Raw genomic sequence first — 144179 nt, 5'->3', positions numbered from 1 at the left:
CAATGCTGGCTTGTGTGTGGTGTGGGGGAGAGGCTATGGTGATGGCTCCACCTCCTATGCGTGACTCAGCACTATCTCCTTGCTTCCATGGCTGCCAGGCTTTCCTCCACAGACTTTTCCCACCATAGTCTCCTCCCTTACATCCCCTCCATCCGTCTTTCTGTAGTCAACAGCAGCCCTTGCCCTGGGATTGCTCCACAATCCCTAAACTCCAGCCCCTAGCCACTGCACTGTGTGGTATGTATGGCTGAGGCAAGGACTGTCTGATTCTCATTCCATTTAGGCTGCCACAGATCAGCTATTTCCCTCTCAGCCTTAAATGTTTTTCCTCTGACTCAGACAACTGCCCAGATGTTGGCGTCAGAACCCTGCTTCAGTTCCCCCACCTGCTGAGGGCAGGTCGAGACCTTCTAACACTCCCCCTTTTCCCCCTAGTTCCTTCGTCCTACTGAGTTTTATGTGGGTCAGTATGTTCTTTTCCACTGGTCAGGTACTCCTGTCCACTCTCAGCTGGTATTCTGCATGCATTTCTGTGTCTGAGGGTGTATTCCTGATGTATTAGTGGAGAGATGTCCACCTACTCCTCCGCCATCTTCAATAGGTGCTTTTTAACAGGGATTTTAAAAAATATAATATCGTAACTTTAGTAGTAAGAAGGACAGACTATGAGAAGTGGGGAAGATTGTTTTCTGTTTTGTGCAGGAGAGATCTCATGGTATAGTTCAGATGTACATCCTATTGTAGATTTTTCAGATATTTTTAGGGAATAACAGTGGGGAAAAAAAAGAGCTTTATATTTTTAATGCAGTTCTCCAGTTAACACTGACTCTGCAGTGCAGTGGTTCCAGCATTTTTTAGTGTTCCTAGTATTTTCAGGCTCCACCAAAAGAACATCAAGCATCTCCCTTCCTTTTAGCAGTTGCTAGGTTGCTCTGTATTTCCAAGGACTATTAGAAGAACTGATTAGTGTATTTAATTCAGGAATTCCAAAACAACCTAGACGGTTCATAATAGGCAGACTACTGGCTATTCTTTTTAATCAAAGCAACTATAAGATGCATGCAAAATAAAGATTTTGTTACCTGGCTTTTTGCAAAACGGCAAAGGGAGAGGAGAGGCATTGCAATGACAAACGGTTCTCAAAACTGTGTGATTCCCAAGTCTTTGAGCTTTGATCATTAAGCAGGTTTTCAGAAAATATAATTTCTATTTTCCCATCATTCCTTACTGGTAAATACTGAAGAGTAATAATATATGACATCTTTCACTGATACTTTCTAAATGGTGATTTAGAAACACAACTTATTTTTCATAATTCATGTTTGTTGGGTTGCTGAATGCATTTGTCTTTAGATTCTTTGTTTTTCTCTATAAGCAAATATTTATCAATGACATTTTATAATATCCCAGGATGAGTGCTAGAGATGCTAAAACATAGTGTCTGTTATCACAGAGCTCACTACATGATACCAAGCTAGTAAATAATTGTCATATAGCTAGAAAAGTAAAACAACAAGAGTATGTTAAAGAGGCCACACAGGCAAAAAAGACTAACATGGATTTGGTAGATTGGAAAGATTCTGCATAAAGGGGAGGTCCTTAAATTGGTTAGTAAAAGCAGATTATGAGTTTAACATACAGATGGGAAGGGTATAGGCTGGTAGAAGGGCATTTCCAGAAGGAGGAATAAAAGGAGGAATAGCAAAAAGGTGAAATTTAGAAGCCATTTGAATGTCATTTTGGAATGGCTGGAGCATAGGGGAATTTGTGAACTGTGATGTTCACTGAAGGCAGGGGCCCAATTACAGAGAACCTACCTAGGAATCTAAGAAAAAGTGGGGATTCTAAAGGCTACTAATTGAAATTAGTATATTAGAAAAATTCAATGTTAGATTTAAGAATAATGAAGCTGGAGGGCGATAGAACAATTAAGAGACTGTAATGTTAAGGTAAATGATGACAAGATCCTGAGGTTAACCAGTAGACATGGGTGGGAGAGGACAAGACAGAAACAGATGGTTGACAGAATTTGAAAACTAGTTGGGCCTTGGGGAAGAGAAGAAAAAGCATTTAGGTAAAGCAGAAAAAATGGGTCAAGTGACAAAAATTGGGCTGCGTAGAGGATGACATTCCACAGCATTTGAGTCTCGGGTGTACAAGGGTAGAGCAATAACAACTAATGTTCACTCATTCATTCACTCATTTGATACCCATATTTGGGAGTCTGTTGTGTGTCAGCTTCCATCGAGGTTCTCAAGGGTACAGAGATGAAAAAGAGAGATCTGGCTCTGCTTTCTTGGAGTCTATAATCTAGTGGAGGGGAGACAGATAATACAGAAGTAAACACAGAGATAAACAAGAAAATTTCAAATAGCTATAAAAAAATGAAAATAAGGCAGGGTTATGCAGAGCATGACTGAGGGGAGTGGGTGCTATTTTAGACTGGATAATCAGGAAGGCCTCTTTGAGAATGATGAGAAAGGACCCAACATGACAAGATCTGGAGCAGATAGTTATAGCCAGAGAAAACGAGTAGGGCAAGACCCTGATGGGAAAATAAGCTTAGAGGAAAGAAAGAAGGCCAGTGAGGTAGGAGGGTAAGGTGAATGAGAGGGATTGGAAAGGAAGCTGAGGCTCAATCATGTAAGCTTTCGCAAACCAGGATAAACAACTTGGACTTCATTTTAAGAAATCCAACTAAAGATTTAAGATGTGAAAGTGATATGACCCGATTTATATCTTCAAAAGTTCATTCTAGCTTTTATGGAAGAATGGGTTGTAGTGGAATCTTGGCGACCATTTGAGCAATAATTTAGGTAAGAAACTCTGAGGACAGGGTCTTGGGGGTTGGCAGCATGGATGAAACAGTCTGTGGATATACTCTGGAAGTAGAGTTGAGAAAGTGTGCTGACGGGTAGGATTTTGGTAGAGTACCACTAGGTGGATTATGACACCATCTTATTAAGATGGCAGAAGACTTCAGTGGGGTAGGTCAAGAATTCTGGTTTTTCATCTGTTAAACTTGATGGGCTTATTACACGAAGATGCTAAGGAGGTGCTGAATGTATGAATTTGGAGTTCAGGGGAAGAAGGAAATTTGGGAGTGTATAGAAGTATTTAAAAATGACAGGACTGGATAATATTACTTTGGAGACAGTGAGGCCACAAAAGAAAAGGATCCCTAGCACTGAACCTGAGACACTGAGTCTGAGTTGGGAAATGAACCAGCAAAGGAGACTGAGAAAGAGTTTTCTGTGTTACAGGCAGGAAACGAGAATGGTATAGTGTCATTGAAGCCGAGAGAAGAAAGGTAATCAACAAGGGAGAAGTGATCACCTGGGTCAAAATGCTGTGGAGAAGGGGTGCAAAACTGAGGACAAATTAAACACCACTGGTGATCTGACCAGAGGAGATCCTATGGAATTGGAGGCATGGGAAACTTGACTGGAGTAAAGGGGAGAATGAGGTATGAAATTAGAGGTGGTGTCTTTCAAGACATCTTATGATGTACGGAAGAAATGGAATTTAATGTTGCTACTATTTGGTGGCTCAGAGGTTAAAGCATCTGCCTGCAATGTTTGAGACCCAGGTTTGATCCCTGGGTCGGGAAGATCCCCTGGAGAAGGAAATGGCAACCCACTCCAGTATTCTTTCCTGGGAAATTCCATGGATGGAGGAGCCTGGTAGGCTACAGTCCATGGGGTCACAAAACGCTGGACACGACTGAGTGACTTGACTTGACTTCACTATTTGCTGAACACCATCCTGAGCTAGGCATTTTTTGCATATATTATTTGTAATTTTCAGACTTTATTTTTTGGGCTCCAAAATCACGGCAGATGGTAACTGCAGCCATGAAATTAAAAGACGCTTACTCCTTGGAAGGAAAGTTATGACCAACCTAGAGAGCATATTCAAAAGCAGAGATATTACTTTGCCAACAAAGGTCCATCTAGTCAAGGCTATGGTTTTTCCAGTGGTCATGTATGGATGTGAAAGTTGGACTATAAAGAAAGCTGAGCACCGAAGAATTGATGCTTTTGAACTGTGGTGTTGGAGAAGACTCTTGAGAATCCCTTGGAGTGCAAGGAGATCCAACCAGTCCATTCTAAAGGAGATCAGTCCTGGGTGTTCTTTGGAAGGACTGATACTGAAGCTGAAACTCCAGTACTTTGGCCACCTCATGCGAAGAGTTGACTCATTGGAAAAGACTCTGATGCTGGGAGGGATTGGGAGCAGGAGGAGAAGGGGACAACAGAGGATGAGATGGCTGGATGGCATCACCAACTCAATGGACATGAGTCTAGGTGAACTCTGGGAGTTGGTGATGGACAGGGAGGCCTGGCGTGCTGCAGTTCATGGGGTCGCAAAGAGTCTGACACGACTGAGCGACTGAACTGAAGTGAACTACAATGTAGGCATTTTAATTTTTGTTGTTTAGGTAATTAAACAGAAGATGAAAAGGACAAGAAACTTTCTTAAAGCCACATAACTTCACGATGAGAGAACTGGAATTCAAACCCAGGTCCATCTTGGTCCAAGTTCGATCTCATTCCAGTTCGTCACATCCCAACCAGAATGGCAGATCACTCCATAGGCATAACTTTCCAGAGTCTAAGAAATCTGTTTCAATTTCTGGCCAAAATATTTTTCCTGAGGATTATAGTGTTCCTGAAATTTCACTAATAGGGATTTAAAAACTCCATTCTTGATAGTTTCCAGACTTCTGTTATTAATACATCAATAACCAAGGCAAAAGTAATATTCAACAGCTTAATATAGATCCCTATGGTTTTCAGTACTGTCAAGACATCCCTCCCCTGAAAAAAGACATCCAAGATTTTCCCCTTCAGTCTAGAACTTGCCTTTGTGCTCTGGGTTAACACTTTCAACTTGACATTTGATTGGCTTAAAGACTTTTAAAAATCACCATATCCTTCTTTGGAGAAATGTCTATTTAGTTCTTTGGCCCATTTTTTGATTGGATCATTTATTTTTCTGGAGTTGAGCTGTAGGACTTGCTTGTATATTTTTGATATTAGTTGTTTGTCAGTTGCTTCATTTGCTATTATTTTCTCCCATTCTGAAGGCTGTCTTTTCACCTTGCTAATAGTTTCCTTTGTTGTGCAGAAGCTTTTAAGTTTAATTAGGTCCCATTTGTTTATTTTTGCTTTTATTTCCAATATTCTGGGAGGTGGGTCATAGAGGATCCTGCTGTGATGTATGTCGGAGAGTGTTTTGCCTATGTTCTCCTCTAGGAGTTTTATAGTTTCTGGTCTTATGTTGAGATCTTTAATCCATTTTGAATTTATTTTTGTGTATGGTGTTAGAAAGTACTCTAGTTTCATTCTTTTACAAGTGGTTGACCAGATTTCCCAGCACCACTTGTTAAAGAGATTGTCTTTAATCCATTGTATATTCTTGCCTCCTTTGTCAAAGATAACGTGTCCATATGTGCGTGGATTTATCTCTGGGCTTTCTATTTTGTTCCATTGATCTATATTTCTGTCTTTGTGCCAGTACCATACTGTCTTGATAACTGTGGCTTTGTTATGTGTTCTTCTCCAAAGAAGACATACAGATGGCTAACAAACACTTGAAAAGATGCTCAACATCACTCATTATCAGAGAAATGCAAATCAAAACCACTATGAGGTACCATTTCACGCCAGTCAGAATGGCTGCGATCCAAAAGTCTACAAGCAATAAATGCTGGAGAGGGTGTGGAGAAAAGGGAACCCTCTTACACTGTTGGTGGGAATGCAAACTAGTACAGCCACTATGGAGAACAGTGTGGAGATTCCTTAAAAAACTGGAAATAGAACTGCCTTATGATCCAGCAATCCCACTGCTGGGCATACACACTGAGGAAACCAGAATTGAAAGAGACACGTGTACCCCAATGTTCATCGCAGCACTGTTTATAATAGCCAGGACATGGAAGCAACCTAGATGTCCATCAGCAGATGAATGGATAAGAAAGCTGTGGTACATATACACAATGGAGTATTACTCAGCCATTAAAAAGAATACATTTGAATCAGTTCTAATGAGGTGGATGAAACTGAAGCCTATTATACAGAGTGAAGTAAGCCAGAAAGAAAAAACACCAATACAGTATACTAACGCATATATATGGAATTTAGAAAGATGGTAACAATAACCCTGTGTACGAGACAGCAAAAGAGACACTGATGTATAGAACAGTCTTTTGGACTCTGTGGGAGAGGGAGAGGGTGGGAAGATTTGGGAGAATGGCATTGAAACATGTAAAATATCATGTATGAAACGAGTTGCCAGTCCAGGTTCAATGCACGATACTGGATGCTTGGGGCTAGAGCACTGGGACGACCCAGAGGGATGGTATGGGGAGGGAGGAGGGAGGAGGGTTCAGGATGGGGAACACATGCATACCTGTGGTGGATTCATTTTGATATTTGACAAAACTAATACAATTATGTAAAGTTTAAAAATAAAATTTAAAAAAAAAAATCACCATATCCTAAATGGTACTCCTGATTTCCACAACCACTCTTCCAATATCTTACGTATGAACAAGTAAATAGTGACACAGTTCTTTCAATCGTCTATTGCAGAAGACTCATAGTCATCTTCTAATTCTCTTTCCTTTTACCTGTCAACAGATCCATCAAGTTACACCTGTTCTGCCTTTAAAGTGTTAGTTGTTCAATCATGTCTGAGTCTGCAATCCCATGGACTGTAGCCTGCCAGGCTCCTCTATCCATGGAATTCTCCAGGCAAGAATATTGGAGTGGGTTGACATTCCCTTCTCCAGGGGATCTTCCCAACCCAGGAATCAAACCTGGGTCTCCTGAATTGCAGGTGGTGGCTCAGATGGTAAAGCGTCTGTCTACAATGCAGGAGACCCGGGTTCGACCCCTTGGTCAGGAAGATCTCCTGGAGAAGGAAATGGCAATCCACTCCAGCACTATTGCCTTGAAAATCCCTTAGACAGAGGAGCCTGGTAGACTACAGTCCATGGGGTTGCAAAGAGTCGGACACGACTGAGCGACTTCACTTTCACTTTCTTTAGAATTTAAATCTGTCTTCCCTTGTCCATCTTCATGATGCCATCCTTATTTCTACTACCCCATCCAAAGTGGGTCTCTCCCAATCAATCTTCTTACATATGGTGTTAATTTCCTTCTAGCACGTAGGCCATGCTCTTATCACTTGGTTTAATTTTTTGTGTATTTGTTTATCTTTTGTTCATATATCTCCTCTAGAATGTAAGGGCTTCCCAGTGGCTCAGCAGTGAAGACTCCACCTGCAATGCAGGAGACTTGCAGGAGATGCAGATTCGATACCTGGGCTGGGAAGAACCCTGGAGGAGCGAATGGCAACCCACTCCATTCTTCTTGCCTGGGAAATCCCATGGACAGAGGAGCCTGGTGGGCTGCAGTCCATGGCATTGCAAAGAGTTGCATACAACTAAGCGACTAAACAACTGGAATGTAAATTCCATCAGAACAGGGACTTTATTTAGATTACATTGTATTCCCACTGTTTATTATGAATGCCACAATGCTGGGCATATGGCAGATGCTCAACAAATATATTGGTACTTGAATGAAAAAAAGGAATGAAAAAATAATTTCCATGTGATTGGCAGAGAATCAAGGCAATAGCCTCAGCCAACTGTGGCTGGCAAAATAAAATATAACAAAAGCCACAGTCATCAAACTCAGGCTCTCCCTGTGTCACACAACAAATACTCACTGGCTACCTATTTTACATATGATAATGTACATGTTTCCACGCTATTTTCCCCATTCCCCCCACCCTCTCCTTCCCCTGCTGTGTCTCCAGTGTTTTTGAGCCACTGAGGCAATTGGGGTTGACTCCCCACTAGTGGCACCCTTTCCTTCTTCTTGTTCTGAGTGAGCTACATGTATATTAGTTTTCCTTGACATGGCAGTAATACAAACAACAGCTTATTGTTTGGAAGGCTTCCCTGGTGGCTCAAAGGTTAAAGCGTCTGCCTGCAATGCGGGAGACCCGGATATGATCCCTGGTCGGGAAGATCCCCTGGAGAAGGAAATGGCACCCCACTCCAGTACTCTTGCCTGGAGAATCCTATGGAGGGAGGAGCCTGGTAGGCTACAGTCCAAGGGGTCACAAAGAGCTGGACACGACTGAGAGGCTTCAGTTTCACTTTCACTTCTACAAAGCACATGCAGGTATGCTACTTTCATTACCTGTGAGATAGGAACTATGTTTTACAGATGGGAAGTTTGAAGAATAAGAGCGTATGTCACAAAGTTGGTAAGAGGTCAAACCAGTGTTGGGTCTGAATCTCTGATTCGAGATTTCCTATGCATTCCACATGCTATACTTATATTCTGTATCTAAAGGTCATCATCCCCACTTTTAAAGTACAGTTGTCTTATAAGGTCAATGCCAGGTGATTTTATCTAACTATAAACACTTCTGTTGAAAAGATACATCTACTTTGGAATTTAACCTAGGATGCATCTTACTCGGGCTTCCCTGGTGGCTCAGTGGTAAAGAACCCACCTGTCAATGCACGAGACATGGGTTTGATGCACGGGTTGGGAAGATCCCCTGGAGAAGGAAATGTTAACCCACTGCAGTATTCTTGCCTGGAGAATTCCATGAATAGAGGAGTCTGGTGAGCTTCGGTCGATGGGGTTACGAAAGAGGTGGACATTGCTAAGCAGCAGCAGCAGCAGCAGCATCTTTCTCATTTCTGAAAACCAGAAATTGAAAACTGTAATGATTTATAACTTACTGAGACTTTTACATATAATGATCTCACTCCTCAAAATGACCTAGGGAAATAGGTAGAATAGGTTTATTATCCTCATGCTTCAGATAAGTTATCTAAATCCTAGGAAGGAAAGGGCTGAAGGTTACCCACTTATAGAACATTGATTAAAAGCATGGATTCTTGGAGTAACACTGCCTGTGTTTGATTCCTAGTTTAACTATTTATTAGCTATGCAATCCTGGGCAAGTTCTTTAACTCTCTGTGCTCCAGTTTCCTCATCTGTAAAGTGAGGATAATGATAGTATGTACCTCATCAAGTTACTGTGAAGAGTGCATCTGCTAATCCATGTAAAGCGTTATGTGTTATGTCTGGCACATAGTAAGTTCTCAATAAACACTGGCTATTAAAAAGTGACCCAGCCAGGCCTTTGACCTAATTCTCTGACTCCAAGTCTAGCGGTCTTCCTATCATTCAAGTTAGTCCTCTTCTCAGAAAAACAAGTTGAAATAACTTTTTTTTGAAATGCTCTTTTCAGGAGTAGCTGAGCCAAGAACATTTTGTTTAGATTTTTACTTAACTCATAACGGGATTACAGAGCAGTGATAAGAACTTAATGTTGTTATATCTTCTGAAATCACTTCATAGAATGTAATTTTGGGAGAGAGTACATTGAGGATCCTAATATCAACATAAAGATTTGTTCTTTTCCATTTTAAATGTTTTCTCCAGAACTTCAGATCTAGAGCAAATGTGTCATGTCTTTTTGTTATGAAACATGCACAGATTTATTGTGTGTCAAAAGAGAAAACTTCTCTTTCAACTGCAAATATTTTACATGATATTAGAGGCTGCCCAATTAGGGCTGTATCCTAGAAGGATAAAAAGGCTGGTATATATGTGTGAGAATTTTTTTGCATTAGTTTGTAATGCTAAATAAAACAAAAAACCTGGAAACCACCTGAATGCTTAGGAAGAAGCGTATGATTAAGTGAATTTGGAAATACCCATTCTAAAAAATATCAGGCAATGAAAAAGACTGAGCTATATGCCAGAAGAATACCTGTGTTATACTGCTAAGTGAAAAAAAAAGTCATGCTGCAGATTATGTACATAGCATAATCCTATTTTTGTTTAAAAGCTCTAAAATCAACATAAATGTTTATATTTCTATGAAAGGCATGAAAATATGGAAGTGAGAGCATCTATTTTAACAGGGTAGCACTGGAGAGGATTGCTAGAATCTGCAAGAATGCTACCTTTTAAAAAATTACATCTTGAGATTATTTTACACACAGAAAGCATACATTACTTATGTAATAAATGTTGAACAACAACAAATTAAAAAGTTTTTCTTTAGCAGTGGCCAACTAACACAATCACTGTCCCAAAGCCCACTGAGGAAACATTGATAAGATGCCTAGAGGGACCCATCATTGAAGCTGTCTATTTTGTTTAGAGATCAAACTTCTGACTTTGGTTGCAAGAGCAAAAAGCTCCAAATGAATTAAAACTCCCAGTCTACAAATAATCATAGCAAACTCAGAGTCTGCTTGCAAATTGTATAAATATACACTGAAACAGGATCACACACCTTCTTAATTAAGCACGATTCAATTATTTGTTAGCCTCTCAATTCACAAATGTTATGATAATCAATTTCAGTATAAAGTGAAGCTAGCACTGTAAAATCTCAACCTCAGCTATAATAAATGTAATTGCCCTTTTTCCACTGATTTACCGGTATTCTTTAAAATTTGTGTTTGATGTCATCTAAGCCATATCTGCTATTGTCACAACCGCCTATAGGTTTCAAATTAGTAAAGGCTTTGAAATATGACTCTGCTCAGCAGAAAGGAATCTGCAGCACTTGGCATAAAGATTATAATCTTTGGCCTTTCTGTGGCAAGATTTACAACTGTGACCTTGGGCTCTATTTCACTTGGAGTGTAGTCACTTTAAGTTACCAGTGATGATTGCTTTGAGTTACTAGGTCAGTGTGAATTGCCTAATATAATGTCAGATTCGTGCTTCCCAAGGGCTGGGCAGTATTAGGGACACGAAACAAAGTGAATTTTAATGTCTGCAAAAGGCAGTGCTCTGATATATGAGCCACCTCAGTAACAATGAATTTCCACAGCAGGAGACTTTAACACCAGTTCTTAACCTCTTCCGTACTATTCATCCTCTAATTCACGAAATATTATGAGTTCACTTTTAATTAGGTGAAATAGTCTGAAACTAGTTAAAGATAAATGGTCTTAAACTAGTCTGAAACTGGCTAAAGAGATGAAGAGTGAAAATCTAGCTCTATCTTAGGGCCAACTTTTTCCTAGAAAGATAGAAACAGAGAGTTGTATGAGGGATGATACAAAGCTGCAAACTGTGCCCTCCAGTTCTATTAACACACCACTCCCTGGAAGCTGAACTGAGGCCTTTGTCACGATGAAGTACCAAAATGAGTATTTGTTTAAAATTGAGAACTATATTCAGACGACAAGCAGTAAAGGCAGTGGAAGAATTTGCTCTTTTAATAGTCAGACATTTGTTGCTGTTTGGCAGAAACCAACACAATATTGTAAAGCAATTATCCTTCAATTAAAAAAAAGTCAGATGTTGCCTAGCTTCTAACAGAAAGAAGCTGCACACAGTACCTGAAACCAGACCTTTCTTGGATTCACTGTATTTAAATATATTGTGAACACTAGATGGCACTCTAGGGTCGCTTTTCCTCTTCCACTAGCAGGAAGGTGCTTCAACATTAATTCTCTCCTTTAAATAGAGCAAACATGCTATTTAAACAAAGGTCCCTCTAGTTGCTCTGTAGTTCTGTTTTTATATTTATAGTCATGTAATCAATATGTTGGAAGAGTAATTAATTTTTAACCTCAGTCCATGGGGAGATCAAATGTTAGTGGAGTTAATGGATTGAACAGGCTTCATTATTCTAAAGTAACACTAATGATAAGGCAGGGAAGAAAGCAGCGGGTTGTAAACAATTGTGCCATCAAACACCGTCATAAAGCAACAGTGCAATGTGATCATGGGCTGCTGACCTGTTGTCACTCTCCTTCAGTACAGCTGTAGCTTCTGCTTTAGTTAACTAGACAAAATGGAGTCTCTTAACAGAGTGAATACATTTCCTTTTCGAGTCAATGCTGTTGGAATTATTATTACAAGTAATGGTCCTGATTTTGTTGCCCCTCTGTTTTGAAAGCCTTTTGTCACTCCCCATTTCCTAACTTAAGGTGTCATTAAAGGCCTTTGATGATTTGAGTCCTCTCTGGAGGAGGCACCTTAGCTTCACGAGAGTCACGCGAGTCTTTATTCACAATGTGTTTGCAATCCTATGTGCCTGACTGTGTACTGTGTTCTTCTGAGAGAGAACCACCGAGTGCAGTGTCTGCAGCTTCTGTATTGCATCACATCTATGGGCATGGAGGGTTCTGGATGGGCTCATTCCCAGGACATGAGTTGGGGAAGGGAGCATGGCCAGAGGTGAGGGGCTGGAAGCCAAAAAGGACAAAGGATGCCCCACTCCTCTTTTATCCTGATTGTATCCTCCCATCACCCAACCCCATCTTGCAATTTCCAAACACTTCCCAGAATCATGAGAGAATAAGAAAGTTCATTATGTTGAAGGCAAGGAGGCTCATAGTAGATCACACATCAAGGCTTATTATTAATAGACATAGTACTATGTCTTGTACAAATACTATTATGTTCAAATTAATCTCTCTTGTTCCTTAAGCATTCTTGTACTTTACTGACATGACTGTCTCCGTTTGAAATATCCTTTTCTTGTCCATCCATCTGGGCCCAATTCATATGTATCTTTTTTTACTAAACCTTCTTTAAAGCCTTCTAGAATAATGAATCTCATTATGTGCTGAACTCCCAGATTTCTTAATTTATATGCCTATTATAGCAACCTATTGCAGTTAGGATTTCTGTCCTTATTTTTCTTTTCTAATAAAATTGTAAATTAGGTGAGGATTTGTAAATCTTTGTATCTCTTACTTTCCTTAAGCAATGCCTCATACAACACTGATGGTCCATAAATGTTGAATTTACTGAAATTGGTAGAATAAAACTTGATCAAAGTTGGCTGTGTATATCAAAGTATGGCTGTGTATATCAAAGTATGGCCGTGTCAGGGATAGATCTTTTTATTGGATTAATCATTAAAAGAGAAAGATGAAATGGTTTATTCCATAAAAAACACTAGTTGATACTGGTCTTATAAACACATTGTGTAGAGACTATTAGTGGCCTATCAACATCCATTCTCTCCTTATTCCTTAACAGAACCCTGGCTTTTAGCTGGGTATACTGGGGACAAAAAATTAAAGACTACATTTTCCAGTCACTCCTTGCATCTAGCTGTGACTCTAAGACTACATAATGACCGAATTTAGCAGGTGAACAGGTTTGCAGGCCTTTAAGGAAGGTTCTTAAAGAATGTTGATTCACAGGGACATAGAGAACAGACTGGTAGTTGCCAAGGGGGAGTGGGAGGTTGGGGTTAGCAGAGGTAAGCTTTTATATATAGAATGGAAAAGCAACAAGGTCCTACTACATAGCACAAAGAAGTATATTCAGTATCCTATGCTAAACCATAATGAAAAATAATATAAAAAATTAGATATATCTATAACTGATTACTTTGCTGTATAGCAATAATTAACACAGTACTGTATGTCAATTTTAAAAATGCTGATTCAGCTTTTCCTCCTTCTTCCTGAAACTCAGGAAGCCATCTGAACCACAAAGGTGACCTTGAGGAGAGAAGCTGTGCATTGGGATGGCAGAGCAGAAAGATGGGAGTCTGGGTCCCTGACAACATCTTGCAGCCTCCATCCCATGCCCCACACTACCTGTCTCTCAACCTGTTTTGTGTAAAAGAAGGAAATTCTTTTCTCATTTAAGCCACATTGTTTTGTGCTTTTCTGAACCTAATTCTGATGTACAGAATCTAGATTAATTGTGGACCATTACTTTTTTTTCTTTTTGTTTCTGGGGATTTTCTCTATGTATGATAATGATCGTATAAACTTGTCATCTAAGGAAGAGCAGGAGTTGAGGTGCTCAAGATGAACAGGTAGGTGCAGGATGTATAATTTCCCATTTCAAAATGAAAGAAGAGAAGCTTGGATATAATTTGTTAATTATATCTGGATGGTGGGAGTCATTGAATGGGGAGAGGATTAAAAAAACGGGAGAAATTACAACTACTGAGTGTCTTTATCAGGTAGTTACAAAACATACATATTTTTACTTAATCTTTCTAGATAACTTTGCATTTTATAATGAAGTAAGTAACTCTTTCTCAATCTCAGCTTCCTCACCTTTAAACACTGTGGTGCCCTGAGGTTCCATCCCTGGCCCTCTCTAGCTTCCATGCCTAGATGATCTCATCTGGTTCCACAGCTTTATACCACCAAAGATTGATGCTTTTGCCTCTCCATGATTTAGACTTACATATTCAAATGTCTACTTGGCATTTCCACTTTTTTTGTCTAAAACTCACCTAAAATTGACATGTCCAAAGTAGGACTCCTGATCTGACCTGTGACTTTCCCAGCTTTCTCTCTTAGTAAGTAGGGACACTATCCATCTAGTCGTCTAAGCCAAAAACCCAGGAATCAATTTTTGATCCTTCCCTTCCCCTTCTTACCCACATACAACTCAGGACCACGGTGCATTAATTTTCCCTTAAAACTCATCTCAAATCTATCCACTTAGCTCTACTTCCAGTCCCTCTATGCAGCTTCAAACCTGCCTTGATTTCATGCCTGGAGTTACTCAATAGCCTCCCTGCTTCTCCTCTTGCATTGCTACATTTTCACTTTGCAGCCAGACTAAACTATTAAAAATAAAGCAGGTCCTCTCTTACTTAACACCCTTCAGTAACTTCCCACTGCTGTCAGAATAGAAGTCTATCTGGCTCTTGCTTTCATTTCTAACTTTGCCTCACACCTTGCTTCTCCTTTAACATATTACTACTGTGAAGGCTGTTTTACTGGGTCTCAAAAGACAAAGCCCATTTCTCCCTCCAGAAGCAGGCTTTGCACTTTGTGTTCTCCCTGCCTTGACTGCTCCATACCAGCTCTTCACACTGTGGGGTCCTCCTCATCTTCAGGTCTTAGTTCATGTTTTGCTTTCTTACAGAAGCCTTTCCTGATCACTCTGTCCAAACAGTCATTTAACCTTAATCGTTATTATCCTATTTGTTTCTTTTGTAGTATTTATAACAATTTGAAATTAACTTTTATATAGCTAGCTCTTCTGTGTATCTATCAGCTACACACCCATCCATCATTTGTTTATCTGTATCTATCATTTTTCTGCAGATGACACCACCCTTACGGCAGAAAGTGAAGAGGAGCTAAAGAGCCTCTTGATGAAAGTGAAAGAGGAGAGTGAAAAAGTTGGCTTAAAGCTCAACATTCAGAAAACTAAGATCATGGCATCTGGTCCCATCACTTCATGGGAAATAGATGGGTAAACAGTGGAAGCAGTGTCAGACTTTATATTTTGGGGCTCCAAAATCACTGCAGATGGTGATTGCAGCCATGAAATTAAAAGATGCTTACTCCTTGGAAGGAAAGTTATGCCCAACATAGATAGCATATTCAAAAGCAGAGACATTACTTTGCCAATAAAGGTCCGTCTAGTCAAGGCTATGGCTTTTCCAGTGGTCATGTATGGATGTGAGAGTTGGACTGTGAAGAAAGCTAAGCGCCGAAGAATTGATGTTTTTGAACTGTGGTGTTGAAGAAGACTCTTGAGAGTCCCTTGGACTGCAAGGAGATCCAACCAGTCCATTCTAAAGGAGATCAGTCCTGGGTGTTCATTGGAAGGACTGATGCTAAAGCATCCAGTACTTTGGCCACCTCATGCAAAGAGTTGACTCATTGGAAAAGACTCTGATGCTGGGAGGGATTGGGGGCAGGAGGAGAAGGGGACAACAAAGGATGAGATGGCTGGATGGCATCACCGACTCGATGGACATGAGTTTGGGAACTCCGGGAGTTGGTGATGGACAGGGAGGCCTGGCGTGCTGTGATTCATGGGGTTGCAAAGAGTCAGACATGACTGAGCAACTGAACTGAACTGATCATCTTTCTCTCTACTTTGGGATTAATGCCCTGTGGGGGCAACAGTCCTGTCTAGTATATCTGTTGCTGTATTTTCCCTTCTTATAACAGTGTGTGTTATGTAGAAGGCTCTTAGTAACATTTTAACATGGAATAAATGGACAATCATATTTATTTATGGGCAAATAGTGAGTAGATGGCAGAGATGGGACAAAAACCTGACCCTTTCTTGCTTTAAACACTTATTCATTCATTATAAGATCTCCCTAAGTAGGACTTAAAGAGTTCTTCTCTGAGCAAGACAATTTTATTAAAGCAAGGACTATTTTAACTAAATATACCGAAGAAATGCAGTAATAGTTTGGTTAACTTGTGTTCCCTCTAAATGAGTCTACCTAAATTCCACTGGTGCTTTAATCACACATATTTTATTTGAATTATTTAAATAATTGCCTCATCTCTCACTTTTTTTGGCTATCATTTATTATTCTTTCTATGTATGAAGAACCATTTCCTTTTAAAAATAATGTTGTCCATACCCTTGTGAACTGGTTAATTTTCTTTCCAACATTTTCTTTTGGGCTGTGTAGATATGACCAAACAGTCACCACAATAATGCTGTTGTTTCAAAGGGTAAAGACTTTTTTCTTATAAAAAATTGAATGTGAAAAAAAAATCCACCTCATATAGTGTGAGAATGCCTGTTTTTCTTGGTCATATTTCATTTCCTTAGCAAGACTATTTTCTTCTGCTTTCCATTGTCAGCAGACAAAAAAGATACAATTAAATCAAGGAAACCTGGCAGAGCCGATTTTGGAAAATAAAGTGAATTCAGTTTCTGACTTGAACAAAGAGTAATTTATTATGTTGGAAAAATACTGCTGTGATGAGATTCAAACTCACTGTGTCTCATGTTAGCTCAGGACACCACTTTAGATCTGCATTTGTATTATCTTTGAGAAGGGGCAGTGATTTCACCCCTAAACTTTAAACACTGAATAGGACGCGGAGTTGTTTAAGGGTCAGCAAGCAATTAGCACCCAGAACTTCTGTCTGGAGGCTAGGGCCAGATTTGCAGACTTTTCCAGTCCTGAGCACTTTGATTCTAAGTATAGATGTCTGCAAACAACCCCAGACATTCCGTTGGAGCAAATGAAGAACTAGAGTAGGTTAGAGAGAATTTTACGAATCAGATGAATTCCAAGATATATTTAAAATTAAAAATATATTTTGATGTGTCTAACAACCATAATAATACCTTATAAAACATATTAAATCATTTAATATTTATATAAAAACATTATTTAATATTTACAACCAGCATTGTGAGGTATAATTATTCTCATTCTTTATAGACAGGAAAAGTACAACTTGAAAAATTAAGCGACATTGAGAGTCACACAGGTAGTAAAGTCAGCCAGGACTAGGTTAGGACCCTGTTCTGGTATTACTAAAAAGATGAAGAAAACCAGTGTCAGTTTTCATGAATTTTTCCTTCACATATTTCTGCTGCTGCTGCTGCTAAGTCGCTTCAGTCGTGTCTGACTCTGTGCGACCCCATAGACGGCAGCCCACCAGGCCCCGCCGTCCCTGGGATTCTCCAGGCAAGAACACTGGAGTGGGTTGCCATTTCCTTCTCCAATGCATGAAAGTGAAAAGTGAAAGTGAAGTCGCTCAGTCGTGTCCAACTCTTAGCGACCCCATGGACTGCAGCCCACCATGCTTCTCCATCCATGGGATTTTCCAGGCAAGAGTACTGGAGTGGGTTGCCATTGCCTTCTCCGCATATTTCTAGATTGTGCTAAATTTTTTACCTGTTTGGTAGTAATTTTATCCTAGCATTTTCCACATAGAATGTTTTTGTGGGACAGGTAGGTAATTAACAGTTAATTATAGTAAAAATCAAGGTCCCCAGAAATATTACTGCCACTTATTATTGAGAGTTTTATATGCATCATTTCATTTAATCCTCACACAGTCTTATAAGAAAGCCACTATTCATATTTTCATTTTACAAATGTGTAAAATGAGGCTTAGGAGAGTTAAACAACTAGTCCAAAATCTCACCACTGTTAAGTGGTAGAAATGATTAAAACCTAGAGTATCTGATTCCAAAGTGTGTCCATCCAAGCTTTATACCATAGTACTTCTATGCAGAATAAGATGGGGGAGGCTGTGCCTGCCAGGTCACTGGACCCTGAATTATGACTGGATTAAGTCAGTAATATGATGTCAGCTGATTCAGGTTTCCACATGTGGCTCCTTATGTAATGGACAAAATTAGGTTTGGTAAGCTTATGCCAAAAGGACAGTTGCAGTGAAGTAAAGTAACTTGCTACAGTAAACAACCCATCTCTGTGGTGTATGTTTACCACACGTAAACAGAGGTCGAGTCAGTTAAAAGTTGTGCCCTGAAATTCTGAAATAATCCCCCGCAGAATGCTTCTTATCAGGAATGGGTGGTTTGGGTTTTTTTTTAGTTTTGGGGGATATTTGTTTTTATTACCTAAGTTTAAAACTCTTTTAATTTCCAAGCAATTTAGTTTGGAATACTGAAAGAGAGAACTAGAATTTTAGAAAAATACAGTATTTTGTTGATCTTTTTAGTGCATTGATTCTGCTTTGTTAAATGGAAATAAGTAAATTTGTTCTTTAGATTTTTTTTATTATGAGAAAATCATTTAAATCTCTTCTCTATTTAAATAAAAATTGAGAAAACATTTAAAGAATATCAGTTTGAAGGGACACCAAATTAGAAGCCAGCTACGGAGTAGGGGGAAAGTGTCCCCAAGAGCACAGTGTAGGCCCTCTTTGCATCAGAAAGAGGATACAGTTAGTAGAACTTCAGTCACAGAGGTTGAGAGACAGCCACCTTGACTGAGGAGATTATGCTGAGTAGTAGTTTGGTCAATAAGTGTTAGTTGCTCAGTCATCAGTCGTGTCTGACTCTTTGCGACCCCATAGACTGTAGCCCACCAGGCTCCTCTGTCCATGGGGATCCTCCAGGCAAGAAAACTGGAGTGGGTTGCTGTGTCCTCCTTCAGGGGATCTTCCTGACCCAAGACTGAACCCGGGTCTCCTACATTGCAGGCAGATTCTTCACTATCTGAGTCAGCAGGCAAGCCCCAATAAGATGGGGACTTTTGAATGATGTTCTGAAGTGTTTGGCTTAGTTGAGAACTAATGCAGGGTGGAAATTTCTGGAAGAATATACAAGAAAGTGTTAATATTGATTACTCTTAGGGAGTGAGAATGGAGAATTGGGAAGGTGGTCAGAGGATATTTCCTGTACTGTGTATTTTTTAGTCTAAGTAAAATATTTTTCCACGAGAATATATTTTGTAATTAAAAACAATACAACAAAAAATATTAATGCAGAGACCGTCTAGGAATGGGCAGAGGTTTTCAAGCAGGAAGATGACCAAGTCAGATATATAATTTTGGCAGATGGTTTTAGACTAGTGGCTCAGACAGTAAAACGTCTGCCTACAATGTGAGAGACCTGGGTTCGATCCCTGGGGTGGGAAGATCCCCTGGAGAAGGAAATGGCAATCCACTCCAGTACTCTTGCTTGGAAAATCCCATGGATGGAGGAGCCTGGTAGGCTACAGTCCACAGGGTTGCAAAGAGTCAGACACGACTGAGAGACTTCACTTTCTTTCACTTTCATACGAGCCAATATAGAGACAGCAGAATCAGGAGGTCAGTTGTTAGAACAATCTTGGAATCAGATATTCAGTAATAACTCCTAAGCCAACTATACTTTGGAAGCAATATTCTAAAGCCCACATGGAGCATCCATTTTCTTCACATCAGAATACTTAAAATGGTTCAAAGTAATCATAATTTAAAGTTTGATATGTCTGCACTAGAGGGAGTTACATTTTTATTAACAGCTTAAATCTCTGTCAGTGTAACAATCCTTAAGTAAACATATCCTCAGAGTAAAAGTAGGAGATAGATGTATGAAAGAAAAAAAAACAAAGGATACATTACAAATGAATAGAAAAAATGAGTAAGAGAAGCACATGACACATTAACTTTTTTTTCCCCTGTGTATCAGGCAGGCTCGATGGTGGCAGCTCTGGTTTTTTACTTTCTGTCATTATAAGCATCCGTTTACTAAACTAACAGCATTTCATTAAGCAAGACTAATTCCTGAGAGCATTACCTTAGCCCATTAGCTTCCAGACAGTCATTAATTCCTCTGACATGTCTTGGGATGAGATCATTATTATTATCATTATTGTTTTTATCAATTAAGTTCATTTGCAGAAAAAAGTATCTATGTAGTTTTAACAGTGGGTATTTTCCTTCTGAAACATGTTTTTTAAAAAAAATATTTTATTTTTTAAAATTAATATTGGAGGCTAATTACTTTACAATATTGTAGTGGTTTTTGCCATACATTGACATGAATCAGCCATGGGTGTACATGTGTTCCTGATCCTGAACCCCCCTGCCACCTCCCTCCCCATCCCATCCCTCAGGGTCATCCCAGTGCACCCACTCTGAGGACCCTGTCTCATGCATCGAACCTGGACTGGCAATCTGTTTCACATGTGGTAATATGAATGTTTCAAAGCTATTCTCTCAAATCATCCCACCCTCGCCTTCTCCCACAGAATCCAAAAGTCTGTTCTTTATATTTGTGTCTCTTTTGCTGTCTTGCATATAGGGTCATCGTTACCATCTTTCTAAATTCCACATATATGTGTTAATATACTGTATTGGTGTTTTTCTTTCTGACTTACTTCACTCTGTATAATAGGATCCAGTTTCATCTACATCATTAGAACTGATTCAAATGCATTCTTTTTAATAGCTGAGTAATATTCCATTGTATATATGCTGAAACATGTTTTTATAGTATCTTTTTGATAGTGATTTTTTGCTTTACATGTATTTCCATAGATCTTTTGGCTACCATTGAAGCTAGTTCAAAATTCTTATGTTTAATTCTCATAGTCTAACAAAAAATCAGAAACAGCTTTTCAAAAGTATCCCAACAAGATATTTTGGTTCCTCTGTAATTTTTCTTTATTGGTAACTTCTGAAAGAATCTCTAAAGTTGATCATGTGCCTGATATTAGAAGTGCGAAGCAAGATTTCACAAGGGTTCTGAATTTGAATTTCTTGTTCACAAGAATTGTTGCCACTGATGCATATGGTGGTTACTGAGCCACAGTTCCATGGGGGGTGGGGGGTGGCCAGCTTGACTGTAATGGAAAGAGCAGCCACCAGAACACAGTGGCAAACGTCAAAGTGACTGCTTGGGCTGGCAGACAGTAGTCTGTCCGTTACCACTTTCTAGCACTTCCAGAATTAGGGACAGAAAGACAACTCATAAAACAACTGGGGAAGTATAAACAACCAAGAAAGGTAAAGGAAAATGAGATGAAATAGAGTGTTTAAAAATTCTAGGCTGCCCAATAAAAGTAGGAACAGACATTAGATGTCATGGACCATAGTGGGGAACACAAATGGTTTGGGGAGTCAGTGAAAAACAGTTCTGACATGTTTGGATGCCAAAGATTTTTAAAGTTGATCTCTTTTGGCCTGGTAAGATTTTACGCATTTTTGTCGTTCCAGTCCAGAGGTCTAAGGATTAGTGGATGTTTCTGCCAGCCTGGAACTCATGTGGTGAAAAGAACGTATGCCTGTGACAGTGAAAGGGTGAATACATAAAGACAAAAGGGCTTCTTTTCAAGAAAAGGAAAAAAATTAATTATCACTGTAATCTGGGACCAGTGCTTCAAAATAATGTTAAATTAGCACTGTACTTAAAATTTTCCATTTATATATCCTAAATATGGCCATTTTCATCTCAGTTGATTTTTTTTTAATGCTAACTAGCTTTCAGAATGCTTAACCAGGTAGGGTTTAACTGCCCAGAAGAGTGGGACTTGAGCCCTATTCTAAATTGATCTATATGGGGAACTAGCTCTTCATTTAAAAAAAAAATTAAAAAAGGATTAGAAGCTATTTGGATATCTGACGCTAATTTTATATGGAACTAATGAACAAACTAATTCATGTAAGTTTTTAAATAAATCTATAATTTCATTGATAAGAAGGAAAACATGTTTATCAGAATAGCTCAGAAGCAAGCAATGGAAATAAGTGTGAACACAAAAGTACTTTCTGTTTTTAGCATTAGTTAAATATTTGCCTTGAAGCCAACACAGTACTAGTTGGATGACAGGATAGTAAGTTCTATTAATGATGGACTTTTCATTATCATAGATATGCTTTTGCAATTTTCCTGGATTTCTGTTCCAGGGTCACATGGTAAGTCAATAGTAGTTATAAACCTCTCAGCATTGTGATCAATACCTTTGGCTGACGTAATCTAGACCTCTGGTGTAATTTACAACAAAGGACAGTTTGGGCAAGCCTCTGTTTTATTACCTTCAATTCACCAACTGAAATATTTCACTGGTTTATGACTGAAGTTATTTCCAATTTTTGATAGATAGGGAATTGAGATAGTCTTGAAGAAAAATGTCAAGTATGAAATGGAAAAACACTTTATGGAATTAAAAGCAATAAGCATTTCTTCCTTTGGGGCATAGTGTCTGCATACCTATCTCCTGAAACTGTCTAAAGCACCACAGGAGTGCAACCTACTGTGTCTGTGTAGTCAGCCATGTATGTCTAGTCATCCAGATGGACTGGAATATTAATGAAGTATTCCTTATCTTCCAAACACACCCCACATAACATAAAACACCATATAACAATACTGCACGTAGTCTACTTTTCCTGAGTCTGAATAATCATTAACCATCCACTTGAGCAAAGTAAGGAACAGTCATACCCTAGACATGAATACTGAGAATTGGGATTCCTGAAATTTGTGCCTTCCTGCAACCTTCCTGTAATTTAGACAGGTTGTTTTTTCCCATGTCTGTTGTTAATTCTAGGTCTGAAGGCTAAACAAGAAAAAAGGAAACTAGTCATTGAAGAAGTAATTAAAGAAATAGTAGAGAGTCTGGAGAAACAAGAAGGAACAGAGGTAGTCTTTGGGTGAACCGCACAAGAGGAAAGATGCCACCATCTTGTCACTGTTTTGTCACGCTTCTCAACCCCCACCTGTACTGCAGCATCAATACTCAAGGACGAGGCAGAGAGCCTCGTCCAATAAACAGCAGCTTTATTTCTACTATATGAAACTGGTACGAGGTGATGGATGGGGTAAGAATTTGTATTTAAGCATCTATAAGGTTCTTTCAGGCTTAATTTCCCTTTCATCAACTACAGGCTACATTTACATGGGCTTTTATTGAAGATAATAATAATAATATCACAATTACCGAGCAACTATGGTATCTAGGTGAACTTTACACACTATTTTTAGTCTTTATACAACTTGCACAGTAAGTAGGGTTGACCTATGTGACAGACGAAGCTTAGATTGACAGAGGTTCAGTATTTTTTCAAAATAAGTCAGAGCTTGATCTTTTTGCTTTATGAAGAAGCTTCACTTGGTATGTTTAATCTGTGATGCCCTCCTTGATTTCAAACTGTTTTACAAAGCTATAGTAATCAAAGCAATATGGTATTGGCATTAAAACTAGACACATAGATCAATGGAACTGAACAAGAAATCCCAGAAATAAACCCACACATACGTGTTTGGTTAATTTTCAACAAAGGCACCAGAATATTCGTGGAGAAGGAACAATCCTCTCAATAAATGGTGTTGGGAAAACTGGGCAGACATATACAAAAGAATGAAACTGGACCACTATGTTATACCATTCACAAAAATCAACTCAAAATGGATTAAAGACTTGAATGTAAGACCTGAAAACATAAAACCCCTAGAAGAAAACATAGGTAGTAAGCTCCTTGACGTAAATCTTGGCAATAACTGTTTGAGTCTGACAGCAAAAGGGAAGGCAACAAAAGCAAAAACAAACAAGTGGGACTATATAAAATTTAAAAGTTTCTGCACAGCAAAGGATACCATCAACAAAAGGGAAAGTCAAACTACTGAATGGGGGAAAATATCCACAAATCCAAAATACATAAAGAACTCACACAACTCAGCAAAATAACAATCCAATTAAAAATTAGGCAGAATATCTGAATAGACATTTTTCCAAAGATGATATATAGATGGTCAACATGTACATGAAATTGTGCTCAACATCACCAAACATTAGGGAAATGCAAATCAAAATCCCAGTGACATGTCAGCTCACACCTGTTAGGATGGCTATTTATCAAAAAGACAAGAGGGGTAAAAGGCAAGAGAAAACAAATGCTGATGAGGATGTTGAGAACAAGGAACCCTTGTGCCCTACTGGGAATGTAAATTAATGCAGCCACTATGGAGAATAGTATGGGAGTTCCTAAAAAAAATTAAAAAGAGAAAACTTGCATACAATCCAACAAGTCCACTTTTGGACATTTATCTGAAGAAAATGAAAATTCTAACTCAAAAAAGATATATGCACTCTCATGTTCACTGCAGCATTATTTATAATAGCCAAGACATGGAAACAATCTAAATATCTATTGGTGGGATGAACAGACAAAGAAAAGTATATAGTGTTACATGTTAGTCATTCAGTCGTGTTAGATGCTTTGTGACTTATGAACTGTAGCCTGCCAGGCTCCTCTGTCCATGGAATTCTCTAGGCAAGAATACTGGAGTGGGTTGCCATTTCCTTCTCCAGGGAATCTTCGAGACCCAGGGATTGAACCTGGGTCTCCTGCATTGCAGGCAGATTCTTTACCATTTGAGTTACCAGGGAAGCCCATATAAAATTTAGCCATAAAAAGAAGGAAATCTTGCCATTTGCTACAACCTGTACGGACCTTGATGACATTGTGCTAAGTAAAATAAGTCAAGACTCTCTTATATGTGGAATCTAAAAGGAACAAACCATCAAAACACCCAAAACCAAATCACAAGATAACCCTACAAAAATTGCTCATAGATACAGAAAACAGATTGGTGATAGCCAGAGGGGATAAGACAGTGAGAAAAACAGGCCAAGGGGTCAAAAGCTACAAACTCCCAGTTATAGACTATGAAGCCTCTTCAAGATGGTTTACAGATCTAAAAAAATTCAATTCTAGTATTCACTAACTGTGTAATATTGTCTCTTCGATTAAATTTCTTGGGGTGGGAAAGTGCTTATTTGTATTCCCATTACCTAGTATAATGCCTGACATATGTAGATGTTCACTAAATATTTAAATGAATTAAAAATTAATTTCTTTTACATGTTACTTTTTTTCCTTAATTAAACTGGGTAAATTAACAAAGCAAGATGCCAGCAATTAAACATTTAATGTGCTTGTACAGGTTTTCTATCTCTTCAACATATTTCTCTAAGGAGGCAATCTCTTGTGTAGTTCAGAGAGCAAAAACATAATTGATGCCTACACTGTGGAATAAAAAAATCTTGTGATAATTAAAAATTCAGAGTACCCAGCAAAAATCTGCAAAGAGATATCTTTTTATCCCTCTCTCCCTAGAAAGGTTCCTTTCCAACCGCCATGTCGGTGATTCACTAAATATCATGGGACTTGCATACGCAACTCTGTTATCTATGATGGCTTAAAGTGACTGACTGAAGACAAGAAAATCCTGTTTCAGTTGAGCAATTGTTTGAAGATCTGCTACGTGCCAGATACTTGGGATGTAAGGATGACAAGTTATCTTTCGGGGGTATATGGTCTGACAACGTCCTATGGAAATGCATCTCTTGGCAGAGAAAGAGTCTGACTGGGTACGGGCATTAAATTCTCTCACTAAAGAATCAGCCCCCACCACACTTTGTAGGCATTGGTTTAAACCTGGACCTTTTTTTAAAAAAAAAAATCAGATTGCCCCAAGACTTAGATGACTGAAATTTCACCTCTGAATTCCTTTACCATTACAACAATACTCACAGATATAACCTGAAGATAGTTTCGCTAATCCCTGGGGACATCTGAAGAGTGGGAACTCTCCATGAAAAGTGAGGTTTTCAGGCGGTAAGAAGTTCTCTCTCCTCCAACACCCAACTGGGTATCTCTGTGCCAACTGCAGGTTGCAGTTCCATTGTCGTTATCTTCTGGTACAAGGATGCACCTTACTGGAGAAGAGCATCGAGCTGAAGTAGGGGCCAGGTGCTCTGGCAGCTGAAAGACTGTTAGGGAAATGCTAGGAAATGCAGCAGGTCAGGGGAAACATGGTTTAGAAAGGCAGAGACTTCCTGAAACTCAGGTATGCAAATTCTTTTAGGTAAGGATGCATTAACTTGTGGAGGAGGCAATGGCAACCCACTCCAGTAGGAGCCTGGTAGGCTGCAGTCCATGGGGTTGCTAAGTCGGACACGACTGAGCAACTTCACTTTCACTTTTCATTTTCCACTTTCATGCATTGGAGAAGGAAATGGCAACCCACTCCAGTGTTCTTGCCTGGAGAATCCCAGGGACGGGAGAGCCTGGTGGGCTGCCATCTGTGGGGTCGCACAGAGTCAGACATGACTGAAGCGACTTAGCAGCAGCAGCAGCAGCAGCAGCATTAACTTGACTAACAACACTCTTCTAATGGATGACTTGATGTAGCCAGGTAAAATCAATCTTAGGCTTCCCCTGTCCTTATGTAAACGGGCAGGTGATCAAGCATGACTAACAATAACCAACTTTCAGTATACAAGACGATACATCACTTTAATTGTATGATTTATCCGAACAACAACTATTAACATACAAAGTACCATTCAGCTCAACTGCAGGTATAGGCAGTGACAAGTATCTAATTCTTAGAAGAATCACTTAACTCCCACAGTCTGTCTAGACATATTAACCAAAGGACACGTTTATAAATAGCAAACATGAAATTCACATTGTAGCTTTTTCAAGCATATATACAGGTGTGCAGTCTTGTTGATGAGTTGTTTCCATAAGCTCTATTCTTGATGTATTCATTCTCCGGACATTAGTAGAAACCGTTTTTTCCTGCAGAGCAGATTTTTTTCTTCCTCATCCATTATTTACAATATTCTGTAATTAGTATCACTCTATACACTTCTGAAATAATAATATTTGAATTGGAATATCTCTGCAGTACAATTCCTTGGGTCTTCTGGTAAGTTCCACCACTGTCAAAGAACTTTCAGTTGTAATCACTGTCTCACAAAAAGAGCTTAACTCTACTATTGGGTTTTAGCTCAACTCTACTATAAACACACCCTCTTTATAGCTTGCTGTGTTAACCCTTGGCTTCAAGTCCTGGTGATGTAATGAGGGTGGGGAGTTCTGGCAGTCAGTACATTTCCTTATCACTTATTCACAGCCATTTAAAATCATGCTGTTATTAATCCAAGTTCGACATACCTTTTCTGAAATGTTCACAGTGCAGTATTTTTGTGGCCTAACAAAAGTTTTCTCACATCATTAAAAATAAACCTTTTTATAAAAATATAATACTTTAAATGTTTACATCAACAAAACCAGTTTGAGTATCCTGTGCCACATGCATTATACAGTAGTAAGCACAAAATCCCACAGAACAAAACATCACAAAAGTCCTGACCAGAGTAACTGTTCATCCAGGCGAAATGGTCAGAACTTTCAATCAACATATTTTTTCTCTAAAATATGTTTTGCTTAATAACACACAATGTTCTAATACAAAACTGGATTCCCCCTGATTTGGTTGTTTCAATTGTCTGTGGGGTGGAAAGCTGCCACCTGACAAAGAGGCTGACGTTTCCAGTCCATTGATTCTTTCCAAGGCTCTACATATAAGCCATGGTTGGAACCAATAATGCTTTTAGTCAGAGGTATTCTGCTTCAAAAACATGCTGAGTTACCTTTAAAAACAACTGTCATCACAAATTACTTGTTTTATTTTCAGAGTTGTCATTAAAAAAAAGATAAAACTTCTAAGTGTCCACAACCAGATTAGCAAAGTATCATTCTTAAACAGTTGATTTTTAAATGACAAATATTTCACTGCGACTAAGCTATTTTATGAAAACGTAAATGTTGTTTATGTACAATATGTAAATATTCCTATAAAGTTATAAACATATTTCATGTCCTGCTGTTTTGAAATGTTGACTGTATTGTCTATGGATAGTTCTCCAATAAAAGGAATGTGTAGACGAAAATTTAAAAGGGAATGTTTACCTAATGGGCAAATGACAACATCGGTGATAAAAAAAATGTGTTTTTCATACAACACATAAGTTCTTTGAAACATTTTAATTCTAAATGAGTGGTTTGGTTCCAGGGCTGCCATGCCCTGTTGGGACATTACCATTTCTTTTGAATTTTCTGTCATTAAGAAGTCTTCAAAATGCATTGCTTCACTTTCCCATATGAAATCAAGTGGGATCTTGATTTTAAAAAATTTCAACCCAGCATTTGGGTTTTGGCCTGAATGTGACAGAAGCATTATCACAGCTGCAGAATTGCTGTTGGTCACTGGTCTGCGAGACCAAGCTGCTTGCTCTGATGCTTTGTCAGATGAGAAATTCTGTAGAATCCAGTCATTTTAATAACAATATAAGGTCCTATAATAGTGCAATCTTGGCAAAAGCAAAAAGTACCCGGTGGCCTTTCAGTGGCCAGGCAGTGAAAAGAATGTTGGACAAAGGGTGGACTGTTGTTCAGGCAGTTCAGTGATGTTTCTCAGACGGGGACTCAGTGGCACAGGTGCCTCCATCCATCATGTGTCATCATCATCCTCGCCACTGACATTATCTTGTGATGACAACAGAGAAGGATATGGAGCGACACATTTGACGTTCACGTAAGTAGCATTCACATGGACATAGTGCTCCCCAATGAAAGTAGAGAATATCACGGATATCCTGGAGACCAGTTCAGAAAAGGATGGGCGCAGTTCAGCTTTAGGGTGCCAGCATTTCAGCATCACTTCATACCTGTTTCAGAAAGGATGCAATGCTGTGAGGACTCTTAAGGCAAGCACTTCTGCAAAAGTAAAGAACATATGAGCTACAGAAGACACTGCTGGAATTCTTACTTACAAGGGATCTGGGCAGTATTCAGGTTGTAGGAGCCTTCTTCCTTGCAACAAGTAAACTGTTATGTCAAAGGTGTTGACGTCAGGATAAGGTGGTGCTCCTCTTGTCATCAGTTCCCAGAGAAGCACGCCAAAGGACCACTGGTCAAACAAGGGAAGGGAGAATCCAGGTAAGGGAAGAATGGCCGCACAAATATGAAAGGTGATCAGTAGGTCTTCATTACAAAACTTGGTTTAGTATTCAACACTATTGCTGTTTTAGGCAAAGTTTTCCTTGAAGACAATTAGTAACATAAGTTTATGACTTGTTTAAGCCAGAATTAAAATTTAGATTACAAGTAAATGTAAAGTTTTCAAAAAGGATGCCTGAAATCCACATGATGATTACAATTTCATCAGTAGTTAGCACAGTGCGTTTTCCAAGTTCTTTCTTATGGAGTCACAGCATTAACATGTTTCTATCCTTCTTTATTCAATGGCTTCATTACAATTTTAGACTATTAGTAAAAAAAAAAAAAAAGAAGACAAGGCTTCCAAAATTTAAATCTGTGGAATTTCCAAATGAATGGAAATACTCCTTAAGAAATGTAACCATATCTAAAAGTTAATGTTAAAAGGTCTAAGTCAGTAAAAATAAAAATCTATATTAAAAATCAGAAGTAATAAGACTGCTCAGCATCAAGGCTCTTGAATGAAAATGAATTTCAATAAAATAACTATATTTTGAAAATGTTATAGGAGGAAATTAATATAAAACAGCTGTAACAGTACTTTATAGGATGATCACAAGGACACAGAGAGGTTGACTGATCTGCTAAAAATTCCTCAATAAATCTGAATTCACACAGGGATAAACATTTCAGAGTTCACGACTCTTGGGTTTTGCTTGGTCTACCAAACTTTACTAAATATGCAGTTTCTTGATTTGGAGCACTCTCCTTGGAATAGATCAGGTCATGCATGTTATCTCACCCTGGACATGTGCCAAGGTGAGAATGACACAATGAGAGTAAATCAATATGTGTGGGTCACCCCCCGGGCAGAGGACCCAGGAAACCAGTTCTCTCACCACACTTCCAAGACACTTGCACACAGCAGCATATAGGGGCAGAAATGAGGCCCTGAGGAAAAAGAAGCTTGGAGGGGAAGGAGAATATAGCCCAGACATGAAGAGCGGAAAACATAAAACTGAGATGCAAGTGTAGCTCATAACTCAGCAAGGAGACTAAAGCATGTGTTTCTGAAAGGAAGCAAGCAGGTAGACATTGTAGTTGCTGATACAAATCTCCATGAATGACTTTTTCCTTTCGTCCAAGTTTAAGAATGCTTTAAGGCCACTGACTTCCTTGATCCAAATAGAGAAAACAAACTCCTTGGGTGGGTGGGTGGGGGGAGGCGGGGCAGAGTACTAGATAAATTTGCTGTCTTCTGGAGTCTTTCATGGAAAAGGCAATGGCACCCCACTCCAGTACTCTTGCCTGGAAAATCCCATGGATGGAGGAGCCTGGAAGGCTGTAGTCCATGGGGTCGCTGAGGGTCAGACATGACTGAGCGACTTCACTTTCACTTTTCACTTTCATGCATTGGAGAAGGAAATGGTAATCCACTCCAGTGTTCTTGCCTGGAGAATCCCAGGGACGGGGGAGCCTGGTGGGCTGTCGTCTGTGGGGTCACACAGAGTTGGACACGACTGAAGTGACTTAGCAGCAGCAGCAGCAGGAGCCTTTCAAAGTTTTCAAAGCCTCAAAATCTTCTGAGCCACTTCTGATGACACCACTGTGTTAAGTCCCAGAATTTGCATTAGAATTTAAATCAGTTTAACAAGTATCTATTGACCCTTGAGGGCTTCTCATGTGGCGTGGTGCTAGAGGTAAAGAACTGGCCTGCCGATGCAGGAGACAGATGCAGGTTCAATCCCTGAGTTGGGAAGATCCCCTGGAGAAGGAAATGGCAACCTACTCCAGTATTCTTGCCTGGAGAATCCCATGGACAGAGGAGCCTGGCGGGATACAGTCCATATGGTCACAAAGAGGTGGACACGATGAACGTGACTTAGCACACACTGACCTTTGATGATGCACAGGTAGGTTACTGTCCAAGTTACTGGACAGGCCCTGAGGCTGATTTAACAGGGTTGAGAGAATTATGCAATTAGTTATGTAATTAACTGTCACGTAGAACAATAAGATCTAATAACTACAATACAGAGCTATTATAGAAAAGAGGTACAGATGTTGTGAAAAGGCTAAGGGATAATGGGGTAACTAAGAGAGGCTTCAGGAAGAAAGTGACAGTATAGTGGGTCCTGAGAAACTGCGAGAGTTTGTTCTGTAGATACATGTATTGTGAGGGCAGAAAGAGTATTCTGGATGAAGGCAGTGGGCCCAGGGGTAAAGGGTAAGACACTCAAACGTGTTTTTTTGAACTGTAAGGACAACAGGTCACTCTGCTTGACGTGTGGAGCAGATGAAGGGATGAAGGACAGATAAGGTTGAAAGGGGACCGTGTTTTTGAATGTTAATCATGGGTTAAACTGAAATCAATGGGACGTGACTGGGGTTGAGCTCCAGGAGATTGCATCTGTAAACACTGCTTTAAACAAACAGGGGAAGCTCATCCAAAATATGGAGACCAGTTAGGACACTTTTGAATGGGGCAGGTGAGGGCTGCTACTGAACACTGGCAACATGGAACCTTATGAGACTGAACTCTCTCTCTCCCGGGAGAGACTGAACTCTGCCAGGAGAGCGAACTCTCTAATTTGCTTTCCCGAATTAAAGCGGTGGGAGAGAGCACGTGTCATCAAATGAGCTTGGCATGGGTGGGCATCATGCCCTTTAAAAAAAGATTGTCTTATTTAATCCTTATAACAAGTCTGTAATGTATTCAGTTTTGTAGATGTTTCAAGAATGAGGAACCGAAGTTCTGAGAGGCTGATTACTAGTATGTGATCGACCCCATGGACTGCAGCCCACCAGGCTCCTCCGTCCATGGGATTCTCCAGGCAAGAGTACTGGAGTGGGGTGCCATTGCCTTCTCTGAGTGTGTGATCAGGTCTCCCTAACTGACAGCCTAGGTTATAGGAGGTCTGGAGGCAAATTTGCAAAAACAAGGGGGAAGAGTTGGATAAATTTAGTCCTATAAGGAATTATAGTGAAAGTCGTTCAGTCGTATTCAACTCTTTGGGACCCTATGCACTATACAGTCCATGGAATTCTCCAGGCCAGAATACTGGAGTGGGTAGCCTTTCCCTTCTCTAGGGGATCTTCCCAACTCAAGGATTGAACCCAGTTCTCCCACATTGCAGGTGGATTCTTTACCCAGCTGAGCCACCAGGGAAACCCAAGGAATTGTAGGATTTAGGCAACTGATATCAGCGGAGGACTGGAGAAATCATGGGACAGAAGAGGTGAGAGGGAGGCAGTTTCATGAACAGTCTGCATTCCAAATTCCCCTTAACAGCTTGGACTGACTGGATGGTAGGGGGTGGGGAAGTGAAGGAAGAGAATGATACTGACCAAGAACAGAAAGTGGGAGTGGGGCATGTGAGGGAGGGATAGAGAAGGACAGAGAGAGACAAAGGGGTGGGGGAGGTGTACGATGCCTGTGCATTAAAAATGATTGGAAGCAAGTCAGTTTTAGCTTCAAGACAGGAGAGCACAGTCATTCATGCTTATTGTGTGAATGATCAAGGCTTTCTGAATATCTGAGCACCAGCAGTGAGCTCATCTGAAGAATCTCTGCCTAGTTTTACCAAAGACGAAGCTGAAAGCAGTTATTAGAGGTAAGAGACTATTATAAGCTATAAAAAGTGATAGGCACATTGCTGCAGCAATCAAGGAATAGATATAGCCAAATTTGAGCATTCAAAAAAGCAATTATCCTTCAATAAAAAAATAGAAAAGTAAACTGATATAATACCTTTATAAAAAAGCATAACTGATTTAAAAATGGATTAATTGATAAAATTTAGCAACTGGTAGGTTGATAATCTTTTCAATAAAACTGAAAACTTCTGCTCTTTGAAAGATACAATTAAAAAGGCAAGCCACAGACTAAAAAGTATTATTTGTAAGAACACATATCTGATAACATGTACCTATAACCAGAACACATAATGAACTCTTAAAAATAAAATAAAAAATAACCCAATTTAAAAAACACTAGAAAATAGAATACATATGATCCAGCAAACCTACTTATGTGAAATAAACCAGTTACAGAAAGAGAAATACTATGATTTCACTTATAATGAAGTATCTAAAATAGTCAAACTCTTAGAAAGTAGAATGGCAGTTGCCAGAGATGCTGGGGGAGGGAGAAATGGGGAGTTGTTCAGTGGATATAGAGTTTCAGCTTTGCAAGTTCTACAAATCAGTTGCATAGCACTGTGCACACTGTACAATACACTTAAAATGGTTAAGATGGTCAACTTTATGTTTTTTATCATAATAAAAAAAGAATAACTGTGGAAACATTGATACTACTGATCCTCTCAAATGCATTATGCTATGTGAAGGAGACAGACTCAAGGGCTATCTACTGTATGATTCCATTTATAGAACATTCTAGAAAAGGTAAAACTACAGAGAGAAAATGAACCCATGGTTTCCAGGTTTTAAGGTTAGGGTATGTTACACCATCAAGAGGTGTAAGGAAATTTTCTGGGATGATGGAACTGTTTCACATCCTGGTTGTGGTGATTTGGGTCATACAACTGATGCAATCTTTAAAACCTACGGAACTGCACAATAGAAAGGATGAAGAGTTGGTATATTGCACAATGGTGATACCATTAATAGAAATAAAGAAGTGAGGCATCAACAGTTGGCAGAAAAGAACTTGACTTTGAACACAGTAAATTTGTGTTGCTGATGAAAACATCTCGTAAGAGAGATGCAAAGGTGACTGTTGATGGAAATGGTTGAAACTGTTGAGAGAGACTGACACCTTAAGACCAAAATCCTGGGGGACAGTTGTATGTAGGCTGTGAGAGAAGAAAGAGAAGCTGTCAAGGTAAAGAAAACACAGTCTAAAAGCAGGAGGAAAACAGGATTGTACAGTGGCCCTGAAAACAAAGGAGAAGGAAATTTCAAGAGCAGGACAGCTGATGATATTAAATGCAGCAGAATGATGAAGCAGGATGAGAAAGCCAGTTCGTTGAACAAAGAAGTCAGTACTGACTTCAGTGAAAGCACTTGTACTAAGCACAAACACTATGCAACACTGGATATGAGTAATTACATGTATAGAAGATACTTCAGTTGTTGGAAAGGCTTTCAAGAGTATTTAGATTTTAGCTGAACTGCATCTGGGCATTTGTGAGAAAGTACACCTTCCTACAAACAGGCAAGTTTTTGTCTGTAGGTCTCAACATAATACAGGTTATTACAGGTGCTTGGATATGTTCCATGTCAACATTCAAAAGATTGTGCTGTCCTAGAAATGAAAACTTTATGCAAATTTATAAATCCATCAATAACCATCAATAACCATCCAATCAATAACAATTGTCAAAGCAGCATGGTATGGACTACTCAGGTTCACCCTTTATATAGTACAGTATAGAGTCTTTCAATGAGAGGGAGAAAGACATAGCACTTTGAATCTATAGAAGCCTGTGTAAATTTCCTAAGTATCTGAGTGACAGTTGCTTTACAAGAAGTGCTAAACTCTTGCTGTGCATGCGTATTTTTGTGGAGATAGTGGTGAGTGGTACAGGACTATCAAAAAGCTCAGAATCCCAACTCTTGCCTTGAGCATCCAAAATTTCATCACACTTGTATTAATAACTTTGCTGAGATATGATTTATATGTCATAAAATTTGCCAACTGTACGTGTATAGTCAATGATGTTTAGTAAATTTATATAGTAGTGCAGCTATCATCACTATTCAGTTTTAGATCAATTCTAACATCCCAGAAACTTCCCTCATGCCTGTTGGTAGTCAATCTTTGCTCCCACTCTCAGCCCCAGGCAACCACTGATCTGTTTTCTGTCTCAGCTTTTTGCCCTTTTCTAGAAATTTCACATAAATGGAATTACTCAATGTGTAATAATTTTGAGTCTGCCTTCTTTCACCTGACATAATGTTTTTGAGGTTTATCCACATTGCAGCATGCATCAGTGGTTCTTTCTCATTACTGAATACCATTATTCTGTTGTATAGATATACCACACTTTATATACCCATTTCCCAGTTGATGGACATCAAAATTGCTCCTGGTTTTGACTATTCATAATTGACTATTATGAATAACACTGCTGTGAGCATTCATGAGCAAGTCTCTGTGTGGGCATATGTTTTCATGTGCTTATTAGCTAGGTATTCATACATCTCCTTGGTAAAATGTTTATTCAAATCTTCTGCCTATTTTAAAAAAATGGGTTATTTTGCCTTCTTATTGAGTTCTAAGAGTTGGTTCTCCTTCCTCCTCCTCCTACTACTACTAAGTCGCTTCAGTCGTGTCCGACTTTGTGCGACCCCATGGACTGCAGCCTACCAGACTTCTCCGTCCATGGGACTCTCCAGGCAAGAACACTGGGGTAGGTTGCCATTTCCTTCTCCAATGCATGAAAGTGGAAAGTGAAAGTTAAGTCGCTCAGTCATGTCTGACTCTTAGCGACCCCATGGACTGCAGCCTACCAGGCTCCTCCATCCATGGGATTTTCCGGGCAACAGTACTGGAGTGGGGTGCCATTGCCTTCTCCGTCTCCTTCCTAGCAGTAGTCAAGTCTAGATGAAATGTGTATGCTTTCAGGATGGGTTAAGTCTCCTTACCTGATGCCTTTACCTGTCACCATCACTAATGTTTTCTCAGCCTACCTCTCTAGCACCTTTTTATTTCCTCTTTTTCACAATCTTTCAGGATCAAAATCCAGGCAATAAGCTCTAGCATGGACTATCACATCCATTTACCAATCTTAACCACCCTGAAGTCCCATTCCTCCACTATGTCCTGTGATACATGTGTTCACTGAAAACAGGCTCTCAGTCACCCTCAGCTTATTCTCTAATGACTCTTCCACTTCCTCAGGAACCGAAACTCTACTTTCACTTAAAGACCACAATGTCTTCAAAACTCTTACCAATAGAGGCCACACCTCTCTCTCTTGCTGACTCTCAGGGAGGAGGGTAGACAACTTCTCACCTCCCAAAGCCACACACAGATCCCCATCCCATGTTACATCTTAATAGCTGCCAATCCTTTCTCTTTTGCAATCTATGTCCTCCATTAATGCTATTTCCTTCCCATCTTGTTTGCTGATGTCACCAGTTAATGCTTTTCTTGTTATCGTCAAGGACTGAGGCATTGCTGTTTTCCTACCTCCACATATCATAGTCCTCTTGATTTATGAAAGGCAAATAGAACATTCCATTCAACACCCAGGCTCCTCCACACACTCTAGACCAAATCATTCAGGTTCCAAGACCCTTCTTGTGCTCTGAGTAGCAGGAGCCTCTGCTGACCATACCCCATTTCTTCTTGACACTTTCTCTTCCTCTGGGTCTCCCATCTCTCTGCTTTTCTCCTTCATGGCATGTATGTAGGTTCCTTTGAATAACTGTATTGGAGTCTCAAAAGCCTATTTCCAGCCATGACCTCTGCTATGGACTGAATTGTGCACCATCCTTTTCAAAATTCGTATGTTGAAACTCTAACTCCCAGTGTGATGGCATTTAGATGGGGAGGCTTTGGGAGAAAATTAGGTTTATATGAGGTCATGAGGATGGGATTAGTGCCCTTACAAGAAGAGACCCACAGAGCTTACTCTTGCTCTCTCCCCAGCATAAGGCATAGTGAGAAGGTGACCATGTGCTTGCCTCGCCAGAATTTGACCACACTGGAATCCCCATTTCCCACTTCCAGCCACCAGAACTGTGAAAAGTAAACATCTGCTGTGTAAGCCACCCAGTGTATGGTGTTGATTAAGACAACCAAAGTGTTTGTACAAGCTGCAGATCCACACTTTCAGTTGCATGAAAGACACCTCTGTCTGTATTTCCTACTCCCAGGTCAAACTCAGCATGTGCAAGGCACGATTGCTATTTTTCCTCTTAAACTGGCTTTTGTGCCTCTATCTCACATAATTGTAATTACACCAGTATATAACTTCGCTCAGCTATGCCTTTCATCAATTTCTTGCTAAATACTGATGTTTCCACCTCTGAGATGCCTTCTCTTCCATCTTTTCTGTTTTGACAGTACCTATGTTATTTCATATTCTACCTCTCACTTTGTCTTCCTGTGTCTACTCCTCTCAAAACATTTTGCAGAATGAAGAAAGGCTATAGTGTAATCTGATTACATTTTAATGTTTCCACATGGCCAGAGAATAAATTCCAGACTCCCTAGTTTGCTTTCCAAGGATCTCTATGATCTACTATGAAAATATTTTTCTCAATTTATTCTCATAACTTCCCTCTGTGCCTTCTATTTTTGCCAAATCACCAATGCTTATTGTTTGCTTAGAACTTTAAAGAAGTGTATACTTTCCTGCCCCTTTATCTCACCTGGATTGGCATTTTTTATTTTACCGTCCATTCCATCATCCTTACTTTAAAGCCCATTTCAAGACTCACCTTCTCCACCAGGTGAAAGGGCAGTACGGTAGATTCAGCTGCCCAGGTGAGTGTCTCCCCCACCCTCAGAGCTCTGCTGCACGCCCTCAGATGCTTGTTCTGTGAGAGGAGGATGACCTTTGCAGATAAAGGAGGGCTAGGCAAAGGAATAATGTCTTCACTGCTAGATGTGCCTCAGAGACAGCTTCCAGGTTTCTCTAGGTAGAATTTTTCTGCCCTTGAGCTACGAGTGACTAGATTAATCCCAGTCTACTTTGTGTGAGTTAGTGATGAAATGGCTTCCCTCTCCTGCTGAACAAAGCTCTTGGAGGGCAGGGCTTACACCTGGTTCCCAAGGACCTAACATGCTGTTCTGTTGGACATTTATTCAAACATTTTTTGAATAAATGAATGAATTTATGAGGCCATAGTATGGGTACCTGTTAGACAATCAAGCCCGTTTTTACTTATTAAAAAAGCTGAAATTATGGTGTTGAAGATTTCTTTTTTAAAAAAATTAAGTTCCCATAAAATTAATATAAAAGTTGGCTATGAAAGTAAAGAGGAAGTTGAGGTGATGAATACATTACCACATCTGACTTGGTGGTAAATTTCTGAGTCTGCAGGCTTTCTAAAGCCATCCATTTCACTGGCAGTTTTGCACCTGTTTTGTTGTGTACGCTATAGTATTCCTTATCATACACGTCTCTGGCAAGACCAAAATCAGCAACCTTGACGGTGAATTTTTCATCCAGCCTACAGAAAAAACAAAAATTATTACCAGTGGCTAAAAGAGAATAATTTACAGTGATTCTGAATCTCTATTGATTAGAACAAGCAGCTTCAGTATTTGAAATCCATAATTTCTGCAGGAAGGGCTTCATCTGGCCTGTACTGACTAGCGCTAAATCACAATGGAATCCTTGAATAAAAATGCTTGACATTTACATTTCAAATTCAACAGGCCAAGGGAAGAGATTGTGAATGATGTGGCATAAGAAAATCTTTTTTGCTTTAATGTAGATCTGGAGAAGTAGTAAAATTGGCCACCCTCCCAGCTTTCTTTGGTTGCTAAATCGAGTATGCCAACTGACTACCCAAAGCAATCAGTAATTACCATTTGTCAACTTATTAGCAATACTTAGTTTTATGGGGGAGATATGACAGGGGACTGTTATTTCATTTTTTCCTTCTCAACGGGCTAGGTAGTACCTACAACTCTTTTTACCAGTGAGGTAATAGAGAAAACGGATGCACAGTAAAGCATCTAGGAAAACAGCAGGGTTCCAGGAAAATCAATTCTTCTATCTGAGGCTATGTATCCTTTGTTTAAGATGGCTTTTATGTTGTCACACTGACCAAAACCAAGGTAGGAAATTAATAGCACAGTTCTTTCTTTCACACATACCATAAGTCATGAATCAGTGCTATGGAAGGGAAAGCACTGAATCAATTACCAACTGTTGACTGTTGTATTATACAGCCCAGGCAGCCAGACACAAATAAACCTCTTTGTATATTCATTCTCAAATACCATTTTTGGTAGGGTTTCTGCAGGCTGACTTCAAATCCACTCTTGGGAAGTTACAATATGTTGGTATTTGTGTTACCAGCCCCTCTCCGTTTCACTGTAAAATGCTGCAGATCGAATTGTCCCTTCCAAACACTAATGCAGTGTGAAACCACAACACTGGGGGCTATGGGCGGGAAGGAAAAAGAAAAGCTAGGGCCACAACAGCTGTTTAAGACCCCCCTCGGGAGAATTCCTTTTAAATTCTGTTTGATAAAGCCTGAAAGCTCCACCTACATACCCAGTGCTTACACATCGATTTAGAACTGTGACGAAAATAGAGGACTTTTACGTGAGAAGAGAAAACATCCTCACTAGCCTTGAAGAGTGGGAAACAGGTTCCTCCCTGTCACTTATGGACTGCAGGCACAGAGATTCTTATACTTACATACAGTTTCTTGCAGCCAAGTCTCTGTGGACAAACTTTTTGCTTGCAAGATATTCCATGCCTTTGGCTACTTGAAGACCAAAGCCAATAAGATCTTTTACAGTTGGGTTCTGTAATCAAAGAGAATTGGAAACCCATAAACAATAAGCATTTACTGTTCTAGCTATGGTCTTAGAATTCTGAAATATTGATAAGAATTACCTTATCAATTTCTTATCAACAGCAAAGAATTACCTATTTCAAATAATAACTTGTTTCCTGTTGATAATCATCATTTACTTAGTATCTGTTATTTGCAATATACCATGTTAGAGGTTTTTTATAAATTTTGATTAATCCTTATACACTCACTTCTGTCCATTTTCCAGATGGGGAACTGGAGTTGTTTTAAAATGTGGAGTTTATTATTATTCAGGTAGGGTACAGCCAGCAGATGGGAACAAAGGCCATCAAAAAGACTGTTACTCACAATTCCCAAGAGGAGGCATGGCAGGTCATGCAAGGCCACACAGGGAAGCACCAGGGTTGGTTAGGAGGCAGAGGAAACAAGGGGAAAACATAAGCAAGAGCCTTTATGGTGATTTCTGTGGGAAGGAACGGGCGAGGCAGAGGAAGCAGCTTAGAATCAGCTGGTTTGAATAATTTCAGTGGGTCTGGGGTGTAAGGACTGTCCCTAGAAGTCTAGTACCTGGTCTTGAAGTGATGAGGGCAGGTAGATGGTGGCCAGGGTGTTGGCACCCTTTAAAGGAGGTGGTTGGGGTATGGGCTCTGGAGTGGTTGGTTTAGTGATGAAAGGCATGGTCTCTGAAGGTGAGCTGTTTAATACCTCTGGGAATTTGCCATTCCTGTGGGAACTGGGGAAAGCAGTCCTTCCAGGGTCGGCAGGTCTCCAGAAATACATGGTTAATACAAGAAGCTTTGAGAGAAATAAATCACTCTAAATCTCTCAGATGGTAAGTTGTGGAGTTAGGATTTTAGCCTATATCTGTTAAGACTCCAAAGCCTATATCTGTTAAGACTCCAAAGCTTAGTGAAATCAATCATATTAGAAGCCCTCCTACTGGTATTGAAGCAACAGTGGCCTGAACCCACACAGAAAACAGGAGATCTCATTCTCCATATGTTCAACCCATAAACTTGGATGGACAGCATAATGGCTTTAGTAACTATAAGAACTGTATCTGAAGTCACCCAGATGTCACTGCAGTGCCTGGTCATCAGGAACAGGATAACTCTTCTTCAGCAGCCACAGTGAAGTTTGTGAGGTAAAGAGGCAGCCAGTGGGGACCCTGTAAGGAGGACTACAGCCCACCTTAATGCATCCAGCACGTAGAGAGGCCATTTCCTGTGTTTTTGGCCTCTCTTTAAGATATATCTGTTAGTGGTTGTAATAAGTACAGACTCCCTGGACTATAAAGGCAATGGTATTTTGTAAAGTAAATTCACCTTATTTGCAAAAATTCAGAGCTAGAGAGTATTCTCTTTTGACTGAATGCAAAATATTTCTTTACTATCCTAAAGCTCATTTCTCTAAGAATCTGATCCCATGTTTATGAAGTTTTTTTGATCCAGAGTAAAACTACTCCATAATGTCTAAAGAGGTCTGTTCACAGAAGCCAAAAAGCAGCTTGGGGCCATCTGTGACTTCAGTTCTGGAGACTTCTTCTTCCCTCCCTACTCCTGGTCTAGCCATTGTTTGCTCAGCCTTTTTGGAACTAGCATAAATGTCACTAACAAAACTGTCATTTGGAAACATCTAAGAATCTCTTTTGTAACCCTGAACTCATTCATTCAGCAGATATCTCCTGAGAGTCTATGTACTTAACTTTATTTTAGGTGTTGGAGCTATAGCAGTGAACAACATACAAACAAAATTACCTACCCTCATGTGCTTGTACTCTAATAAGATACGTGTGTATGTGTGTGTATATACACACATATATACATATACACAGCTATCATTTATTTATTACCTAGTAGAGTACTGTTCAATAGAAATATGAGACAAGCCACATATGTAGTTAAAATTTTTCTAGTAGTCTCATTAAAGAATTAAAAAGAAACAAGCAAAAATTATTTTCAAAGTATGTTTTTCAACCCACATATCCAAAATAATATCATTTTAACATGTAATCAGTATAAATAATTACTGATGAGATATTTTACCTTCTTTTTTTATACTAAATATTGAAAACCTGGGATGTATTCTACACTTACAGCAAATCTCAATTTACACTAGTCACATTTCATGAGTGGCTTATGGCCACAGTTTTGGACAATTCAGGCCTCAGTATATGAGGGAGTGATGGATAAAAACAAAGCAGCGGAGACGAGAAAGAAAGAAGGCATGAGAGTGTAGTGGTCAGCTGCAATTTTAGACAAGTTGGGGAAGCTTTATTTTGAAGATGACATTAGGGCAGAAAGCTGAAATTAATAACCAAGTGAGATATGTGGATATTTTGGAGAAGAGTAGTCTAGGTGGAGAGACTAGGAAATGCAAAGGTCCTGAGGTGGAAGAGTGGGCAGCAACTTTGAAGAATAGTGAGATTCATTCATAATTAATTTTCAATATATTTCCTTCTAAGGTTAAAACTGCCTTTAGGCTGAGGCTCATTCTGGCTCTATGTCTCCTGTGCAGTGCTTTTTGTGGTGTATAGTAGGCATTGCAAGATGTGTACCTGTCTGGGGGATGGCAGAGCAAGGCTGCCTGCAGGGCAGATAAGAATCACCATCCCTGGAAACCCTTCTATGTATCACTATCTTCCCACTAGGACACAGGATTTTGAGAAACCAGAGAACTGAATGGGCCTCTGTCCATTTGAACGGTGTCAACATTTCACATGGATTTCTTTGGCTAAAAATTTTAAAAAGGTTCAAAATAGCACCTTTTGGAAGGCTGGCTGGCTTAAGGCTAGTTCATAAGTTAGTAAGCTTGGCAATATACTTACATGAGTCTCATTCCTAATGAAATTTCGAAGATCCCCGTGTTTCATGTATGGTAGGACCACCAGTGGAGACCCCTCACTTCGAAGGCAGATTCCCAAAAGTGAGAGAACATTGGGATGACTAAAATCTTTCATGATGATTCCCTCAGTCAGAAATTGGGAAACTTCTCCTATGTCAGTGATTCCTGAGAAAGCCAGCAGTGGAGACATTAACTTCATTACAGGGACAATGATTACTTCATCAGGTTCAGGGAGAGACAGCACAGAATATAAAGCCATTGGACTACATCTTGCCCTGATGCCTCATCCTCAGAGTGTTATTTTACAATACAATTGAGTGAATGATGTCACCTGTGCTGCACTTTTGAGTCACCACCTGCCCTTGTTTTTGAAAGAGTCTAGCAAGGCATGGGTTGGCAAACTTTTCTGTAAAGGACAAGACAGTAAATATTTTTGGCTTTCTAAGCCACATGGTCTCTGTTGCAAATACACAACTCTTGCCATTGCAGTGCAAAAGCAGCCACTAATGGCTGATAACAGTGGCTGAGTCTTGATAAACTGTTTACAAAAACAGGCAGCAGGCCATAGTTTTCCAGTCCCTGGACTAGGAGGATTTGAAGACCAAATGTTGCCTATGCTATCTACGTAGACTCTTTTGTTATAATAGTTTCCAAATAGAGATCCCAAGGGCCTGATATTAGTCAGCACTAATGAAGAGTTAACATCCTTTAATTTATTAATCTGATTAGTATCAGTGTCAGTGATGATACTCTTTTACAAATGCAGTGCATCTAAGGCCTGGACATCCATCTGGACCAAATAGAGATCAACATACACCAGGGACAGAGAAAGATTTCTTGGCAATAGGACTTCTTACTACAACTGGCAGTACTGCTCTTTATTGAGGCAAATTTATTGACAATTATACTTAATCCATCACAGTTTGTAGTTAGATTTCATATAAATTGTTGTTTTAATTATCTTGTAGTTAGACTTCCAACAAAATGAACCATACAGAACACTGTTCAGCATGCAGATTTATGTTCAAAAAGGCTGAAATATTTCTGTTGATAACATATCTTGTAGGAAAACCTTTCACACATGCATTGAAAACATTAATTCCAATATAAATTTGTAATGTATCTTGTTAACATTTTTTTAGGCTGCCTCAAACTATGAGCAGAAACTTAGAAATGAGGGTAGAAAAGGCAAGCACATTGACTTGACATGTGAGGCCTGTCAGCAAAGGTGAAGCCAGGCAAACTCGACTATAAGGAGTACGGTGGGTTGTACAAGATAGTAATTCATGCCATAATTATGGCTCTGGGTCAGTAATAAAGTCTTAGTTTATGTTTGGAAGCATTCCATATTTCTTCTCTCTTTTTTTAAACAGGAAAAAATTTCAACAGGAAAAAATTTCAAACTAAGTTTAATAACACATATACATGGGAAAGACCCAGGAAAACTGAGTAACTCTAGCATTCCCTGCTTCTTAAAAGGAGTATGCATTCCATTTTAAGCAGATTTTTCTCAATAGTAAATAATACTAAAAATATATATATTCTAGCTTTAAAAGGGGGTAAGTATCACTTGCTAAGGAAGTTCATTTAATTAATGGATTATCTCATTCATCAAAAATGTGGATAAATGAGGTATTACCACATTTATAATTTTTCAATTTTCTGCTGTTTTCTCTTGTTTGACTTATTTCATTTTTTATCTTTTTGATGGAAGTTGTGGTTAAAGAAATAATTATAGTAATGCCTCTGGGTACAATGAGTCATTACTACTGTATGCGCCAAAATGCTTCCAATAGTTTCCATAAATGTCACTTGCAAAACAAATATTATAAGCCAAACATATTTAAATGATACTTAGGCTCATCCAAGAATCTCTTTCATTCTTACTTATGAGAGCTCTGAGGGATAATTTCTGGGGAAATATTTCAATAAGAATTTCGATCACACATTTTAGGATTAGATCCATCGTTCCAGCTAGTCACTGATTTTTCCACAAGGGAGAGTGTAAATCAACATTTTATTATGAACTGTTTATTAGTCTGCAGCCACAGAGGTGTACTCCACTGTTAAATAAAATACAACTTACTATTCAAGGATTTCACAGCACAGTGAATTTTCTTATCATCGTTGTCCAACAAAGTTCCATGATATACACACCCAAAATGTCCTACGTGATAGAGGGAACTTGGTTAGTGCTGCATTAGTTTTATTTGTTTAGTATTATTTATTAAGCTTTTCATGATCTTCATTTCTTGTTTGTTTCCTACATGGCAAAAAAGTACATTGTTTCTTATGCTTTTGATTAACAGTACCACTACTTGTGTTTGTAAAATATGTAGATATATTTTACTCAAAGATAAGAGCAATATTATTATTTAATACATGGTAAAATATTTAGGTGATGTAATTGTTATTAGAGGTTAAGATAATAAACTATTCAATAGCAGTGGAACCAGTGAAAACAGGAGTAACATCTGCCTCATATAAGGAACATTATTATTAAGGATCAAAAAATATCTTTTAAATATAAAAATAAAGTTTTATCCACATGAAGAACTACAATAAAATAAGGTCTCTATATTTCAATAAACTGAAATGAGATAAAAATGTCACCATTAGAAATAAGATGAGCATTATAGAATAAGGATTTCCCCCATTAGTCACTGGTTAATATGAAATCCAGGCTGGCAGAAACTGAAAGACAATGGCCTGAATGAAGCAAATTCACTCTGAGTCATTTCATCCAGTTCTCTCTGGTTTTAGCCACATCACTTTCCCAATGGTAGCCTTTCATCCAGTGGCAGTAATTTTCCCCAGAGGTTCCAAATGTCTGATAGCTGTGTAAGTCATTAAGAAATTCATCCAGCTGGCTAAGACTCCCCGAGTGCCTAGCATGTGAGTGTTGGGCATTAGTCTACCCTCTGGTAATGCAAAGATGAATAAATAAAACCTACACTCTTGAGGGCTCACATTCTCTTGGGGAAAGCATATAAATAAACAGTAGTATTCACAGAATCATTCATATTACTACTTTATAAGAGAGATAACTGCCATTTTAGCACCTTTCATGATAAAAATACAAAATACTAATTTTAGAATATGTAGAATTAGAACATAATTAGTTTAGTCACACATTCTAAAACTGGTAGTTACTGAGATTTATAGACTGGTAAAAGAACTATGTATTACTCTGATGTGAAAGATGTCTGTTAACAGTGAGGCTGCTATTTGTGAAGGGGAGCATGCTAAGGACTAAAATCTGGAGTATATGATAGAGGAATGTGTTGATGCTATCACAGGAAAATGGGAAGGCCTAGTGAATGTCCCTTCAGCCTCCTCTGCATCATGCTGGCTGACATCTGTGCTATCTCTTGCAGCACATACTGAATAAAAGGATCAGAAGCCACTTGGTATTAAAGGTAAAACCTTTTTAGAAAAAAAAGGGAACAGTGGAGTTCATTTCCTGGCTTCTGGTTGGTTTCTTTTCCTGCTCAATATTTCCTCCAGTACTGTATATGCTAGCTGTTATTGCTGCTCTGGCTGGCTTAATACAAATATTCATTCCTCTTTGTATAAAGAAATTGGAGTGCATTGTAGAGATGATGTATACTGCTTCAGATCAAGGGAAGGCTATAAATTCCCTTTCTCCTGATGCTGTCCAGCAGTGTACAAACTGCTATAAACCAGGACTTCATAGAGTTAGTCAATATTCTCAGGGTAAAGAAAGACTGGAAGGAGATATGAGTGAAAATATTAGAATTTAATAGAATGATTTTTAGACAGAAGTAAAAGGCACTTTCAAGAAATTATAGTTGTCATTATGAAAAAGGTGAGGAAGGAATGTGATTCATTAGTAAGATGTCTGGGTGATTATCAAGTTGTCTCCATGCACAGGGGCAAATCCCCATGGATGTGATTTGCAGGGTTGTACTTCTGCAGAACAGAAATCAAGCGCACTTGTTATCACTGCTCTGTCAGTTGCTTTCACCATTGTCTAATTCCTAATCTGTAAAGGCAGAAGATAAAATGCTTACTGGAAAATTGTGTTTAACAAAAAGCTGAGTGGAAATACTTACCTCTTCCTATGACTTCATTGAAATGTACAATCAGACTGCTCGGCCCAATTACTACGTGCTGAACTGCCTGGACCAGCTCTGGATTTAGAGCACTGAGGTCGATGTGGACGGTATTTTGCAGTAATGGACTGGATATATCAGAGTCCCCACTAGTTAAGATGGGGGATAGATCTGTCAGAGGATACTGCACTTGTCTGCATGACCCATTCTGAGATGCATTAGGAAACTGGTCTGCAAGATTAAGCAAAATTATTAGAGACAGTAGCAAAACCTCAATTAGTGGGGACTGCAACAGGAGAAGCAAACTGAATTAATAACAAAATCAAAACTTAAATGTAAATGTAAAGAAATAATTATTGTATCACTACATGAGGCTAGGAAAAACCTTTACAAAGGAATTGATCTAATAAAATAGTAAATTGGGAAAAGATATGGGTATGTGTGTATGTGTTTATAAAAAACATTTATTAATTTTCTTACATTAAGGAGTAACTTTGAAAGTTGGTTTTTTCCTTTTCATTTCCTTAGACATTTTCTTTTATATAGCAAAAGTCAAGCTTGAGGGTTGTTTTTTAACATTCTATACTCATAAGAATGAAAAGTGGCAAAAGTAGTCAAGCAACTGCCTTGTCCCACAAAAATTCAACTGAACTCTAGGAAAAGGAAAAAAGAAGCCTTTTGAGAGACTAATGTTTATTAATGGAATTAATTAGTATTGCTCAAAATGTATGTGGATTCCTGGTCAAAGAAAAATATGTATAATGAAATATATACCTTTCTCTCTCTCTCTTTCCTCTCTCTCTCTCTCTCTATATATATATACACACACAACACACACATACATACAAACAACTAGACATGTATAATGGTTAAACTTTTAGAAATGAAAACTTTCCATATTTGTGGTAAGTTTTCCATCCTGTGGTGGCGGCAGCAGATCTAGTATTATCCTTGTTTAGAGGGAGCAGCTAAGGACTGGGTTGGTGTGCCATCCTCATTGCTTAGAGGGCACTTGGAAAGGGATCACATCAACATTCCTTGTAAGTTGATCTTTATAACGAGTCTCAGGCAAGGTTCCCTTTTACTAGGTAGGAAATTGTGGGGCTGAGAGCACATTTCTTAATGTCAAATAGGGCAGAGAAGGCAACAGTTGCTTTGCCCTTTCCAATGGGAATCCATATATGTCAAGGAGAGGGTGTTATATTGGAAGCAACTGACTTGAAGATAAACTAGGTTGGGTATTGAAATGTATTAGTATATAACACAGAGAAGGGAGGCCTATGTGGGGGGAGGGTCCTCATTAGCATCAAAAGAAAATATTGTTTGCTTGCAAATGATCAGGAGAATGAGAACTTAAGAGAGCAGCATAAAAAGAAAGTTGATGGTACCTCTGATTATTCTTAAACCCACTTAAACATGTTTAGTGTTTGCCACACTGGACAGTTTGGGTACTACATCAATTTGGCCAGAGCAGTAAACTCAGCAGTGGTTCCAGAAGAGCTTTGGGATCACCTGTAGTTATGAAAATTGTAAGTTATAGTAATCATTTGCTAGAAATGAGACAGATGCATTCTATATCCTTCTTTAAAGGATGTTGAACATTAGGGGAGTGCTTGAGATGTTAGATGGATGAGGGATGGAAGGAGCCTAGCTGGGTGTCTGTTGCTTTAATCCCAGAGTCAGGATTTTCAAACCTTTCCTAGGGGGGAAATGCAGATGAGCCAGATGATGGAAACTATAAACTCAGTTCCTCTGCCTTCACTTCTCAAACTTTTGCACCTAAAGATTAGAATTCTAAATTCTCAGAGGTGTAGAGGTGGAGGGAAATCCTTGATGAGGCACAAGAAAAAGTTCTCTGGCACAGAAATTGTACTGACCTTTCCGTTAAGTTCAAACATGTGCACAAACCATCAGTGTGATTCTGGTTTGACACACAGTGTATTCTAAGTCTGCAGAAAAGACTCATAAAGAGGCTGTCCCTACCACACACACAGAGAGAAGCTCTCTAAGTGCCTCTTTCTTAGGTACTGGCTGTGCATTTCCTCATTCTTCTCTGGGTAACCTTCTTTTGCCTATTTTACTTTTCCATGTCTCCAAGGAGTAGGTTCACTGTAGGAAAGAGGATGAAACTCAAGTTCCTTAGCAATGATGACAGAGGTCTGGTGAGCAAAGAGGCTGAAGGAAAATTAAGTATACTTCTTCAAAAGAGTCACTTGTTAATTTTAAAGATCTCAAACTTGAGCCATTAAATGTGAATAAAAAATAATAAATAGGTCTACATTTCAAAACTATAAACTGGATTTGATTTTCCCATGTTGTTAAGAGCCTGGATTCTTAAAGGTGAATGGAATCATGTGGGAAAAGACATTAATGGCATCTGTAGAACTAACATAAACTTGAAAAAGTAAGAGGCAGTAAGTGTTGAAAAAATTAAAATGTTAAGTGCCTCACTGCTCTTGTACTTGTTTTGATGAGCAACTTCTAAGTTCTGCAGTATCTTCAACAATCTGTGACTCATTTTATTTGTCCAGTGGTAAATATTCAACCAGGAAAATGCTTGTACTTGACTCACGTCCTGTAACTTCTAAAGATAATGGAGCAGATACAATACAGACATTCTGCTTTTACCAAGAGAGTTTAAATAAAACAATGTGAAATACTGTGCTTAATCTGACAATTATTAGGCCTAATGTTAACTCTCCTTTTTAAACAGCATAACTGGGTTCCTGGTGGCTCCGATGGTGAAGCAGGAGACCTGGGTTTGATCCCTGGGAAGATCCCTGGAGAAGGAAATGGCAACCCACTCCAATATTCTTGCCTGAGAAATCCCATGGACAGAGGGGTCTGGTGGGCCACAAAGGGTCAGACATGACTGAGCAACTAAGCACACACTGGTTAAGACTCAAAATAAATTCAAGTCCTGGGATGCTGTGGATAAAAGACTGGGTGCTAACAGTTCATTGAGACTCCTTCAAAGGAGTGCTAAAGGTATAATTTAAATGTCTGAGGATCAGCAGGTAAAAAAAAATATAGCAGTACCAACTTCTGTTTCAATAAATATGTCTTGTATCTTAACTCTTCCTGGGTTGTTAAAGAGAGCTTCACAGTTTCTTAACATTGCACTGAGATGATAAACAGCTTACCTTTGCTCAAATGATTTTTAAAATGAACTTTTTTGTGAGAATAGAGCTTAAAGACTCTAAAAAATCTCATATATGAGTTCATTTAAAAATAAGAGTCATGTAACTTTGTGTCAAATTAAATACTTCTTTGGCCAAAGAAGAGGTGACTACTTCTTTTATATTTTTATAAAAATATAAAGGCAAAACCAAAAATAAACAACACTGCCACAACCCACTGAGGTGTATGTATAGGTATTTTTCAGAAAAATAAACTGAAGTATACCTTCTGGAAAAGTAGCTCGGTAGTCTACAGATTCATTGGAAACCATTTCTGTAGTTGGGCTTACACTTCGGGCACTGACAAGCCTATCCAAATGTGGAGTGTGTACTCTTGCATCATAGCGAACTAATTCACTGCCCAGATCTTAAAAGAGAGAGAAAGACCTCGTTAAAGACTTGGCTATCATGGGTCCCAATAGACTTTGATCCGGTGACCAGAACTCATGGCTTTTATGGATTGCATAAGACCACACACATGAATCTATGACAATTTTAAACTGTAATGATTGTATTGTTAAGGCAACGCCTTTAAAACAGACAATAAAAAAATTATGCACCTTTAATTTGCTTCCTTTTTTTCAGCCACAGGAAAAGCCCGAGTAACAGTAAGAGTATTATTGATATTGAGACAACACCAACAATCAATCCTGTGAAATTCTGATCTGGTTGAACTATCACTTTTCCAAGAACAGTTGAAGAAATTGCTTGCTTCCACTACAAATGACAAATAAAAGTCAGAAATTAACCATGATATGTACAAAGTACACTACACAGTTGAATTATAATCTCTCTAGGCTCAAAATAATACCTGGTTATTACTGTTCTAGAAGTGGAATAATTGCCTCCAGAGTATTAAGACATTCTTCAATTCTTGTTCAGTGTTCAAATAATTAGGGGCTACTAATCACTGAAATACTTACATGATGCCTAGCTGTTTGTGCTTATAACTAGGTACTAGGAATAAAAAGATAAAAATCAGTCTCTGACCACGAGGAACTAAAGTGTGAAAGGGACACAAACACAAAAGTAAATGATTAAAAAAAATAAAATAAATGGTTATAGTTCATGATGATATGTACTGTAGAAGCACGAACATATTGTAAGAAGCAGAGACAACAGAACATTAATTCTGTCCTAGAGGATAGGGTAGAGGGCACAGGAGACTCCCCATAAGAAGTGAATAATTATGTTATTATTATGGGATAATAAAATCTCAGAGTAGTTTTATTTGCTTTGTTTTGATACACAGAAGAAATTCTGATGCTCCTTCCAGCTCTAACACGGTATGATTTTTTGGATTTATGGTCCATTTGAACTCCAAACTCTGATCTCATGATTTAGCTTTTTATTTTTAAATTTTTTATATGTTCCCATTTCATAACTGTTTGAAAACTTCAAGACCCCTTTAAAAACCACATATATTTGGGTAAACAAAATGTGGTATATCTACATAGTGGAATATTACTCAGCCTTTTAAAGGAATGAAGATAGCTGTTTATATGAAAAGGGTTGCTATAAAATAGTTTCTTACTTCACTTCATCCAGTGTATACACATTCTTTTATTTATGGGACTATGCATTTGAGATCACTGTGGCTGGCAGTACTGTGTTGGCTCTGGCCTCCTAGGGTGGTGAGAGGTGGGAAAAGACACCATTGAATGTGTCCTCATCCCTCCTAAGGATTACAGCAAATTTCAGCAAGAGTGTGGCATGATGGAGAAGAGTGTAGCCAACAAGGACTTTTGAGACCTACCTTTTGAAGCTTGGGAAGGAGACAGTGCAACAAAAACATCACTATTTCTAAAATAACAATTAAGAATCAAGCTGAACTGATGAGCTAAAGCCTACACACAAATGAGCTTTAATGATTTATTTTAAGCCTGCAAGTGACATAATTACACTGGCATCTTTATTTACATCATGAGAGGAAAGCAGGAATCCCACCTCTATATTTAGTTCGCTGTTCAATTTCAGCAGGTCACTGGGGACCGTACATAAAACAGCTTCAGAGTGTGAGTGTATATTTTCACAGCTCTTATTTCCAACTTTTAACACCTCCCCTTTAACTGCTTCAGGGTCAATATCATTTCCCTAGAAGAAAAAAAAAAAAAAAAAAAGGAGCTAGTTAACACTTCACAATTTTGAAGGAATGCAAACAATTATGAAGGAATATAAATATACTGCAAACACAGGCCATGTTGTTTATCAAGGCACATGATTATCTGACACTCATTTTCATGGGGATTTGGATGGTTGAAATAGAGAGTGACCATTTCAGGGTACTAATTAGTCAGGAATCATAGGATCTAGCTTTTCCATCAAATTGGATTTTAGAGAAAAGGAGAGATTCTTGACTCATACCCTTAGGTCAAATGATGTCTTTTTCATAATCAACTTATTAATGTTTTCAGGGAGTACTGATGGTTGGCAAAAGGGAAATAATTTAGAGATTTAGTTTGAGCTGCCTAATGCAGAGACACTTAGCTCTGGCTTCACTTTTAGAATCACAATGAGGGCTTTATATAAAATACTGATGCCCAGGTCCCATCTCCAGAGATTTTGATGTATGGATATAAAAGTCAATGTATTTCTTTGGTGTTTGAGTTGGGCAGTTTCTTTTCATTCTTCTTGACCGTTGAATCCTATACAAAATGAATCCACTTTTAAAGACATTCTTGTAAGATGCCATAAGACCCTCATTATGATGAGAGCATGATTATATTATTTTGAACAATTATATAGTTACATGAGGACATTAAAAACATTATTCAATTTGACATATTTAGTTAAATGAAGTCACCATTATGCATTTAAAATATCACTGTTTTGTTTAAGAAACCAATAATTACCCTTGGGAAAGAAATGAAAACAGAGGTCCAATTTCTCATATGAAGACTTAATGAGTATGGTTACAGTATTTATTAAAAAGCCATTAGTCAGAGGAGAAAGATATCAAAACATAATTGTATTTTTCTGAGGGACAAAGAGCAGCCAGTAACAACTATAGTACTGCTACCTTGTTTTCCACTTTATTTTACATGATCTTTAATACCTGACAAACTAGTCTTACATTGCCTCATATAGATCTCGAAAGAGTGCTAGGTAAGATATCCTGGGAAAAAAAGTTAGAAGAAAATTCTTCTTTCTAACATGAATTTGAAGTTTAAAAAAAAATTGATATAGACAAACTCTATCCTTACGATACTTCCAGAGGCAGTATGCGTACTCCATTGAACCAGGTCAGCCACACAGGGCAAGTCCATGCAGAAGCACATAAATCTAACAGGTCACCTTGCGGCTTCAAATGACAACTTGTTGGTTAGGACTGAGGAGGACAGCCCTGGACCACATATTGGAGGGAATTCAGGAAATGACAAAGGAAAGAGATTAAAGAGCTGGAGGGCTTGATTTATGAGGGAATGACTAAAACGTGTCTTGCCAGCTTAGATAATGATGAAGGCTGGGGGAAGGGATGAACATACTGCATCTACATTTCCAGTACTCCTTTAGGCTCAGGGTTGCCTAGGATGTTGCATAAAAGCATCTCCAAAACAAAAACAGATGACAAAGCTGAACAACAAAACTTTCTCATTTGTGCCTCCTAAGAAATGCACAATGATTAGTTTCTTATGTTAGAAATTACTATCAGCTTTGTATGAATAGTGATTATTTTAAAAGTCTACAATCCAAGATATAGAAAATGTGATACTGGAAGTCCACTACTATATAACAGAGAGGATTGAATCAGGAGGAAAAAAAGAAGGTATAGGCTAGTTTTTGTCATTTAAAAAAAACATAGCTTTATCAAGCTATGGAAAAAAATGTATATGTTTAGAAATTTTATTTACTTTTTATTATTTAATATTAACTATTATTAAATAGTATAATATAAATAGTAGAACAAAGTTGGATTCGTTGACCTTTCAGTCATTATATATAAGGTTTTTTTGTTTTTATTTATTTGGCTGTGCCAGTCTTAGTTCTGGCATGCGACATCTTTAGTTGTGGCATTCAAACTCTTCAGTGGTAGCACATGGGATCTAGTTCCCTGATCAGGGATTGAACCTAGGCCTTCTGCTGGGAATGTAAAGTCTTAGCCACTGGAACACCAGGGAAGTCCAATAGGTTTTTAAATAAAGCAATATAAAAGGAGATTTCTGGTCTTCAATCCCTTACATATATAGAGCAATCTAGAGTTGTAATTATCTCATTTTATCCTGTAAAGACACTTTCCTGAGGTAGAGATTATTGTCATTACTGCTTTACACATTGAGAACTAAGGTTCAAGAAGAGACTTGGTCTTGAAGCAAGTCAATTCCATTTGATACAAAATTAGGCTTCCCCGGTGGCCCTGTGGTAAAGAATCCGCCTGCACTGCAGGGGCTGCAGGAGATGCGGGTTTGATCCCTGGGTCAGGAAGATCCCCTGGAGAAGGAAATGGCAACCCATTCCAGTATTCTCGCCTGGAGAAACCCATGGACAGAGGAGCCTGGTGGGCTACAGTCCATAGGGTCTCAAAGAGTCAGACAAAACGCTAGTTACTGAGAATATAACGATGAGTAAGAGTTGCTTTTTCTCACTGCAATGTTAAAATGAATACATTTTTAAAGTCAAAAAACTATTACTCCTAATGTGTCATATTAGTAAGTCTCTTGCCCTTTCCTCTGCAACTCTGGCCAGGTATGACATGTTTCTACCTAGGACTCAGGCCTGGGAACCCATGTCTGAGCTGGTTAAAGAACAAAGTAGATAGGAGTAGAAGCAGGACTTGAAAAATAATATCATTACACAAGGGATCTTACAAGTTTTCACGTGTCCAGGTGGTCACAATATTGAATCTGGGCAAGTCAGCTAAGGCCATGTAGGGGGATGGCAGTAGGACTCAGCCATGGTTCAGGGAGGCTGGCAGCAGAAAAATCAGTGAGGTGGTGGTAGAGGGACATTTACACTTTACCGAGAGAATATGAGCCTCCTCAGCTTGGGAATTAGGGCAAAGAACCTTGATGGGAAGCTTCAAAACTAAGTGCACTGGACATTAACAGGCATTTGGGGAGAAAAGTTCCCAGGTCATTTGAGAAAAACTGGGGGAACCAAAATTAAACTGGCTTCTTCACTGGCTACTTGGGTCAGTAGGATACCACAGGTGCTGTCTATAAGCCCTGGAATATGGCTTCCCCTACCTCAGAATGCATATTAAAGTGTATAGCACAAAGAAAAACAGTTGACCCCTGAATAACATGGGGGTTATGGGTGCTGATCCCTGTGTATTTGAAAATCCACACATAATTTCACAGTCAGCCCTCTGTATCTGAGGTTCTGAAACCATGGATTCTTTCAATGCAGGATCACATAGGACTGTAGTATGTATTTATTGAAAAAAACCTGCATGTAAGTTGGACCTGAGCAGTTCAACTTATATTGTTCAAGGATTAAGTGTCAGCTTATGAAAACAATCAATAAGAATAGGTCTTGACACTGGGCCAAGTGACTTCTAAGAAAAGAGCCCTTCATTTCTACCCTGTTGTAGACAGAACTGGCCTCACAGTGGTTGTGAATGGGTTTTGGGCCTGTAATTCCAGGTACATCAGCCAGAAGTGGGAGGAAGACAAAATCTGGTAGCTCTGGGCAGGAAGTGGACTTAGCGAACGACTCTCCCTTCTAAATCCTTCTAATGCCAAGACACTGACACAGACCTCCATCTGAGTGAGCTCTACCTGAGCTTTGTTCTTAGGCTCCTTCCTAGTATCATAGCCCAAGTTCCTGTTCCTTGACTTAGCTGATCTTCCTGCTCCTTTTCATGTTTTAATCAACTTCTCCAAACTGAATTTCTGAAGCATCTCTATTACCATGTATATCAATATGCTCTGGAATATGATATAGCCCCAGGGCAGTGTCAGGCAGTTCTAGTTCCAGCATTAAATACTGTGTTTCTCTAGTTTCCACAAAATATGAATAAAAAGTCATATAATAGGATAATTAGGAAATATCGGGTTTCTTTTCATCAGAATTGACTTTCAGGTATTTGTAAAGAGTTTAGAGCTATTTTACTTAAAGGATTGCATGGACATCTACATACCACATGATAGAAAATTTCCCTATTATAAAAGGTATTTTGGTATACATTAAATGAAAGTTAATATGCAAAGCTTTGTAATGTAGTAGCTGCTGCTGCTGAGTCACTTCAGTCGTGGTCCGACTCTGTGCGACCCCGTAGATGGCAGCCCACCAGGCTCCCCCGTCCCTGGGATTCTCCAGGCAAGAACACTGGAGTGGGTTGCCATTTCCTTCTCTAATGCATAAAAGTGAAACATGAAAGTGAAGTCGCTCAGTCGTGTCCGACTCTTAACGACCCCATGGACCGCAACCTACCAGGCTCCTCCATCCATGGGATTTTCCAGGCAAGAGTACTGGAGTGGGGTGCCATAGAAAGAAGACCAAATATGGAATCAAGAAATTTGATTGTGAGCCCAAGTTATACTGTTTGCTCCCTACGTGACCCAAGACAAACTATCTAATCTTTCTAAACCTCTGTTTACTTATCTATAAAGGGGGACACTACTGAAGTGACTTAGCAGCAGCAGCAGCAAAGGGGGATAATCATCACTGACCTCCCAACCTCATATGTCCACATGAATCTCTAATGAAACAATATTTGTCAAAGTACTGTGTTAACTAAAATTTCACAAAAACGTGAGCTGTTGCTGACATGAACACTGTGCCTTCATGTGTACTCCCAAAAAGATGTTTATTTCTGATGACCACTGTCCACACTGGTGCCTAAGCCTTCGATACAAACTACCACACACATTATGGAGTTTCTGATTCATGCTGAGGAAGACCGATACTTAGTCTCTATTATGTTCTCTTGATCCAAACTTGACTGACCCTCTTGGCCATGGTGTAATCACTGGGCTAAATACTGACTAAGGCAATTCTCACAACTAGGGCTGGAAACTATCACAATCTCTTTTTAGCCAAATAATTCTTATATGCATGGCTGCTTAAGCAGCACAAAACTCTTCCTGGCAAAAAGAAGCAAATCTCACTCTAAATACAATTCTCTCCATGGTGCTTTCACTGATGGAACACAAATATATTTCACATTCATGTTTTGAATGGTAATTGAACATGAACAACATGAAATAAAATAGCACCCTTTCTTTTGCTAAAAACAGTTTACTGTTTGTCCAGAAGAGACCTTTTCTCTTCTCTTGCTTTATGTTCCTTATTTCAGAGAGGCAGAGGTTTTAATATGGTCAACTTTAGAAACTGATAAAGGGTTAAACTGCTGTGACACAAAGATTCTCGTATAGCTTAGATTTTCTCTTACATATACATAAAATATGGGAGATGACTAAATCATGACACTCCCAAAATAGTCCCCCTAAACTGTTCCTATTTTCCCCAGATTGCCACTCTGTGACATGACAGGGGATAGACCATTGTTAGAGAAAAGAGTCATTCTGTATATAGACAAGAAAAGAAAGTCTCTTGTGTCTATTTCCAGAGACCTCTTGGGCCAGGTTGGGAATAGCATTAAAGGCTGAGGATGATGTCAAATCATATTTTTCTTTGTCCAACAATTTTGTAGGACATTGAATAATGGGTATGTAATTTATAGAAAAAGGAGTTTTCTCCTCCTTGTAAGACTATTAGAAAGGGTAGATAAAGAACCATTATTCTCTAATCCTTCCATGACAGATACAGGAACAGAAAAATAGAATTTATCTGGGTGTAGAAGTATTTGCAAATAAACCTTTGTTTTCATCAAGAAAAACCAAATGGAATCTTTGAAATGGCAAACACAGTAATTGTTGAAAGCAAAAGGTCACACTAGATTAATTTTATTGAAAAAAAAAAGTGATAAAAGCTCTTTTTCCCTTTCTAAAACTAATTAAAGAAGCAGATGAAAGAACTTTGCTATGGTAAACATGCTGTTCACTGAAGCAGGCTTCCATTTAATTTCATGCTGGGCTTGCTTAATTATTGTGCAAAACACAATTGGGAGGTTAGTAAACTTGTATGAGTGTGAATGTGTACATGGGTTTGGCTGTAGACAAAGTCTTGTTGAAAAAGCAGAACAATTTTAGTAAAAACATACTCTTACTTATAGGGAGATGATCTATGGGAATTTATATTACATCTAAACAAGGACTACCCTATTACTTTGTGTTTGCTCATATTTGCATTCAGGCTATCTCTTGGGGAAAAATACTGCATGTCTAAAACATCATGTTGAAATATAAATATTTTGCTGTTTCTAGAGACTGAGACTATAGATAATTAAAGTTTTGATCATATTGCCTCTTTTATTACTATTTGAGGTAAAAATGACTGAAGCAACATAAAAGAGTTGTATTCTAGTCTTTGTTCTGCCTCAATCTGATCACTTGTCAAACCATGTAACCTCTCTGGGGTTTTGGTGTTCTTTATTTGCAACAGGCTGGTTTAGAAAAGGTGATTTGTTATTGTCCAATTAAATTATTTTTAGAGGCTTATATATTCCTGAGGTAGAGGAAATTCAGCTTCATTTATAAATCAGCTTAGAGGTGACCACACCCAAATGCAAAATTCCAAGTATTAGAAGGAAGTACAGAATTACAGTTGATGTCTTTACTTTTATGACTTTTACCTTTTATGTTGTAATGAGCACATTTAGGTGTCCAGGGAAATATGTAAGTAACATCGGCAGAAGAATAAATCACAGGCAACTTACTTAAAGGATTTGTGTCCTACATTTACTACTCTTTATTATATACATTAAGAAAGAATTTTTAAATGCTTCATTAAAAAGCAGTCCATGATTATGCATACCTTTTAGTCCTATGTCAAAAGATTTGCTTTTCAGAACTTAGATATTAGCTAATGTAATATAAGATAATGACCAAGCACAACAATTTTATTCACATAGCTATGAAGTCAATTAAGTGCAAGTTGATGATTTAAGAGAGCATTTTAAGCATTTCTTACCTTAATTTCCAGTACATTTTCATTGCCTACTGAGATCATCACTGGCTTTTCAAAAGGCTTAAACACAGGATTATGTACATAAATGAGATCAAAGTATTTGGAATGGATCCCATCTAACATGAAAAAGGCTTTGGTTTTCAGGGGGAGTTGTAGGTTCAGCTGTTCTATTGAAGGAGTTGTACAGCAGATTATCTCTGAATTAGAGCGATGTTGACATGCCTATAGTAAGACACCAATTATTCACTGTAAACAGAACACAGCTTGACATCATCAACAGCAACTTTCACATTTCACTGTTTCAATCAATTGAAAATATACATTATATGAAAAAAAATCTCCATTTAACTCACTAATATTGAAGAACACATTTCTGGAAACGACGGATGTAAGATTATCTAAACAATCCAGCCTTAAAGGAGCTACAAAGCTTCACTTGCTGGGAAGATGTAAGCTATTCTATCTGAAGCTGTCTCGTTCCTCTGTCACTTTACCTTCCTTAAGAAGACAGGAGTCACCAGGAGGGTGGCTGCTTATGAAACAGCTATTGCAGAGTGGGAAGCTGAACTTTGTACAATTTAAGTCCTGTTCGCATCTTAGCTTTAAACCAACCTTTAAGAATTAGGGCAAAGCCCTCACTTGGAAACTCAGTTGCCTCATTTAGAAATTAACATTAAAATGTTATTCACAGTGTGGAATACTACAAGGTAAAGTGCTTTGTCAACTGCCAAGCACCATGTGGTTCACACTGTAATTAATTATGTAGCAAGATCATCTTATTAGTGTGTTTTAAGCTATCAATTACTGAGTGCCAGGTTCTGTGCAAAATATTTTACAAGGCTGGTGTCATTTAATTCTCACAATAATCCTATGAGGTAGGTGCTAGAGCTTTTTGAGCTGATATCATCAGACCAGGTCACAAAGCTCTGAGTAGCAAAGTAAAGAACATAAATCCTAGACCACTGGCTCTAAAATTCACATGACTCCCATGCTGTGTGGTTTTTTGTTCACTCTGTATTCTACATTGGTCAAACTTTTCCTATCCTATTTTACAAAGGTTCTGCTATCATTATTTCATGTCCTTTCATCTTTCATTAAAAATTTTCCCCTTTGTAATTCTGATTTATAGAAGTTTGGAAAATGTGGTTTCCTCTTGATTGTGCTTAGACGAAACCAGCAACACAAAGTGATGCATTTAAGGTTAAATGGTTGCATTTTTCCCTCCAAGGAAAAGACAAACAAGCAACAACATCCCTTAGATTTCCTTTTCTTTGACAAGTAGAGTTGGAGATAAAACAATTACTTATGTCCACAATAGAAAAATACTCAGGATATACAGAAAAAGCACAAACAAAACTGGATATTTGATATTTTCTTTTAAAAATAATTAAAAAATTGTTCTTTATTGAAAAATGTGTGCTATATGCAGATAAAGAAAAATGATATACAGACATAATATGTATAAAATATTACTTAGTTTTGTATCAAATTCATATTACAATGCTAAAAGCTATCCTATGATCTTGAAAAAAGGAAAGGAACAACTTTACTGCTATTACAATAATTTTCTATGTAACAAGAAATTTGAAAATTAACAAACTTCTGGCTTCTGGGGCATAATGTATGTTAACAAATTAATATGCATTTTGTTAAGAAGGTGATCAATATTTTTATTTTAAAAGATCTGAATTTGTTAGACTGGAAATTTACTCTGGCTGGATCAGTAAATCTAAATCAGACCTGACCAAGAGTTTTCATCTGTTAAATAATGAATGGCTTCAATTCATCATGGTCAGCTTCAGATTCTACAAGAATCAGGGAATATGGAAAGAACACGGGTCTCTTTATGAGATTTTTTTGCAAACAATAGTCAAATAGACCCACTGAATTTTTCATTCCTGTCCAAATTGAATCCATTGTTCTATTTAATATCTTTGTGGCTAAAATAACAAATTTTACATTTCCAGATATGCAAACAGATAAGATTCTAATCTTCTACTGTTGTTTCAATCTTCTTTGTCACACCTAGGAGGTTTTTAAAAACTACATATTACAAATGAATGAATGATGTCACATGTCATCATAATGTTGGTGAGGCAGAGGGAAGAAATCTTAGGCATGATTTTAATAATGTAACCTCAGTGTGAATTAGATAAACTAATAATTTCTCAGACTTCTACTTTAAAAAGTTGCATGCCAACACCAAAGGGGGTTATTGTTATTTTTATTGGTTAATGAAAAATTGCTATGCCTGGTTGTGGAGAACTGATGTCCTTTAAATTAATAGTGGTGGTATTCTAACTTTGTTTGTGGCCATGTGCAGGGATTGGTTTCAAAGCTCTCTACTTCATATGGGGACTCCCTAGAGTATAATCTCTCAGGAATATTATAAAAATCTAATAATACTCTTTAGAGGTGATGCAATGTGGCTGATTGAGAAGGTCAAGAAAAATCTTATTTGAGATGACCTTATTGTTTGGTGATTTGGCTTGACATTTTTAGCCCCAAATTGGTTTTTGTAATTAAAGCACACTGCGGCCTTAGCCTTCAAGAAATATTGGATGGGAATCTAAAAGGAAGTGCTGTAATTCAATCTATTACCTCCCCAATCAAGACCCTGCCTGAGAGGGGGCACTTAGAACTTTCCTAAGTTGCGTGTACAAGTCTGACTAGATTATGGGTATTTTATATCAGAGAAAAACAACAAAATATATAATCTTCAAAATAACTCCAAACTTCCTAAAGTCTGAAGTAAAACTGCCACTTCAATGTGACCCAAAACTGTCAGAGCACAAAATAGGTCAATTTAAGAAGGAATTCAGATAAATTCTGATGGACCTTGCAAATAAAAGAAAAAAGGTGAAGAAGTGTTACACATCATACCCACTCTAGGACATAAGTATTTTAATGTTCTTTTTCATTATTTGATAACATGCTAACAAAAGGACAAGAGGCATGGTTAAGAAGGGATATGAAAGAAAACACCGTACCACTTAGGAAGACATGGATGCTTTGGCAAGATTAAAGGCTTTACCCAGGGGTTTTATTAGACCAAAAAGGTTGATGTTCTATGGGGCATTATAAAAAGGAGGATAGGGAAATGTTTTGGTTTGAATGTTTGCATCCTCCTCAAATTCATATTTGGAACTCTAATCCCTCACATGATGGTATTTGGAGATGGGGCCTTTGGGAGGTAAGTAGGTCATGAGAGTGAAGTTCTCATGATGGAATTAACACCCTCATAAGAGGAGACACAAGAGAGCTTGCTTACTCTTTCTTTCCCCTCCATGTGAGGATACAATGAGAACATAATCAGCTACAAACCAGGAAGTGGGCCCTCCTCAGAAAGCCAGATCTGCTGGCACCCTGGTCTTGGACTTCCCAACCTTGAGAACTGTGAGAAAAAATAAATGTTTGCTGTGTAAGCCACTCAGTCTACGGTATTTTTGTTATAGAACCCTGAACAGACTAAGACAGGGATGATGTAGTTTGCATTTGTACTGACTGTTTTTTAAAAAACACTGCCTCAAGTTGATAATCATTATTTGTGTCTAAACATTATGTGTGAGTGTGTTTTATGTTAGCCTGAGACTAGATATTTTTAGTTGTTGAATTAAAAAAATCCTATTGACTACATGCAAGTAAGACAAATAGCAGACATTAAAGGCAAAACTGAAATGTCTCTGGTACCCTGAAAGCTGGCAGTAGAGGCAGAGATGCAGAGTTCTAAGCACAACTATCACGTAGAGGACTTACCACCGTAAAGTTCCTTCCGGCTTCATGCACATTTATTACCATCCTTAGGACACTAACTGAATTCAGGTTTTTTCCAACACCTGTTATTGTACTCCCACCACTGGGAGCAAAATAAAATAGAAAAATAGCTATGAGAGGTTCTTTCTCTATCAAGTATTTTAAGAGAGAAATGAAATTAAATCACATGTAGTAACTACAAGTTACAGCCACAACTGAAGTCAAATGAAAGTTCAGTGGTAAATTTTCTTTGGAAATAACTTATTTAACCTGGAAATATTTAAAAAATTCATTATTTCATAAGCTGAAGGAATGAATTTCTTTTTATTCACCAAACACACAAAAGAAATATTTTTTCCTGTCTGAAAAAAATACAAAGAAAAATGAATTTAACTACTGTTGCTAGACTGATTGAAATAACAGAAATAAGGCAGACTGAAATGGGTCCAATGAGATACTGATTTGGAGGGAGTCTGGTATTGGCTCAGACAGTAAAGAATCTGCCTGCAATGTGGGAGACCTGGATTCGATCCCTGGGGCAGGAATATCTCACAGAGAAGGGAATGGCAACCCAATCCAGTATTCTTGCCTGGAAAATTCCATGGACAGAGGAACCCTGGCAAGCTATAGTCCACGGGATCACAAAGAGTCGGACAGGACTGAGTGATTAACACACTGGTATAGGGAAAAGCTGTGTGTAAATTAGGTAAGGAAAAATACACTGTAAAATGGACAGAAAAAGGTGATTCCACTTTTAGGCACTAAGGTTAGTAAAGAATTAAAATGTACATAATATAAGTGCTTAAATACTATGATGTTCAGTTAAATTGTTTTAACGAAATCTATTTAGATTAGGATAAAATGGCATGAACTAGCATTGATAAAGTCAAATTGTACTCAGAACCTGACTGTAGTTTTCACTCCTGAATTGGAAAGGTATCCTTCAAAAGAAATGCAATAGTATCAAATCCAGAAATAAAACTATCTTCCTTTTGACTATTTGGCAGCCAATCACCCTCAAGTTCATTATTTTCTTATACCCATCAGAAACTTTAACTTACCTAATAAAAGATTTGGTGGGATGTATTTCATAGACAATGGGGTCTTCCCGGTAAATGAAGCTGTTCACCTCTCGGTTGGCTAAGTCAATTTTCAACTTAACAGAAAACTCAGTTGGAGCACTTTGGGCTGGGGTATAACATTCGAGAATACTATGTGAAACACTGAACAAAAAATTAAGAAAATGGATCTTCATTAATAAGACACACATATATTAGAATTATATCCATAAGTCAAAAAGGACATCAGTCAATAGCACCTAAATGGGAATTTCTAGGGGGAAAAAAGCTCTTTTTAATGTGGGGTGTTTGCATTTGACTAGATCCCAGACTTAGCTTTGTTGTAGGCAAGCCATCCGACTTAAAACTATTTGGGATTTTAAGCAATTTTTAAAGTTTTGGTACTTGATTTAAGCTTTCCCATCTCTTAAGAAGCAGAAACGTAACTTCCTAACCTAGTCTCCCTCATGGCTCTCACCACCCCAAAGTGATCTGATCTAATTGTAAATCTTGATGGAAATGTTTATTGTCAATTAACAGAACCTCACAGCTTATAGCATAGGTGGGATACTAAGTATAACAATAAAGAAGGTGGATGGGAAGACAAACTTACAAGTGGAATTAATAAACCATAAGGGAAGGGTAGGAAAAACAGCAAAAAGGAGTAGACGGATTCGGGAAGGAAGAAGTTTTTAAAGGTTAGGACAGTAAATAATAAACCTCTTGTCTTTTTGCCACAAAATAACAATATTTTCTTGATTTGTTAGGTACAAATATTAATCCAACTTGACTGATGAAACAAAAGATAAACTACAACACCTTTTTAAAGTACATGTTTTTCCACCAATTGAAATGTGTCTTGAATTTCCACTGTTTAGGTGCTTTCCAGTTAATGTAAGTAAAGTGCCACCAGTTTTTGGACCATAATTTGGAGAAATACTTGTTATTATAGGATCCTGAATAAGAGATAAAAACAAAATAAAATAACCTGTCAATTTTATAACTCTAAGTAGATTAAGTAATAATTAAATATCCTAGTTCATGAGAAAATGAATGCCCAGACTTACCACATAGGAAAACGCACTATACTCTACTGACCCACGGCTGTTTGAAATAACTATGGACATATTGAAATGTTCATTCATTGCAGGACCAACTGTGCATTTCAACCTGAAAAAGCGAAGTTTTATATAAGTCCAAAGGCATTTTCTGGCTTGGTGTTTTATATTAAGAGTTATTATCTCCAAATAGTGAGCTGACTACTCTAAATAGCAAGCAGAGTTTCCAAGTAAGCATCAAGACTGAAAATTGTATAGCTCTATTTCTGTACTATTATGCTAAACTTTATATTGACTGTCTTGTATTATTCATACAGACCAAACAGGAAATGTTAAACATCATCGATGTAGAACTCACCAATCGAAAAGTTCATAATAATCTCAGTCTAATCCTCTACAATTGTAGGCATAATGTTTGGCATACTTATAGAAATGGTATTTTGATAGCATACGAAACAATGCGCTGATTACAACTAAGGAGAAATCTCCTCTTCAAAGTATGTCAAAAGATGCCTTTTTGTGGTTATACACATTTATTTAATAACGATAATGATAAAATAAAAATAGGCTTTCCACAAAATTACTTTTAAATTAATAATATTATTATAATCCTAAAAAGTATAATTTGCTTTATTAAGAAACTTTTAAAAATGAGGATGAATTGTGTCTCACTTTTATGGGCTCTAATTTATAAGCAATGAGCAAGAACTTACAAGGGGGATTTCTTGAATGAATTTTTTTGCCATTAAGCTAAACAAGTATGACATTAATTGATGTTTTGGCCTCAGTAAAATAAGATGAGTAGATTTAGATCTTTGCATAACCCTGGAAGGAATTCTAGTAGGTATAAAATAACCACTTGAAAGAATAGGTCAAACTATAAAACGTCAAATGTTTGGTTATTGTTACTACATACTAAAAATTTCTGGGTTCTCTGTTCATTATGGGATTCAGATCTTATATAAGTTACAAGTAGGATATAGTAGAACAGGCACAGGTCTTGGATCAAGAGAGCTGAGTTTGAAGGCCTGTTCAGTTTTTACTCTCTGAATTACCTCTACTAATCTATCTTTCTGAACTTCAGTTACCACTTTGTAAAATAGGGATAACATTGCTATTTCCTGAGATTTGAGAAAGACTACATGAGATACACTCCTTTCTGGCAAACCATTCCAGTATTCTTGCTTGCAGAATTCCATGGACAGACCATGGGGTCGAAAAGAGTCGGATACGACTGAGTGACTAACGCTTTAACTTTCCATTACAGTGTCAATAAAGATCAGCTAAATATAAACTCATCAAAAACAAGGAGTCTCAAAAGTGTGATACAGCCGCTTCACTATTTCTGAGATTCAGAAAGTGAATTTAGAAAAGAGGGTCCATATTGAGCTCTTCTCTGATTTTTATAGAAAAAACTGTTGGAAAGAGTCTCCCTATTGAAGACTTTAGATGGACCAACTCCAGCCAGTGCTACACTTTCAAATCTACCCAGACAATTTCTCGAGTTGTTACAAAAATGGTTGAAAAATTCCCAGATGCTAGATTTTTCTTTTCTTCATCTGAGTAATGTCACTTTCTCCCTCCTTAATCCTGGTGAGTAAATAGTTTTAAAAACAAAATAAATCCACAAGGGGAGTGGTGGACCAAGACATTTTTTAACTCAAGAGATGGACTTTTGGGGCAAGTTTTACAAGTATTCATTCAAAACTAAAACCTGTTTTCCAGCCACACCCTGGCCAAGTGTTTTTAGGTCCTTACATGTTTGTTGTGCTCTCAGTTAAGGTTAAGGTGCAGCTCTCATTGCCAAGGAGAACTCTGGTTTTCTTCAAATCAAATTTATTATTCCTCTTGAATCCAAAGTCCCAGCCACAAACAGTCAGTGTTGTCCCTCCTTCAAGGGGGGCACTAGTTGGAAAAACCTATAAGGACAATATAGAACTTAAAAAGAGCGAGTACATTATTATCTTTCATATGTGTGGAAAACAAACAGACAAAATACGTATCCTCAAAGAATCTGAAATCCTTCCTTCTCCCATTATCTAAAAAAATTGAATTTTCACTGAAGGAAAAAGGGACACAAATCTCAGAGTATCTGGAACAAACATTAAAACTATCTGTCAGGTTGATGAAACAAGTTGTTTTCAGAAGATTTAGAGATGAGAAAGAGGCCAAATTCAGCCTAGGTGGGGATGAAAGGCCTTTTTGGGATGAAGTAGACACACTTTGGGCCCAAATTTTACATTTTATATAACCCATACTTTTATATGCTTATATAATCTGGGCCTCCAGATTGAACTCTGATGAAAACTCCTTCATGGGTCCTAGAAGCCAAGCACCAATATATGCCTTGTTCTGAGTACCAGCTGGGTATATGCTACACGCATATTGTTGCTATGGTATTCCCCACCCAGAGGAGAAAGTCATGCAGTAAAAATACTTCTTTCTGTACCCAGTGTTTTCACAGTTGCATTTAACAGCTTTCAGAATATCAGTCACGTATATGGTATTTAATACATATATGCCATTCATTCATTCACTGCTGCTGCTGCTGCTTAGCCACTTTAGTCGTGTCTGACTCTGTGCGACCCTATGGACTGTGGCCTGCATGGCTCCTCTGTCCATGGGATTCCCTAGGCAAGAGTACTGGAGTGGGTTGCCATGCCGTCCTCCAGGGGATCTTCCCAACCCAGGGATCGAACCTGGCTATCCTGCATTGCAGGCCAGATTCTTTACCACTGAGCCACCAGGGACGCCCCTATTCATTCACTATTTATTTATAAATCATCTGCTATGTGCCAGGCATCAATAAATGAATAAGTGAACTTATTTTACTTAATAATTACTTATTCTTAATTCACATTTATTACTAACTACCATTTTTTTCCTTTAAATATAGTCACTATTTGATATATACCAGCTGGTTAGTTAACAAGCTAAAAATGATGTAACATTTAATATAGTCAACATATTCTGTTAGAAATAGATAAAAACAGAATTGGAGAGGGCCTCAAGTGTGATCTGTATTATAGCAATGTTTCTAATTATTTCTTTTGGCATCATTGTATATTTCATTTCTAGGATTGACTTATTTACTTCAGGCTCAGTATTACATAATAATAGGTTCCTTTTATTATTGCAGGCTTATCTTTGGTGTATTAAAAGTAAAACAAATTCGTTAATAAAAATTTGGCAACTGTGATATAAGATAGCACTAGGCTCTTATGAAGTCTACAAGACAACTATTTTTAGGCTAAAACTATTAAAACAAAACAAATTTCTATGTTAAAAATAAGCTTCTCCTCAGCAGCTTTGTGACAATTGAGAAAGGAAATACTCTTTTGGGGGGACATATTGTAAATTGTGCTGTAAAGTACAATGGTGGGAAAACATAGCACTGCTATACAGGCAACTCAAAAATCAGTAAGGGCATTTGCTGAAGACTAGTTAGTGAAAGTGTAAAAGTGATTCTTTTACACTTTAGAAGAGCTTTTAGCAAAATTCAAATCTGCAAATGTTACCATCCCTCCCAAGTAAATAACCACAAACCAATGTCATACCCTTGTTGTCAAACCCCTGTAAAAGTCTTAGCCTAATGCCTTTATATAGCTACTTTACCCATGAAATCCATTGTACAGTTGTGCCTTTCATGAAAATTTACCTCGTCCATGTCTAGCCAATGAGAATTGCTAGAAAAAAAATCTGTTTATTATTATGTTAGAAATTCAGTAGGAGAGAAAAAGACATCTAACCCTCCAGGGCTCTCTTCAGCCTGAGGCAGGCACACAGCTGTTATTTCCTCTTTTAATGAGGAGTCTTCCCCACTGAAAACAGCTGCCTAAGGCTGATGTTGGCCCGATCCCACTGCCTAGATCTCCCCTTTCTATGTAAAAACTGAAGTCTGTCACTCCACGTTCATCATCACTTTCTATAGAAGACAAAGGGATTGTGTGATGATTTCAGAAAAGACACTGAGAGTTGGTCAATTGGTGTGCTGGCAACAGATTTGGGTGCTATTAATATAAAACCTCTGTGAGATCATCAGGATTTGAAAGGCCAGCTTTTCTTAGCTTTTCTCTCCTGGCTGAAAATTAGAGGCAGGCAACTGAGCTATTCTGCCTTAGCTTACGGGGTAACGTTCACTCTTCCGGGGGAAAAGGAAAGACACAGTCTTGGACTACACACCCTGGGACAGAACCAACAATGGGCTGGCAAACTGTGTTATCCTGAGGGTAGAGAAACTCTGTGAGAAGGAAATGAGTGTACGGCATAAAGCCACAGAGGCTGGGTCTGGATAGGGTAGAAATAGCCACAAAAATAGCTATTGTCCTTAAACAGGTGAAAATGATTTAAATGATCATGTTTTCAAAACCCATCAGGATAATACATGAGAAAATTAAAATAACAACAACAACCTTGGAAAATTAAAATCTGTCTCTTCAGTAAATGTCACAAATATATTGGTGGCAGTGTACTGCAGAAAAGAAAATATCTCATGTCCCTCATAAGATATCACTGCTGCTTCTTATCTGAGTCTTCTGATCAATTAATAAACTGTTTTAGTGTCTCACGGGACTGAACTCTAATCCTACAAGATATGACAATTTTATCCTAATAAATTCAGAATATATTGGAAAGTGCTCTTTCTTTTCTGAAGCATTTTCATTGCTCTTTAAGTACAAGATCAGATAACATGCTTGAAACAAAATAATGGGCTTGCACTCCTGAAATATTTCATACATGGGACTGCAGAGAATCTCAGCCACTGAACATCATGTACCTTGAAAAGCAGGGTGACTTACATTTATAGGAAAGTGAAACTCTACATATTAGCTGGGTTTTGTGCCTGCAGCATTTAAGACAGATAAGAAAAAGATGAATAATCTGTCTTATTCTTTGCAGTAAGAATGCTAAATGTCATGCTCTAGTGCAGCATGAAATCTTCCTAACAACTATGAACCAAAAGGGATTTATGGACTCAGCTGCACTACTTTCTTTCTAACTGTACAGCCCAAGCCTCAGTGAATTGTGCGTGATACGACCCAACCTTTTAAAAATTTCCAGTTAGAGTGCTGGAGTTAGGGAAGGTGGAAGAGGGGAGATTCAAACATTATGAGAGAGTCTAGTTCCAGAAAATTCTAAAATATTTACTGTTTTTAACCATTTTAATGTAGCTTTCATAAATATTAATAACAAAAGGTGGTAAACTGGTCAAAATTAGATGTTTCATTTGTACAGGTTTTCAACCTGCTTTTTATTTAAAACAGCAGGTTGGTTGTTTTTGAAATGAAATTGTTGTGATTTAATTGCATACGCATACATGCACACACACACACACACACTCCCCATGCCTTTCATGGAATAGCTGCATTCAGATTCCTGGTGTCTCAAACTGCCAAAGCTATGTGTTTTTAAAAGTATAAAACTGCATGTGGTTTTAAAAGTGTATTAAACACATAAACAAAAAGTGCATAAACACTATAGATTTAAATTTGTTGTAATATCTTCTCGTTTATTCTCTAGCTGATCAAGCTGAGGCTTAATAATTGTGTCACACCTAACAGAAAATGATTTGGTTTAAAACCCAGTCACCCAGTACAAATCTTTGCTCAAACCATAGCTAAATGAAAACAGCCATGTGCTTGGGGGCAGATCCTGTTCTAACTTGCACACTCTGTTTACTTGGGCTTGAACCAGGCGACCGACCAAGATCTTTAACTCGATTCTTTCACATGCATCATTTATTATTACCGAAGTCCAACTGTTCCACATGCAGGCAGAGAAAACACACACTGAGTCCTTACCAGGTTAGTAGCTTCAAGCAAAATGTGTTTGAATCAAGAAAGAAATTTTTACAAATTGCCATGGAGATTTTCAGAGCACCAAATACATGCTTAAGCAAACAAGGCAACAGAGAGAGACTGTGTCTACAATATCATGGCTGAAGTGCACTGCTAGAAGCTCAGTTTTCTAAGAGCAGGAGGTACTTTTGTCTTGTTTGGGAATATGTCCCCCCAGTGTCTAGAAGGGAGACAGCTGCGTGGTAGGCACTCAGTAAATGTTTCTGGAATGAATTAAAGAATGAATTGGCTTGCAGAGTATAGAAGTTAGTGAGGTTATCAGCTGTGTCTTTACTTCTCTTCCATGAACTTTGAGAGAAGGCACACAGCTACCTATGTGTCCACCATCCACTTGCCTCCCAACTTGCCCTGAGAAGTAACCTCTACTCTCATCAATGATGAGACAGCCACCATCTATGCTTTGGAAAGAACAAAACCCCGTTTGCCTGCTCCAGCATGGCTTGGACCTCTAGCTTGCACGGTCCAGGTTAGGGTTCTGTGTTATGATGACTAGATCCCTATGTATGATGGAGGCTTATGTCTGGGCACCTGGTAGATAAAGTAGCTGGTGAGGAATCAGAATGGACAGGTCAGAAGGGAACAGGTCCCAGTGTGAGGAAATGCGGAGCAGTGTTGCTCTCTAGCCACTACTCTTCTATTCACACATCTGCTAAGGGAGAGCAACTGCCTAAGGAGAGTGTGAAGCACGCACTTCAAGTTCAGGGTCCAGGGGCTTGTGCCCAAAGACACCCTAAAGGGAGAACCTGGAGGGAGGGAGGTGGTGCTTGGGCTGATGCCTCACAGACAAATGAACACTTTGATTTTGAATTTTTTAATCCATGGGATTTATGCTTTCCAAAACAAAACACATACGACAGTTGACAGAGACTCCTACCTTGTAGATTGTTGGCAGACAGGTCTCTTGAGTCCACGTTCCACTGGAGCATTCCTCCAATCGCACACATTTATCATGGCACCAGCCACATTGCACAAAGGAAGGGGCTGAGAGGCACTGACTGCAGGACTGGAAATGTTCACAGCCCAGGCCATTCAGCGGGATCTTGGTGATCTGTGAAGACAAGTGATGGAAAGAGCTTCCAGAGGAGGGTTTTGTTTGCTTGTTAAATAAAAACTAAATACATCAAAGATACATACAAATATAATTTTACAGAGTCTAACAGAGATGCCACTTATGTGTGCACATCATGTAATAATGCTAATATGATTAAACTTAAAAAAACTTTTTTTCCTTCCTTCCACTTTTGGCACATATGTGATAAAAGTAACTATTACTGTCCAGTGAACACAAGCATTATCACGCAATGTGAGAGGTTCTATTTAGTGGGGAAAAGTTTGAGATGATATACTTTTCAAAAAAATTTTTCTTGGAGTATACTTGATTTACAGTATTGTATTAGTTTCTGCTATACAACAAAGTGAATCAGTTATACATATACATATATCCACTATTTTTTGATTTTTTTCCCATACAGGTCATTACAGATTATTGAGTAGAGTTCCCTGTGTTATACAATAGGTCCTTATTAGTTATCTATTTTACACATAGTAGTGTATATATGTCAGATCCAATCTCCCAATTTATTCCTCCCCTGCTGAGATGATTTTAAAATAACAAGAGAGTTTAATTTAAGCTACTGGAAAACACACTTGAACCTCTGGGAAATTCTAAGTAAGGTTACATATCATTCTGGCACCAAAATGCACCTCCTCTCAGGGAAAAGGGATTATTGGCCAGCATAATCTCTTCCAACATACACTTCAGGAGTTATCTGCCTGCACTAGAGTTCTGCCCTTAGGACTGTAATTCTCATTTTGTGTGTTTGTGTTTCTCATTGAGAAATATAGGACAAAAGGAGAAGTTTACCTCATGAAGATGACCTCCCATAGGTCCAATTTTCCCCAAGTAAAAATTTAACTTGATTTTAGGAGATGTCTGGAATACTCAGGAAAGAGCTTCATAGAAGAGAGATAAATCCAGATGAAGGGAGAAGTTAAAAAGGACCAGGTGACAATGGCTGTAAATATCCACTCAGGAGGAACCACATTGATGGAACCTTCCTATGGAACAGGGCTTACCTTCTTCCCAGTGACAACCAGTGTATAGCCATTCTGGTTTAGCGGGTGCTCCACAATCACTTCTGGAGACACAGGGTGGGAATCCAGGCGAAAATTCACGTGAGGAGTTAATGATCCTGATCGAGAAACCACAACCTGAGAAACAAACCAGAAAGCACTCTTAGTCCAACAGTCCAACAAGCTCAGTTTAAATATACTATCAGGGGAAAACGTGGATGATAATGGTAATACCAGATTAGATGAGCTCATGGATGTTTGAACGATATACCCAACAGTTTATTGCACTGTAAATCAATACATCTTCTAATCTCCTGCCTTGAAGACAATTCATTTGAACCCCCAAGACAGAGTTTTGCCTATGATCTTTTAATGATTTCTAGGAAAGGAGATCTTCCAGCCATTAAGCCAGCACATGCAGACACATGCTCACGATTGTACTGGGAACTGGAGGAGCCAAAACTCACCCCAGAAGACCTCACTTATGCTATAAGGATTCTGGATTATTTTTAAATCTATCCTCCTGACCCTCCCACCAGGCAGCTTCCCTTGACGTACAGGAAAGTGTAGTGAACAGGGAGTCTGGAGACCTGGAACTGGTTCCAGCTTTGCTACTCTTTAGCCATATTTATAGATCTTTTGAGGTCGAACTAGGCCCTCAGCTAACTTTGAAATGATGTGCTGTCATTTCTTATAAACCATTGTCCCATCGTACATTATTACTTTGGTTATAAATAAGGTTCTGCTTCTTGGCCTGGTTTTATAATAAGACCTGATGGTTTTAACAATGTCTTGGAAAGGAGATTTGATGAGTGGTGTCATTCTTGTTGTCAGGTATTTCTAATTTGGGATGGTTCTCAGCTATAAAATTCCATCAGTCCAGTCGCTAGAACCCAGTAATAATGAAGTCCAGGTATAAGATCAGAAGAAGGTGAACACTCAGACTACAGGAGAGCTTAGACGCACTCTCATTCTTAAATAGGCCATAACATTCTATCCACAGGAAGGTGCACAATGTTGAGCATAGCTCTGGGCTTGAAACCAACTTTATGAAATTGCTTGACATCCAAATACCCTTTTACATTTCACTGAAAGGGCATTTGTTTGCCACGTTTGAATCATGGGACAAATGTGGGCATCTGTGAGATTGAGATTAAATAATAAACCACTTCTACCTCAGCTTTCTTATCCATAAAATGGGAATGAACTGCTTAGTACTCTAACAAACACACAACATAAAAATGTTCTGGGGAACCAGTAGTAAATTTTTTCTTCAGCACAATAAAGGAGCTATTTACCCTGAAACAATTTGGGAAGATTCCCCAAATCCCTAATTTGCTCCCACAGACTGGATTGTTGATAGAGAAATGGACCAAGTTCACAAAGGGCTGTAAAAGTTAAACATCATGACTTTTTTTTTCAAACATTTGCTCTACACCAAACACTCAACACGTTCAAAACAACTCCATTAAGCAGGGTGGCTATATTTGCACAGAAACTAAGTGATAGACTGAAGGTCATTTGGTTGGAATGGAAAAGAATGGAAACTACTGTTATTCCTAAATTTAGGGCCAAATAGTTATTTGTGACTTTTGTAGGGAATGCAAAAAAAAAAAATCAGTTACCAGTGCTACCTCCCGCTGGTGCTGGTTTCAAGCAGAATATCAGAACACCAGACGTCTAAAGCTCCTACACCAAATTATTTCAGTTAACCATTTTTTTCTATCTTGACTTATTTCTGGTGCTCATCACCTCTTGTTTTTCCTACCCCTCATGCTCCCCTGCTCCCCATTTAAAAAAAATATTTCTCTGATTGTTGTCAATCACTTCAAACTGCAAAGGGAAAAAAATTCCTTTTCTCACACACAAGTAAAAACCAAAACAACATAACAGCCTCTTTTAATAAACTGATTCTGTTCTCTGCCTCATTCTGTGTTTTCTACTTCAATGGAGATTATTCATCCTTCTGAACCTTCCTATAGATATTTGAATTTTGTGTCTGTTTCTCTTATACCTTCCCTTCTATTCAGACCTCCTACATAACGATCAGCTCCTACTTTTTTTTCTCGTATCTTTTTGATCTCTTTAATATCATTCCCCATATCTACAATAAGCAATCTCTTCTTAATTTAATAGGTCATCATCTTTGACTTTGGGCTTCCCTGGTGGCTCAGATGGTAAAGAATCCACCTGTAGCGCAGGAGATCTGGGTTTGATTCCTGTGTTGGGAAGATCTCCTGGAGAAGGGAATGGTTATCCACTCCAGTATTCTTGCCTGGAAAAATCCATGAACAGAGGAGCCTGGCAGGCTACAGTCCATGGAGTCCCAGAGAGTCAGAGACGACTCAGTGACTAACACTTACTCTTGACTTTATCAAATATGGAAGCCCAATCAAATATCCATTTCCCAGAAAGAATTAATATTTCTCTTTTCACAAAGATGTTCTTTGCGCCACTGGAACTTGGATAGATTGATTTGGTTCATTACCTGTTAAGACTCTATCTGGAGAACACCATATATGATGGTAACTGAGCCAGGCATTGTGTTAAGTGCTTTAAATATGTATTTTGTTTAGTCTTCACTATAAGCCTACAGGGTAGGTACTATTATTTTCCATAAAGAAAATATGATAGAGAATTTTAGCTAGAAAGTACAAGTCAGGTTTCCAAGGAACTTTCTCTCATGCCAGAAACTGTTTGCTTGACCTCTTCTTAAACACTCAAATATACTCTTGGAGCACCAGAGTAAACACCAATAAAAAACTTCAACTCTGAGCTCCCAAGAGCCACTTGTGAGTCAAAGCATTAAAACAAATTTCACAATATGTTTGCCTTGCCAAATACTCCTTGTTTCAGTAATCTTGGCTGTACAAGTTAAGTGTGCCTAAAGAGAAAGACTCCACATCTAGATAGTTTCTGATAGCACAGAGGAAATGTTATTAGTACAGCCGACAAGTTCAAAACTTTTGATCATGAACTAGGATGAGTGTGGCTTGGTATAAAAAATGAGATGAAACAGAGAAGACATGAAAGCTGGGGAAAAGTGAGATGACTGCGTGGAGTCTCAAGCAGAGGTTATGTCACAGATGCAAATACCTTTTCAGTTGATCATTAGCCCTGTCTCTGGAAGGATACCTATTGCTATAAAATGCCAAGAATGTGTTTCTATCATTAACTCCTCACTTTCTCTTCTTGCTAAAATTCTAAGTAATTGGGTAACCACTTTAACTCTCAAAATACTCCTGAAGCAATGTTTGCAAGAAATAAGGAGTTCCTTTTGGTTGTCATGGAGATATTTCTAAGGACAGAACAAAATCCAGCTTTTAAATTTAATTCTTACGATAAATCACCTGGCATTCTTAGAACAATCAGTAAGAAATAGAGACCAGCAATTATATTTTGAGTTTCTACTGTGTTGACTATTAATGCCCTATAAACGGGATTCCACAGAGTTCTCTTGCCCTCTTTCCACCATGTGAGTACCCAGCAAAAAGATGGCAATCTGTGGACCAGGAAGCAGACTCTCACTAGACACCACATCTGCTGGCATCTTGATCTTGGAATTCCCAGCCTACAGAATTCTGAGAAATAAATGTTTGTTTTTTAAAGCCACCTAGTATGTTAATTTGTTACAGCAGCCCAAACTGACTAAAACACCAGCAATAGGTTTATATCTTAAGTATGTGAAAGAAATTGATATTTGTCTAGAAAGAAATCAGATACGAAGAGCTTTGTTTCAACCACGGTAAACATCGAGCTTTCTAGAACTAAAAAAATGAAACATAAGAAGTGGAGATCACTGATTGGTGCTGACAACTTAAAATTAGAAGTAGTAATACAAAGTACCAGGCGGCAAAAGTTGAATTAAATGAAACTTTGCTTTGTTCTGTCACTCTTTTTGGTAAAGGGGCATAAGTGTTTCTATACCAACCTGATACTACAAAGGCCAAGATATGTACAAATAGCAATATTCTTTATGATTGTAGTATCAATGTGTGTGTCTCAATTTTTTGAAATGAGTCAAAGTGAGTCGAAATGAGTCAATACCAAATTGAGACCTCTGTAAAAAAATTCAAGCATCTAAGAAACATATAAGCTAGTAACTTTGTAACAATTTTAAAAATCCAAAACTTTCAAATCAGTATTTCAAATATAATGATTATAGGATTAGTCAATCTATACACAGAGTATATCTGTCTGAATTTCAAAGAGGCTACTGATAAATATATTTGGTTGTAAAATGCCTCTCCATTTCTTTCAAGTAAGCACCTAAATAAGAAATTCCAGTTATTCCCTGCTAAAAAAAAAAAAAAAAAAAAAACACCCCAAAAGGTTAGCATTTTTCAATGTTTCAAATACTTATGATATTTTAAATTTCTATGCTATAACAATTTACAAGATGTATGTATTTCAAGATCATGCATTAATTCATTTTCGGAGACTATATATGAACTGGGCTTAATTTTTTGGTATGGACATAACTCTGTAATTATTATTTACAACAGATGTTTTTTTCCTCACAGAAGAAATCTCAGAATCCATGAAACATATTTTCTTCTAAAGAAATATACCAAAGTTACTGTTCTTTATAGACATAACCAAATTAATGATGTATGCCTTTAAAAAAAAAGGCAGATGATATTTTAATTTGATCACTTTATAAAGGAGATAGGTAAGTCAGCAATCTCTGAAGAGAATGTGGAAGTTCAAACTTCGTTTGGCTGTGTCCCTGCAGGCTGCTCTCAGCATTGATGAGTTGATGATCTGTGTCTACATAGTCTAAAATAGCAGTAATCCCAAATGTAACATGCTGCAGGCTTCAACACAAAGCACTGAAATACCATGATGGTGGCACAGGAACCGAAGGAATTTGGAGACAGGAGGTCAATAAATAAATTGATTTTTCTTACTGGAAGTGAGTAATTACTCTCAGGTTCACTGATTACTAATATAATCCTTTAGGTAATGGTTGTAAGTAATGACCATGAGCTAAGGATGTCTTTTTAGGTGATCCCTACCTCTTGAACTTTCTTGCTTAAGACCAACCAGTCAAGAGAAAAGGGCTTATGGGTGGTAACAGCATCTCACAGAAAGGGGGATGGGGGAAGAGAAGGATGATACCAAAGAATCGAATGACATCTATGACAGTGCTCAGGCAGCAGCCACTGTATGCAGACAAGCCAGTGAATGTGGAGATGAACTTGCAAAAAGTCTGGAAAGTGTGTGCCCACCCCCACCCCATCCTCATCCACTCACTCTCCCTGGTCTGACAGTCATGCACAAATATTTTAATAGCAACGCTTGCATCTAGAGATTAAAGGCCTTATATAAGTGCTGTAAAAAAAAAAATCAAGCAAGCATTGTTTTTGGATGTAGATTAGACGAGGAGCTCAGAAGGGGAGATGTGGGCAATCCCTGTGATTAGTCCTGTGATCTTCATGAGTATCCTGCTTCCCTCTCCCACGTAGCCCTGCACTCTGTGCTCATGTTCTCCAGCCTTGTTCTTTCCTACATCCCCACCCCCTCCACAACTTGTAAGAAGCCCTGTTCTTACTGTTTACTTACACTATCTCCAACAGTGCTTATCATATTATTTTACTTTAAAGCATCCCAAGAGAGCAATCACACAAATAAAAACTGTTTTTCAAATCTAGATCTACATTGACATGGCTCTACAGATAGACTTGAATATATGTACACATTAGTATATTTAGACATAGCTGCACCTGTATGAGATAAGTTACATGCTTAAATGTTAGAAACATGTCAAAAATGTCTTCTCTTCCATACATACAATATTGTTAGCTAAACAATATAAGTCTTGCTAATCAAATAACCACTGTGAAATATCTGATTCACTTTGCACCCAACAGCTGGAGCTGAAGCTTGTATTCCCAGCTAGAGCTGAACATAAGCACAATAGGAAAGGCAGAAACAGCTGCAAACTCTTGGGAGAAAACATTTGCAAAGCAACTTTGCCTTTAGGCTTCAGGGTAGGAAGGAAGTAAAATCATTCTTCTGTTCCTTTTCATGTATGGCAGCTGTCTTTGGGGAAAAAAATTATGTCCCTTCTATTTTGTAACAGAAACTTCATAGTATTATTGAAACATGGGTTGTAGAAACTTAGGCTTGGCCACAGATTCAGCACTTCAGTGCAGTCAAAACATTTACAGAAGTTAAGTCACTGCTTGGATAGATTAGGCTGGATGGTCCCCAAGTTTTTGCTGTACTCCTGACTCCATCTCCAACATTATTTGCTGTAAACAAAGTGGATTTTAGTGATGGTGATTCTTTGATTCTTTAAATGGTTTAGGATTATTTACATAAAATTTTACCAAATGGAATTCTTTTAGGCAAGTGGCAGAGAAACAGATCCTCTCTCGGTGAGTCTCAATAGCCTTGTGTTTTTTATGTCTTTGTTTTCTCTAGGTATCAGGTACATGTTTCTATCTCCCCTACTAAAAATTTAGTTCTTCAGAGGAAGGTTCTCTGTCACAGCTTCCTTTGCCTCACTTATTTGCCTAGTAAAGCATAGTTAGTATGTTCCTGATATATAAGGAATGAATTGAGAGTTACCTGGTTTCAAAAAATCAAGGATATCAGTGCTTTTCATAAGAAAAGTAATTATTTAAATACTTATTTTCATCTTTGGTGTTATGGATGCACAGATATATTATAGCTTCTTTGATGAAAATGCTGGGAGATAAGAATAAAACATTTGTTACAGCATTTCTATTCTAATGAAACTGATATATATAACATACCACTTGGTGAAATCTGAAATCTGTCACACAGCAGAATTTACTCAGTTATTAAAGCATTCTATACAAAAGTGGAATTTTATTAGAACTTCAGAATCTGGAAATAGGCCAGGAACCTTGTGATGTGAAAAAGTGTCAGACCTAAAGTGACTGTAGAAGAAAGCTTATTAATATGCAACCGGATTGGTGAGGTAATACACAAAATAAAAAAACAAAAGCAGAAAAAAAGATAACACGAGGAAATGAACATAGGGAAGCCAGTGAGAATTCAACAGATGCTAGGTTCAGTCATTCTTCTTCAGATTTTTCTTGGAATTCTCTAGAATAACATAAATATCAACTAAAAACACATATAAACACCAGATAACAACACACATTTTACAAGGATAGTAGATATGACCATATTTCAAATTTGTTAAGAGTGCTTGTCTGTGTTGGATGGGGCTGGGCATCTCTCCTTAACATTTTGAGGACAAAATTAAATGGTTTGAAGTGGGTAAATAGGAACACTGGACTGAGAGAGAGGGAGCAAGGAAGAAAAAGCATAGCTAATTGTGAAGCAGTGGGAGGAGGGGAGACCAAGTGTGGAATCATTTAGATCTGTATGATTCGTTGTGAAGTGGGAAAGTTTTATTTACACGTTTTATGATTTTGCAAAAATTCCACCAGGCCCACTAGTACAAGAAGAACATCTGATGCATATCCAGACTGCTATAAAGACAGTGGTGGTTTTTAAAAATATGTTTTGTTAAAGAATACAGATAGAGAATGTACAAATGAGCAAGTCATAGGAAAACATCATCATCCTCAATTGCTTTACTGAAAGTCATTTCCTGACCAGGATGTTAATTATGTCAGATGATCACGAAATAAATATCTCCCTTTTAAAGAAATTTCTAGTCTTTGTGGAAAGTCAACATTTCCATAGATACCATCGTCATTGTGCATTAACCAAGAATCTACTAATGAACTCATGTTGAAAGCACTACCAATAACTATTAAAACAGTAAAACAGACCCAACATGAGAGCATCTTAATTTCTGCAAAGTGCTAGGGGTTTTGTATCTAGGAGACACGATAACTGTGACTCTGAAATGTGAACTTTTATTGTATGGGAATACTGTTGCTATCCATTAAAAGCATTTCTTAACAAAATCTGGATCTTTTTTCCCCCAGTGTTTGTACTTCTTTGTGTCTGACCCCATCATTTTGCAGAATCAGAAGAGCTGGAGTTACAATGGGATTCTGATGATAACGTCCCTTCCTAACGCCTGCCAATATTTCTCAATGATGTGAATGTTTCTTCTCATGGAGACGCACAGCTCACACAATAGCTCTCCTTTGATCTGTAGCTTCTCCTGAAATAGGAAAACATCGCCTGGAAGTGCTTTAATTGTTTCATTTTATTTTCCAATCATGTGATTTAAATCATGAATGGAAAAAAAAACCTCAAACTGTTCCAGGCAAGAAAATTAAAGCAACCACATTTAAACTGAAAGCTTTAAGAATTTAACAAAAAAAGGTCATACACTTCAAGAAAGGGACTAGGCTTCATTGTTTTGCTTTCAGTCTGTGTCTCTAGCTTCCACTGTGATTTTCACTTTACAGTATTTGCCAACACCTTACTGTAAAAAGAGAAGCAAATTAATTGTATGACACTGGATAAAACAGACACAGCCACTCTCAGAAAGTATGTACCTGCATGAATCGACCTTCTGATGTCCCGAGATTAGCGATGGTGAGATCTCCTTTGATAAAGGTGGATATAGATGTTAAGAGGACTTGGTTGAACTGGCCCGTGAATAAGTCAACGCGTGGCAAAGCTGTGGTAAACTCTGTTCGATATTCATCATTGCGCACTTCACATCCTGATGAATTTCTCAAAAGTGTCTGGAATAAAATATGGTCATAGAATTAATGTGAGTCCAGATGTGAGCAAGCTGTTAAGAAACTTTCTGGTGTGTCTTTTCAGAGGTTAGAGGGAATGGCAAGGATAACAGACAATCTGAAAATGGACATATAGCCCCAGATAGGCAGAAACAGTTCCCGTGATCTAAATGACTTCAGTATCAGTAAGTGCTGTTGTATATACACAGACACTAAAATTAGGGCTTCCTTGGTGGCTCAGATGGTAAAGAATCTGCCTGAGATGCAGGAGACCCTGGGCTTGATCTCTGAGTCAGGAAGATCCCCTGGCAAAGGGAATGGCAATCCCCTTGAGTATTCTTGCCTGGAGAATCTCATGGACAGAGGAGCCTGGTAAGCTACAGTCCATGGGGTCGCAAAGAGTCAGACACGATGGAGCGACTAATACTTGCACTTTCACTTTTTAAAACTAGGGTCAGATCTTATCATCACAGTTTGTACCACGGCTCCACATGTTAAGTACATAAAAATGGCCACATGTAAGTACATAAAAATGGAATTCAGCAGGCGCTAGTAGGAGAAAAACAAAACTATGAATGTCTCAGGCCTGGACATAAAGGCAATGCTTCTAGCAGGCAAGTCCAGTGAGATGGATATCAACTGGAATAATCACAAATGTGGGAGTCACACTGGGACACTATATTTTAAACTGTGTGCCTTTGTGCCTTTGTGTACAGTGAGGTGGTGTGGAGTGATGATTTATAGATGATTCATGAGAAAGCAGCGGAGAACCAACCCTAGACCCAGGTGCCTGCATCATACAGCAATTATCTATATGTTTGTGAAATTCATGTTACTTCTGTTTCAGTTCTTCCATTTGTAAAACTGAGAAAATTACAGAAATGCACCTACCTTACAGAGCTGCTCTAAAGATTAAATGAGCTAGTTTATAGAAATCTCTTATAAAAGAACCCAGTACACAGAGAACACAGAGAAATTGTCCTCATTATGGTGAAAGGCTCAAAAAATGCAAAAGTTATACATCAAATGCTTTATTAACCAGCTAACTAAAAGGCAATTACCACCCAATCAGGTGGTAATTTATCGTTTAGTTTTAACTTCAAGTGAAAGGATTTAAATAATATTGTTCACTAATATATGACAAGCACTTGGATCCCTCCCTTCTCCTTGACTCTTCAGTCTCCTGCTTCTCCTTCTCAGTCAGTTCAGTCACTCAATCATGTCCAACTCTTTGCGACCCCATGGACTGCAGCACGCTAGGCTTCCCTGTCCATTATCAACTCCTGGAGCTTACTCAAATTCATATCCGTTGAGTCAGTGATGCCATCCAACCATCTCATCATCTGTCATCCCCTTCTTCTCCTGCCTTCAATCTTTCCCAGCACCAGGGTCTTTTCAAATGAATCAGCTCTTCGCATGAAGTGGCCAAAGTATCGGAGCTTCAGCTTCAACATCAGTCTTTCCAATGAATAATCAGGACTGATTTCCTTTAGGATGGACTGGTTTAATCTCCTTGCTGTCCAAGGGACTCTCAAGAGTCTTCTCCAACACCACAGTTCAAAAGCATTAATTCTTTGGCACTCAGCTTTCTTTATAGTCCAACTCTCACATCCATACATAACTACTGGAAAAACCATAGCTTTGACTAGATGGACCTTTGTTGGCAAAGTGATGTCTCTGCTTTTTAAAATGCTGTCTAGGTTGGTCATAACTTTTCTTCCAAGGAGCAAGAGTCTTAATTTCATGGCTGCAGTCACCATCTGCAGTGATTTTGGAGCCCCCCAAAATCAAGTCTCTCACTATTTCCATTGTTTCCCATCTATTTGCCATGAAGTGATGGGAACAGATGCCATGATCTCAGTTTTCTGAATACTGAGGTTTAAGCCAACTTTTTCACTCTCCTCTTTCACTTTCATCAAGAGGCTCTTTAGTTCTTGGCTTTCCACCATAAAGGTGGTGTCATCTGCATATCTGAGGTTATTGATATTTCTCCCAGCAATCTTGATTCCAGCTTGTGTTTCATCTAGTCCAGCATTTCTCATGATGTACTCTGCATATAAGTTAAATAAGCAGGGTGACAATATACAGCCTTGACATACTACTTTCCCTTCTACTACTTCTCAAACTGTAGCATTTGTCTCCTCTGCAGGACCATCCATGCTTGCCTATCAATGTTAGGGTTCTTCAAGGCTCCATCTTAGGGCTCACTCTGCTCACTCTTGATACTCTCTACCCAGGATATGTTTTATTGTTTTTAGTTGACACTCATATTTGTGCCTCCAGGCTACACTGCTCCTCTGAGCTGACTGTACATTTATCAAACTGCCTATGAAACTGGCATTCAGATGTCTCAGAGACCTCAGGCTCAACATGACCAAAGTAGAAACAACAATCCTCCTTGCCTGATCTCATGATACAATGCACTCCAGCAAATGGCTCCACCATTTCTCCAGGTGCACAAGTCAGAAATTTAAGTGTTATCCCTGATTCCTCCCCATAAACAGTCTACTGCCAAGTCCCATCAATTGCACTTTCTAAATATCTCCTGAGTCCATCCACTTTTCTTTATCTCCACCATGGCAACTTCATCCAAGGTACCGTCATCTCTTTCTTGGACTATGAGAATGGCTTAACTAGACCTGACCAATCCAATCTCATTCAACCTCTTTCTAGATCCATTCTCCACACTGCAGCCAAGTTTTCTTTTTAAACCACATATCTCATCATGTCACTCTGCTTAAAATGCTTAACATTTCCCCACTGCTCATAGGATCAAGGACAATATTTTTAACATGCCCGGTTGGCTCCTGCCTCATCCAGCCCCTGTTCAAATTCTCCAGACTCAGCCTGCATTGTTTTCTTCCTTGCTCCCTATGCTCCAGTGAGCTGGCCTTCTTTCAGTTCCCCAAATAAGCCAAATGTCCTCCTTACAGAATCTCTGAACATGCTGTTCCTTCTGCTCCTTCCACCTCCATTCACCTTGGTAACTCCTATACCTCCTTCAGATCTCAGTTTGTCATCAGTTTTTCAAAATGTCTACCCTGATCTAAATATCGAGGTCAAATGCTTCTATGACAGACTGCCATAATACCATGTACCTATGTGAAATGGCACTTATTGCTGCAACCATTATTTGTTTTTGTGATAATATGAGTCATGTGAGACTTCCCATGTGGCTTCCTATGATCAGAGACTCTGCTTGTTTACTACTATATTGTTAGTAGTAGATGAAATGCCACACACAGTAGATGTATAATAAATATTAATTGAATGAATGAACAAGTAAGTAAATCAATTATGGGTAGATGGGGAATGAGAGTAAAGATACAAACCGAATTACTAAAGCTATTTTTTTTTTTTTCAGGAATGGGGGTAGTTTAAGAGTTTACAAGAGACAAATGTAGAGACCGACTCTGACTATCCTGACAAAATGATTGCAAACTGGTAACTCTGAGGCAGATAACTGGGGCAAAAAGTTGTATAAGTAAAACAAAGCCTAACTTGGAAGAAAGAGAGAAAATTTTCAGTTTTACACATCTTTATATGTAGCAGAAGTCTGGAAAATGATTTAGAGATTATAGAGATTTTCTATTATTGTCCTGTTTTATTTGTCATAATCAGAAAGTTGTTACAGTATATTTCAAACCAACTGAGTGTTTAAGAACAAACTAAAATAAAAAGTTTAAAAAATTAAATAAAATTAAAAAAAAAAAATAAAGTCATAATCTCCAGGAAAAAAAAAAATATATATATCCTTATGTAAAATAGGCTTCCCTGGTGGCGCAGTGGTAAAAAACCTGCCTGCCAATGCAGGAAATGTAGATTCGATCCCTGGGTTAGAAAGAGCCCCTGGAGAAGGAAATGAAAAACCACTCTAGCATTCTTGCCTGGGAAATCCCATGGACAGAGGAGCCTGGAGAGCTACAGTCCATGGGAGTTGCAAAAGAGTTGGACACGGCTAAGCAACAACAACATATAAAATAACCTTACTCCATAATGTCAAACTTATGTCACACAGACTGCAAAGTTCTTACATCTATTAACTTTTATGGTTAAATATAACCTAACGTGCTGTTTTATACAGCAACAACAACTTTTTTATTTTAAATAGTGAAAAATTAGTGAACAGAAGGTCTCAGAGATGCTAAACTTATGACTTATAATTAATAAGATGTTCTAGTTCTAGACATTTTTGATATATATTAGTGAGTACTCTTTTACTATTTAATTAGAAGCTTTTCTTCACTAAAGTGCTATAGATTGCTTTGAGGAGTAGCAAATAACTGAGATGTACGATCAGTTCAATAGTAACTGATTAATTGGTAATTAGGTTTCCACTGGTGATCAGTCATCCATTTTGAACAGGGCTGGAACTAGAGAAGCTTCTTAAAGGAACAGAGGCCAATTTTAAATCAAAGGCCTTCTCAAGTATTCTGTTATAGAGGAGGCTGCTCTTCAGAGTCAGCTTCTCTGATTTTGTTCATTTCTTGTTCTACTTTTTTCTATGTCTAGGAGGCATTCTGGGAACTTTAAAGGCTCAGACTTGACTTGGGATTCAGTGCTGGTGGAGATATGATGGATTCATCAAGATATAAAACAATTGGCAAATTGTGGAGCAGAGTCTTAGGTTGTAAGCTAGCAGCAGCAGTCTACTAGATGATACCACTCTAGTGGCAGAAAGAGAAGAGGAATTAAAGAGCCTCTTGATGAGGGTGAAAGGAGAGTGAAAAAGCTGGCTTAAAACTCAACATTCAAAAAACTAAGATCATGGCATCTGGTCCTATCACTTCATCATGGCAAATAGACAGGGGGGAAAAATGGAAATAATGACAGATTTTCTTGGGCTCCAAAATTACAGTAAATGGTGACTGCAACCATGAAACTAAAACATGCTTGTTCCTTGGAAGAAAAGCTATGACAAACCTAGATGGCATATTAGAAAGCAGAGCTATCACTTGGCCAACAAAGTCCATATAGTCAAAGCTTTGGTTTTTCCATGTACGGATGTGAAAGTTGGACCACAAAGAAGGTTAACTGTTGAAGATTTGATGTTTTTGAACTGTGGTGCTGAACAAGACTCTTGAGAGGCCCTTGGCCAACAAGGATATCAAACCAGTCAATCCCAAAGAGAATCAACCCTGAATATTCATTGGAAGGTCTGATGCTGAGGCTGAAGCTCTAATACTTTGGTCACCTGATGTGAAGAGCCAACTCACTAGGAAAAAACCCTGGGGCTGGGAAAGACTGAGGACAGGGGAAGGGACGACAGAGATGAGATGGTAGGACAGCATCACTGACTCAATGGATATGAATTTGAGCAAACTCCAGGAGATAGTGAAGATCAGGGAAGGCAGGCATGCTGCAGTCTATGGGGTCACAAAGATTCTGACATGACTTAGTTATTGACTGAACACCAACCAATAAGAGTCCAGGAACTGTCTCATTCATCTTTTAATCTCACTGTTTACCCTGCCTAGCACATTGTATTTAACAAGTCTGCTGAAAAATTAATGCATTTGCAGAGTAACCCAGGGTTAAAGCCCATTTTCCTACCCAGCTTGCTTTGTGATCTGTGTTGCTGAATGGGGCAACCTGGAGAACAGAGGTTAGATGCATCTCAGATTGTTTGCAAACCTGCAGGACCTCATTGGTCTTTCTAAATGCAGGCAAAAAAACAGGACCAGAACCTTAGCATCTATTTGTCTGTTTTCTCATGTGTAAGGCTTTTTTTTTTTTTTACCATTAGTTAATAACTGATTTAAAAAATGTACAAAGCAAACATATGGTATGATGCTTTAAAATAGTGAAATTTCATTTGCTTATTGGCTTTATCACAGGTAAGGCTTAACAACTGTAGAACTCTGCATCAGAATTAACGTAACATTTACACTGCACACTTCAAGGCATCTCCTTCAGGAAATATAAGTTCTCTAAATGGTAGTTCCTCAGGAATGAGAGGATTAAATTATGTCTCTACTCCCTTTTCTCCCCAATCCCCAGTCCCCCAACAAACTCCAAAGTACAGAAACTCTGTACAATGTTGGAATAGAATGTACAGAATTCCTTGATCTTGAAAAATTGTGTGCTTTGGAGCCAAAGCCAACAAACATCATGTCTGGTTTGAGTGGCATTCAAATTTCATAAGCCAGGGGACCCCAACCCAACCTTTCTCCTTTTCCTTTTCGCCACAGCTGAGATCTGCGGGAGAGGGACTACTTCTTGTCTCTTCTTGCTGAGAATCCAGATAAACTTGACAGCTGTGGTCAGGGTGGCAGGAACTGGCTTGCAGAGCTGCAGGCTGTCTTTGAGCTTGAACAGTAGATTTTTAACTATTAAGGAGCCTTGTTTTAAACTCTCAGCAGTGCAAAGGTAAAGTATTGTGTAAATACGACAAGATATCCATCTGATTCACTCTCTTACAGATAACGAGTGAAGGTGTTCCTTGCTCATTTGCTCAGGGAAGATGGGGTGACTTCTCACCACTTTACAACAGTTAGTTTCTGGATGTGACATCTGGAGTGGGATTTGCGTCTAACTGGAAGAACAACTATAGACCCGCTGCCAGGGGTCTCCTTGCCACTTGTGTTCTTGTGCTTCTCTTGAACCCAGAGGTCTTGTGTTTTGGGGTAAAAGTGAATGCAGCGTGTGGAGAGCAGTTCTTTGGTACAACAGCTGCTTTGGGGCACCTTGTTAGAAGAGTCTAACAAGAAAGGTTCACCCCAGCACCAGTTGAGGAGCCAGATGAAACTCTCTTTTTGGTAATAAAGGGAGGAAGAAGGAAGGAAGGGAGGGAGGAAATCAGTCTTTACCCTGCACCTACACTGTGCCAGGCACTGAGTTGGGCATTTTCACATATAAGCAGAGACACAGTAGCCCGGTGAGGTTCTATCACACTGAATTTCAGCAGGAGACTCAGGACAGCCAAGGGTGGCCACAGGTTCACAGTGGAACAGGCATTCAAATTTAATTCTCTCTGATTCTCAAGCTCAAGAACTGCTTTTGCTACTGTTAACTATTCTGGGCAAAGTTCCTAGGATTTCAGAGTTACAAAAATGGAAAGGGCCTTAGAGATCACCTTACTCCAGCCCCCTCATTTTATGTACAAGAAACTGAAAGTTAGGGAAACTGTAATTCTCAGGAGTAAGAATCACTTAACAAAAGTTACCATTCAACATGTAAACCCACAACTCTTCAAAGTAGGAAATGTAGATTTGCCTTCTATGATTCCTTTTCTGGGAGAAAGGCTGGAATTAATCATTATTTTCTGGACCATGGGACAGAGATGACCTCCAGCAATTTGGGCTGTTCTAGTCATGTGACTCTCAGACCTACCTTTTTATCACCTATTTTGGTTAGTGAACATTATGAGGTTTCCATCCTGGTAACTTGAAATGTCAGCCATCACCAACTTCTCTTTCTCTAGCATCTCTCACAGCCAACCAGTTACTAAGTCTTGCTAAACCCTGTCCACAGTGTCTCTTCAGTGCTACCTCCACCCACCCCAGTACCCCTGCCCCAGGTGAGGTGTTCCCCTTCCATCTGTGTCCCACTTCATCTGCCTTGAAGCCGTTATGAGCTGTCACTTCATCCTTCAATACTTCAGTTGCTTCCCAAAAGCCGTATGACATCCAAATCTGCCTCTATTTACATTTCTAGTCTTTTTTCCATTTAAGGCATTAAGATTTCTCATTAAGATGGTCAAGTGACCATCTAGGACATCAAACGAATCTCAAAGTGGCTATAATGACACAAGAGCCTTCCCATTATTGTATTCTTGCACTTGCTTTGGCAGCTGACATCCCCCTCCCACTGGCCACTGATACCCACTCCCTGCTCATGTAAACCTGAACCCTGACTCTTCCAAAGTCTCTCTTTGCAACATCTTTTCAATTAAAGAAGTAATGTGTTTTATTGGATGGGGGAGGGGAGACAGTGACAAAGACTAAGATTAGAGGATAGTACAGGGCACCGGGAAGATACCATACAACTTGAGATATTTGAGTCAAGAGAGAAAATCACCCAGTACAATACATTGTCTAGGGATATACACATGTGTAGCACAACTAAAGGCAAGGGGAAGATGAACAAATAATTCACAAATTCCATTTACCCAATTTTCTGGGGCAGGAGGGGAGGGATGTGACTGGGCGGGGGGCTTCAAAGGCATTGGTAATATTCTCTTTTTAAGCTTCATGGTAGAGAATCAGTATTTATTTTTCACACATATAACACATACATGTATACATTATTCTTTTGTGTATATGAATATAATCATTAAAAATAAATTTTAAAAGAAAACAGTGAATAAATGGGAAGTAACAAAGTGGAGTCTATTAAGTATTTTCTCCAACCCAACTTCTTGATGTCTTAAGCAGGTTTGAAACATTCTCATAGCTTTTCTCAGCTCACAGAAGCTCACAATACTGATGTTAAATAACATCTGCATGGTGCATTATGGTTTTCAAAGTACATTATCTCATCTGATTCTCTCAACAAGTCTCAGCTGGGTTTGTCATGATTATCATATTTCTACAGGTGAAGAAATTGAGGTTCAGAGAGTCGATGCTAAGTATCAGAGCCTGAGGGCTTCCCTGGTGGCTCAGTGGTAAAGAATCCACCTGTAAAGCTGGAAATTTGGGCTCAATCCCTGGGTTGGGAAAGTCCCCTGGAGAAAAGAATGGCAACCTGCTCCAGTATTCTTGCCTGGGAAATCCCATGGACAGAGGAGCCTGGGGGTTTATAGTCCATGGAGCTGCAAAGATTTGGACACAACTTAGCGACTAAACAACAACAATTAGAACCTGAATCCAAGGTGTTGATCTAAATTCTGTATTCCCTATATTGCATTGTGCTATTTATTTATTGGTTCTCACAGTATTTCTGAGGCAAACCCACGCTCTTAAGGATAGTCTAATAAGGACCTGGGAGGAACGAAAAATGAGAACAGGAGAGGAATAGTTCTACCCTAGCTAAGATTTGATGAATCCCATGAACTCAGGCAAATTGCTTGATCTATCTTGGTCTGAGTTTTATTTATATAACAAACATTTGTTCATAGTGTGTATAATGTGTCAGGCATTGTTCTAAGCATTTTTGAAATACTCATTCACTGAATCCTCTTAACAATCCTAGGAGCAAGCTGAAGGACTGAAAGGTCACATGCTCGGCTGCAGCAGGGCTAAGATTAAACTGAGGTCATTGTGCCCCAGGGTCTTCACTACTCTCCTAGGCTGCCCGCTCCTTATCTATAAAGGGAGAGGTGGAGAGAACTGATTTCAACTTTCTCTTCCAGCTCTACCATGCTGTGGGTCTACGGGTGACTTTCCAAAGCTTCCCTGGGCCTGGAATCACCAAGCTGCCACCAGCCCACTGTTGGAACAAATGAATGCTTATGATGTTTAAAATGCCATGAGTGATCACTGTCCCCTAACCACCAGAGGCTGCTTCAAAACAAACATAGATTCTGGATATATACACCCATTTTATAAGAAGGTTTGAAAAGCATTTAGCTTTTAAAGGTTTATCGTCTTCTAAAATAATTATGTGCTGTTAATTCTGAGAAACAATGGTAAACATTCTGTTTTGGTTTTTCTTTAAGTTTGTTAAAGCCTTGCTTCTTTAACCTAGAACCTTATATACTGTCATGTGCATGTGTGCTCTGTCACTTCAGTTGTGTCCAGCTCTTTGCAACCGCATGGACTGTCGCCCGCCACATTCACCTGTCCATGAGATTCTCCAGGCAAGAACACTGGAGAGGTTGCTAAGCCCTTCTCCAGGGGATCTTCCCCACTCAGGGATCGAACCTGTGTCTCTTGTGTCTTCTGCCCTGCAGGTGGATTCTTTACTGCTGAGCCACCAGGGAAGCCCATATACTGTCAGAGTTAAATAACAGGAATTACTCAACAATCCGTACTGTCAGAGTTAAATAACAGGAATTACTCAACAATCCGTAAACAATCCCTTTAATTTAGTCTTTCTTTACCTTTTCATGAGTACTTGACAAATATCTCTAACCTGACTGAAACATATACTATTTTTTTAATAAAGGAAACTGAAGTGCTATATACTTCAATGTATTTGATTCAAAATGTTTCCCCTAATTAACATTATGATGCATGCAGTGAATATGCAATTACATTTAATTCAGTATAATTAAGTATGTGATATATTTAAAATAGTGATTCTTCTAATTGATCTATAGGACAAATTTAGCTCATCTATAGATAATTTAAATCAGACTTGCAGAGAGATTTTTTAAAATGTTCTATCTTGTGAGATCTTTGCCAGTTCACTCATACCAGCTCTCTTCCCTCCTTGCCCATGACTAAATTAACAGAAACAATTTAATATTGTTTATTCATAATTATATTTTGGATACATTTTATGGACATGTAATAATGTTTTTCAGGGGGATACATATTTCAAAATAGAAAGTTTTTCTTTGTCTAAGCCTTTTAACAGAGTTGGCTAAAACTCAACTGCTTTAATTTCAGGAACTCCACTTCGTTTGTTTCCCTAAATTTTATTCATGTGCTCTCTTATATTTGCTACATTGGACTGGGAGGTGGGTGGTATTGAGAGCTGACCACAGGCAGAGGCACAGAGCTTTGAACTTCAGTGTCTGCTTATGCTTCTTTCAGATGTAGTTCAGCTTCTCTCAGTCTGTTCTCAGATGTCTAAGACATCAACAAGATGGGATTCTCTGAAAAATGCTGAAGAGTCAGCTCTCTGGCAGAGCAGGCCCTTCCTGTTGGGGTCTTTAATGCAATGCCGGACTATCAGAATCTGCCTGCAACGCAAGAGACCCAAGTTCAATCCCTGGGTCAGGAAGATCCTCTGGAGAAGGGAACGGCAGCCCACTACAGTATTCTTGCCTGGAGAACTCCATGGACACAGAACCTGGTAGGCTACAGTCCATGGGGTTGCAAAGAACCGACACAACTGAGCAACTAACACTTTCACTTTCAGGCTATTAGGATGCTGTGGTCAAACCCTAAGAATGTGACTTCATTGTTTTGTGCTAAGAAGGGGATATCTGATGTTGGGCTCAGTCATGATTTAAAAGAAAGAAGCTTCCTTAGTATTTTTGCTGCCACAAATGTCTCTTGATGAAGTGATCCTGCCTCATGGCTTCAATAACCTAAAACTTCAGTTGGAGTTCTAGCAGAGGAGCAAAATGAATGAGCAGAGTTAAAGGTTGACCATCTCTAGGAAGGAATAAAGGGCAGCTTCAGTCAGTCATGAACATAGTATAACCAGACATCTGGCCAGCCAGCTGCTGGCTCAACTCTGGTGATTCATGAGGTAATGGAGCTGTCTTGTGGTGATGACTTAACTTTACACACCCAGGCACATTCTCTGTTCTGAGGACCAGCCCCGTCTCTGCAATTGCCTTAAGGCCAAGTTTGAATGTACCATTGATGACATGGAAACTCATCATTTTTTCTTTCCAAGCTGATTCCCTTTCCAGTTTCCTATTTCTATACAGCATCATAGTCACTCTCTCCCTAAGCCTGAGGTCTTAGTCATCTTTAACTCTTCCTCTTCCTTTATTGTTTATGTCTACCTATCTACTCACATTTTTTCTACTGAATTAAAGCAAAGTTCATAATAAGACTCCTACAATCTGATTTCCTTGATTCCATAATCTCCTTCCTCAAGTCCACTTCTTAGTCATGCCTAGTGGCAATCACACAAGCCTAGTGGAAAAGAGTATGGGTTCAGGGATGACCCTGCCTTCATTGTCTGTGTGAACTAGGGGGGATACTTAGATCTTGAAACCTCAGTTCTTCACTTGAAAAACAGAAAAACACATACCTAATAGAATTGTTTCAAGGTTTAAATGAAACAACTCCAGTGTCAGCAATATATTAAATGGTCACTTCCTTCATTCAAAAACATTTATTGAGGTCTGTGGCAGGGTGAATAGAGTTCCGCCAAAAGTCATATAGCCACCTGGAACATCAAAATGTGACCTTATTTGGAAATAGGCTCTGTCCAATTAATTAGTTAAGAATCTTGAGATGAAACACTCCTGGATTTAGTGTGAGTCCTAAGTCCAATGTCTGGTGTCTTCCTAAGGAGAAGACACAGAGAGACACACAGGGAAGGCGGCCATGTGAACATGAAGTCAGTGATTGGAGTTATGCTGCTACACCCTAAGGAATGGCTGGGACCCCCAGAACTGTAAGAGTTGTACACGGAAGGGTTTTCCCCTAGAACCTTTAGAGGGAGCATAACCTTGGCTGACATCTTCATTTCAGACTCCTGGACTCCAGAACTACAAGAGAATAAATTTCTATTGTTTTAAGTCACCAACTTTGTGGTCAATTGTTGTGGCAGTTCTAGGAAACTAATACAAAACCAGGCCATGATATTGTCCTGGATATTGGAGGATATAAAAGCAAACAAAAAAGGTGTAAGTCTATGCTCTTGTGCTTAAGAACACAAATAGTTGTTGTTATTATTACTGTTGTTGTTGGTTGGTCTACTGAGTCTTCATTGTGCCTAGAAGAAAAAGTTCAAAATTCTAATTATTTAGGTTAAGAAGCCTGTAAAATGGAAACACTCACACCTATTTCATAGAATTATCTATATATAGCAAGGTCAGACTTATTATCTATCCACTATTATTTTTCATTATTCTTAAAGCGGGGCTTGGCACCAGTTTTATGTACAGGGTTAGGGAGCAAAAGCAGCTTTCCTAGTGGTTCAGACTAAAGAATCTGCCTGCAATGCAAGAGACCAGGGTTCAATCCCTGGGTTGGGAAGATCCCCTGGAGATGAGAATGGCTAACCACTTCAGTATTCTTGCCTGGAGAATTCCATGGATAGAGGAGTCTGGTGGGCTATGGTCCATGGGGTCACAAAGAGTCGGACACGACTGACTAACATTTTCTTTTTTCAGAAAGCAAAAACTTGGCTTTTGAGTGCCATTGGGTTCCTATAGCATATTCTAGTTTAGTCTGTGTATTTTTTTAACCTTTTAAAAATGTAAAAACCATTGTTAACTTGCTGGGTACACAAAAACAGGTCATAGTTTGACAACCCTAGCAAATGTTTCCAAAGTCCAGCCTGTTCCCTCAATATCACTTGAAGGCAGTGTGCACGAAGGAAACAAGAGGTAGGCACATTTTTTTTGTACTTTACATTATAACTAATTAATAATATAAAGTACAAAAGTTACTGTTGATAGCTAAGTTCTGAAAACATTGGTATAGGTAGTAAATGCTGTAAAATTAGATAAGGATGAGATCAGAGTGGGCTTAAACAGCTCATGGCAGAGGACAAAGTTGAGCCTGGCCATGACAGAAGTTGAATTAGTGAAGAGGGAAGAGAGAAATACTTGGAGCAGAATATATTTTATGTGTATGTGTATATGGATTTATATATACATGTGTACAAATGCATTTATAAATAAATGAAATAAATATACATATTTATTTTCCTCTTGAGACATTGTCAGGATTCAAAAGATGATTCAATTTTACAATGATACGGGCTTTGGAATTTTGAATGTTAAAACGTTTGCTTCTTTATCATCGTTTCCTAAGGTGATTCAGATCTGAAACAGACCAAGGCCATGTGGTTTAGGTTAGCAGCCTTCATAGTGCCTTTCAATCACCTTCATGAGTGAGAGTGATTCATTAAAAAAAAGTTGTTCCAAGGGAGGCAGATTTTAATGCTTAGTGCACAGAGATTTTCTGCTTTTATTAACAGAAAAAATTCAATGTATACTTACTCAGAGAAGTATAAGAGATATTCAAAGACAGAACAGCAGTTACCCTGCATTAACCAATAAAACAGAAGTAGTTCCACCTGAAGAATAAAAGGGCCATGGTCTGTTTATGTGTCTAACAGAGTCATGCTCAATAGAAACAGGCTGATGAACGTCTTCGTGGAGGGCCAGGAGAGGTGAAAGATGGATGAAACCAGAGTCCTTCAATTATGCCCCCAAATGTTGTTTAAACCCAGAACTGTATTCTAGCCTGCCATCTCTGTCATTATCTCTTATAACTCCTTTCCATCTTATCACTGTGCAGTGAGGCTCTTCACTCCTCTTTTCCACTTGTTCCTGCCTAAAATCTGTGGGCCACCCTTCTCACTGGCCAAGGTCCTTGAGACTCTGACAAAACTCTCTTCTAATCCGACTGCAGCTATATCAAGGCCAAACTCAAAAAAGTTTCTCTCTGCACCAAGCATGTGCTTAAGTGCCTATGAAACAGTGCCACTGTGGAGTCTAATCCTGTGGCCATGGTAAAGGAGGTACTGAAAAAGATTTTCATGTTCAAACTTCTTTTCCTTAGCCTGTACTTTCAACTTGAAATCACAGATTGGTGATCAGTGGTGAAAAATCTATGGATTCCAAAAGCAAACTTCATGGAAGAATGTTTCTACTGGTACCACTGCTTGAGCAATAACCACCAGAAGGCTTTGCAATAAGGTCCCTCATAAAGACCATGTCACCCACACAAAGAAGATGCTCTGTTGATAGGCGTGAGAAAGCTTTAAGGAGCTCAGAGGTTACACTGTCTTTATTTTTAAATGGCTTTATTATGTCTTCCCAATTTTGGTTAAGTACAAAGTTCTGGAATTTCTGTCTATTCATCATCCTTATCTTGATCTTTTCTTTTTTCATTTTTCTCCTTTTGTTCTTTGATTCATCTTCATCTTAAACTGGTAGATGGAGGAGGGTGTGTGCATGTGAGTATGAGTGTGTGCGTGTGTGTGTGTGTATGAGTGTAAGGAAAGGGCATAGGTAATGGTGAATGGAACTTTCCAGAATTTCTTCAGTGTTCTTTAACTCTTGGAAAGTTTCCAGTTTTATCAATTAGTTTTGGGGGAAGAGAAAGAAAGCTGTTTTATCTACAGATAAGATTATTTTTGTTAATCAGCATTCTATTACATTATTTGAAATATGAGGTTTTGTCACAACTAATTGTTCTTTTGATAAATATATATTTTGTTCAAGCTATTTTGGTAGGTACTGAAGGTATGGAGGTAAAAGCTATAATCCATATCTTCAAGGAGCTATAAGGGACCAGCAAACACATTACTATGAAATATGATTAAAGATATCCTAGAAATAAGCAAAGAGTGCTACTGGTGTATACAGGAAAGGCAACTTACCTAGAATGATGAGTTGGGAAAAAGTTGGAGGAGGCTTTCTAGGGAAGGAAATGCCTTAATAGAGTTGTAAAAAACACGGAGAAAATGTTAACCTGGCAAAATAAGTGTCAAAGGGAAACTGAGGTAGGTGAAATAATATGAGTTAAGTCAGGGTTCTGAGAGAGACTGATGAATTCTGGAAACTACAAGTATGATAAGTTGACACATATCCAATAAGGGGTTAATAATGCAAAAAAAGCATACAACTCAAAAGCAAAACAAAATATAACTTAAGAACAGGCAAAGAACCTGAATAGATATTTTTCAAAAAAAGACACATAAATGGCCAACGGGCACATGAAAAGTTGCTCAACACCATTAATCACCAGGGAAATGCAAATTAAAACCACAGTGAGATACCACCTCATACCCATCAGGATGATTATTAAAAGACAAGAGATAGCAAATACTTATTAGAATGTGAAGAAAAGGGGATTCTTGTACACCTTTGGTGGAAATGTAAACTGCTATGGTAAACAGTATGAAGGTTCCTCAAGAAATTAAAAATAGAACTATCACATGAGCCCACTTTTGAGTATATATCCAAAGGAAACAAAACCATCATCTCTAAGAGATACTTGTGCTTCCATGTTCATTGCAGAACAAGTCACAAATGCCAAGACATGGAAACAACCTAAATGGCCATCAATGGATGAATAGAACAAGATGTCACACACACACACATACACACACACACACACACATATACACACAAATGTATATTATTCAATCCTAAAAAAAAGAAGGAATTCCTGTCATTTGTGACAATATGTATGAACCTTGAGGGTACTATGCTAAATAGAATAAGTCAGACAAAGAAAAACAAGTATTTCATTGGATCATTTATATGTAGAATTTTATTTTAAAAGTTGTATTCATAGAAACAGAGACTAGAAAAGTGGTTGCCAGGGCCGAGGGTGGTGTGGGAATAGAGAAAGTTTGGTAAAAGCATACAAACTTTCAGTGAAAAGATAAATAAGGTCTGGGATCTAATGCATAACATGGATACAATTGATAACACTGTAATGTAAAATTGAAATTTGCTAAAAGAGTAGAAAAAAGGAAAATATAAGAATGAGAGAAAATAGAAAGTTGAGAGTAGGGCAGAGTGGCAGTGGTATGCTTGAGGCATTTTGTACCAACTTACAGAGACAATTGTGAACATTTCTTAATTTTTATTCAGTGACTTGAATTGGCTTGCTGCAGGTATTTACGCAACCCAACTTGATAAAAGATCACAAATCAAGGACTTCTACTCCTCCTGTGGGTGTATTAGTTGCTCAGTTGTGTCCAACTCTTTGAGACTCCATGGACTGTAGCCCACCAGACTGCACTGTCCATGGAATTTTCCAGGCAAGAATACCGGAGTGGGTAGGCATTCCCTTCTTCAGAGGATCTTTCTGACCCAAGGATCGAACCTGGATCTCCTGCACTGTAGGTGATTCTTTACTGCTGAACCACTGGGAAAGCCTGGCCCGAGTTAAACATTTGCCAGACCACCACTGAGTGTGAAGGAAGACAAGGAAGACCAGGAAATAGCCAGGGTCAAGTAAGAAACCCCTTGAATACCACACTGGAGAGTGTGGACCTCACACTGAAACCACTGGGGAACCCTCAAATTACTTTTAAGGGATGCAGTTACATACATGGGTTGGCTTTCAAGAAAGATTACTTACTCCAAGAGCAGTCTGGAACCATTCAGACTACTTGGGGATGAAGATGGAGCCAGGGAGATCTAGTCTTATCTTATTGGTATCATTTTCAACAGACGAATAAAAACAAAACCTGTACAGAATGACAGTATACACTTTTCTGTTTCTGCTTTGGGTATACACAGAAGGAGAGAAGAAGTAAAGATTTTCAAAGTTCATGTTTACTATGACCAGGTTTTCTTCTAGAGAAGGCACAGAAGAAACAGACTTAATTAGGTCATGCTAATGAAGACGGTTTAGATAGGTGAAATAATTTCTTTGGAAATATTATTTCTTGATTAAATAGGTGCTGTTAGTTGCACCGGAACCAGCAGCTGGTTATGGTACTTAAGAAGGTCTTAAATAAGGTTAGTGCACTGAACGAGAATGTCAACATGGGTTAATGAGTGAGAGAGGCTGTGTAAACTATTACTTAATCTCAACAGAGAGTTTCCTGAGCCTTCGGGGACTGAGCTGAGGTTGATAGACAAGAATAAGGTTAGAAGGAAACAGAACATTAAACAAACAATAGTTCAGTTAAACTTGTGATTCACCTGGAATTTAGAAAGCTGTGCTAGTAGCAAAAAAAGGTAAGAGGAAGCTATGTCAACATTGTTATTAAAATAATTGTCCAGTAACTCACTGGATCAGAGATTTTATTACATATTGGCAGAGAAAATAGAAAAATTGACTGTTTCTTAACCAGTTCTTGAACACCAGTTTATAGAGTATTAAATAAGGCACCAGGAGCTCTAACAGCTGGCTGTAAGGGCCCAGAGAGTACAGGGAGAACTTTAATATCTAAAGCTCACACAAATACTAAATTAATATTTACTTATGAAAATTTAGGTGTTTACTTTTCAAATCTTTAATAATCCTTTTTTCATGAGTTCATGTTCATTCAACTGGCTTGTTATCTTATCACTAGTGTGATAAGATACTCAATATCACATAGTTCACACCATGGCTACCCTAGATCCTATAATTTGGAGGGTTTTTTTTTTTTTTAATATAGAATTTTCTTTTGTTAGGTATGGTAAAGTCCTGGTGTATATTTTCCCAGGATCTGTAACTGTGTCATAAAAGATGAACTTCAAATTTTCAACACTAAAGTGACTATGTTTTCCTGTGTGCTGCTGCTGCTGCTAAGTCACTTCAGTTGTGTCTGACTCTGTGCAACCCCATAGATGGCAGCCCACCAGGCTCCCCCGTCCCTGGGATTCTCCAGGCAAGAACACTGGAGTGGGTTGCCATTTCCTTCTCCAATGCATGAAAGTGAAAACTGAAAGTGAGGTCACTCAGTCGTGTCCAACTCTTAGCGACCCCATGGACTGCAGCCTACCAGGCTCCTCTGTCCATGGGATTTTCCAGGCAAGAGTACTGGAGTGGGGTGCCATTGCCTTCTCCAATGTTTTCATGTGTAGAATCCACTAAAAACAAATGGACACAGGACAGGAGGCCTGCAGTCAATTACTACACCACCAAACCCCATACCCAGGATCATAAAAAGTGTTGTTTGCCTAAAAATCTGAAACTGCTGTTTATGTTTTCATAACTGTTTGATTCTAAAAGAGTAGATAGATAGATACCATTACTGTCAAAATTTACCATATCATTTTTAAAAGCAGGCACATATTTTAGTCCTTCCACTTTGTACATGCCAAAACCCTGAACTTTGACATTTCAATATTAATTACAAGTAGTACTTACTATTGTTAAACCACCACTTAAATACTATTCATCATTCTGCAAACACTGACTAGTATCCCTATTAGTCAGTAACAGAATTGATCTTGTGCTTTGTCTGCCCAGTTCTACTTGGAATTAATACTTTTCCTCTGACTCTTCTGAAATGAGAGTGAGTTTAGTTGAGAGTATAAAATACTGTGTATTTTTTCCCCACATCAGCTCTAAATCCAATGCAACTGGTGTTTTTCAAATTAGAGATATTTCTCAATTACTCTTACTAATATATTTACTGATTCTTGTTTACCATGATGTTGGAGCCACAGATAAATTTATATTTGATGAATCATCAGGAATATTATATTATAAATTCTTCTTTATTAATTTAATTCAGTTCCTTTAGTACCAGGATCACCTAACTTGACCTCATATTCACCTCTGTTATTGCACTGTAGAATATTTCAGTGTCTTAGACCTTCTCAGATTAGTGAAAACATGAAGAAAAATAATTTCACATCCCTAATATTTTCTGAGGTTTTGTATAAACCATACTCACAAGGTACTCTTATAAACAATCTCTTAACATTCAAAATTCTGGTCACTTTACTGGAAAATAAACAGTCCTCTGCCTGTAATTATAGCCTTCAGGAAGGGGCAAGCCAGTGACCTCTCTGACTTGTAGGCACAGGAATAAGCCCTAAAGAATAAATGGCTCCTATTCCCTCATCTTTTCCCTTGGCAAACTCTACTTCATTCAGGGCCAAACAAATGTGAACAAAGTGAACAATGCAAAAGTGAGAATTTCTTTCTGCTTTTCATACATATTTTTTCACCTGCATTGCAAATATTTGCGATTTGCAGAGATGACAAAAACAATGCTTCTTGTGATCCAGTCACAAAAATGTATTTGTTGATTTTACCAGGACTTTTATCCAAACACTGTAGCAAATCAGATGGTCTCTCTTTACTGTGCAAATTTTTTGGAAGACAAATTTTTTGTCAAAATCAACACTATTGTATATGATCTGCAAGGCACATCCTTAGGTACAAAAAAGCATGACAAAGTGCCTAAGGCAAACTTATTTAGATATTTGCAGAATTAAATATATACAGATAAACATGACTATCATGAAAGAAAAAGGCAGTATGTGTCTGTAGCCAGAGATGCATTAGAACTACAGCACATGCCCATGTACATGCTCATGTACACTCAGCAGGTGCCCATGATATCTCATGAGTCCTTGGGAACACTTGTCTCTCACTTGGCCCTCAAGGCCACATTATTCTCATGAGAAGGAAATGGTGTAAAATGGATGTAGTTGTGTAGAGGACAGTCCACAGATGCAGAAAGACAATGAGGCTCAGCATCACATTCCTTTCAATTCCATCAACTTTTACAACTTTGACAGTCTCAAAAGAGCTTATTTTGTGTATTTTCATAATTCTATGACTATTTTTTTTTTTGTCATAGGACTTACTGGTAACAGGACAATCCTATCTGTCCCTAAGAAACATGGATTTTTCTGATGAGTAGGGTCCTAAATGTTGGCCACAGAAGAAAGAAGAGGGGGAGAAGAAAGAAACAATTTTGACAGATACAAGAAATTTCTGTTTTCAAAGAAGGTGATTAAAGTGATAGGCTATGAGAGGCAGTGAAAATGAGTGCTATCTAAATTATGTCCTTAGCTTCTAGAAATCCACACATTATCTTCTTCATAATAAGAATTATTAATACTTAGCAAAAAGTGACAATTTCTTAGAAACCAAAGAAAAGACAAAGTTCGGAAACACTGACAACTTTTTTTTAAAAAAGAGAAAGTGTTTAAAAAGTTAAATTCTCCAGCACAGTTTTACTTCTTGTGATAGATTTTTCTACGTTTAAAGTAATATGCACTTACAGTCAGAACCCATTTCAAAAAGCCACAGCATGTAGTTAAGACCACAAACTTATGATATAGGTAATGGCTATCAGTTTGTTAAAAACTGGCTATGTACTTGACCATGCAATAAAGACATAATTGCTTTTTCTAAAATTCTGAGCTTTATGTAAGTTAACTTTTAGTTTCATGAAAAAGTAAACTTTCACCTCTTCAAGCTGGCCTTTTGTGACTATACTACCAAATTTAGATCTTCCTCTTCATTTGCATTCACAGATGCCTATTTCCCTTACACTGTATTTCATAAATTATCAGTATGTATTTGTTTGCTGGTATGACTGTTTATTGTCATCTCCTCTCCCAGCAGGTTTGCTTCATAAAGGCAAGAACCAGGCCTATATCACTCATTATTTTAAGGCCAGTAGGGTTAGACAGTCAGTAAATTTCTGTTGAATTTTTTATTGATTCTTAGTTGTATGAATAAGTCCTTTCCTCTGTCTCTTGAAGAAAACAAAGATTACAAGTTTTCGGCCGTTTTAGGCATTGAATGAAATGGTTAGGCTTCTGCTACTTGGTTTAAACTAATAAAATGAATGAACAAGCATGTAATGTAATTAGCTTAAAATAAATGGAAAATGTTGCACATTTTATTACCAAGATAAATTTTAGAGATATTCATTTTTACTATTGACTGCCATTGCATTAGTGCTTGTAATCTGCTTAGTGCATTAGCACTAAATACTATTGATTCACTCAGAGCTAACATACCAATTTAATCTTTGTATTTTTCCCATTTCCTTGGGTAGCACTTTTCCTGTAGTTTAGTTTGTAGACTAGTTGCTAGAGGCAAGTGTTAAATGGATTTTAAATTTGAAATGTCATCAGAAAATTTAGTATCATATGGATTTACATTTTTTGGTACATGGACTCAAATTCTAGCAAATCATGAGAAAGCCATATATTTTGAGATGACAACTCAGCAACTTAATTTTTGTAGTATCAGTTCTAGAAGAGAATGCTTTACAAATCAAAACTGACCTCAATTCATGCCTTTACCTACAGCATCATTTGAAATATCACCATTTTAATGTCCTTTGATTGATGAACATTTTGGTGATTTATCCAAATCAAACAACTGAGGTCAGACTTTAGTCTGAATTAATTATTTTTTTGTTTTATAGTTAGATACTGTTCATAAAACACCTCCATTACTGAACATCAAGAATAGTTAAAACAAGCCTTATTCTATATTAGCAAGCATTTATAATATATTTTTCTGTTCTCTTGTTGAGAAACAAGAGAGTATGAGGTATTTTTGCAGTATAGAAGGAAGACACACTTTATCTGCTCTACCTTAGCCTAGGTCTAGGGTGAAGTGCAGGAAGCCTCTTTTCCAAGGCTTTTACTTAGCAAGTCATTCATATGCAAATGAACAATTTTAGATAGAGGAAGAATGCATAATGAGCAGACTGGAATGTATCCAGGATCCTAGAATCATTTACCACATTCACTATTATATTTTTTAAAAAATAAAAAGAGTATTAATGATATCAAGAGTAGCTGAACACTTGGTTCATTTCCCTGATAAATGAGCCCTTTGCAGCCCTCTCTGGACACTGGAGATGTGACTTACAGCACATATCTGGGCACTGAGTCATCCTGAACTCCGGGTGCCCACTGACTCAGTATCTGTGCCAACCTATGAATAAGCAACGGCAGAAATTCCTGGTGGGTCTTCTATCCAATTTATGACAGCTCCTCATTTTTCTTATTAGAGGAGATAATAATGCAGGATGGAATGTCATCAATAAGACAGAAGTCTGAAGGAAGGATGTAACATTCAAAATTTGATACATTATGTGGAATAAAAAATCCATGATTACTCAAGGAGGTGAATATTCTTATCAAAATGTGAAGTCTCATATGCTTTTAGAAGTCTCTAATCATGTGGTGGTATGGCAATAATGTATGTACCAGAGCTGTAGCTTCAGAATTTTATTATCACTTCAACTTTTCAAAGACCAACTTTAGGATTTATTTTTTTGCCCGAACTCCTTATTGTTTGCTCAATTAATTTAATGAAGCGAATCTCCACGTAGAAATCAACTACTTAAATAAAAGATCACACAACTTGCTTCAAAGGACATTGAGAAAAATGAAGAATTAATTTATAATGCATGTCGCACAGTTAACGCATAAATACCCATGTACAGGTGGGAAATATTGTCAGTCACATTCTGAATTGATATAATTCACAGGTTAAACCTATTTACAGTTTTGGTGATAGTCTCAGTGTTAACTGTGTTTCTTTGTTTAACTTATTTCAAACGTCATGTCTTTGTTTTTTCATTCTTTCCTAGGGTGTGCTCCCTGTGCGACCCCACAGACGGCAGCCCACCAGGCTCCCCCGTCCTACCTGCGAATAAACTACAAAATGGTTTAAAGAAGGGTTATCAGGAGGATGAGAAAAAAGCAAAGATCTTTAATGGCTCACTCTGTAACATGTTTTCTAATACCCCAATGGTATGCCCTGTGATCTCAGTGTTACAAAATTCTGGAAAGAAAATAATTTTAAATTCCTCTTAATAAAATAATGCAATGTAGTACATTTCATGTGACAGACAACATGGAAAATTCAACTAAGTCAGGGAGCAGCAACTCCCTGAGCCTGAGAGACAATAAAGAAGAGTTTACAGAAGGAAAGGAATCAAGTGTATAGAATTTCTACTTAGATTTTTTTTTTTTTAAGTAGATTGAATCCTTAGATGTCAAGGATTTTCTTTCTTGCAAGATTTTGCTTTGGTAATCTATTACATTTGGCATATGGCCAAGACGTTTAGTATGTTTAGAATGAAGAATCCTCAATAGCATTTTACATATAGGATAACATTCTCTCATTTTGAAGCACAGGAAGTAAAAAAAACCCTGAAATCTGACTTCACATTTTTCATCCCTAATACGAAATGTGTTCTCTTGAGAGTGCTAGACTGTTTAAATAAGCATGCCAAACCAGTATAATTATATGGATGTCACTTGTAACACTGACTCCACATTTCCAGTTCAAATGGTGTGGTATGGGAGATAATAGATATATAGCCTATAAAGAGTTATAAATCTTTGTTTATTTTATTAAATATTATGAGACATGCCCTGAGGATGACAGATCAATAATGGTCCTTGTGGTTTCCTGATGGAAGGCTGCAATTATTTTCTTCCATTACAACTTAAATGTAACCCAATTTTACTCATCTATCATCTTTATAATAGTAATAAAGAAACATCACCATATGTTTATTTTTATGCCTATTCCTATTACCCCTTGTTTGCATCTTGTTTTGATTTTGTTTTCATTCAAAACTGTTCTAATCATTTTGCTTTCTTCCTTTGATGCCTCTGAGTGGTGACCCTTTAACTTTGGCACTCTGAAACGGAGATGGAAAATTACTACTTTAAGTTTCCTTTATTTTGGGAAGCAGTTGGCTACTCTTTGAATTTGAGTATAAATGATGTTTAAAAACAAGGAAGCTTGGTACAAACAACCTTGAGGTTGACTTTTTCTAAAATTTCATTATCTGCAAATTCTTGAACATATAACTTAAGCATAACATAAGCATTGTACTTTATAATGCCATAGGAAGTTAGAATTAAGGTCAGGGAAAGGAGCACCTTATACCTTCTAGACTGACTACACAGCACAATTCTGATCCAGTTGTCCTTCTCGTCACCCTCCAAACCACCACCACTCCCATATCTCCTTTTTGCCTTTTGAAACTGTTAAGTATTCAGGAGGACTTACACAAATTAAACATTAGAGGTGGTCACTCATAACAGTCAGCCAGGGAAGTAAAAGACTCTCAACAGCAATAGAACCAGAATGTGCCTCTTCCAGAAAACAATCCAGTAATTTGTTTTTGTTTTTTTTTTTAATCCAGTAATTTGAATTTGACTTTCTTTACACAAATACCCCTTACAATGAGAGCTATTACTTATAATGTACCAAGGACAAAGTTAGAGCCTCTTATAAACATTGTTGCACTTGTCCATACCATAGTCCTGCATGGAGGAAAATGGGTTCATTGGATTTAAATAATGCTCTCAGGACAGGCTGGAGAAGGCAATGGCAAACCCACTCCAGTACTCTTGCCTGGAAAATTCCATGGACGGAGGAGCCTGGTAGGCTGCGGTCCATGGGGTCGCAAAGAGTCAGACACGACTGAGCAACTTCACTTTCACTTTTCACTTTCATGCATTGGAGAAGGAAATGGCAACCCACTCCAGTGTTCTTGCCAGGTGGGCTGCTGTCTATGGGGTCGCACAGAGTCAGACACAACTGAAGTGACTTAGCAGTAGCAGCAGCTCAGGACAGGCAGATAGAAAATCATGGGGTACAAGTTTGAATCCAGATCTCTTGTTCCATGAGATTGTGCTGCCTCCCAACTAGCTAAATTTATGATTATCTTATGTGCCAGGTACTTTATATTTATTATCCCATGTTTTTATAGAAAGCCTGAGAAGTAGGTATTGCTATCTGCATGTTACAAATGAGGAGACTGAGGCTCTAAGAATTAGGTAATGTGGAAGAAGTTACACGCGTGGCACATAGGAGACGAGGGCTTCCAACCAGGTGACTCTGACACCAAATTGCATGCTTTTCCCATTTAAATGATCAATCACTGGTCATTAAGATGACCAAGATATTGGTAAAAATATTTGCTACAAGTCTATTTATGTTCTTTCAAATGCTTATATGTAAAATAAAACTTTGATATTGGTATTGCAAGAGAAAGTATAATGTCATAACTATTTTTTAGATAGGTGAGAGATATTTCAAAGACCCCTTTTTCATTTCAACTTTGATTAAAAATCTTTCAAAACACATAATTCTACTTCTGTTAATAAGTATACTGTAATTTAGGGAACAGGATCTTTGCTGATTTGAGGACAAAACATTCCTTTATTCAATATTGATTATTTGGAAGAAATTAGGCCAATGTATACTGATCCTAGTTTTTTCCCTGGAATAACTGTCATGTTACTAAATCTCTTATATGACACTGTTGGATATCCAATCAATGTGCTTAGAGTGAATTTTTAATAGTTTATCCCAAAATAGAAGATGAAGGGTTTTTTTTAATGCCCAAATTTGGGGATTTTCCAAATCTCCAGATTATGTAGCATTTTCTCAGTTACTTTATGTTGAATAACAATGTACCGTTTAGGGAACACACATTAACCTAAAACAACTTCAATCAATACTAATTTAGAATGCTTACAGTGGTTGAATGATGAATGCGTAAAAAGGGCAGTAAAGACTTTTAACCAAAGATTTAATTATTTGTGGATGTGGAATCTCATAATTCTAAAAGGTAGAAATCACTGTGAACAAACCCTTTAGCAGTCACTTTCAAAAGCAACAAAGAAAACGGTTACACTATAAAGATGAAGAACTAATAGTCAACGCTAATAGTACATGAATGGATATCTGTGGCGTGGGATAAGTTTCCAGAAACAGCATCATATGAGGAATCAACGAGTTTTGAAGTACAAATAACTAAGAGGTGAAGACGACCTGCTCTGGAAACTATCAGGTAACTCGAAAGAGGGTTTTAGTGATGTCATCAGTATGAGAAGATGTATACAAAAGTCTGCACATATACTTTTATAAAATGTGAGAGTGGAAAAAGCAACATAATACATGATCTAAGATAAGCAAGTCAGGTCTGATACTGCTGCTGAACCCTTAAAACCTAAAAGACCCTTTCCTGGTGCTCTGTCTGATCCTGTGATAGAGATACAGTTTGTACAGGGCAGAAGCTCAAGGAGAGCCAGAAAACCCCTGCTGCTGCGAACATGCTCTCAAAGCCTCAGTGGAAAGTTAGCGCTGCAGCTTTCTTTGTCCACAGAGCACACAATGGTTCCTCTATAAAGATCTGATCGATTAGACATGTTAATAACAAAACTATAATATATGTATCTATTCACTAAATGTTATGCCAAAATAAAAACTCAGTTCCAGGAAATTGTTGGGTCACCTGATATCTCTGCCAAGTAAATTTGCCAAGACAAAATGGAGTAGTTGTGTTGCTTAGAGTCTTTCCAAACTAATTTGATCCTGTAAATCATTTGGTTTTGTGTGAGTAATGGCTCTAGGTGCCTTCATTTTAAGATGAAGCTGGGAAATGTCTGTATGCTGGTTACTGGAACAACCTGAGGTCCTTCTGTGGTGGGTATATGAAAACTGAGAACGTGGGTAGTTTCATTCTTGGAAGAATTCTGACCTTCAGTAACCAGAAAAGATAAACAGGCAAATAAATGAAGAGATTTGAAGGTATTTGTCTTTATGGAATTTGGCTAGTATTAAAGTTGGCTTCCTTTGTGAGAAGACTATGTTGGCAAGTTTCATCTTGTTTCCCACAAGAATTTTTGCGATGGGAGTGATAATAGTTTCAGGTGTGGTTGGTGCATTTTGGGCATTTTTCCTGGGTGATAAAACTGACCTGAATTTCATTGGGTAATCCTGCCTTTTTGTTCCTCTTGGAACACTAAAAATGTCAAACGGGTAGGATAAAGTTCAGCTGTGTTTTGAGAATTTCTAGAATTGATAAATACTTTTATATCTGGGGTTTGAAATGTACAAAATAAAGCAAAGAGATAAGATATCAATATATCCTTGTAAGGTAAAGTCTCTTTAGTTTTCAACAAATTTACACAAGATTTAAATAACAAAGTCATGTGCTTTAGAGGCCCTGCAGGAATTTCCAGTTGACTCATTTCTAAACTTGTGTTTCTGAAGCAATTTATTGGATGCAGGAAAAGTGTTTTCTCTGAAATACTATTAATATTACACTTTTATTTCCTAATTCCCAGGTTTCTGAAAGTTTTTTTGTTTCCTTTCATTCTTTTGCATTTTCTAGTAAGGAAAAGGGGTAGCCTCATGAGCAATCCCATTGCTTCTCACAGATTTTGCCACACATATTAAAATGTATTCAGGGAGAAATAAGTCTTAGTTGGAATTTATATGTATGTATATTATGTATATTCATAGACTTTCGAGAGGAAAGGAAGTAAGTTATGGCTTTAGTTCACTGAAAGATGGATTCATTTTCTCCGAAGCATTTTTCTAACTTTATAAATAAACTACGTAGAGTTTCCATCTGGAGAAGTATCCTAGACATTTCAGCAAAAGTAAAACAAACGTTTCTGAATTCATATGTCCTTGGTACCCATCTGCAAATTATATACTTCCTTTTATCAAGGACATGTGTAATGTTCTTCCTGCTTGCAATTATAACCTTTACCACTTAGACTGAAAACAGTTAAGAGTAAGGGAGATGTACATTTTCAAAGTCAGGTGTCTTTAGAAAAGCTATACCATTTTTTCATCCAATTATGATCATAGTGGTCCTTAGGTTAGGAGGCATAGCAAGTCTGTAATGTTCAAATCTGGGTCCCCACCAAGAAAGCGCAAGGCCACAATGGACTCCCAATTTGATGTTCTTCCTCTCAATTTGATGCTAGCCCTAAATGATCTGATGACCAGCAGGATAAATCCTCTGGGTATAACTGGTAGCCTTTACTATATTTAAATCAAAGCAACAAAGAATTTCCCTAACAGTTCCTGTGAAAATACCATTTTATGTTGTATAAACAATCATCAATCAAAATATTTATATCTATAGACATCGAATGTCAACCAGGTGAAAAGCACCAAATCAGAACTTGGTAGATACATGCCCATTCAAGTAGGACTTCAGGCATTGAAGTCAAGATCCAAAGGAGGAATCTGAGAGCAAAAATTTCCTCTATAGTTTTCTAATTAATTCAGAGAAGCATATTAGTGCACTTAAAAATGTTTAATGTATCAACATTCTAGAAGAGTTTTCTGTTTGTTTTTAGTTAAGTTTCTTTAAGTAAAGCCAAGAATATAGACAATTCATACATCAGTAAGAGAATGGGACCTCATTAAAAAAAAAGCCTTTAACACCTACAATTAAGCATCTTGTTCTAAATGCTATTAATATTACACTTTTAGGCTGGTACCTATTCTGACATGTGCCTCATAATTTGCAAGTAGGAAACCTGTGTGACTTACCCTATTGAAGCAGTGTTCATGGTTGGGGCCATAAAAGTGCTGGAGACATCTCACATTGTTTTTGTTGACGATTTTGTTGAAGAACTCATTGACATATTTGACAGGGAATGCACAGACAGCAGAACGATTCATTGGTTCTGAGGAATCTGGCTTGCTTTGTGCAAACACCCCGTACAGAATGTCATCATTCAGGCTGGCACCTATTTGCCTAGCGAGCTGAGCCCCTGGCTTACTGACATATGCAGCTTGGAGAATATTAAACACTTCCTGCTTTGTGGATCTCTTTCTTCTCTTTTCCGTCAGAATACACTCCAGAGGCATTTCCATGTACGAATGCAATCCAGAGTCTGCGGAACAGAACCTGATTATTCTTGTGTGAAAAGTCTGAGCATCTAGAGTTTCCCGCTGGACCGTCAAAAAGTAAATAAAATGGTTGCTTTCAAAGGCGTGGACATACTTAATGGGGTAGGAATCTCGGAGTTCAGGTAGAACATCAATATAGGATTGGTCTGTCAAAAACTTAAAACCATCTTGTGTTTCCTTTAGCCTTCTCACCGATATCGAGTGCAATATATAATCTGGAAGGTAAGAAGAATTTATGGTATTGCCCACGAAGAAGTTGATGAATCGATCCTTTTCAGACAGTAGGACTTTGGTTCCCAGGGCACTCACCACACAGTCAGGACACTGGTTGGTCTCTTCGTCTGCCTGAGGAGAGTACATGCAGTGAACCTCCGACTCTATGTCTGCAGTATTGTTGGGTGGAAGGACGTGTCGCTGGCAGGTCCCTCTGTGGACACTGCCACAGCTAATGAGTTGATCATCATAGTACGTGTCAACAAGCAGAGCCATGTTGATGTTATCTTTCCAAACACCACCTGATAAATTGGCTTTATGGCTGCAGTCCTGACATGGGAAACAATCTGGGTGTTCCAGCACAGGCCCAGTCTTGTACTCAGCAACCTTCTGAAGGTCTTTGTCATTTAAAACGTAAATGTAGTTAACGGCACCGAGGTAAATGTGATGTTTGTGCAAAACAACATTCTGAATGGATGTTTCTGCAGTGAAGTTAGGAAGCTGATATTGCATGTTCACATTCATCCTGGACTTTACTAGTGCCTCTTTACACTCCCCATTGCTCTTCTGCACGAAGGTAAACAGAAGCACAAGAATGCCAGGTGCAAGCACAGCAGGGGCCTTCATGGTGAGAATTTTATCTGCCAAAAGACGTTCAAGGCAAGAGCAGTTTAGTTGTCATTAGAAACAAAGAAGAAGAAACTGAGAGAACTATACCAGTTAGACTGTTAGAAACAAATCTTCCTAACTGGAATTTTTACATTGAGTGAAAACAAAAAACTCTAGCTGACTTCACATAAAGATGCATTGTGCAGTTGGACATGACTTTACATAGTTTTAATTTTAGAACTCAAGCCACAAACAAGTAATTTTAGAGAACCATTATAAGATGCAAACAATGTTCTGTATTAAGAACGATACAACAACTAAGTTAGACTCATTCAGCAGTGAAGTCAGAAAAATAGCACATTTCTTTCTTAACCCCTTGCTGGTTGTTTCATGTGGTTTAATATCTGTGGTTAATGACTAGGGTGATATTTAAACTTTCTCAGTTAGTCAAGTAAAGGAACTGTGGTTCAGATTCATTTACTCTACAAATCACAGCAGGCATTGTTTCCTTGGGAGCATGTAGAATTACTAAGCTAAATTTAGCTTCCTTTTGGAAGAAAACAATCATAAATTCTAGAAGCAATATGATCACATGCTGTTTATAGGATTTTGTGTGCAGAGAAAAGGTATGGTTATAATTTGGCTATAATTGACCTATTGTTTTGGATAGGCAAATGCTTAACTTAATAATGTAAGATCACTGGGAATGTAAAAACAGCAAGCTTAAAATGTATAAAATATAATCTTTAGGACTAAAATGCTGGAATTATTTCTCAGGGAAAAACAACATATTGTTCATTACCAAGTCAAAAGCTATTTAGTTAAAAGAACGTTATTTTAACATTCCATTTTATGTGCACGGACAGTATTTCTACTAGGAAGCATGAGTGGACTTGTTATTCAGGTTTTAAAAACTGAAGGTGCACATTGTGAGTTCTACTTATAATAGTTACAGGCAGGTTTGGAAAAGAGAGGTCTTAGAAGCAGAAACCAAATGGCTACTACTTCCTCTTCATTTTAAAAAATGTGAAATTCTGACAGGACAAAAGGAGTCTCCAAAAACATACTGGGCATTGTAATTATGCCAAAGACTAATTCGAGGTCCATAGAAACACAACAGAATTCACTGTGCATGGCTCTGTGCTTGCAGTTTGGGAAATGGGACATGGCACTTACCCTTCAGTGAACTTACACTGAAGCTGAGATATGATACACATATGAAAATTACTATAGTGCATGCTATTATGATTTTCTGTATAGCAAAAACCAGAAGCTAAAAGCATCAAGAGAGGAAAGTATGACCTGTACTTGGGATGACTATGATCATGAGAAATATGGACAAGTCCAATATGTTTGAGATCCAGAAGAAAAGGACAATGCCTGTTTGGCTCATCACTCCATCTCATGGGCTTCATACAGAGCCTAGACCAAAGAAGGTGTTCAATAAATATATGTTGAATAAAATTTAAATAAAATGAATAAATATTAATATGAGTGAATAAAATTATGAGTGAATAAATATTAATATGAGTGAATAAAAATTAAACAGTAAGTTCAAAGTCACAGAACAGATAAGTGTAGTAGCCAGAACCTGAATCCAAATCTTATTGATTCCAAAATCAAAGATAATTTTATCTTACCAAATTGACAGGAATTACAGGCATTATTTAGGAGATAATAGAAAGTCACTGAAGGATTCTGAGGTAGAGAGTCATATGAGCAAGGTTTTACTCTAGGTAGATTGATCTGGAGGCAAAGTGACTTAGAGCAGGTAGAACCTGGCAATGAGGAGGCCAGACGACAGGTATTATAGCCCACAACCAGGTAAAAAGGGCCAGAAGCAAATGGTGGCCCCAAAAATAGAAAGGAAGGGATGAGTGAGAATTATTTGAATAAATAAGATTTGACACCTAAGTTGGTGGAGCACAAAAGACAAGGTAAAGGATAAGCAGTGTAATCTGGGAAAAAGTGGAATGGAACAAGTTACAAAGCTAGGGTAGTCAGCAGGAGGAAGTTAGGCTAACGATCGAAGAATATGATAAGCTGACTGTAAACATGTTGAGTTTGATGTGTTGTTGAGAAATGAGTGAAAATGATCTACTACAGGGATGACTAATAGGTTTTACACTGTTTACCAGTAAGCAGGTGAGTAAGTGAAGAATGAAGATTCCAAGCAACATAGCATTAGTACCAAGCGACAGAGCATTAGTACCAAGCGACAGAGGAGTATAATGAAAATTCTGAGAAGCCTGCTCATACTGAGAAAGTAGTGCAACTGGTCTTGGGTGAAATAATATCCCTCTTAGACGAGACAGAGGCAAGCAGAAGCATGGGTGCCAAGTATCTGCCATCTCTGCATTAGAAAGAATGAAACTCCAAAACTTGATCTTAGTGGGATAAATAGGATTGTGATTGGAACAGAAACAAACTCTGCGCACAGAGGTGATGGTTAATAACAAGAATGACTATGTTCCTGGAGGGACAAGGTGAAGGAAGAGAAGACAAATGAACCATGTCTTGGCAATTTGCACACTGGAAAAACTAGGGAAGGAGTCAAGGGAGGTAAGTTAGTTCAGGGAGATGTCAAGACAGCCAGTATTGCACTGTGTCACAGACGGTGGGTGAAAGGGTCAGGAAAGTGGATATAATCATACAAAGGCTACTTGTTGACCTTCACAAGAGTACTTTCAGTAGATTCAACAGTGGTGTCAGACACTGAATTGAAAGGGAATGTGTGATGAGGAAGTAGAATGCTTGTCAAAGGAAGGACAGTGAGGGTTGAGGGGACTTTAATTTGTAGGAAAGACACTCATTTGTAGGTCTCTTTTCCTTCTAACATTTGTTAGGTATTTACTAAAGGCCAGACACTGTGGTAGATGCTGGGAATACAGAACATGGTACCTCCCCTGCAAACCTCACAGTCACTTGGTAGAGGCACGAGGTTGACAGAAATTATGTCAGTCTGTAGGAAGGGCAAACAATCATACTGGAAATGATGCTGGAGTTGAGTCCTGAAGGACAACGAGGAATGGGAATTTCTAGTGGGAGAGCCATTTGTACAAGAGAGAGTATGTGACACAGTCAGGAGAAAAACAAGTAGTTGAACCTAGAGAAGTAGGGAAAACAAGAAGGGCAAATGAGGGAGATAAAAGTACTTGATCAACATTGCAAGAGAGCAAAACGAGGCATTTCCAAGAGCCCTGAAATGTAAGAGAAGACTCTCTTTCTGAGACAGCAGGAGAGGATGAGATGTCAGATAAAGATATAGGGACATTTAAGGAGTTTAGGGCATATGATCTCAATATCTAAAAATAAATTAGGGTATATGATCATCTGCTGAAATTGATGGATACAGAGGAGTTACCAAGGACTGACTTCAGGGTGTAGGAGAAAGTTTAGAATATCTACAGCAGGGCATGCAATTTGAGGTCAGCAAGAAATGAAAGAAAGGATTGTATAGTAGCTTTTAGGGCTTCCTGAAGATAAGACACAATGTATATGACTTCCTCTTCACATTCATGAGATATGGAAAAAAAACAAGAAAGGTTAAGGATACAATGATTTTCAGGATCCAAATGAAGGCATCTGATTAGGGGATATAGGCTTTAAAGGCTACAAAATTACAGAGGGCAAGGCAGAGCTTCAATAAGGAATAAAACATGTAATAGTAAAAATAACAATAACATGTATTGAGTGCCTACACCACGTGCCAGGCATTCTGCTGAACCTCTGATATACTCTTCATAAACACCCTGTGACGTAGGAAGCATTACTATTCTCCATTTCTAGGCAAGCAAACTTGCCCAAAGTCACACAGTCAGAACCAGATTCAGTCCCACATCTGGCTGACAAGAACCTGTACAGTCTGTTGAATGCTTCACTAACACTGAAACAGCTTCCTGAGCTAAGAGGGAGAGTGCATCGGAGCAGAAGCGAGACAGAGCTCTGGTTCTGGCCCTTTCCCTCTCTAGTTGTGTGACTTTAGGCAATTCATTCATTCACCTCTGAGTCCCAGGGTCCAATGGCCTCACATGACTGCTCCAAGTATCAAAAAGAGATCTCATCTTTGAAAGCAATTTGCTCAGTTACATAGCATATGTGTGTATGTGTATACATATATATATATAACTATATGATTCTGAAAACTATGATCATGGCATCTGGTCCCATCAGTTCATGGGAAGTAGATGGGGAAACAGTGGAAACAGTGTCAGACTTTATTTTTTTGGACTCCAAAATCACTGCAGATGGTGATTGCAGCCATGAAATTAAAAAGACACTTACTCCTTGGAAGGAAAGTTATGACCAACCTAGACAGCGTATTCAAAAGCAGAGACATTACTTTGCCAACAAACATCCGTCTAGTCAAGGCTATGGTTTTTCCAGTGGTCATATATAGATGTGAGAGTTGGACTGTGAAGAAAGCTGAGTGCCAAAGAATTGATGCTTTTGAACTGTGGTGTTGGAGAAGACTCTTGAGAGTCCCTTGGACTGCAAGGAGATCCAACCAGTCCATTCTCAAGATCAGTCCTGAGTATTCATTGGAAGGACTGATGCTGAAACTCCAATAATTTGGTCACCTCATGCAAAGAGTTGACTCACTGGAAAAGACTCTGATGCTGGGAGGGATTGGGGGCAGGAGGAGAAGGGGATGACAGAGGATGAGATGGCTGGATGGCATCACCAACTCGATGGACATGAGTTCGAGTAAACTCCGGGAGTTGGTGATGGACAGGGAGGCCTGGCGTGCTGCAATTCATGGGGTCACAAGGAGTTGGACACTGAGCGACTGAACTAAACTGAACTGATATGATTCTTACACGTGTACATATATTTATAAACACACATAAATGTGCTGTTTTTGTATGTAATTTTAATTGGAAATTTACTAGAAAAATTTTTGCACTGGTGGTGGGAATTGCAAGGATTGTTAAGAAAAGGATTCAAGACAAGTGGTCCTATTAGAAGATGATACAAACAACAAATAAGTGCCTAAACCTTCTAGAATATATTATGCAGAAAAATTAAAGGCACTTCTCAAAATGGTATCACTGTATCTCCTGAAAATGGAAATATTAGTCTAATACATAATTTATCACTGTATTTTCTCTAGAAAAACAATAAGGGAAGAATATAAATGAAATATCACTGTTAAAACAACAAAAAAAGCACTACAACCAAACTGCATCTTAATTGATGCCCATTAATAGTGTGGAGTGAGAATGACTTTTTTCTTCTAGGCTTTTTGAGGGAGCCTTCAAAACTTTTTAAAAAATCTGAGGTATTATATTATGTTTAAAAAACAGGTTCATATCTTAAGGTTGGTAGGTAAGTGTTTCACGATACTAAACCTCAATCAACTAGAACCCAAGAAAATATACAAATGCATTAACAGGTTTCTTTGTTATCTTGCTTAGTGAGATGGCAAATCATAAGAAAACCAGTAGGGAAGGAGGAAAAAAAAAAATCTATTTAAGGAAAAAACAATGCAGAATTCCCCTGGAGTTAGTAACTCAGTCTCTTATACTCTCTTTACATTCTCTTGATAGCAAATAGTGACGTGGTTTTTCAGGTTGAGAAATCAAAGAAAGGTTAATTTTTTTAAAAATTTATTAAAGCAAAAATATAGGACTAGGGCCCATGTCAACAACAGAATTTTAAATTAAAATATGGGTTTCTGTTTACTCCTCAGATAAAAAGAAAACAAACATCCTGTTTTACTCATCATTCCAATTAATTAAGGTCCCCATTAACAATGGTGTGTATTGGTCAGATTGGATCTTCTCTAGGAAATGTTTGTGTCCTTTACAAGTAGTCGAGGAATACTTCTGGAAATATATGTTGCTGAGCTATACACCCTGATGATGCTGCCAGTTAACTGACATCTGAGTGAGTGAGTGCATAGGCTCTGGAGACAGACTGCAGGGTTTGAGTCCATTCACTGTCTGTGCGACCTTGGGTAAATCTTTCTGAGCATCTGTTTTCTCATCTGAAATATCAGAGTGATTACAGCACCTGTCTCTTGTGATGGTCACTCTGAGAGGGGGATTCAGTGAATGAATGCTTATAAACCCCTACAAGCAGTGCTTGGCACACAGTAAGCCAATAAATATCTCAATTATTGTTTGTTCATGTGCTCAACTAATACTTCTCGACCATGTAGTGTATTCCAGATACTGTGCAGAGTGCTGAAGATACAAAAATAAGTAAAACACTTTCAAATTGTCAGTGAGATCTCAGATTAGTCAAGGAAGCAAACAGGCGACAATTTAAACTCAACATGGAAATGTCTATGGGAGCCCCACAAGGGAAAATTAACCAGGTTAAGGGAGTCAGGCAGGTCTATCAATCAATCAGTCATGGTCCTTTCCTCACAATGCATTCACAGTAGTGAAGCTCAGCATGGGGTGGGGGGGCATTACCCTGAGTTTTAGCTGTGGCAGTACAGCTACATAGTTGTACGACCCCAAAGCATTCACCCAGTTCCTTTGGCTTTAGCTGCTTTCTTATTTGCAAAATTATAGTGTTTAACAAGTTGTGTAATGGAGTCCTCTGGAACCAGCTAATGGGAGCTTATCATGTACATCTCTTCGCAACTCATGTTCAGTGACCTCATCTTGGTAGCTTGACATTGGCCATGGTGGAAGTATTTACACCATAGAAGTTGGCAAACACTACAAATCAGAGCTCTCCCCCCATGGAGGGATGGTTATTAAATACCTACAAGCATACCCCTGGGTTGAATTGATGAACTTTTGAAGTATATTCAACTCTAATAATATTAAACTCTGAGATTGTTTTTCTACATTTTACTCCAGTGCCATTGAATTGGCATTTCTTTTTCTTCCCTATCATCTGCCAGATCAGGCTGTGTGAGCAATTTTAATATTTATGTTGGGAGTGACTCCAGAAATACTTCCATCTTTCATGTATTTTTGTCTTGATATATTTATTTCCTGTGATATGCTTGGATCAGGCTTTCAATATAAAATGTCTTTTTACTGTTTGTTTTTTCTTTCTTTCTGAAATAGTGCTGGCCATTTAACCAACTTTGAGATCCTTACTAAAAGGAACACGTAAAGATGATTCAAACAGACTGACTAATTCATTCTCTTAAAATGTCATGCACATAGCAGGTGAAACTGAATCATTCATAAAACATTTCTTTATTCCTTTTTAGTTGATAGTTAAGATAATCTCACTGGCAACATATTTCCTGGGAGTGATTATCTCAATGGTACCTTTGTCATTAAAGTTTTGGTATTTAGGGGTATTTCCTTTAAAGAGGACTGCTCTATTAGCTACAAATACTAGCTTAACCTAAAGGTAATACCACCTACTCAACTCTGTATGCCATCTATCTACCTCTAGTTTTCTCATATATTGTAACGTGCTTACATTGGGCTTTTCATGCCCTAGAAATCTAGAAATACACTTAATTCTCTAAGAATTTATTAACTACCTGTGCCTATCACCATTACCACCATCACCATCACTGTCCTCATCAACAAAAACTTGTCTCAAAGCATATGCCTGTGTTATGAAAGTCGCTCAGTCATATCCGACTCTGCAACCCCATGCACTGCAGCCCACCAGGCTCCTCTTTCCATGGAATTCTCCAGGCCAGAATACTGGAGTGGGTAGTCATTCGGTTTTCCAGGGGATCGTCCCAAGCCAGGGATAGCCTCCAGGTCTCCTGCACTATAGGCAAATTCTTTACTGTCTGTGCCACAGGAAGCCCCTATGTTGTAAGCAAGTACTGATGCCTCATGAAAAAATATGACAGGAGTTATGGAACAGGTTTTGTAAGGGAGACACTTTTAAAACACTGAAATGGGTAAATTTGTTTTCTTTAGGAATTTTCTTAGAAATCATAATATTTTATAACTATATAGTCAGTGCTTTATAGTTTATAAGATTCGGTCCATTATATAAATTCTTCTAATCTGAATGTTTTCTTAGAAGATAAGCATTGCTCACATTTTTTTAAGGCAAATGGAAAAATCCCATGTTTTTATGAAAAAAAAAGAGATTCAAAGAGGATAAAATATTATCTAAAATATGAAAAACATGATATCTAGTTTTTATAAGTGTATTTATATTTTTTTAAAAAATATGATGCTTATTTGGACTGTTTCAAATTATTTGTATTTCCTGGAAAAGACTTAAAGGCACAATATTTTGAAAAAATTTTCTGTATTTACTTGCACAGCCCCGACTCTCTCTACTACTGGCAACTCTTTTGAAAACTCTCCCCTATCTAATGGGGCCGTCAATCACCTCCTCACCTGAAGGTGAGCTTGCAAACCAGGCTGGTCTGTTAGTGAATTCTATTCCTCTGACCCAGAGCCTGGTCAGGGGTGAGCATGTGACTAAAGCAAGGCAGCCAGAGTCTTTTGGGGCTTAATATAGATACTGGGCGGAGAAGGCAATGGCACCCCACTCCAGTACTCTTGCCTGGAAAATCCCATGGACGGGAGAGCCTGGTAGGTTGCAGTCCATGGGTTCGCTAGGAGTCGGACACGACTGAGTGACTTCACTTTCACTTTTCACTTTCATGCATTGGAGAAGGAAATGGCAACTCACTCCAGTGTTCTTGCCTGGAGAATCCCAGGGACGGGGGAGCCTGGTGGGCTGCCGTCTCTGGGGTCGCAGAGTCGGACACGACTGAAGCGACTTAGCAGCAGCAGCATAGATACTGGGAGGAGATCTCTCTCTCTCTTAAAGATCACCAGCCCTAAGGATGATGTTAATTTGTAGTGTTTGATGACCATTTTGTCACTGGGTGGAAAAAGCCTGCCTTGGCATGAAAATGACCCAAGGGATAGAACATCCTAGACATGGAGAAAGGCAAGTCACTAGTGCAATTGCTGAAGTATCCATTTCTACTGGGTCTTCTTCAGCTAATGAGAACCAGTAAATTTTTCCTTTCCTCCTTTCTTTCTCTTTTATCAGCAGTTTCATTGGGATTATTTTATTTCTTGTGCCTGAAGAAGTCTTGACCAAATAATGTCCACTTGAAGATTCTACAAACTTGTGAATTCAAACTCAAGTGCACAAAAGCAGCCTTATATAAAATATTCAAGTAACTGGAGTAACTGGAAAAGATTGTTTATTTACTTGAATAATTAAATATTTCAATCTGCATTTGGAAAGTATCTTCTAGTTAAAATTTCTGAGGTGCTATAGTAGCTTTTATCCTGCTCTATAGTTTCAAATTCTACCTCAATATTTCAGTTCAGTTCAGTTCAGTCACTCAGTCATGTCCGACTCTTTGCAACCCCACGAATCGCAGCACGCCAGGCCTCCCTGTCCATCACCAACTCCCGGAGTTCACTCAAACTCACATCCATCGAGTCGGTGATGCCATCCAGCCATCTCATCCCCTGTCGTCCCCTTTTCCTCCTGCCCTCAATCCCTCCCAGCATCAGAGTCTTTTCCAATGACTCAACTCTTCGCATGAGGTGGCCAAAGTACTAGAGTTTCAGCTTTAGCATCATTCCTTCCAAAGAACACCCAGGGCTGATCTCCTTTAGAATTTAACATAAAAATAGAAATAATGTATTTGATAGAAATATTTCTATCAAAGATAGAAATAATGTATCTAAGTGAAGAGTCAGGATATAAAAAGCTAGAAAACACTTCAATCCTGCTTTTAAGTGTATAAAAGGGATTTATGATGATGGAAAATGGCTGAAGTCCCGTATTAAGGAAATTGCAGTCATAAAAACAGTCATGGCTAAATTCTCCAGGATGACTTACCACAGTGAAATACTAGGGAAAATTCTTAGCCCTTTCTACATTTATATATTATTTCCATTAATTTAAAAGGGTGCCCATAAAAACAAAGTCCAGGAAAGAAGATCCTAATAGGAGATTCCTGATGACATTTAAAATATTATATTTATAAACACTCATTACTTATGAAGTCATAGCTTATCAAATATTAATCAAATATTTGTGAGCTCCCATTGTATACCATGCCCCTGTATAAATAGAGAGTTTCTATCCCCAAAAAGTGTACAGTCTGTGGATTTGAAGACAGTAAAATAAATGCTGAAAATCTAAATGTGCAACCTAACTTGAAAAGTGACGGATCTACTGGATTGTTGAAACAGCAAATTTTAAAACATGCCTTGTGGAACATTTAATTCTTAGGTCTAAAGTTTTAACACTTAAGTGTTATTATCATCAAAAAACCTAAAACTGACTTCAGAAAGATAAAATAATGCATGTCAAAAATCCTTTCTAATGTAGCCAGACACTACCTTGACGATGATTTCTAATAGTAAGTCAAAGGCACATAAGGAGTCTTCATGATTTTTCCCCATATGACTACTCTTTTATATGACCACATTTAAATGAGTCAAAACACACATGATTTCATTTTATGTCTAATATTTACAGACTATTTTGCTTGACAACATTGTTCCCAATAACTCATAAGCCTTCTGGAGAAGAGGGCATGTGTAGTGGAGAGAGTACGGGCTTCAGTGTCATCACACTTCAATGTGATGTGAATCCGGGCTTTACCATTTACATACTTTCTGACCCCAAGTGTCAGTTTCTTCATCTAAAACATGGGAATAATAAGGGTACACATCCATGGGTTGGACAGGAGGGTTAAAGATAAATTATGAGCCACTGGAATTTGGCATTCAATAAATGCTGCTTTTATGCTCATCTTCCTAAGCTGTGTAGCCAGTTTCTGCTTACCCTCATCAAAAATGAGGAACTTGGCATAGTCCACTGGGTGAGCCCACTCCAAATACTTGCCGACTCTTTCATCACCTTAGCCCTCTCATCCACAGTTTAAATAGTATTATTTCTTATTTTTCTACTCTTTGGCCATCTTGCGGTTTTCCTCTCAAGCTATTTCAAGTTCCTGAAGTCCTTCTTAAATTGTACTCTAAGACAAAGGCCACTGTAAGGGCTTTCCACACTAACATAGAACAACAAACAAGGAACTATTGTGTGTGTGTATGTGTGTTAGTCGCTCAGTCGTGTCCGACTCTTTGCGACCCCATGGACTGTAGCCTACCAGGCTCCTCCCTCCATGGGATTGTCCAGGCAAGAGGACTAGAGTAGGCTGCCATTGCCTTCTCCAGGAAGGAACTATTATTTTACCTCTTTAAAGAAAAGTAAATCCACATCACCACTGAGGCTTAGCAAATGAGTCTACAGAATGCTTAGTTATATTGAATTTCATATTAAACAATGAATAAAATTTTAGTATAATTATGTCCCATGAATGTGTATTACATGACAATATGAGTTGTAAGCAAATGGAGAAAAATAAGGGAATAATTACCGTTTTTATTAACAGAACTTAGATTGAAACTATTTTGGCCAAACCTATCTATCAGTTGGAGTAGAACAGTACTTTTTAGGTTTTTATAGCACACACATGTTGCAAAAGTGCATACTTTTTTGGGGGGTTGTTGTTGATGTTTTGATGCTGTGTATCTAAAATATGGTGTTTTCAAAGTGATTATCAAGGTAACCTGTTCATAACAGGTGGTTTTAAAGATCCTATGAAAATATAACCATATAAAATAAAGGTTTTTTTCCCCTAAAAATCAAGGAAAAGATTTGTGAGCTCATTACAGTCTATATGGCAACCTGTCACTGACATGAAATTTCTGAAACAGAAAAAGAATTCCTATATTTATTTGCATACTTTATAATAAAAAGGTTATTAAAATTCATATGTAGGTTTCTGTAGGAGAAAAGAAACATGGCACAAAATGATTTTAATGTGTTATAAATATTATTTTGGTGGCTGCTCTAAACAATTACTCCTGATTATTACACAAATGTTGTTTCTTTGAAAGAGACCCAAATAGTGCTCTTACTCAGATTTTTATCTAATACTGTATCCCTTCTTCCAATAAACATTTTAGAAGTTGAAAATGACTGAATCATTGCACAAGAAAAAGCCAACTTGCATTTTCCAGCTGTAACATATGATTGAGATCATTGTTCAACTCTGATATGATACTAGTAAAGATAAAAAGAACTGAATTCCATTATATTCTCAAGACTATCCTTCACATAGTCTTACTCTGTTAGTAAATATCTTTGTCCTTTTAAGAATGGCTGAAAGTATTCAACTTCTGGGAATTAAGAATAAATGGACATTTGTTTTATCATTGTGCATATCATTAAAAGGTCCTGTTCAGAAAATACATTGAACTGTCAGTGTCTTAATTGATGGACAGCCTTTGTCCCATTAATAAGCTGTAGGTCAGGTAAGAATGTTTCACTGCCCTTGAAAATATGAAGATTAAGCTTTCAATATTAAAGTGCTAAGATTCTTGAAATTCCATAAAACTATTTAAAATTATTTTTCAGCCTAATGGAAAGACGCAATTTTATAGTTCAGATTGTGCAGAAGTGCTATCAGATTTTGTTCAATTAATCCAGAAATCCTGAATAACTCAAACCCCCAGGTCACATTTGAGAAACATCTAAGTACACAAATTAAATTTTAAAAAAAATAGCCTCGCAATCTTCTCCAGTTGCAGTCAATTACAGGATTTGATTAGGATGAACCTGACTGAATGGTCTGAATGTGAACCACTGAAGGGAGACACAGAGAGGAAGCTGGTACATTACTCATTAATGAATCAGACATTTCCCTCCCTCGGTGGTTGAAAATGCTCTCAGTATAAGACAGTGAATTCCAAATGGGGAGAACTGTGCTCACGAGTGAGTTTATATAACTGATTAATCTCTTCCGGTGTTACCTAGAGCAGAAATCAAATGCCTACAGAGGAATGCTGGTGGTAAGTGGACCTATTTATGTCATGGCCACTGTCACATAAAGAGACAGCAGCATCCAGGGGAAAACAGAAAAAGAGGAGACACATAAGGATGCCAAATGCCAGGCTGCGACCCTGAAATACGGAGTGGTCGAGTGAAGAGGTGCCCTCCTTTACCACTATTTGCACTTAGTTCTTAGGGTAAGCCTGAATTTTATTTTGTTCACACATGAGAACTTTTCTGGAAATCAAAGTTACCAGGTAGACTCTCTGGTGGTGAAGTGAACCAGGGACACTTTTCAAGGTGAATTTTGTCAGTATATAACATTTTCTTTTCAGGCAAAGTATAAAAAAGCTTTTAGAAAATAAGAAAATAATGTGAATAGAAGAAATAACAAAACTGGCCACATTTTGTATAAATGTGGATTCCTTGTGTAAACGTAACGCAGTTCTGTGTTGAGAGAAAAAAGCATGTAAATATCACTACATTGAGATCAATAATCAGAGAATAAAAGATCCAAATAAAACCTTCTACAGAAATCTTAAATACTTTTAAATTAAGAATGCCAAACAAAGCAATCCTCGTAAAAATAGAACAGAACAGAAAAGTAAGAATTGAATCCAATATCTGAACCTCAGTAAACACTCTGCATCTTTGAAAAATCAATAAACCAAAAGGTTAGGACAACTTAAAAACAAGTGTGCTCAGGATTGCATTTATATAACTGATCAAGGAAAAATAATTCAGAGCAGTGTATGTGTGTTTGAGGGAGAGAAACAGAGAAAAGAGGTCAAGATATCAAAAAAACTTGCTAACCATACAGATGCTGCCCACTGGTCGGCAGTTCCAGTCTCCTGTCCCACTCACTGCCCTCTAGTTTGTGCATTCCAGATGGGTGCACATCTCTGGAGGAATATAGGGAAGGAGAGCTAACTACGGTAAAGGATGGGCCACAGAGTATTTCAGAGTGAAGATATTACTATATCGGATAAGCTGGAGTTGCTAAGGCACAGTCAAGGCAGGAGACAGATACTCTGGACAGACACAACACCCACGCAGGTGCCATGTGCAGGGCTGTTTAGGATGCTGTAACTGGCACAGAAGCTGTGTGGGCTGGGCCTGGGTATGGATGAAGTTGGAAGGTTAAGTGGGGCACATCACAGAAAGTCTTACAATCCTGCTGAGGGCTCTGCACTCTTTTAGTAGTGGAGAACCCCTGGGAAATTTTAATCAAGACATGGAAACCAGCCTACTTATAACTGTAATTAGACAACTTTGGTGTCTGTGGTGAATGGATTGGAGGGGAAAGAAACTAGGGACCAGAAGATCTAACAGAAGGTCACTGCATCTTCCCAGGCAATAGAGGATGAAGACTTCCAATAAAGCACAGACTCCTAGATCTGTATCTTCACCTCTTTATGTCCAGAGAGTCCAGAAGTCCATCTCTCAAGCATCAGTTTTGTACGTTCAACAGCTATTTTTTAGAAAGTACTTATTTATTTATTGGCTGTGTCCTCATTGTTGTGCGGAATTTTTCTCTAGTTGTGATGCATGGGCTCCTAGTTGCGGTGGCTTCTCTTGTTGTGGAGCATGGGTTCTAGGGCACACGGGCTCAGCAGTTACATTTCTTGGGCTCTAGAGTACAGGCTCAATAGTTGTGGCTCACAAGCTTAGTTGCTCCGAGGCATGTGGGATCTTTCTGGATCAGGGATTGAACCCGTGTCTCCTGCACTGGCAAGTGGATTCTTTACCACTGAGCCAACAGGGAAGTCCTGTTCAACAGCTATTTAAGACTAAATTTGACCAATATTTATTGAGCACCTAATATATGCAAGATGTTTGGGGATATATCAGTAAACAAAACAAACATGCCTGCTGTTGTGGAATGTACTTTGTGGCAGGTGGTTCCAGACAACAAATACATAAAACAGTTACATCAATCATGTAGTATATTAGAAGCTGATGAATAAGTGTTGAGAGAAAATGCAGGGCTCCATGCGAAAAGTATTTATATTGTTTGTTAAGTGTTCTCAACAAGTAAAGCAGTTTCAGAATGTGAATAAAAGAAGTTGATGAATGTTACTGGCAAAAAAAAACAAACCAGCGTCAAAGGATGAAGAATGCACAGCACAGGGCCAATAAGCCTGTACCTCAGTGACTAAGAGATTATATCAAAGACAAAGAATCAGAGCAAGCAGGACCTTGTAGTCTTGAGCTTTTATTGGAGAGTGAAATGTGAAGACATTGCAGAGTGGTGAACAAGGAAGTGATTATATTTTAATAGAATCACTTTGACTAGGTGTGAGGGATTTCCGGTGGCAGGGGGTGGAATAGTGCTAAAACAGACATGATGCCGGTTAGGGATTGGGAAGCTGCCGTAATGTCCAGGTGAGTGATGGCAGTCGCCTAGGCCAAGAGAAAAGAATAAATGATGAGAGGTGACTGAATTCTGGTCATATTTTGAACACAGAGCTAAAAGGATTTGCAGATGGATTTGGAGATGAGGTGTGTGAGGAAAAAAAGGAGTCAAGAATAAGCTAAAAGATTTTGGCTTTGGTAAAGGGAGAATGACTCTGCCAGTCATAGATATTGAGGAGCAGGAGGGTGGAGCAAGTTTGGCAGGGCTGTGCGAAGATCAGAAGTTTAGTTTTGTTCATGCTTGAGATACTTCTTAGGCACCCAAAATGAGATACTTCTTAGGCACCCAAAATGAGATACTGAGTTTGCAGTTGGGTATTTGAGCCCTGGAGTTAAGGAGAAAGATCTGGATTAGAGATTTAAATTAGAAAGCTGTCTGCATATTAATGGTATGAAAAACCATGACATGAATGAGACCACCAGGGGAAGGTGTGTAGGGAACGGAGAGAGAACTGTGTGCTTGGGCACACCAGCGCCAACAGGTTGGTGAAAAGGGTGACTACAAAGGAGCAGTTGGATAGACCTCTGGCACCTCCATCTACTCCCATGATACTTGTTCTGCCGTTCCATATCCTATCTCCATTCCCATATTCCCATCATGCCTAACTCCTCCCTTCAGGTATTTTAAATATGTCCACCTGTATCTATCCCCAGGGCAGTATCACTTCTTGCTTGTATTTATTACTTGATCTTCCATCTCCCTTCTTATCCCTGATCATCCATTCCCCAATGTAGCAGAGATTTCTTTCTAAAAAGATGGTCTGATTATATCATTTTTTATGTTTAAAAACAGACCAACTCCTTAGCACAGCTTAAAAGCCATGCATGATGTGGCTTCTGCCTAATTCTCCCACCTTGACACTTGCCATCACCTCCCTAGAAATCCAGGCTCCAGCCATCCTGTCTTTGCATGAATTGTTGAAGCTAGCCATGTGTTCTCCTACTCTGGGTTTCAGCACGTAGATCTCTCTTATGGAACACCTCTGCCCTCACGTTCAACTGGTTAACTCTTACCGTCTCTTCAAGTCTCATCTTAGGAAACACTTCTTCTAGGATGCTTTCACCAATGCCCCTCTTGCCCTGTAGGATGGGATTAGGAACTCTCCCAAGTGCTAATACATCAAACCTGCCTTTCCCTTATCTAGATTTTATAATGCTGTATTGTAATTTACTTATTCTTAACTCCCGCCAGGCTACAAGCTCCATCTTTAGCCCTTGGCATAGTGCCATTAGGGCTTCCCAAGTAGCACCAGTGGTAAAGAGCCTGCCTGCCAATGCATGAGACTTTAGAGACACAGGTTCTATCCCTGGGTTGGGAAGATCCCCTGGAGGAGGGCATAGCAACCCACTTCAGTATTCTTGCCAGGAAAATCCCCATGGACAGAGGAGCCTGGTGGGCTACAGTTCATAGTGTCTCAAAGAGCTTGACATAACGGAAAGCACAGCAGATAGAGTCATTCATGGCACTTGATAAGAATTTGTTGAAGAATAGATAATGGAATAAATTAATAAATGAAAGAATGACCCTGAACAAAAGCCCTGGCAATATGGACAGGACAGAAAAAAAGGACTAAATTAGGAATTTATGTGACAGTGATTCAACATGGATTTTGACCATAAAGGAGATGAGAAGTCAAAGATGACTATACAATGTCTATCTTGTACGTAATAATCAAAGGTAAGGAAAATAGGCAGAGAAGAGTTTTGGGGCAAAAATAATACTTCAGTTAATAACTGAGGTATCTGTTTGTCATTCAAGTGGCAGTGTCTTTAAGGTGGTTAACAACATAGGCATAGTGGTCAGAAGAAAAGAGGGAGTCAGAAATGACCCATGAGAGTACTTGAGGTCATGGAGGTAAGTGATATCACCTATGGACATGTTCAGCAAGAGAAAGGAGGGATTCAGATGAAACCCTGAAGAGGACCAGAATCTAAACTTTATATCTAAAGGCAAAAAAAAAAAAAAAGGTTTAAGTGGCATTTCAGAAGCTTGAAGAGAAATTTCAAGAAAGGAAAAGCAAGGTGTACAGTATCAGATCTCATAGAAGGGTCAAATGGTATAAAAGAACTGTCTGTCAGATTTGGCAATGAGGTTTCCAGTGTTTAGAGGATACTTTCTTGAGTGCGGGGAACAAACTGCTTGAATTGAATGAGTTAAAAAATGAATGGCAGTAGAAAAAAATGAGATGGTAAAGTGTCTGCCTATAATGCGGGAGACCTGGGTTCAACCCCTGGGTCAGGAAGATCTCCTGGAGAAGGAAATGGTAACCCACTCCAGTATTCTTGCCTGGAGAATCCCATGGACCAAGAAGCTGGTAGGCTACAGGCCATGGGGTCCCAAAGAGTTGGACACAACTGAGCGACTTCACTTTCACTTTCACCTAGAGATTTTCAGAAATTCTTTAAAGAATAAGGCAGAAATAGGAGTGAATACTTAAGGTAACTATATTACGGATCTTATCAGGTGTGTGACGTATGTGTATTCTTTCTTCCTAGAAGAAGCAAGTTGAGTAAGGGCTGAGTGAAAAATGGTGATAGAGGCTTTAAAGATGAGAGGGGTTGGTAGGGATGGTGGGACAGATGGAGCAAGGTGCTTAAAGACGTGGGGAAGAACGAGACCAAGACCATAAGTTGAAAAGACCATTTCATCATCTCACACAGAAGCAAGGAGGTAATAATGGGTGACATGCAAATCATTTAGGATTCTATTTACTCTTTAAGTTATAAGTGAAGATACTATACTGAAAAGGGGAGCCAAAGAGATTCAAGAACTTGAGGGAATAATGGAAGCTTGTAGCCACTAGTGAAAGTTACTCAGTCATGTCCAATTCTTTGTGACCCCATGAACTACACAGTTCATGGAATTCTCCAGGCTAGAATACTGAAGTAGGTAACCGTTCCCTTATCCAGGGGATCTTCCCAACCCAGGGATCAAACCCAGACCTCCTGCATTGCATGCGGATTCTTTACCAGATGAGCCACCAAGGAAGCCCAATCACTGTGGTGGCAAGAGGTAAAAATGAGACTACAGACAAGTAAACAGATATGCTGGTAAGAGAAGCAGGTGCTATAGACCGGTCAAAATGAGCAATGACCAAAGCAAAAATAAAAGTTCTCAAGGTAACATTTATCCTAATGCACAATGCTCATTTTTACTGAGTATCTAAACAGGCAGCAAGGCAGATTTGAGAATTAAATGCTCCCATAATCATAATCTTTGAAGTGAATTCCTTGTCATGTTTATATAATCCATCAGATCTATGAACCTTTATTAAGAGGAAATGCCAGAATTGGACTGTTTTTATTTCAAAACCATTATTATTGAAATCTATAAGGAATAACATCAGGGAAAAGAAAAACATATTGAAATAGATACTCTGTTCTCTTCTCAATAAAACCAACAGTCTAAAGATGTTAAAGAAATGAATTAGATATAATGATTATTTAACTCTGAAAATTAAAACCCATTTAGGAATTGTGAGGGAGCCTTGATACTAAACACCAATCTTATTATTCATTCAGAATCCTTAATAACATTTGAAAAGCAATTAATCAAGTTATGACATAGATTCTAGGACTGTCACCTTTCATTGTCATTAGTCAAACTGTCCAGGGTTATATCTGCACTTTTCTAGTGATTTAAAGAACAGGTTTTTTTTTGTAAGCTATTTGAAAACCAGAAGAATGTTTAAAATCATTGAACCTTAACTTACAGATTTCAATGAACAATCCAAATTGATAGTGAGACTGAAATAAATTTAGAAGTATCTTAATTCTGATATGACAGAAAGTGAAAGTGATAATCTTTCAGTTGTGTCCAACTCTTTGTGACCCCATGAACTATACAGTCCATGGAATTCTCTAGGCCAGAATACTGGAGTGGGTAGCCTTTCCTTTCTCCAGGGGATCTTCCCAGCCCAGGAATCAAACCCATGTCTCCCGCATTCCAGGAGGATTCTTTACCAGCTGAGCCACAAGGGAAGCCCAAGAATACTGGAGTGGGTAGCCTATCCCTTCTCCAGCACATCTTCCCAACCCAGGAATCCAACCAGGGTCTCCTGCACTGCAGGCAGATTCTCCACCAACTGAACTATGAGTGAACTTTAAAAAGTCCAAAAAGCACCTTCATATCTGTTAGAACATTTCCTTCTGTCAACAACTTTTGCTTTGGCTGCTTCTTTATATATAAATAAAGTGACAGAACTTAAAATATTTATTGTATACTTTTATAATCAATTAAAAAACTAGCTAGGGTGATATTTTAGGTCCAGAGTTTCATATAGGCCCTAAATGATTCCCTGTCTGCTGTCTATCTTAACTAGATAGTAGTCAGGTCACAGGCTCACTTTGGACAGTGTTGGAGGGATTCTGCCTGAATGTGAAGCCAGAATCAAAAGAAACCCCACTCCAGTACTCTTGCCTGGAAAATCCCACGGACAGAGGAGCCTGGTAGGCTGCAGTCCATGGAGTCGCTAAGAGTTGGACACGACTGAGCGACTTCACTTTCACTTTTCACTTTCATGCATTGGAGAAGGAAATGGCAACCCACTCCAGTGTTCTTGCCTGGAGAATCCCAGGGACGGGGGAGCCTGGTGGGCTGCCGTCTACAGGGTCGCACAGAGTCGGACACGACTGAAGCGACTTAGCAGCAGCAAGACTCCCAGAGGAGCATAAAGACGGGAAGTGAAGGCAGCTCTCGAGAGAAGCTTTCCTCAACTCTTAGACAACAAAGTTTAGAACATGAGAAGTACAATTCTTACACATACTCCAGCATGAATTCTGTGCAATTGAAACCCAAAGAAATGGTCTCAAAATAATATTTGCAAGAAAAGTTAATATATGTCCACTGCAGATGATATCCCAAATCTAAAAGTAACTATGGATATAGTTTTAAGGGCTATAAGTCTTAATTCTAACAGTAATAGACGAATTACAATATCTTGATACACTTCCCTCATAGCTCAGTGGGTAAAGAATCTGCCTGCAATGCAAGAGACCTGGGTTTGATTCCTGGGTTGGAAGGTCCCCTAGAGAATGAAACAGCAACCCACTCCAATATTCTTGCCTGGAGAATTCTGTGGACTGAGAAGCCTGGCAGGCTACAGTACATGGGGCTGCAAGAGTTGGACACGACTTAGTGACTAAACCACCAACCACCACAGTTTTAAGGGCCATAACTTTTGCTTCTAACAGTAATGGATGCATTACAATACCCTGATATGCTAGAAAATTTTAGTCATGAAAATGGTGTAAAACATTTGTAAGTTTGGTTTTTCTTTTAATACTCTTTAATTTGTTCTGAGAACTCAGAATTTCATTACAGTGTTCTTGAGTAGCTAAAAGTACACAGCACATGCCTCTGACATGCAGAATCAAAGTTCTTTCTTTTTCTGCTACATATTCCTGTTATTCTTACTGGTCGCTAAGAGTAGGATAGACTAAGAGCCTTGATTTAGAAATGGCTAGATGATAGTCTATCGTTTCTCCCAGAATCAAACCACATGTGACAGAGTTGGAGGGTTTCGACCTTGCTTATCATACGCCTACCATTTTCCTGTGAGCTTCCCTTGATTCCAAATACTGTTTTGACCAACTTTTTTTCTATTCAGAAGGTCGCAGCCTGACTCCTATTGGGACACTCCATGACTTGCAATGCACCCAAATCCATGACCCTTAAGCGTATCCACCCACCTCTCCCTTCCTTTAACCTTGTTGACCCAAAGCCCTGGCAAAACTTGCAGGTCTTCTCTTTCATTATCTATTTCCTATACTTGCAGCATGAGAGTTATTGCAAAAATGTCTTAAATTGAATCACATTTTCCAAATGTACAAATACAGAAGCATTTGACTGCTCATTTATCAGGCTGTGAGACCTTTAGAGTTTAAAAAATCCCCTAAATGAGAATGTGTACAAACATATGAATATATAATTATTACTGATGGTTTGGTCAACCACTGAAATAGAAATTAAGAATGTCAAAACCATACAAATAAGTTACTCCTTATACACTGTTATCTACAAATTTCAAAACAAGTTTAATGATAATATATGTAGTCAGCAAACTTTCAGATTCACCTAAGAATCCTCTAATTCAAGACCATAATAGCACAGATTTCCTTTTTGTCCCCACCAAAATATATTAAAAAAAAAAAAACAATAGATCAAATTCTGGCACCCCAATGTCATATAGAAACAACACACTTTTGACCAGGAAAGCTTTTCTGGGAACAAAATGTGATGAGTTGTTAGAAATTCACAACATGGTATCAAGAAGAATGTCAATGACCATGATTCAGTTCTATGCCTTTGTCCAAATACCACTTTTTTTCTTTTGGAGAGAAATTACTCTCTCCATAGCCTTCAATACTCTAATCATGTGCATTTCAATTGCACTTAAAGCTACATGCTTATTCCAAGTCTATATGGGAAGTCTAGTTACCAGAAAATACACACTCATAAACAGGAAATCTAACTACAGTAAGAAGGTATTTTCCCCCCACACAATAGAGTTCAAAGATGTGACACCTATACAATTTGGAGCAAAACTAAACACCACTATTATTGTGGAGTACCCCTCTCCCCTCTTATATTATGGCAACTTATGATTATAGCATTATGTTTTCCAAGCCTGTTTGAACTTGCTGCTCTTGCTTACAGATACAAATAACCTGCCCTTTTCTGTGCAAAGCTTTCAATCAGTAAGCATGTCAAGGTGGATAGAAGGATGGCAGGAACAGTAAAAGGGGGAAAAATCAATTTTTAGAAAGCATATGTTAACAACTGAATATTTAATCAAATTAGCCTAGAAATTCCTTCCTATTTTCAGCACTCTTTGTAAGGCTGTTTCTTCATGGTACAGAATGAATTTCAATAAGTGTCATATGTTTAGTTATATGGTTTATTTTTAAAATTTGTTGAATCAGGTCACTGACTCAGAATAGATCTCATTCCAAGATATGACAGATGGATATTGATACTGAATAAAAAGATTGACATTAGCTGGAAGGTTCTGGGCAGAAGTCATTCACTTAACATTTAACAAAATATTTACTGAGCACCTACTGTGTGCCAGGATAAAATGATAAACATTTGGACTCTATATTACAATAAAAAGGAGTTGTTCCAAAACAATTTCCTTGGGGTTAGTAAGGATTACAATGGAATACCAATAGTAAGCAAGGTCTTTAAAAGCACTTACATTTTCCACATTGCATCAGAAAAATGCATTAGTACTCATTCAAACATCCATTTTGTCATGGTTGCAGGATTTTAGATCTAACTCAGATTTTTGAAGATACTGTTTACTGACCCTTAACAAAAACCAACTTCCTATTTTTCTGGAACAAAAGGGGGCTTACATTATTTCAAAGATTTCTTAGACATCAAAGAGCTTAGAGAGACATACAGTTTATGGGTAATGATTTAGGATTTAGTGAATCAAAAACACAAGGATTAGATTTCCTTTAAAAGACCCCTAGGTTTAAATTTTAAGAGCCAAAATGCTGGTTTAAACATATTTTACTCCTGAGAAAAGCCAAAATTTATTTTTAAAGATATTCTGAGTTATCTTATGGACCTAAAACTTGGCTAGGTTTTACTTTCCCACATGATTAGGGCTCAAAGGAGACAACCTACCTTCTGCTAAACAAATTTACTCCACCTCTCTCTGCTTTGTAAAGACACATTATTTCAAATCTCTAGCTCTGAATGCTCTTGATATTCTCAAGAAAATATTAAAAACCAGAAAAATCCCATAATCTTATTGAACAATTGAAGTACATTTGAATTTCTCCAAGTCAATTCTTTCTTTTACATACCACTTTAAAACTGGACCCAAGATTCTAGGTGCTAGATTCAGATTTCCAACTACCAAGGAACAAGAGATCATTTCAAAACAGGAAAAGGCCACTGATCTTAATATGTACACAGCTTCATGATATATTATTATATTTGCATTTAAAATAGTAGGAAGAAATACAGTACATAATCTTCCGTTCTAACACAATAGCCTTCCGGAAGGCCGCTAGCCTGGGTATTTCACTGAGTTTTTAGGATTAAAGGAAACAAGTCAGTGCACAACCTATGAGCTTTTATTCCTTTGGAAAAAATAGGTTTGCAAAAATAGGAGGGCTTTTAAAAGGCTCTCGAAACCAGCACAGTGCACGTTTTGAATTTCAGTAGTAGAGGAATAACAACTGGTGAAGTTAGACAGATCATAAAAAACAGAACAAAGAAAGCACCAGTATTCCAAACAGAGTTTATTCTGAATGAGAACTTGGAAATAAAATGTGAAATATACATATAAAGTTATAATGAATTTAGATTTCAAAAAAAATGCTGTAATTTAAGAATGAAATAACTGTACTACTCTTTAGTTCAGAATATACAGTTTGATAGAAAGTACGTGGGTTGATGAGTTTAGGAAAATAAGTATGTGCCAATATAGATGATGAATTAGGGAATATCTCTTCTTAAAATTGCTAAGCCAATTTTCCAGTGAGGTAAAAAGCCTGAGACCTCTAAAGATAAAGTACTTTACAGAGCTGTCTGGGGTTCTTTGGCCACGCATGCTGCTGACGGAGAAGGCAATGGCACCCCACTCCAGTACTCTTGCTTGGAGAGTCCCATGGACGGAGGAGCCTGGTAGGCTGCAGTCCATGGGATCGCTGAGAGTCAGACACGACTGAGTGACTTCACTTTCACTTTTCACTTTCATGCATTGGAGAAGGAAATGGCAACCCACTCCAGTGTTCTTGCCTGGAGAATCCCAGGGATGGGGGAGCCTGGTAGGCTGCCGTCTATGGGGTTGCACAGAGTTGGACACGACTGAAGCAACTTAGCAGCAGCAGCAATAGCTGCTGAATTAAACAGTATCTGAAGCTAATGCCAAGTGGGACCACTTGGCATGCAGAGTTGTGGCCAAGAACACAAGTGAGACTACCAGGAATTAAATCTGGCCTGCAAACACTTTAGCTCTCTAGGCTGCACAATTTTAAAGATATTGAGTCAACATTTTTAAACTGAGAGATTTCTAGGTTTAAAAATTCTGAAAGACACCACATGGTCCCATGCCACTCACTGAGCCTCACAGCAACTCTGATGATGCCAAGCAGTGGCTGCCCCCTCTTCAGTTCAGTTGCTCAGTTGTGTCTGACGGAGACCTCATAGACTGCAGCACGCCAGGCCTCCCTGTCTGTTACCAACTCCCAGAGTTTACTCAAACTCATGTCCATTGAGTTGGTGATGCTATCCAACTATCTCATCCTCTGTTGTCCCCTTCTCCTCCTGCCCTCAATCCTTTCCAGCATCAGGGTCTTTTAAATCAGTCAGTTCTTCACATCAGGTGGCCAAAATATTGGAGTTTCAGCTTCAGCATCAGTCCTTCCATTGAATATTCGGGGCTGATTTCCTTTAGGATGGACTGGTTGGATCTCCTTGCAGTCCAAGGGACTCTCAAGAGTCTTCTCCAACACCACAGTTCAAAAGCATCAATTCTTTGGTGCTCAGCTTTCTTTATGTTCCAACTCTCACATCCATACATGACTACTGGAAAAACCATAGCTTTGACTAGACAGACCTCTGTTGGCAAAGTAATGACTGTTTTTTAGTATGCTGTCTAGGTTGGTCGTAACTTTTCTTCCAAGGAGCAAGTGTATTTCAATTTCATGGCTGCAGTCACCATCTGTGGTGATTTTGGAGCCCCCAAAAATCGTCTCTCACTGTTTCCACTGTTTCTCCACCTATCTGCCATGAAGTGATAGGAACACATGCCATGATCTTAGTTTTCTGAATGTTGAGTTTTAAACTTTTTCACTCTCCTCTTTCACTTTCATCAAGAGGTTCTTTAGTTCTTCTTTGCTTTCTGCCATAAGGGTGGTGTCATCTGCATTTCTGAGGTTATTGATATTTCTCCCGGCAATCTTGATTCCAGGTTGTGCTTCTTCCAGTCCAACATTTCTCATGATGTACTCTGCATATAAGTTAAATAAGCAGGGTGACAATATACAGCCTTGACATACTCCTTTCCTGATTTGGAATCAGTCTGTTGTTCCATGTCCAGTTCTAACTGTTGCTTCTTGACCTGCATACAGATTTCTCAGGAGGCAGGACAGGTGGTCTGAAGAATTTCCCATCTCTTGAAGAATTTTCCACAGTTTGATGTGATCCACATAGTCAAAAGCTTTGGCGTAGTCAATAAAGGAGAAGGTAATGGCAACCCACTCCAGTGTTCTTGCCTGGAAAATCCCAGGAACCAGGGAGCCTGGTGGGCTGCTGTCTATGGAGTCACACAGAGTCGGACACAACTGAAGCGACTTAACAGCAGCAGCAGATGTTTTTCTGGAACTCTCTTGCTTTTTCTATGATGCAACGGATGTTGGCAATTTGATCCTTGGTTCCTCTGCCTCTTCTAAATCCAGCTTGAACATCTGGAAGTTCATGGTTCACATACTGTTGAAGCCTAGCTTGAAGAATTTTGAGCACTGCTTTGCTAGGGCTTTTTCTGAGCAAATTGTTGTTCCCTAGTAAAAGGGTTGGAGAAGGCAATGGCACCCCACTCCAGTACTCATGCCTGGAAAATCCCACAGACGGAGGAGCCTGGTAGGCTGCAGTCCATGGGGTTGCTAAGAGTCAGACACGACTGAAGCAACTTAGCAGTAAAAGGGTTAGTTTTATTTATTTAGGTTACCTGTTTACAAATCTTTATACAGAATATAGACAAAACATAAGTGGGGAAGAAGAAAAGAAGAAGAAAATTCAATATACTGATTTAACACTGGAAAGGGAAAAGGAAGGACAGAGAAGGCAAGAAAAGAAGTACATTGCAGAAAGAAGTTGTAAACCATCAGCAACTGCCTCCTTTGCTGCGTCCAGATTTATACTATGAAAGGGATCTGTGACAAAGGCTGTTGAGTATTACTCTAATCAAATTCTATTAGGCCAGGCTCACAGTGTAGAAAATAAGAAGGGAAATTGTCTGAATGGAGCAATATCACTGATCAAGAATGAGGTGTGGGAATAAATGTAAGAAAAGATCATGGTTCTCTTCTTTCATAGTCCTCAAACCAAGGGATGTGGGTCTCTCCTTCAACCTCACCCTTGAGACTGTAAGGAAGTATGGCAGGCACTGTCCCAGTACTTTCCATAAATGACCATGGAGTCTATGTACAGCTGTGCATTGCACAATTTCAGAGAGAAAAAAAATGAGAATGACACTCTCAAGGAATGCAAAGGAGAGGTCCTGCTCCAGATATCCACATGCCTCATTCTTTCATTTCCTTTAGGTTCTAGCTCAAAGGTCACCTCTGAATTAAGGCTTTCTCTGACCCACTACTGAATTTTTCAGTCACCAGTCCATTCCCTCCTATCTTACTACTCTCTCTATGCTTCCTTATAGCTCTCATCATCACCTCACATACATTTTATTTCTGTATTTTATTTAGTTTGCCTTCTTCAATATAAAACAGGGCAACATTAAGTCAGAGACTTTTGTCTGTTTTATTCTTTGCTGCATTCATTGCCAGAGTCTAGAATTATGCCTGGTAGGTGCATAACAATTTATTCTGAATGCCTAAACCCTCAAACACATTCTTAAGAGTATAAGAAACTGGCTTTCACTAGAACCTGTGATTCTTTGACCATATTTCATAATTGCTCAGGTCAAATTTCATAATTCTTTGTTATATTAGAAAAAATACTTTTCAAATCCTATAGACCATTATATAATCTACATGGCTCATAAATTGTATATAATTTCTAATTACCTTATAGTTACAGAATTTCTTATAGAAATATAAAACAACAGGAGTAACCTGTATACACATACTTGCACAAATTTACACAATCACAAAGAAATATGTATACCTGAGTATGTGATTGGCTAGTTCACTGTTGTTTTTTTATTTCACTATGCTCACACCTCCTGTTACAAATGCCACACGTGTGATTTTTCTCTCAATTACATTTTACAGCTTATAAAAACACATTCTTCATTTTGTCCCTTGAAAAACAAAGTGGTCAGATTTTACTGGATGTTTTTATTGAAACAAATCCCAGGGGGAATATACTAAACTGTTAAACACAGCTGAAGAGATATCTGAGAATGGGGTTTCTGATAGAAGTGTAGATTACAAAATTACTCACAGCTCTAATCTGATAATAGAAGAATGCCCCACACATATGAATGGAGATCTTTCTTGGTATGCTTTACTACAAAAAGAACAAGAAAGGAAAAAGAATTGGAAAAAAAGATGAGAAAAACTCCTGAGACTAGAAATGTTATAGTCATCATTTATCACTAACTGAAGAATCCCAACATACACCTCAGTGGAAAATGGTTCAAATAGTAAACCTTCCTTGATGACCGGGCAGAGGCTGTGGGGTGCCATGAAAATAGCATGTGAGCTAGGCTCACGCACAGCTGCCTTGTCGATAATATGAGGAGGTTAAGATACTGGTATCAACCGTGCCTATTTTTTAATGGTGTTGTAATATCAGAAAGATGATATGCTCAGAAGCAGCTTCAAAATTTTAAGTTCCAACCTTGTGATTTAAAAAAAAAAAATTATCTTAATAGCAAGTAGGTTGATCTCTTTGCTATTAAATAATAGAATTTTTTTCCTAAGGTTGTCATTCGGTTATGAGATCCCCCTAACAATTATGAACCTTGATTCCATTTTGCATGTGATTGATTTTTCTGAATATTTAATTCTTCAAGGGCAGATATTTCATTTCTTCCTTTTTAAAAGTGTTCCTCTAGTACCAAACACATATGATGTTTAAGTTACAGTTCTTAGCTATTTTTTGCTAAGGCAAATGTGGGCCTGGCAGCAACTCTGTTAAGAACAGGGAATCAAAGTGATCCTGAATTGACATTAGTCAGTATATTCATCATTTATTACTAACAAGTGACTATTTTACACTGAGGAAAGCCCATGGAGAAACTCTGCCGGGAGGGCTAAGGGTCAAAGACACCAGTTTCAACACACACCAGTGAGGTAAAGATTAATTCCCTAGCGCTTGAGTCTGCATATTTTCTCCCTTTAAGGTGGCACAATTAGGAAATTCAGTTTTCCATGAACAAACATTAGCAGCTCAAGAGAAATACGGGGGGATGACAGGGAAAGGAAAGCATAGATGATTCTGGTGAACCTAATGACAGTAAAGAAGAAACCATGAAATCACGAGATATGGAGGCACAGACGACTTGAAAGCAGCTCTAACCAAACCAAAGGGGACAGATGAGGAGGAAGGTGGCAGAGAGATGGGAGGTGCTCTCAATTTGCAGGGAACTGTCATCATGAATGTGTCACCAAGGGTATCGGTGCAGTCAGAGAAAGGTGTGTCTCCTGAGAGAATGGTAGCCCTTTTGATTATTCACCTTGTTGTGAGGTGACCACGTTTGAGAAAAAGTTTCTTCAGGCTATTACAGAGATGTGCAAAAGGCAAATTAGACTAATGTTATTTTGGACTATTTTTTTTTTTTTTACCAACAGTTAAGGAAATTGATTTTTGATATGCATTTTTTAGTCTAATCCTCCTTTAAACAAATTTTAAAGAATTTCAAGATTATAGTAGGTTGTAGTCTTAACATGAATTTATAAGGGGTTTTCTCCTGCTTACAAAAGTATCATTTTTCTTCTACTGTAGGTTTAAAAGTTATGAAAATACTACTTAGGAACTTTCATACTGACTGGCTGTGGTTTAATCTAATACATCTTTATCATTCAGAAAACCCTCATCCACTAATTCTGAAGGGACATAGAGTACATTTAATGTAAACCTCTATTGTGATGTATTAAGAACAAGGCAATCTTTGAAAAAGCAGTAGTCAGCAGATCATCTTCTAAATGTTATAAATTATACCACGTTAAAAACCAAAATATATTTAGGTAGTAATTATAGGCTTATGCACTGTAAAGTCTGAAACAAGGCCTGAATAGAATTTTTAAAACACCAGTAAATTTTACAAGGAATTAGCCACAGTTTTGATACTAAAAAATTTCTTATGAGTGACGTAAATCTTACTTGTATTATTCAGCAGTTCAGAAAGAGTTAACACTGAATACATCACAGACTTGCAGTCTACAACTGGAACCAAAGCCCCTCACTTTTTGTTCCATTAGGGAAGATTACATGTTAAAACAAAACCCAATAAGCTTAAACCTAGAAAGAAAAGCTATGTACCTGTAAATAATCCAAGCACCATTTACAGTTTACATAAAAGCACAATTTATATCCTAGAAGCACACAGAAACATGATGTACATCATTTTCAGATCATCCTCATGCAGAAAAAATTCATTAGTCAGCTATAATAGTTTAGCTGTAAAGGAAAATAATGTCTGAATCCATTTGCATGGCAATGTGCATGTGTCTGGTTGATGGAACTGACAGAATAAGTCTCCACCCAACTCTACAAAATGTGAACACTGTTCTTAAAATTCAGGAGAGGGTCCAGATACTCTATATTCTCTCCAACGTCAATTTTTACAATCCTCTCAGATTCATCGACTGTCTTAACTTGGCAATTAAAGGAGCCTGATTATTTTGCCTAAGAGAGTTGACAATATTTCATTCTGCTCAGGGCTCCTTTGAATATAAAACTGTGATAAGGTAAAACACACTGGGCGACTATGCATGCATGAGCCACAGGAACTCTCTCCAACTGCCAAATTTGTAAATGGCTCTTTTAAAACATAAAAGGTATGAAATGTGAAACCATACTTTGGAGTAAATTCTGCATTGGCAATAGTCTGTGAAAATACCTTCGTTTCTGGTTTAATTATTGGATCAGCAGCAGTACACCAGACTGACTGACCTCTGGTTATAATCTATTTCACCTAATAAGATAGATGTCCTCCACAGAGCCCCAGCAAAGAAAGTAAGATTGAAAATGATGGATCACAAGACCTGTGTATTTGCCAGAAATTAAAAATTCAGCCCCTCACAGAAACACCTGCCCCTTGGAAGCTGCCCCACGTAATGTGCTTAAAGCAAGGCTGGAAACTAGAAAACTGCTTGCTTGCTCCTTTCTGGTCACATCACCCTACGACAGGGTGACTCGATCCCTTTTGTAAAGGCTGAGTCAGATCACAGCCTTGGAACTTGCGGGCAGTAACAGTCACACACCATCTCCTACCCCAGCGCCCCTCTCTCCTGAGTCACACAGGTGGCTGTCAGAAGCAACTCCCTAAAACGAAAAGCCCCATTGTAGTTTCGACCTAGCCTCTGGGGCCACAACCGTTCAGTTTCTGAAGCCCCTGAACTCTCACCCACCTTTCTGATCTTGCCCTCCTGAACACCAGTCAGGTCTCCGGGGGAACAAAGAGCAGATCGGCCAGGGCCAGGGGTGGGGGTGGAAAAGCAGAAGCGGGCTGGAGTTTTACCTTGCGGCACCCAGGAACCGGCGGAAGAGAAGTCAAGCGCGCAGGGACCACCCGCGCGCTCCGCGCCTCCCTGCCTCCTCGCAGCAAGTCAGCTGTCGTCCCGCATTTGGCTCCCGCCCTCCGCTGGACACCGCATCTGGTCACAAAGCGCTGGGGGCGCCGCGGGCGGCGAAAGCCTCCGGGTCACCTGCGGCCGGGCCCAGCCGCGCACTAGTCCGCCCTCCGGCTGCGCCCTCCCTCCGCCCCGCTCTCCCTCCGCCCCTTCCCACCCTCGAGCTGCCCGGCCAGTGACTCAGCCGGGCACCGGCGCGCGCGGCCCGGGGCAGCCCGGGCACGTCCAGGAGGAAGCACGGCCAGGAGAACAGACTCGGGCTTTCGCCCGCCCGCCCCTGCACGTGTCAGCCCGTCTCACGCGAGGTCCGTCCACCTCGTCCACAGGTCCCAGGAGCGCTGAGGTGGGGACTGGCAACACCCTGAGGGGGAAATCGGCCCCCGCCCTTCCTGCCGCCCGCGCGCCGCGCCGGGCCCCGCGGGGGGTCGCGTTTCCTCCTGCCCCTCCCCCGCCCACGACAAGGTGAAACTTTCTAGGTGGAGTAGTTTTCTCGCCCTGGCCGCTCGCACTCTCCCCGCCCTCAGCTCGGGCAGTTTGAAGTTAGCACAGCCTGACGATAAGCGGCAGCGAGTCTCCCCCTCCTGGTGCCCGTGTGGCTAGCGGCCCTGAAGCACCGAGAGCACTAGGCGCGCACACGACGCGCACGAGGCGCGCACCCCCGCGCTACCGGCGCGAAAGCTCGAGGCTCTGCTCTAAAGAGCTTTTCCCGCGTTTCATCTCCGTTAGCCGCGGAGCGCTGACCCGGGGACGCGGAGATTTGGGCACCACACAAACAGGGAATTCTTTGTCAGATAAGGAGATAGGAGTGGGTAGACAAATTCTCCCAATGGTTTCATTAATGCAATGATTATCCCCTATTATGATAACTCAGATTTCTGAAGGGAGGAACAACAGGAGTTTAACCCTGAGGAAACTTGCTTCTTTAGCTCCCCCACCACCACCCTTTTACCCCTCCCCCCCTTCATAGCAGGAAATAGGCTGATTAAATAACTAGGCAAACAACACAACAGAACAAAAGTTTAATTCTTAAATGTGGAAATCACGATATTAAGAAGGGGGGTTGAGGGCTTGGTGGATTATTTTTGTGTTAAGGTAGCTTTTTTAAAAATCTCACGTTTAAATATAAAGCTTATGAAAGTTACAGCCTTGCCTGTAAGGACTGAGCAGGTCTCCTTTCCAACTCTCTCAAGGGCTAGTCAGATAATGACGGCTGTTAGTTAATGAGAGTCAAGGAACAAAACAGCATTTACTATGCAGGTTCAGGAATTATTTACCACAGAATTAAAAACAGAAAAATATAGTTGGCACACTTATCGTTTTCCTGAGAGCTTCTTATGAGGCAGGCACTACACAGAGCACTTTCAACCCTCAAAAGTGATTTACCTCATGAGTCCCCAATTTTGTGGAAAAGGAAAGTTCTTATTATTTTAGGTAATACTAGCGCCCGGCATGGAACCATTTCCAGATGAGGAAACCAAGAACCTAAGAATTCCTAAGAGCCTCACCCAGCTGGTTAGTTAAAGAGGAGAGATTAGAAGAAGCAGGCTCTCAAGTCCCAGCCCAGGTGTTTTTCACACCGTGCCAAGAGACTGCAGGCTGGCAAGGCCACCTAAACAACCCAGTTCTACTGAAGATTTTCTGATATCACATGACACAATTTAATAACGACTACTTCACATTAAAATAATCATATTAAAATGCTAATTTACTAGTTGAAGGGCGCTGGTACTATTGGTGGACAGGTGAATTATATATTTGGGTTCAGTACAAACTTTCAATTTCAATAAAAGAATAAATTAATGAATTTACACACACACAACTAGCCATAGCTGTCCAAGGGAATGATTAGAGTGCTGTTTCTATTTTTCTATTTCCTGGTTTCCATAGCAATATGTTAACTGGGTTTTTAGATTGTATTATGTAGTTGCTGTAACAGGTTTTCTGAGTTTGTGTGCCATGATAAAAATAGAAAAAAAATTACAATTTAAGTGGTAGAAAGACCCAGCAAAAACATTGCAAACTGGATAATGAAATAGATTATAAATCCAAATAATCTATATTTTAATCCCTGAAGTTTCCTAGTTTCTAGTTACTAACAAATTTCCATACAATTTTGAAACTGGATTAAAAATTATCATTTTGATTTATTAACCATAAATAAGGAGAAAACATTTTATAAAAATAGCATAACTAAGAATAACATGACAAAAGTATGAGTGTGTGAAAATCAAATAATCAGTTTTGCACACTACTAGACAAATTTGATCAGAAAAAGGGTTAGAAGAAGGATTTCGATAGAAGCAGACACTTTAAAAATGCAATAGGAATTCTACAATTCCATTTTGGGTTTACGGCAAACTCTAATTGTTGCTATGTAATTTTCCTTGGGTCTGTGGCATGGGTGACACACTGTATGACAAAGTTCTGTTGGTATTTTCTGAACCAAACCAAACTCCTGCGGCTGGTGCTGCTGGCTGGCTTGACCAGCACCTGTTCCTAACCAGATAGTCCCTTGCTTGCCTCCACTGTTAGTGCTGGAAAGGAGAAATTCTTGCTTTCTCAAACTCCTTTGCTAGCAGACATGACTATGTGATATCATTCTGGCAAGGAGGTTAAGCTGAATTCTGTTGGAGACCTCTGGGCAAGACTTCAGTTTTCTCATTATAAGGATGTGGTAAACTTGGGCAGTGCCTTCCCACTTCTTACTTTTTAAATTTATTTATAATACAATTATAAATAGCTCTCTCTCAGCAGAGAGCTAGCAATGGGGAGAGAAGTTGACTCTGACA

General features: G+C 38.5%; 1 protein-coding gene across 3 annotated transcripts; it reads right to left on the bottom strand.

Annotated features, from left to right (window-relative positions):
- Positions 1–26508: 26508 nt before the first annotated feature.
- On the bottom strand, positions 26509–141479 carry MET (MET proto-oncogene, receptor tyrosine kinase). Of its 3 annotated transcripts, none has more exons than XM_005899132.3 (21): positions 141279–141479; positions 109525–110741; positions 80822–81013; positions 72366–72500; positions 71164–71337; positions 66190–66350; positions 64441–64543; positions 64193–64329; positions 63377–63538; positions 62319–62418; positions 58566–58784; positions 51540–51686; positions 50153–50309; positions 49819–49959; positions 46414–46644; positions 44424–44504; positions 42321–42502; positions 39373–39482; positions 38005–38170; positions 28855–28991; positions 26509–28749 (listed from the first exon to the last, which is right to left on the bottom strand). In XM_005899132.3, the coding sequence occupies exons 2-21, from the start codon at positions 110725–110727 to the stop codon at positions 28533–28535; spliced, it is 4155 nt and encodes a 1384-aa protein (XP_005899194.2). In that variant the 5' UTR covers positions 110728–110741; positions 141279–141479; the 3' UTR covers positions 26509–28532. The 3 variants fall into 3 exon arrangements, with proteins under 3 accessions (XP_005899194.2, XP_070225687.1, XP_070225688.1); XM_070369586.1 differs by lacking the exon at positions 141279–141479 and adding an exon at positions 141169–141189; XM_070369587.1 differs by lacking the exon at positions 49819–49959.
- Between the last annotated feature and the right edge of the window lie 2700 nt (positions 141480–144179).

The sequence above is a fragment of the Bos mutus genome, chromosome 4 (genome assembly GCF_027580195.1).
Source record: "Bos mutus isolate GX-2022 chromosome 4, NWIPB_WYAK_1.1, whole genome shotgun sequence".
NCBI classification, from domain to species: domain Eukaryota; kingdom Metazoa; phylum Chordata; class Mammalia; order Artiodactyla; family Bovidae; genus Bos; species Bos mutus.
Note: the sequence above shows the minus strand (reverse complement) of the source record. Positions and strands in the feature narration are given on the sequence as shown.

Excerpts from the sequence above, each read along its gene's own strand:
- MET (XM_005899132.3), bottom strand. The coding sequence starts at position 110,727 with ATGAAGGCCCCTGCTGTGCTTGCACCTGGCATTCTTGTGCTTCTGTTT. Across the intron at positions 58,785-62,318 it reads CCGGAAGGAACTTTACGGTG|GCATGTCAACATCGCTCTAA; the intron begins GTAAGTCCTCTA and ends GTCTTACTATAG. Across the intron at positions 28,750-28,854 it reads GAATACTGCCCAGATCCCTT|GTATGAAGTGATGCTGAAAT; the intron begins GTAAGTAAGAAT and ends TTTCTGAAACAG.